Raw genomic sequence first — 105088 nt, 5'->3', positions numbered from 1 at the left:
CGGTCGGAGCGCCGTACCTCCGCTGCCGGTCAGCGTATACGCTTACCGTCGCGGCAAATATCTGAACGCGACTTTTAAATTCAGCGCTGATAACAACCCCTAGCACAATAATTTTTCAACACACTAACATGTACTTTCTCGCACGTGGAACTTCTTTTTCGCGATCAGATTGATTAGCAGAGTGGCGACAAGCTGTTGCTGTGCACGGTCTGCGCCGGTTCGAGCCGCAGTGATTTTAAAAAACGGACGACGGCGAAGACATCGCCGGCCTAATCGCCTGGCCAAATAAAGTTGTTCTGTCTGTCGGGTGGCAGCGACTCATCCGAGTCTGACGATTCAGACGACATGTCACTTTGGCAATTGGCACTCAAAGCGGGTCTGAAGCACTTCGCGCACCCTAGCTCGCGGGCACAAATTGAATGCGCACCTTTCATTCGCTGCTTTTTCTTTCACAACGGAACCACGAAACTGGAGTGTCATGTCATGTCACTTTGACGACATGTCACTTTGGCAATGGGCACTCAAAGCGGGTCTGAAGCACTTCGCGCACCCTCGCGGGCACAAATTGAATGCGCACCTTTCATTCGCTGCTTTTTCTTTCACAACGGAACTGACGGAACCGCGAAACTGGAGGAACTCGTTGCAGCTGTAGTAAAGTACTTTAGCTGTAGAGGGCGTGGGGAGGTCTGCGCGACTAGGGTGCCTGGATGTTCCTCCTCGAGGAGGAACATCCAGGCACCCTATGTGCGACCTGCACGCGTGTATAACGACCTGAAGCAGTGCTTTTTTTTTTTCTTTGGGGGAGGGGGGTGGGGGAGAAGTCAGCGTACTGCAAGCAAGGACTGATCATACAGGGGCGTTAGGTTGTACTTAGCTGGTACGTACAATGGTACTTTAAGTTACAGTAGTTGGGCAGCTGGTGGAGAGGTCTGTCGGACCACGTCGTGGTGTGACCTGCACATGTTTGAACCAAGCGCTGTTCAAGAAGCGCGCCCCGCACTAATGTTCTGAAAGCAGGCCTCATACCAGAACAATTTCGCCATGTAAACTTGCGAACAGAAAATATGTTGGGTTTTGTGGTTTGGATTCTCTTTTTTGTCGCTTGGATTTCACTGCTCCGCGGTATTGTAAGGGCCACGAAGAATGGTCTACGGTAAAATCATGTGACCCCTAAAAAATGCATCAGGGTATAAAAGCGCGTCATGTGGTATAAGTTTGAATCCAACTATAATTTTAACATTATTAATGAGGTGTAACGGTATATTAACCCAACTTCTTCCGCAAAAACTCAAGCCCAGGGCCGTAGCCAAAACTATTTTTTTTAAAGGGGGGGGGGGGGGGCGGTGTTATTGGAAGGGAGAAGATTTGCCGAAATAAGCATGCACTAAGTCTGCCTCCCGTGCTGCCTGGGAAAAAATTGGGATGAGTTTATCGAAAATGTTTTTCTCAGCCTTTTTTAGTTTCCTCTATCTCCACAGCGGGTCCTTATGATTTACCAAAATTCGTAGTATTTACAGTGGACGCCTTTTATTTCTGCATGATATGTTTTTGGGATGCGCGAAGCCAAACACCCCCTCTGGCTACGTCCCTGCACTCGCCTATATCTTTCTTTGAAAGGCGACGCATAGCAGCTAGGTGGTTGTAGTGTGTCGCGTCTCGACTAGATGGCGCCACGGCGACCATCATCATCAGTGGACTCGAGGCGCTCTAATAAAGCAAGCTCCCCGCCGGTACTATAAAGTACACTGTATAGTACACTGTACCGCCGGGGCGGGTTATGTTCCTGCTGGTAGCATCGTGTCTGTACGTGTCTCTCAGGGCTGCGTGCTCTGCCGGGGCGGTCCCTCGGCGTACCCGCTCGGCCACCCTCAACATGGTGTCAGAAGTGGCTTTAGTTCCTCGGTTCAACGCTCGTCCGTAGTTCAACGGTTCAACCAGTTCAACCCCGTACGCCCGGAGCAGCCACGTAGTCCAAGAGCCGGGGTTGTCGAAGTCGAAGGGCGGTGGTGATTACAGGATCTGCGTAGATCTTTCTCAGCTTAACAAAGCCGTCCTTCGCGAACGCCACATGCTACCGACGGTGGAACAATGCCTAGGCTTGCTTGGAGAGGCCAAGTTTTTTTCTAAGCTGGATGCTAAGTCAAGTTTTCATCAAGTCATGCTGTCTCCACAGTCACAGCTGTACACAACGTTCATTACCCCGTTTGGTCGCTATTGCTTTCTGCGGCTGCCATTCGGCATCACATCGGCTCCCGAGTATTTCCAGAAGCAAATGTCTCGGATACTAGAAGGCCAGACCGGCGTAGTGAACATGATTGATGACATCCTTGTCTTTGGCAAGACTCGTAAAGAGCATGACCAGCGCCTCCAGCAGGTCCTCGCACGGCTCTCCAAGGCAGGCATCACGCTCAACCGAGACAAATGTTCCTTCGGCACCAACAGTGTCAAGTTTCTAGGAGTCGTAGTGAGTGCCCACGGTATTTCACCCGACCCTGACAAGGTGGCAGCCATCAAGCGTCTGCCTGCTCCCGAAGACCTCTCTGGCGTTCGTCGTCTACTGGGACTCGTGAATCATGTGGGACGTTTCTTGCCGAATGTTTCGGACGTCACCGCACCTATTCGTGCCCTGCTTCAGAAGAACTCTGAATGGACATGGGGCCCATCGCAGCAGTCTGCTTTCGGGAAGCTAAAAGAACTGCTGTGCTCTGAACGGTGCGTTGCAACTTACAACACCCAGTACAAGACAACTGTTTCAGCAGATGCAAGCTCCTTTGGCCTGGGGGCCGTGCTTCTGCAAGAGCAACCATCCGGAGAGCGTCGAGCAGTTGCCTTCGCCTCAAGGTCTCTCACGTCGGCAGAAACAAGATACAGCCAAACCGAAAAAGAAGCATTGGCAGCCAGCTGGGCTGTGCAGAGGTTCGACCAGTATGTCCGTGGTCTGGACTTCATCCTGGAGACCGACCATCAGCCTCTCGTTGCACTTTTAGGCAAATCGACCTCTTGCCACCTAGAATCCAGCGCTTCCGTCTGAAGCTCATGAGCTACCAGTACAAGGTACTCTATGTACCCGGCAAACTCTTGGCTACAGCTGATACGCTCTCTCGAGCTCCTGTGGATGCTCCTTCGTCGCAGCAGGCCGACCAGGTCGAACTCTACGTGCAAGAACTCGTCCGCTCCCTTCCAGGTCTTGTCTCCACACGGTGGGAGGACCTGCGCCAAGCCCAAGCATCTGACGGCGAGTGTGACCTTCTCGTGGAGTACTGTACTAAGGGTTGGCCCAGACAGTCTCGGTTGCCACTTCATCTGAAAAAGTATTGGCAACACAGGGGAGACCTCACTGTGTGTGATGGGTTGCTCCTGAAGAACACTCGCATTGTCATCCCCACCTCTCTTCAGCGGTACATGCTGGAACTGCTCCATGAAGGCCATCAAGGGATCAACCGCTGCAAGGCAGTGGCACGAGAGTCGGTATGGTGGCCTGACATCAACAGCCAAATTGAACACACCGTCTCCAGCTGCCCCAAGTGTGCTGAGACTCGGGTCCAACGTCCAGAACCCATGATGGCTACTGTCACACCAAGTCTTCCGTGGGAGGAGGTGGGCGCCGACCTCTTCCACCTGAACGGCAGGGACTACATTCTTCTGGTTGACTACAGGTCCAGATTCCCCGAGGTCATCAGCCTTGGGTCAACATCAGCAGCAGCAGTAATCACAGCAATCAAGAGCGTTTTCGCCCGCCATGGTATCCCCAAGTTACTGCGCACAGACAATGGTCCTCAGTTTGCGGCCAGGGAATTCGGGGACTTTGCACTGGCCTACGGCTTCCATCACGTCACGAGCAGTCCTCGGTTCCCGCAGTCAAATGGGGAGGTGGAGCGAATGGTCCGCACTGTCAAAGACCTCCTAGGCAAGTCGGAAGACCCGTACCTGGCCCTGCTGGCCTACCGAGACACACCGGGCGTCAATGGACATAGCCCTGCACAGCTGTTAATGGGCAGACGCCTGCAAACTCGCATACCCAAATCGACAAACCAGCTGAAGCCAGGTTGGCCATCTTCGGTACAAGTGGACCAGCGGGATCGCGCTAACAGGCAAAGACAGGCGAAGGACTTCAACAGAAGACACGCTGCTCGTGAACTTCGTCTGCTTCAGCCAGGTGAACATGTTTGGGTCCGAGATATCAATAGTCCAGCTGTCGTCTTGAGCCCAGCGCAGCGTCCGCGCTCGTATGTGGTAGAGACACCCAAAGGAGTGCTGCAGCGCAACCGCAGTCACCTTGTTCCTACTTCTCCCTCACCAGCAGTGGCCACCAGGAGTGAGCAAGCGTCCCCGTCTGCGTCACAGGGTGCGACACCACCAACTGTGCGGGAGCTGTTGTGCCAGAGCGCCTGGCCCAAAGGCGTTGCACGAGGCGACGCGCCGGCAGCGAGGCTGAGTCACGCCTCTCCCTTTGTCGCTGCGGCGCGGCCGAATCCTGCATCTCGAAACGCTGCAGCGCGGCCGGCTCCTGCATCTCGAAACGCTGCGGCGCGGCTGAATCCCTCAGCGGAGAACGACCCAAACAAGGGCATGTCGCTACGCCCGGAGGCGAGGTCACGGAGACGGCGGCGGCATCGCTCTCCCTTTCCCCATTGGCGGCGCAGCTGACTCACCGCTTCGCTACCATTCGTCGGAATTCAAACTTCAGGCAGCGAGAGCCCTGATTGGAGCATTTCGAACTTCTTGGGGCCACAACGAACTCCCAGGCTATAAAAGAAGCCCGGAGGCTCTCATCGTCGGCTTTCCTCGGCGGCTTCTCTCCGGCACCAGTCTTTTCGGAAGCACCGAGTGAAAGGGGTGCTGTCGCCTTTGTGCGAGTTATGTAACGTTTGCTTACCTTGTACATACTGTATATAAATGTTACTTTAAGTTTTCGTCGGCTCGAGAACTTTTTCGCTCGGCTCTGCGCCGCGTCGATAGCGGACGGAGCAAGGCAACGTCGCTACACCGGTGACTGCGCTCGGATGGCCAGTCGCAACAGCGGAGACAACGGTGGGATCGTCATTTCCCAACAGTGGTGGCAGCGGTGGGATGGCTGATTCCCACCATCGGTGACGAGCTGGATGCGAGTCACAACCTTGGCGACCGCCCTGGGATACTCATTCCCAACGGTGGTACCAGCGGTGGGATCGTCATTCCCAACAGTGGATGGCAGCTGCGGGATCGACCGGCAACGGCTACTACCTGGTGTGGTAAGCGCTCGACGTTTTCTCTCAGTTCACCCAGCCCTTCTCTATGCGCAGGTGTCACGGTTCGGTCGAACCATTCGCCAGCCAAGGAGGCTGGACTTGTGAGGGCTTCTGAAGCGGGACTTCTGAAGGGGGGATGTAGTGTGTCGCGTCTCGACTAGATGGCGCCACGGCGAGCATCATCATCATCAGTGGACTCGAGGCGCTCTAATAAAGCAAGCTCCCCGCCGGGGCGGGTTATGTTCCTGCTGGTAGCATCGTGTCTGTACGTGTCTCTCAGGGCTGCGTGCTCTGCCGGGGCGGTCCCTCGGCGTACCCGCTCGGCCACCCTCAACAGTGGTAACATCACTTTGACGTTCCAAAACAAGCACTTAATGCGAGTTTTCCGTGTGACGAATATTCCGGCAACACGAAAATTCCTCGTACGAAATACCCTATGACGACATTCTTGACCAGTCTACCTGTGACGAGTTGGCCTATGACGAGTGGACTTGTGACGAGTGGACCCGTCAAGCACACCCACTTAGATTGGAGATTGACCAAGATTGTCAAAAAAAAAAAAAGAACTCCAGCGTTCGCTTTATATTGTGGCAACACTTGCTCGAAACGAGAAAGGCACGTCATTGAGTACGCCCCTCCAAGCTGGTGTCCAATGATTATCATTTCTGCAAATCGGTTGCAATCGTAAGTGGTGGTCGTGAACGTTGCGTGCAGCTTTGCTACCTTGCGCGAATTAGCGTGAGCTTTTTTATATTTTTTTCTCGCTTTAGTTTTGCCCTAACGGTATCTATAGCCTGTATTCAATAGCGAGACACACATGCAGGCAACCATGTGAGTGCACCGTCACTGCCATGGTTACGTACGGCTCCGCGGGATGGCGGTACTTGTCCGTGCTAAGCGCATGATATGGGTTGGACATTCCAAGCTCTAGCCCGCCGAACGTAAAATAATGCCTTGACTCCAGTGTGAGCGCGATTAATAACAACTCTGTTGACACAACCGTTGAGAATAGGGTGGAAACGGAGCACACGACGCACGCCGGCGTTATATTTTTCTTCAGCGTGCGGCCGCAGTGTCACAAGCCGCGACATGTCCGTGGCCATTTCAGTGTTGCCAAACGAAGAAATTGACAGCTAAACTTTCCAATGAATACCACTAATACTAAATAACCCTTGATCGACGACAACTGCATCCTCAACGGTGTAATCCAGTGCCTCAGATAGGAGCTTGTTTCCCCTCACTCGGCTGGATATTTTGGCATATCCAGCCGGGAGGCTGCAGCCGTGGGAGGCCATGTGGGAGGTCCCTCAAACCCCCTCGGGCGGGGTTGAAGCGCTCTACCACTGCGGCGGACATGGGAGTCTCGGATGTCGAACACTCCAGCATGCACTGTGGCCCGTGTGGGCTTTCTCTGGCGTTACCTGGACAGATCCTTCGGAGACGCACTGCTGTCCCCTGTAACAAGCGAACGGGTCAACCTCGAAGCCATGCGAGGACTGTCCGCCACCGGGGGCTCTCATTCCAGCGGCAGTGCGGGACTTGGTCTCTGCCCCTCTGGGGTGTGATCACCCGTCCCCATGGACCGTGAGGCACCTCAGGCGCTATGCAGAGCCATAGCAAGACGCCTATAAGCTAACCCCTCATCCTTTGATCTACACCCCCCCCCCCCCCCCCCCCCACTTGCCTGGGTGAATGGATAGCAGGCGGTGAGCGCAACCACGGGCGGCGCTGCGAAGCGCGCCTCCGTGACGTCGGCTTAGGGATTCTCACATTTGTAGCGTTAACGTTTGTAGTCTGCTTCACTGCGGCTCGCTCTCCCTGCTGTTTCTTCGCGCTCGGCTGGCGTCTGATGCTTGTCCGCACTAGATTTTGCGTGTGCGTAACTTTTTATCATAATAACACTAGCTCGCGGCGTGAGTTAAAGTATAGTGTTTAGTATTAGAGTATACGGAAGAAACATTGCCGGCGTCGCCCCATTCCTTGCGAAGCCGGTCCTGTGTAGAGCGCGAAGAGTCGAAGATAGGCGTCAGCTTCAGTATTAAGCAATCTTTCGAACAAAGGAAACAGCCAGCTGCTAGTAACCGGCAAAATCGTATACAAGACCAAAACAAATTCCAGGCCTTCGGGGCTGTCGGCTTTGGCAGAAGGCATTACGATTCCCGGTAATCATATGTAAGGTAAAACAGTTTTTCTAACCTTGCCGAACGCTCGAAAGTATTGTATCACATCGCTTATACGTTGTCATATGGCATAGAAGTATATGCCGACATGCAATATGGGCTCCAATAACCGTAGGCTGAGTTCCAAATAACCCGCTGTACCGGATATTTCGGTACATTTCCCACAGCCATATCTTCACAATATTCAGATTTGCGTTATAAGAAAACTGCACTCAAGAGGAGGAGAAAACTATTTAACAGTAAAATCGAGCTGATTAGTTGGCCGGGTCATCAGTCCAGGACAAGAGTAAAAGTAATTAATTTTCTTCAATTCATCGAACGCCATCTCGAGTATACCAGGATTTGTTCTTTACACCTGGAAGGGTTGGAAAACAAAAAGCAGCTGCTTGGAAATATTCATCGGTTTCGATTCTTGTAATATATGCACCTATACTATTTGTTGCGTTCGTTAGCGAGTATATCAAGCCTTCAACACCATAATCATGTCATAATTGTTCGGGTTGTAGGTCAGTTCATTACGTAACGATGGTTACGATAGAAATTCGGAGCACAAAAGCCGCCTTCGAATACTCTGGATGACGTTGTCTGGGGCGCGATCGCGGTGGCGCAGCAAAAACCTCATTATAATTGCATGTGAATAAACAACGCACGCTGCGGATATGCACCCTCTTGCACACAGCCATAACGAAAGGCAATTTATGAAGGGAATGTATGCCATACAGCCTGAAGAAAATATCCGCACGATCTTTGTGAGCTTCCCAGACATCCCCAAACCTACTAATAAGACGTTTGTGACGGTGCAGAAAAATTAATGCGTTGGGAACAGAAAAAAAAAAAAAATCATCTGATACAGGTCGACAACGACAAATAGAGGACAGCCGCTTTATTTCCTGCTGTGCGATGCGCGTGTTCAGGCCTGCTGCTTGGTACGTAGCATTCTGTTGAGTCTTCGTAAGAGAATCCCAAAAATACTGTAGGGAAGCCTACGCATTTTGAATACTCATCGATGAGCTCTGAGCGCTGACCCTCGCGAATAAACGCGATCTTCCCACCGATGCGCAAAAGAAAGTTCTCTCTCTCCTCGTGCGTTGCCACCTTAATTGTTGTGAATGCAGCTTGAAATTATTCAGATGTGTCAGAAGCTGGCAAAAATATCTGAATTACTAGAAATACACTTTTTAATGCATTAAAGCATCAAAGCGGGCGATTTTTAGCGCAGGCACCGCCGTCCCTTACAAGCGGAATGTAGCAGACGACTGCGGCGCGAATCCCTAAGCCGACGTCAGAGCCAGGGGGCGCCACCACCACCCAGGGTATCGCCTCCTGAAAAAATACAGGCGATGCCCAGGGCGGTCCCTCTTTCTCTGTACTCTCACCCCTTTCCCTTCGTTTCTAGTGCAATAAATAGGTGACCGGTAAAAAGAGCAAAGGCTCATGGGTTCATTGTTTTATCCCGCGGAGTGCCGCCGCTTCCGGTTCGGGAGCTCTCCTGGCCTCCCATACGCCGTCGGCTTTCACGCGCGTGTGTGCTTGTTGTTTATCGGTTTTTACCGGGGAAAAAAACGCTCATGCATCGGGAATTTCATAACTGACAACGATTGACCCTACTATGGGTTTATCTGACAGGTAAGCGCCCCGTGACAAAAAAACAACACACGCGCGCGCGCCTGAAAGCCGCCGGCGTACGGGAGGGCAGAAGTCTCGAACCGGAAGTTGCGGGAGCAGACGACGTACCCGTGAGCCTTTACGCTTTTTACCGGTCACCTACGCAGTTTTAGGCCGCTGGTCACCCATTTTTCTACACATGCGTGCACGGATGACGGCTGAGAGTAGCGCTGAGAAAGCAGGGGCCGAATTATTCAAAACGACGGGGCGTCGCTTTGAAACGACGCGGTAGCGCCATGCAAATGCATGTGTTCTGGGGTTGGGGCCGTCGCTTTGGGGCGGCGGGCTGGGGCAATCAGCGCAGAAAAGCGCTGTGGCAAGGGCGCGAAGTGACACCCACTGCCCCCCCGTCGCTTCACTTGTCGCTTCGCGCCCTTGCCACGGCGCTTTTCTGCGCTGATTGCCCCAGCCCGCCGCCCCAAAGCGACGGCCCCAACCCCAGAACACATGCATTTGCATGGCGCTACCGCGTCGTTTCAAAGCGACGCCTGTTTTTTAGAGAATTCGGCCCCAGGAAGCACTCCACCAGAAATGGCGGTGATGACGTCATGTGCAAGCCGTTCATTCGTCATAGAGCTTCTTACCACACACCAAGAAACTATGATGTTCGTGGCCGCCTCTATGATGGCCTCAAGCGGCCGGCACGAGCTTCGAAGGTCAACGCGCCGCCTTTAGTGATTTCGTAAAACAGGTCTGGACAGATTTACATGCGAAACTTCCAAGGTCAATCCGAAGCCAGTTAATGGATTTCAAGTATAGGTATGCCGGTTTATCCCCCCCCCCCCCCCCCTTCTTCACTGACGTCAAAGCAGCTACAAGTTTACAAGTGAGCACTGCTGCAGACTGGGGCACTACTTGGATGACAATAAAAGTCTGGTGGTATTCTCCAACCCCGCACACCCCAAGGAGTCGCTGCCCACTTTGAAAAGGTGGGCCAGCAGCTTGCAATGAACTTGCAGGGAGACAGCAGTACACCAGATAAGAAGAAACCAGCTTTATTTCATGACCATATCACCCTTGCAGTGTTTCTTCCACTGTAGAGCAGCAGGTTGGGAAGGGGCTATGGAGACAGTCCTGCACTGATGTGGCCATTAAAAAAAATTCGGACAGCGCATCCCTCCGAGTATCCCAAACCGTCAAGACTCCTAACAGTACAAAATAAATAGACCCGGTTGTGCGTAGCTTGCCGAGACAGAGAGAATCCATTTAATATTACAAAATAATGAATGGGCTTTGCGAGACTTCATGCATGACAAGCGCGGCAATTTTGCACTTGAAAAAAAGGTGCCCTTTTCAGTTAAGTTTGTTTTGAAATTTTGGAACCAACAATTAAAAAAAGGGAGGAGGAGGCAGTGCACAAGGTAATGTGCGGGGCACTCTTACTACCGAAAAAAATTCAGGCACCCTGCAATGAACCCATAATGCACTGACCAACGCAAGTACTAGTCACAATGATCAGATGCCTTTGCTAGAATGCCGATTTGCGCCCATCATGTCTTTGAAAGATGCTCGGCTCCCAGCCCACATAATGTGACTATGTACAGTGGCAATGTGGACTAAACTGTGCCAGCTAGGTCCAGGCAGCTTCCGCGCCGCTGCTGGCCTCTGCACGCTGTCCCGAGGCCCAGCCATCACGCTGCACCTGCACAGGGGGCAAGACAAGAGTTCATGAAGGAAGTCACCAAGCATGCACTTCCATTCGAGAGGCAACGACCCTTTGAGGGCACATGAATGGATCACTCCAGATGTGGAGTGCCACAAAATGCAATAGTGCAGCTGCAAATTTTTGTCGCAGGGTATACTGACGAGTACCATTTGTGTCCCAGAAATAAGCAATGGCGGAAGCAGCACAGTTTCACTGAAATACAGAATAAGAAACAGGGCACAAGGCACGTCCCCATGCACATGACAAAATTGCAGCATTTCCCAGTCACTTCAGGGCTGTCGTTCTCGTGTGGTCGTCTTGGCAAACTGGAGACAGCAGGTCCCTCGTCCCCTACTTGCGGTTGCTGTAGATAGTGCACCCTGCTGGTTGGGACGCAAGAGCACATACCGAGCTGCTGATTCACTTTTAAGTTTGAATATTGCCACAGAAGCCTCCAAAACGTACTTTAGCCAGTGTTCTATGGTGCTTTAACGAAATCGTGGACACACAGTATATAAACTCTAAAAGCCAAAAATGGGACTTGAAACATGCCCCATCAAAGCTGTACAGCTTATTACACCTCCGGGGAAATGCAATGTACGCAATTGAGAGGGTGTGGAACAAGCATTGTGTTCAGCATCTCTCACCGAACCATTGCGTGCCCTGGCTCCACGCTGGCCACCTTGGCCACCACCGCGCTGACCACCACCACGCTGGCCACCTCGGCCACCACGCCAATAACCACCACGGCCCCGCCAGGCATTGCGCCGCATCCAATTGTTAGCAGAAACGCCAAAGGTCTCGTGATTCAGCTTGCGCTCCTGCCGCCAGTCAATCCGCTGCCCACTGCAATTGTAGCAACTCTTAAGAAATGCGGCAGGAGGCACTGCCCCAAGCATCCAAACGTGACCACGTTAGCATCCAAAAGCTGGATGCCCTGCCGCAACAGAATGGAATTTACATCCATTTCTAATTTAGTCATTACAGAGTAGGAAGCCAACTGTGCCGTCCAAATTGCTACGCTACACTACTGGTCAGCTGCAAAATCTATGTGGCTGATGCCGCCCTATTCAAGAAGCGCTGGGAATACCGTCGAGGATAACAATGTTGCCGGCGACACTTCGCCAAAAGAACGCGATTGCTCGGATTGTGCCAGACCTTGATGCTCGGAACTGGGAACAATTTTGCTTTACTGCCTCTCAGTCAGCATTTCTGTGGTACTGACCAGTTCAACTTGCGCGCATTGCCAACTATGCTTTACGAGTTATTACGATGTCCAGTGGTGTAGGATGTGATTTGGTTGGCAGGTAGCTCCAGCGCAGTGTGGCTAGACTGGGGGAAGGATTTAGCCAAACACGGGTGTGTATTTGGGAGATTTGTTTCAACCGTACAATCGCACAACTATCAAAAACCGGAAATCTCCCGGATAATTTGGAAAACCTGGCAGGTATGCCTGCCATATTAAGGTTTTCTCAGCAACCAAGAAATTATGGAACCGAATGCCATGCTCTAGTATGCTCCAAGCCACACTTACCCCTTGGTTCGTTCAATGGCCTCGCAACTGATGTTGTCGAAGAAAGATTTGTTCTTGTCATAGTACACCACCTCGTCATCCTCGTGATTGTCACCAACTTGAGTTTCAGTGCCGGAGTCATCTTTCTTCTCGTCACCTGAAATTGAAAAACACAAGTTGCAGGTTGCAGAGGCAAGCAGTTCACAACCAGTCTGGACAACAGCACACTGGTACATGTGGTTCTAGAGACTGGCCAGCATACACGACAAGTTACACCTGTCATAGTGCTTCATCTTGTTCTACCACCATCAGCATGCATTTGGACAACAATGCAAAGGCTGATGCAGTTGTCCGTAAAGCAAGGCACAAAGCAGATTAAATTGCACCGGACCCGAGCAAGCAGTCCAAACCTCTGTGGAGCCCAAACAAAGGAAAAAATTTGAGCAAAATGATTTGGTACTGTCCCTGTATCGATACTAGTGAACCTTTTCAAGCTGCCCCGTAGGAATGGTGGCTGCACAATACATGCAATCGAAGCTAGTGTAAGAAGCCGACAGTAACTATGGCACAAGAAAACAATGGCAAATAAAAACGCTTACAACACAGCGTCTGCACTGGGTTGTATGTTTCCATAGATAAGTGCTAGAAGCACGATGACTCGGGCATGTCACCTTCAGTTTGAGAGCTCTCCCGACCTCCTGTATGCCAATGGCTTTAACGTGCATGTGTGCACGTCTGTTGCAAAGTGCTTATTTTCAGAATAGAACCTGGTAGCCTCCAGTTATTCATAGAAAGTGTGATGCAAGTGTGTGCTTGGCGACAGCAGATGGACCAGCCCACCTTTGTGCTTCCACCGCTTACCCATTGAAGCAAAGCTTTAGTGGCCACAGATGCCCTTGTATGCCAATACGCCTTGCAGGAAAGCCAAGTTTCTTAGACGATGAATTGGACGAATAGGAGGTTTGTGAAAAAAGGAGGGGGGGGGGGGGAAGAGGAGAGGGAGAGAGAGCACTTTCTGTGGCCGGAATTGAACCTGGGTATCGTTATGAAGCCAGCATCTATCCAAGTGCTCCATTTATGGTTGAAGCGGTGTAGAAAACTCACGACAACCAAAGAATCCGACACTAGAAGAATGGAGTTGCTCAGAGTGCCATAAGGCTGTTAGCCACATCTATGGGTTTAACATCACCACGAACCACGGCACCCACTCAAAATTGCTCACTGAAGGTCAAGCAGCAGGTACCAATTTAAGCTGTACACCCCAAACCCAAACATTAGGTCTATGGAGTGCACACCCGTGAGTTGCTGTAGGTATTCTGGAGGTAGTACATACCTCCAGAGCAGTGGGATTGGCCATTACAAGAAAGCTTTGCGTGTAAACCATCGTTACTACCTTAAAGGGGCCATTTCACTCAGATAAGTTATATAATTAGGAAAGAAGGGAATGGCCATGTGTCCCATCTGCTTATTTCCCGCAACAGAACCTACAATGTCATACCAGCCAGCTCTGCAATTGGCAGAAGCCGGGAAAAGCAAACGCAAATTAGGCAGAACTTGTAGCTTGCTGAACGAGCTATTTGCCCGTAAATACAGGGCACATTCTTTTTTATATCAGTAAGAATGGTGGTACGAACACTGGAAGTTACGAAAGCACACGTAAACAGCAGTACCGATGTGTACTGATGTTCGTACGGCACGCACTATGCTTCATTTAGATGCACAGCACTGCAGGGTTTTGGGGGTTGCGACGGCAGCTTGCGCGATCGAATTTGTCGAGCGAACACCATGTTTAACGGAATTATTTTCTCCTTGAAGGTTTAAATACGCCAGGTATAAATATGGTCACAAACAAACCAAAGGCAGAAAACGGCTTGCCGCAGTGTCGTGGCCCCATCTAGGTTGGCTAACTGTAAGCAAGTATCCGCTCCACACCAAGTGTAGCTGAAAGACCTGTTCGTATGTCATTGCGAACATCATTTGAACACAGGTTTTTGAGAGAGAATCAAAATTTTAGCTTAAATTGATTAACTCCGCAGTGAATAAAGCATAGTTTGCTTACGAACAAGCGCTGGAGGCACTATAGAACACGAAATCTTTCGAATAAAACAAACTTGTATTTTGTCTTCATAGTCTTGTATTTTGTATTGCCTTCAATCTTTTCGATGTTAAAATGCATTGAGAGCATCAATATCTCTTTGCAATTTGTGGTGCAACAGCGCAGGTGCAGTGGCACTGCGTCTAGACTGCAAACAAAACACCCACTAATTGATGCTTGCCAAACACTGAAGGCAATAAATCACTCATTGCCACGCAAAGTAAAGGCATTTAACCAGCCACCAACGAGACTGCAACTTTATACTGGAGGTCTGCAGCTTAATTCCACAGCAAGTACAGCATAACTGAAAAATTCAGTCGCGCCATAAGCTGGATTTCATTATGTAGCCACACCTGAAAACTGAATACCTACGATCACCACCAGTTACAAAAGATAAATGCCAAAATCCCTGGTTTGCACACTGAAACATAGGAAGTAGAGAATGCTGGGAACCGCAAGGCACGGAATTCAGAGGTTGCAACCATGATGCATGTTTCGAATTCTTACTGGTGAACAAGATCCCAAACCTTCAGTGTCCCTGGGAGCCCTGAAAACTATTCCAGTAAAGGGGAACAAGGGATTGAGCCTTGAAAGCCAAGTGCAGCAAAACCTTGCAAATTTCAGAAAGGCAGAGCACACAGCCAAGATGCACACGATTGATGGCCCTGTGTTTTGGCTGGCAAATAAATGGCATTCAAACAGTGCTGCTGCAGCAGAAAACTACACCTGCTGGCAGACCGCACAGTCAAAAACCTGACGAGACGTTGCTGGTGCCATCAGAACTCCACTGGGCGTGCTGTTTCCCTGCTTAGCTTCACTCACTGGGAATGTCAAAATTGATTCTGCTGATCGCTTTTAACATGCATGCACACACTTCAAGTGTCACAATTAGTACTGTTCAAGACTAGGTCCTTATCACTGAGAATAGTCCAATTCAAATTCAGAAGAATCTATGGTGAAAGTAGCATGTACAACATACACACAAAACCACAAAGACTGGGTGGCAAAAGAAGAAACATTGACTGAAAGGGCTCTGAAGAAAGTTAACATGCAGAACGAGTGCTACCAAACAAGTGCCTTGTATAGGTACAGGGACAATAGAAATTTAGTGCACCCAATGCACTACCCGACCGCAAAATTTAGAACCACTGTATAAGCAGGATTCTCAGGTGCAACATTATCGTCTAATGCCTAATCAGTGTAATGCTCAGGGGAGAGACTGCATATTTAGTCTACCTTTTGCACCAAGGTACCATGAAGCAAATTGTAGTGCACAGAACAGATCAGGTAATGCCCTGCAATGAAACGACAAGCTGTACTCCAAAATGTGCCAAAGACTAATGCATGCACAGAGCTTTCAAACCTGGCATTCAGACAATCCTGACGATTCATCATGGAAACAGGAAACCATGCTCAGGTCTAGGACGTGAGAGCGAAGCCACAAGAAAATTGAGAGTTTAAGACTACAGCAGCACTCACTAGCCATGTGTTTTAAGCGAAATAATGAAAAGTATACAATCTTGCATTTGAACGGTACAAATGTTTGTTTCCGCATTTTCAGATGCGGAAAGAAACATTGTAATACAAAGCCCAGTGGGGACATCGTGAAAAGCCACAAAACCATCAGTACTTCAGCCACTGTAAGGGTTACACAAAGATGCTTGCAGTACCACCAAGTTGAAGGCGCTCCAGCAATTGAACCGCACCACGGAAATGCGGTGGTAGTAGATACACTCACTGATCTTTGTCTGGGCCAGCTTGTTCTCCAGCTCCTTGAACTCTGCGTTGGCCTGTTCAAAGTCGTACTCCCGGTCGAACTTCAGGGGCTCCTTGTTCTTAGCAGGGCGGAACGCTCCCTGGCGCGGCCGCCCACCAGGAGCCCCAGACGGAGCACCACCACCACCGACACCGCGGCGGTTGCCCCGCTGCTGACTGCCACCCCCCTGGTGATGAGCATGCTGCTGCTGCTGTTGGCCGTGCTGTGGGCCATGCTGTTGGCCATGCTGCTGCTGCTGCTGGCCGTGCTGCTGCTGTCCATGCTGCTGCTGCAGCCCATGCTGTGGGCCATGCTGCTGCTGTTGCTTGCGGGGACCCACAGGTCCGTGGTTGCGCTGAGGGCCTCCCCGAGGAGACTGGCGCTTCTCAGACGAGGGAGCAGACACTTGCACCCCAGCATCCATGGTCGGGCTCTTGCGCTGCCCAGGGGTAGTGTTGCCCGACTGTGATCCTGAAGGAGAGAGGTGCGTGCAAACCGTGAATGCAAGTCCGAAGCACCACTCGTGCATTTGGCAGGCAGAAATGGATGCACTTATTTTGGGAGTGATTGCAGGAAAATCTAGCACAGCAACAAGGGTGGCCCAATTGCATCGTGAGACTGAGGCACCCAAAGACAAAACAGCAGTTACTCAGCCCTGTGAACCACTAGCTGCCAGATAAGTGAAGCGAGCAATCAAGTTTGGCAATGTAGACAATTTCGAATCGTACCATCACGTTGCCATTTCAGCGCCATGAAACACTACTGAAGGGGTAAAACTCATGCAGCGAGCAGCTTGTGCCAGACCAGTCCATGGAAGGAAAGCCCTTACGGAGACCCGTCATTGTCCACAAATGTTCGGCCCTTAAAGGGGCACTGACACAAAAATTTAGCATCTTGTTTTTTTCGTTGCGATAAGTAGCTAGTGACCTACTTATAACCTGTAGAAACCTCATTTGCTTCAGCGTGCGACGGTTGTTTAATTAGAGGGATTTTAAATGTGGCCAGTCGCAGTTTCGATTTCAGCGAGTGCCGCGAAACGATGGATTTTGTGTGAACAAAGCTGACCACGTGACCGTCGGAGGGATATCACAGAGCAGAGCCGCCGTAGCACTGTCGAATCCGCATCGACGGCAGTTTCTGCGAATGCCCCCACGTACTGATCTCGTGAGGCGCGTAATTAAAAAGCGACCGTGGATGTGACGCAGGCGCTGCGAGTGCAAATGCTACCACGGCTAAAGAACGACGCGCGACGCTTGCGGCAGTGGGTGGCAAGACGCGCGCTGGGAGCAGCCGGCCGGTCTGCCTACAGGTTCGCCTACAGATGTGTTCGGCTCAGCACTGCGGCGGATATTCGAGTGCCGCTCTCGAAGCGGTGCAGATGACAATTTTTAATGCAACCCGCCATCGCATCATTAACTCCTTTCTCATTTAAGCCACTATGGTCGGGACTTGGGGACAATTTCGTGCAGCGGTAACAAGCTATCACTCGAGCTACCTGCGCCAGCCTGGGCCACTTCGCGGCTGTGGCCGCCGCCTGCACAGCGACCGTGCGGCTAGCTCAGTGGGCTTTTCGTGCCTCCGGCGCGTTTTCGCATCCAATGGTAATATACAGTAATAGAAACAGAGTGCCTGGAATCGCTGTAGAACTTTGGTCGCGGCCAGCTGCCCGATTAGCTGACGGAATCGCGGCGCCTCCGCCCTCCGCCGCCTACGATCAGGTCGTTCGTTCTCGAGAGCAGAAGCTCCGCCCTCCGATTGGAGCGGCGAGCCGGGCGAGCCCGCGTAAAACGCCGGTAGTGCGGAAGCAGCAAACACAAACTCGTGACGCGTTTGGATGTTGTTTATTTACAATTGCGCATGGTCCTCTGCTGGCTGCTCGGTTGCGTTTCGCACACTTCAAAATTGATTTTAAATATGTTCTAGGCTGTATTCGCCGCTGATATTTTGCAGCTGTATATGTGTTCCCACCAATCTATCTCCGACGTTATCTCGCCTTCAAAATTTTGTGTCAGTGCCCTTTTAAAATGGGTAACAATTCTAGTCGTATAAATTGCCGAAAGAGATAAATAAGTCAAAATAGCTAACGTGCACTTTGCCTCCAAACATGAACACACTGCAGAATGCATTTTGCAACAGCACAACATGGCAAACGAATTGCATTGCTGGAAACAATTCCACGTTCCATTGCAAGGGCGTTCACTGCGCAGCGACACTGAAATGGCTGCGCTAGTATTTCTGGGGCAATGCGAAGCACTAAAGACGCCCAGAGATCTTAAAACCAGGTGCAGTGCTTTTTCCCCCCCACCGCAAATGAACAACCAAAATGCCGCTTTGCAAGGCACAACAGCCCAGATCTATGGCTGTAACATAGCAAAGGCATTGTGAAAGCCATCTAAGTGAATTAGTGGAGAACATCGGCACACTCACCTGACTGCTGAGACCCCCCTAGGCTGGGTGTCGGTTGCTGCGAAGGCAGTGAAGAGTATGGCTGGGACATCGAATATGACGGCATAGTCCCCACCGGGCCATACGACGATGCTGGAGCTTGGTTGTAGGATGGAGCAGAAAAGCCAGGTCCAGGCCCAACAGGTGCAGCAGAATGCTGCACGAAAGGCCAAAAAATGAATGATCCAATTATGTACTGATTGCACCATGGCGTTTTGCGACTGGAACTGCTCCCAAGACTGGCAGCATTGCAAGAGGGAGTTCTTCCAAATGCTTGAATACATCTAATGATGCTGCATCAATGCAGTGGCTTGAGTGTGGCGCATAGCTGTTTCCTTACCATCAAAAACTGCAGACCAGCAACTATTTGCTCTCACTGCTGAAGTGAACCAAAATTGCAGGGTGAACCAGTAGCTGCCACTGTTTCAGGGAGCTTTAAATACTTGTGGATTTTAAAAGGCCCCTGTACAGCTAAATTAGGACTTATACACAATAAATGTGTTGCTGATTGCAGTACTTGCTACACAACCTCATCAGCTTTGGTGGGGCCGGAAAGCGCTGAGCAATTGCACCAGTGCAAGGCAAGGTTTCTCAGCAAAAGTTGCAACAAGCTAAGAATAAGCAGGGTATGGACAGTGAATACATAGAGCAGGTGTGTAATGCAGACAAGCACACCTGAACAATGGCTGGATCATTTGTGAGACCTCCAGGCAACGTTGACTGGGGCTTGGGAGGCTCAGAAACCCGAAGGTCTTTGATGTCATGAGCCCGGAATATAATGTACTCGTAGACTTCATCTCTCGGTGCCACTGGACGATCAGTGGGCCGGTCTTCTGTTCCAAAGGACCGCACTGCACAAAAAATATTCAGCAGTGGTGAGGGTGCGGAACAATTAGCAAAGGGAAACGGGCAGCGTAGGAAATGCTCCCACTACAAGAAAAATCCGACACTTCCGATTTATTGAAATAATTGGAGGAAATAAAATTGCAAAAATAGGCTAAACATGCACATGGAAAGTAATTGGCTAAAAAAATCCAAGCACCGGGTTTCAAATGTTGAACATTGCAGTATTCCATGCTAACGAAGTTTACTGCTTTAAGAATGCAGTCACAAATTTGCGGCAAGCAACTATATGTGCCGTAACTGATGCAAATCCTGCACGGAGCACATCTGCATCATTTTAACTGACTGGCGAACAGGGCACAGAACGCTGACACCAAGACTTGCCGTCTATACTTCACTACGGCAGAGTTGCCTTGCTAGAAAATATGTCTCCATAGCCAAAGCTGCACCTGGTTACCAGGACCGCGTAACGGAGTCGCAGATATCACGACGGCTTTCGGCAGTTGCTGGCGTTTAATAAATTCGAGCTATATTACAAAAACCTATCACGTGAGTTAAAAAACACCCTCAACAACAAGCGGTAAAAAGGAACTCTGCAGCAAAAACGCTGGTTTGCGGGTGACCGTGAACCCGCAAAGTGAGCCACTAAACACGTGCGCGCATGAATGGCTTAATTAGGGTTAATTATTAGGGTTAATTAGTGTTATGTCGTACAACCCCAGCAACGCTCGCACAGCGTCTACGAACTACCGCCCGAGCACCTGTCAGTGCTTGTTTTGTCCCAATTAGAGGGAGAGAAAAAACTTCCTTTTGAAAACAGCAAATAAAAATTGCTCACACCGTTTTCGGAGTGCGGAAAAAAAACCGCTCCCGAACTAAATAATTGCCAACTATTATTGATAACAGCCACGTGCTGGAGGAAGGAACGCAACCCGGCACGATATTCGAGTAGACGCAGCGGCAAGCTAAACCCATTTTTTTCCCGCCTTTACGCATAGCGGACAAGACAATATTGCTTAAAAGGACATTTAATTTGCTCTAGCACACGAAGCGGTGGTGGAAAAGCAAGGCAATAAGTACAGGCATTTTAAAGTGTTCAGTGAACAAAGACAAGACGCTGAAGGCGCCTGAAAAGTAGCACAGCAAACGGAGTCGGATAAGTGAAATTTCAAGCAAGTAACGCCCAGGGGCGTGACACGAGCTCATTTTTATAGTATTTGCACTGACACTTGCACGAAAATATGGCATGTCAGTACAAACAAGCAGTTTCTGTTGCAAAAATGAAGCAAGCCCGTAAGCCTAAAAATGACAACGCACAAAAACAGTACAGCTTCTACTACGTTCCGGTCTCTTTCAGAATACGAAGCATTAAATCTCAAAGGAGACTTGGTACCTAATGCGGAAATTTCCTGCACTTTACCATCAAAAACATAACGCTTTTGAAACATTCTACCCGACGAACCGCAGATACTGCTCCGTTTTTGCCGATTTTTGCAAACATTTCAGCTCCAAAAAAGCATGTGACGCATAAAAGCGGTCAGAAGCAAAGAATGTTGAAATTCACAACCATTTTGCACACAAATATACACCAAACACACAAATGGCCAAAACATTACCATTGGACGCTGGTACTGACCTTTCGCTAAAGCAACGGTTGACTCCTTCGTGTCGATTGTGTACAGGATGCCTTCATAGCGAATCTCGGACTTTGATATTAGGCTTATTTTACTGCCTAGGTATGGTATTCCGGTGGTCATCCTGAATTACGACCGAAATATCGTGCCTACAGCACGATGAAAACAGATTACTCCAGCTTCCGAGACACAACCGGGACTATTCATGGGATGAGGAAATGGCGGATTTGAACCCGTTTTTACGCAACGGGCCGTGGAGGCGCCACTGTCGAGAGTAGTATGCAAAGTAGCCCTGTCCTAAAGGTTCTACTTAAATAACTCAAGAACATATAATAAACCAAATAGTTTTAGCTATAAAAATAAAACTAAGCTTTTTATTAAATAAAAATAGTTGATCTTAAGTTTTATTTGTAACAGTGCTTGTTTTAGCTTGATATTAATAACTTCTTGCAGTGTACTGCGTGGTGTTGATATAGGTATAAGTACCACACTACCCATAATTCCTTGTCGGCGGGGACACGCATGCGTACTTTATTTTTCAGTTGTAACTCAAAAATGGCGTCAGCCAAATCTCTAGAGGAAATGCTAACCACAGATGTGGACGAGTCAGTAGTAAGCGAATTAGTAGGGTCTTTAGAGTCACAGCTTTCATCATCCGGGATTCATGCTCCGAACCAAGAGCTCAGCGTCAGTTCGGCAACGACGAATCACGTCAATAGTGTGCCAGTTTCGGACGGTCTCCAGCGCCTGCCGCACGACGGACAAAAACACGGTGTGGCTGCAGCGCTTGCAAATTCATGTCCAAGTATCGTGGTGTCGAACTTTGGAAAGACAATCGCGACCACATCCCACATTGTTGGTGTTAGTAGTTGCGCTTCTTCTCCTGCCAGTTCGACGAACACTGTGATGGTGACTTTGCCTGGCGCTCTCCCGGCCAGTGGCTATATAAACCAAGTTACTGGCACGGCGCAGCAGGCCCTGCTGAATACATCGCTTGTGAGGCCGATCAGTAACTCGGACATAAAGATTGTGTATTCGCCGCAGGGCCACTTTAACGCGGCTAACCTGGCTGCTGTCAATAATGCCGTCATCCAGCAACGGGGCAACGTGAAAATCCAGGGTGTCCCGAACGGAAGCACCGCTATCCGCCCGCACACACCCGCCTCTACTCCTGGGCTGAGTGCCATTCACAACTTAGCGAATGTGGCTTCGCAACAGGCGCCCCTGATCATCAGTCAGGCGGCCAAACCGCGCATCGTCGTCGACCCGAAGGACCCGAAGGCCGCGTTCAAGTCACAAATCCTCATCAAGCAGGAGCCGCCGCCGTCCTCGGTCGGGCAGGAGTTCCTGCGCTGCTCCTCACCGGCCGCGGGCGTCATACAAGCCTCCAAACCGGGCCCGCAGCCAGTGAGCGTGGTCACACAGGTCGTGTCCAGCCCCAGCATCCTGCCGCCCGGCGTGCAGATCGTCAACGTGAACCCTGGCCGACCCGGAGCGCCGGGCGTCGTCGGCCAGAAGACTCTGGCGCCCCGGGTCGTCATCGGCAGCCCCGTTCGGCTGGCCCCGCAGATGCTGGCGGCCCGACCAGGAGCGCCGTCCGTTCAGGTACGTGGTGACACGCGCTGCTAGCACGAGCGCGGTCGCGTCTGCCCCATGTCACCTGCCTGTGACGGCGGGCAGATGTGTGACAGGCCCGCACCAGCTTTGGCCTCCTCCTCGGGAAGTAGTACGCTACCGTAGTATGAACAACCCCCTACACAGGTTCAGCTTGCGGCCTGGTGCTGCGTTTCCCGCCTCGCCGCTGAAAAGAGAAACGCAGCGTCCGTGCGCCGTAAACTGAAAACGCTTCAGTGTGTACTAATGGAAAAACAAAGTGGTTTTACATATGATTGTTCTTGTGAATGTTGTGTGCGAAATGTTTTGAAGGGATGGCCCACATTTCTCCTCCTCCTCCTAGCACAATGCTTGTTTACGCTTCAAAAGCGGCCGTCATTATTTAGAATCGGTTCGTTGTTCACATACAGTGAAGTGTTAATAGCAGTCAAAAACATGTAAAGCATGTTTTTGGTTGTCACAGCACCACCTTTAATGGACAAATTGTGTGGTCATTATGTAAGCGTTACACACACTCCTGCGTTATCACGGAAACCGGTGCATCCGGCTGCAGATGCTTCTTAGCACCAAGCTTCATCCTGAAATAGCTTAACAATTTTGAAACACGGGATTGCATGGAATTCAGCCACTTCGAATGAGGGATATATTGAACTGACGATCAGAATGTAATTTGCACATTTTTTGTTTTGGGAGGTCGTGTTTTATGGACTTTTTCGTGCCCACAGTCGATGCTATACTGTCTTGTCAGCTGTGATGCGTGCTTCCAACTTATGCTTAAAAATATGCTTTGTAAGGCCATTTGCCTTATGCAAAGCTATGTTGAAGGGAGCAGAATTTTGATTTGTTGTGCACTTACTTTTGCTCATTGTAACGTCAACGTGCTACTCATTCATTTATTATGAGTTGGGGCGAGGGGGGTTTGTACGAAACTTTGTGTCTTTGCACAGGGAAGACATCTACTTTAGCACAGTGCATGTAGTGGCAAGAATACTGTACTTTACATTTCCTTATGCAATTTGGCTCAAGGCTGGGCTTGCCGTTGCTGTTGACTCCATGTGAGAAGCTTTATTTATGTGTGCCAAGCGTACTAACAAGTCAAGGTGTATGTGCATTGAAAATTCAACTTATATACTTCGTATCCCATAGGATATGTGGGATATCTCATGGGATACATGAAAATACATTAAAGTGTGGTCTGTGTCACATCTGTCACTTTGCATTGAGGTTAAGGCACATGCTGAGATAAATCCTTGTGAATTTGTTATCTGAACAGAAACTTGTGCTTGACGGAATGTTACTGTACTTTTCTAAAATTCACGGACAAAATGTGGTCGAAATTAGCGCTAAAGGCTTTCAGTTGAACAGATCTTAGTGTGATGCATTTAAATTCTACAAACATCTTCATGACTTCAGTTCCATGACATGTTGCATGATGAAGCCCCTACTGTATATTTTCAATTTCTGTATATGCAATTGGGTCCGCATTGGCCATTTTACTTACTAGTCGGATCTTCGGTGTACAGCTATGGATTAGTTGCATGTAATGCAGCTTTGGCCGTTTGGATGGGCCAGAAACAATTTAACTTTGCTCAAGACTGAAACTTCTGCATATCTCTTCACTAGTTGCCTTGGCTTGCTTTGGCCCAAAAAAGTTTTGTGCCCTTGTCGCACAGGGAATTTCAATTACCATTCACTCATTCGTCACTCAACATTTCACTGGTTGTGTGCTGTGGGCAAAAAAAAAGTTCATCAGTTACTGCACAGATATTATGTGTATGACAGGATTTTATGAGGGTAGGACGACAATTGAAAAAATATGATCATTGGTATTTTAATTTTATCATGTGATGTGAGTATACGTAAAATACCAGGAAGGTAGTGGCTAACTTTGCTTAGTCAGAGTAGAGGACTGCCATGGGGGAATAACTAGTATGTCGAATTTAGTGAAACTGTGTTTAATTAAGCCAGGTAGTGAGGAAAGAAAAGGATAGGGCAACACCTTGAGCCACTTTCTGCGCTCACGTAATGATGCTTTTGGGCAGCCTGTACAGCTTGGGTAGTGTCGGTAAAAAGAAATGCAAAATCTAGAGGATTGTAGACCTTCAATTCAAAATAGTTGGGATTTAAATTTGAAATATCAAAATTTCATAGCAATGAGGCTGTTAACAAATGGATATGGTGCAAATACTTACGGAATGCTAAGGACGAAGTTATATTTCTGGGTAACCCTTGTAATGGCACTCCTCTGCAGCTAACCGAAATAGTCAGAACATGAGCCGTTAATTTTCTCATTGGAAGATTCGATGGTTCAGATGGGCTCATGTCTCATTCTGGGCAAGCAAAAACCAGACTTCAGCATCCGTTGTCTGAAGCAAGCACGGAACCCATGGCAAGGCTTTAAAGGGACACTGAAGTGAATTTGTCAAGCTCCCGGTTTTGCTTGCACTGCTTAGACTGGCTCAAATTAACACACTTTTTATCGTTTATCCAGTTGATAAGTCGGTAATTACTTTATAAAGCGCGAAAGAAGAAAAACTACCATGCGCGGCTTGCGGTGGCCACACCAACTAAAAGCTGTGATGACAGGAGGAGATGCACCTTGATTGGACGATGTCCAAGGTTAGCATTCAAGCAAGTTTCGGTTTCGGTTCTGTAAAACAACATGCTTGACATCCGACGGCATTGTTGGATGGGCATTCTCGATATCTCAGTAATCGTCGTACCGCGCTTCTGCCATGTTGTCGGCTGTAAAATGCCTAAGATAATTCTCCCAGGGCGGATTGGAATCGTAGCAATCACTAGCAGTGGATGAACGCCCTCCGCGTCACCGTAGACGCTCAAATGCCATGCACTTTTCCCCCATATTTGGAGCTTTCCTCACTCATGCCTGTATCGTAAAAAGCGTGTTCGCACCAGGCCAAGGGTCTGTTGATTCTGGCCAGTGCCCACTGCCCGCAAGTAGTCGGTGCTTATGGCAACAGCACGCCAACGAGAACTCGCTAGCGCGTCAGTGTCAGCCTGCGCGTGTTCTGTGAACTAGTTCGTGGAGCAGTGAATGTTATGGCCCAAAAATGGTGAACTCAGTATAGAAAACATGGCCGAAAAAGAAAAAGCCAACTAAAAAAAAAAACAATGTACCCTCGGGGATTCAAACTTGTGACTTGCGAAATAATATTCCTAGCGCTCTAGACCACTCGGCCACAAGCCAGCGGTGCCAGCGTTGGAAATATAAGGTATATAAAGTACAACCAGTTTACACTTTTATTTAGTTTTAGCATTTCAAGCAGCTTAGGTGACTTTGTTGTGAAGCGCTCGTGCAGTAAGCGTCTCCCAAATTTCTACAATATCTCACGTCTAGCAATTGCATTTCTTAGACGGAAAAGCGCAAAAAAGTGCTTCGTGCTCCCTAGTTTTACGCTGTACGGTAAAAGTATCAGTTGATTTTATTTCCTTAGTACCTATATTGACTCTGCTCACTCTTCTCCCACCTTCAAGTGGCCTTAGGTTTTCCTTCTAGTGTACCAGTCAGTGAAGCGTCGCATTTGCGCTTATGCAACGCTTGTGTAGAGCGACCTTGACTTGGAGCTAGATAGAGTGTATAAACTAATAAAGTAAAGAAAGGCACATTCTTCCATTTACAAACGTGTCGTGGCTTCGTTTCAACTGAGCGAACGAATTGCGACGACCCGTCGGCGGCCGGCTGACTTTTCCGGAAGGTCGGCGAGCCGTGCAGTAGCTCAGTCAATGGTCAAGCCAAGTCATCTCCTCCTGACGTCACACGAAAACGCCACAGAAAATGGGCAAGGATGCAGAGAGGAGGACAGCATTTTCGAATTGATTTTTCTACTAAATAAATCGCGTAAACGTGCTCAGAATGGTCGAAACATGGCCTATGGACTCCAGACTACAATTTGCGCTAGTAATCCCGCAATGTTTAAAATCACTTCAGTGTCCCTTTAACGGGGCTGAAATTTGGCAGAAGCCAAATTTCCAGCTTCCACCTGTGTCCATAGTCGGCATACTGACTGCCAGTGTTTAGTTTGTTCCAACAAATTTGTCATAATAACTTTTGCCTCTTAGTAAGGCTTCTTTAGGATTGGTTAATTTGAAATCTGTCCTTTTATGGGTGAAATCCTCTGTAATCCTGTTGTAAATCCTCTGTAATAGAAGCATTGTTTCTCACCCAACACCAACAACTGTAGGGAGATATGGAGTGTCCCGGCAAGTGAACATTTCCTGGGGTTCTCAGAAAGTTGTTGAAGCAAAGCTTTTTGTACTTGATTGTGTTCAAATCTATAGCATCATTTTAGCAATGTTTTTATCAGAGTTGAAATGCACAATGCTTACTCACTTCTGGCTTCCATACACGCATGCAGTGAAGTATTTGCTGCCTTGTTGTCATGTCATGCTCAACTTGTATGTCACACTTAAATTAGGATGACTAAAAGCTGCCGAACAGCATTTATTTATTTATTTAAAGGATTACTGACATGAAATTTTGGTGTTATGCTTTTTTTTTTGTAGCTATAGGAGCCTACTAATCATAGAATGGCACATTAGATTGTTGAACGCATCATAAATAATTACTTGCAGCTCTGTTTATTCGGGTCAGTTTCGGTTTCAGTGAAGTGAACACTGAGGCAGCTGCCATGACGGGAAGGTGCATTTGATGTCACTGTTCTCGTTAAACCACAGCCAATGCCGGTCTGGGCGCGCGCACACGCCAGAATGGCCTGACCAGTTGCAGCCGCATGTGACGTCAGTCCCAAAAACTGTGACGTGATGCACAAGACGGAAAAGCACGCGCCAACAGCATTGCGGCCGTCTCGATACGTCACGGGAGGCATGAAGTCAGCCGTTTGGGTCGCAGCGCAGATGATGTTATGAGCTTGCTTGATGGTGCGGATGAGCTTTCTCATGCATGCAAGAATTAAAATTGATTTAAAATATGTTCTACTGAACGGTTATGGTTACGGGGTATCTCCATTACAAAGGAAGCTTTTTAAATAGTTATGTGAGCTCTGAAATTTCGTGTCAGTACTCTTTTAAAGGAAAGTGAAGAGATTTTTGAACTAAAAAAGTTGGCCCACACAAATACACATTGGATAGCTCCTACAAAATAAGTATATTTGCAGTACTCACAATAGAAGTGACACAATATGCACACAAAGTGGCCAGATGCTCTGCCTTCGGTGGATGTGGGATGCCTAGAGAGCGACGCCTAGAGAGCAAAACTAGCTGGAAATATGTTGCTAGAGGACTTTCGTCAGGAGCATCCACCTGTGTTTGGGCTCGTCGTGGATCTGGTGCTACTTGGTTCCTGTTCAGCACCTTTATATATGTGAGATTTCTGTGACCACACCGTAATCCTCAGTGGGACCTTCCCATGCTGGGCTACCATGCTCGGATGTATTATAGCGTATGATATAAAAGCTCATGTGGTTGTGTGTAATGACAGCAAAGGTATGCTGTGTTGATGGCATTAGTAGGATTTTTTTCTGAGCATATTTGCATTTTTTTGACAGTGACAGCCATAAGTGCCTATATCTGATGCGAGGAATACTGCTATACGTAAGCCTATGGTTAGCCCCCTTGCCCCCCCCCCCCCCTTCCCCCCTCCAAAAAACATTATTGTCACATCTACAAACAAAATATCACACTTCTCCAAAGCAAAGGCAACCTTTTTCAGTTTTCTGAAAAACTGAAAGTAAGTTCCAATCCTGCTTGAATTTTTGAATTCCTCTTCCGTCTAGTAGGTAAACATTCATACAAAAATGTAACAATCAAGAACAGGGCTGTAGCCAGAAATTTTTTTGGAGGGGGTTATGGGTTATCGAAAGGAGGAGATTTCCCGAAAAGGGCACTAAGTCTGGCTCACGGCCTGCCTGGAAAAAATTTCGGAGGGGTCATCCCTGATGTGTTCTTACACATCAGGGATGACCCCTCTTACATGTGTTCTTACACGTGTCCTGATGTGTTCTTACATTGTGTTCTTACACAATGGTAGTTATTGTGGAAGTATGCATGCTACGAGTAGACAATATTTATCTGAAATGGAACTCTATACTAGTCCCAACCACCAAACTAGTGAAATACCTATTAAGCGAGATAATGCAAGGCTGTGAAATTTAAAGAAAGGCTTTATTCCTTTGCCCCAGGTGCCTGTGTTATCTTGGTTATTTTCCGTTATGCACTAGCATAGCATGGAGTCACCACTGCTAGCCCGTGTGCTCATTTGTGTTCCAGCAAGATTCTTTAATAGAAAAGCAAAATTATTAATAAATTATGACAACTGTATGAGAAAAAAGTGTGTATACTCATGTTTGTCTGGCTTAGGTTAAGTGCTTAATTCTAGCTGTAGTGAATTAGGCGAACAATTTATTATCTCAGACCCTTGACAATGGTTGCCAAAGGAAACGTGATAACTACTGTGTGGTGTGGCGTGTCTGTTATAACGAGGGGGCTGTAATGTGAAAGCATAAAAGCATGCTGATTAGAGTCACTAACGCTGCAGAAGTTGAGCACTAATGTATTGTGAAAATCCACAAAAGTAAAGTAATGGTTCCCCTGCCAAAAGAAATGGGCAAGAGGGGTGTCAGTGTAGAAGCCAATGAGTAAAGCAAATTGGACAGCGGGGTTTCTGCATTTGTCTATGCATCTGTTCAGAACATAGGCCGTGTTCCAACTACATGTCTGCAGCATATGGCAATATTTTCGTGTGTTTAACTGCTTTTTGCACATATATCGATTACCATACTTGCATGTTTCTAATGTGCACCTTTTTTCGCTGAAAGTAGCTTTAAAATTTGCGTGCGCGTTACAATGAGGCCCAAACCGAAATCAGCTTTCAGTGTTCCCCGCTTTTGTTTTGATGCCAGAAAGAGCTGGATAAGTGAGTTTATGAAGGACAGGGAATTTTCCTGCCGAAGTTACTTGCATCATATAAAATGTCTTGTGCCAGGTATGTGATGTCATGTCTGTTACATCTGCGTGGTAAAACTATTTTTTCGTATTTTTAAAAGTAAACTAACTTGTGCGTTAAAATCAGGGGGCGCGTTAGAATTGTTCAAATATGTTAGAAAACGTTTATGAGTCTCAACTCTCAAGCATAAATTGTTATTTAGGTATTAATAAACAGTTGAGGCAGTGTTTAACGTTACCTTCAACAATATATACAGTTTATGCTGGTTGCCCTGTTAAACATGCTTTGACATTCGGTGTTTAAGAACAGGCTATCAGCCTATGCCACTGACTGTCACTGCTTTGCTGTCCTCGCTCATCTGAACTAAATTCAAGCTCCCATATACTTGAACTACTGCTTCAATAAGTTATCAGATTAAATTGCAGTCGCCTAAAAGCACTAAATTGCAAGCTAAGGGACTGTTAAAAAGTATGCTTTTTATGTGTGATCAAGATGCTTTGTGGAAAAGTTGCTTAGACTGGACAATGTTATCTTATAGTCCATGTCAATCTCATGGAGTTGGAGGGGAGTGCCAACAGAACTCACAGGGAAATACTTTGCTCTGCGAGACCCCTGATTTATCAATTTTGATGATGAAAACTAGTGGGCCAGCAATTTACTTTGTTTTGTTTCACAGTAAAATTGAGCTGGCGATTGTCAATAGCAAAGCTGGCCCATAGTGTTTGAGGTAGCGTTACTTTTGTTTTTTAATACTATGTATGTGAACCTGTATAGCCATGTGGAAAAAACAAAGAAGGCAGATGAAATAAAAAAAATGGGTAAAATTTTGCACATTCATTCTTCATCCTTTTCTGTAAGCGGATATACAAGTCTATTTACAACCATGGCGGGAAGCACAAAAAATGACTACCACAGTGGCAAGGACAGGTGCTGTTCTCAACTGTTCTATAAACAAAATAGAGTTGCACACACACATGCATACACGCACATGCACACGCACACATTCTTTTAACTTAATGCTGCGCAAACATTACAGGGTGAGGAACAGGTGTCTGTTGAAGGTGTACCTTTGTGTGAGGTGCATTTGTGGGCCTGTTATCATCAATGTCGAGACTCTTCCAATTACCATGCTTAGATTCCTGCGCTTGTTCAATTATGACAATACATGTATCATGATTGGATGAGATTTTGAAGTTACTTGAAGTGATTAAATATGTTTTGAACATTGAAAAACAACTCTCCATTGTGCGGTAACATCTTCAAGGCAATCGGAGCCGATATCACCGTCTTGCAGACAGCAGAAAGCTTGAAAACAGAGGCGGTTTGAGGTCAGTGGGAGAGGCCTTCGTTCTGCAGTGGTCCGAAGTAGGCTGTTGATTATGATAGCCAATGACAGAATTAGGGCAGTGCAATAATCTTCACAACCAAGCTTGTCATAAGCTTTGCTGATTGTTGCTGGTGTGTTGTAAGAAATCTCTACACCCCCTGGGTAGCAGCGCCACACAGGCTTGTGTAGACGAGTCCAGCTTGGTTTGTGACCTGTTACATGGTCTGTCTCTGAGTGGTCCATGAAACTATCCATGCTTACCTATATTTGAACCAGCTTTCATTTTTTTTTTTTTTTTTTTCAATTAGAACCTGCAGCCAAAATTTATTATCGTGAAATTCAGTCCATGTGCCTCATCTGCTTAAACCAGAGGTTCTCAAATGGGGGTTCGCAAAGCCTTCTCCTAAACTCTATCTCTCCCCCCCTTTAATTTCGCCTTTTTGCTAAACCTTTCTGCCAAAAAAAAAATGTAGCTTGGCTGCATGACTTGTACGTTTATTTTTTCTCCGCGTAGCAAGTCTTTAAAGGAGCCATGAAGAGAAAATACAACTTCGTTTAATTTGAAAGAACGAGGATTCAGTATCTCACTCAGCTCCATTAGAGCCACAAAAGATGTTTTTTTAACGAAAAAAAGCAAGAAGTATTTAAAAATTTCAAATTTTGCGCCACAATGACGTGCTATGAGCAAGAATGACGTCATACGGGCCAACAATAAAACATAATTATCAGTGCGTTAAGTGCACGTTAGCATTCAAGTGATGCGGTCAAATGGAACTAGAGGCCCCATTACAGACGTCCAGTCATGTGTCGTCGCGACAGGTCTCTTAGGTGGGCCGCCAATCGCACAAACAAGGTTCCGTGACGTCATAGAAAAGTTGCTGGAAATTGGCTGGGGGGTCGCGACTGCTTCAAACGTTTTCTTTAATATCTCCGTTGTTTTTTCGAAGATTGCGATGATATTGGTATCATTGTTATCGGGACTAAGCAGTCTTTCTAATAAACCCAACTTGTATATTGTCTCCATGGCTCCTTTAATGTCGGCTTTTTGCACAACTCGTCAGCTTTGCAAAAAAGCCAGACATACAAAATGCATGCTTGGGTGATTTTTAGCTGCGAGGTCAAATCGTTTGACAATACCCTCAGAAGGCGGACATTGGATATGTGTGGGCGACTTTCGCTGCATTTGCAAATTGTTTGACATTGTGGCACGGATCAACATAGTTCATGGTGGGGTCCCCCATCCCAGGTACAAGCCCGAAAGGGGTCCCCAGCACACTCATGCTTGGGAACCACTAGTTTAAAGAAATGGCAGTTGCTGTAACTTTTCATCTAGTGCCACTGAGCTCAGTAACCGTGATGGGAACATGCTATGCATGGTATGTCAGTCTGTTTTCCTGTTTAATGGGCTTTATGTAAGAAAAGAAACTCAGAATTGTAAATTTTTATCAATAGTTAAGCACATTTCCCATTATGGTTGTCACGTAGGTAGTGTTGTATAACGAGTTGTGTTTATGTACACGTGCTTGTAATAGTTGCAGGTTTGGTATTTGTACTTCTGCATATTTCGGCTAATCTGGGCATAACAGTTGTGTATACTAAACAGTTTTTCAATTTGTGAAAAGCATGCTCAGCAAAATTTAACTCTTGCAGAAGCTTTGGCTTCGCATTTTGATAGATTTTGCGTGTACTCAATTGGGGCTTTGTAACAACAACCAGGGTGTTAGAGGGGTGCTCTGAAACAACCTTTTGGGGTGACTTCCCACCAAAAAGCAAAACTGTGTACCCATGCTTTAGACTTAGTCAAGCTCTTGCTCTGAAATTCTAATTTTAGTGGCTTCAATGCATGTGCACAGGAAATCAAAAGTATTAACAACCACAAAGAAGGGGGTGTTCAGCAATGTACAGCGCAGAAGCCTATGATAGCCACCGGCTTGGCTTGTCTTGGGCAGTTGGTCATATAGCCTCGCTGATTGACGTGGTGACTGACCCGCCGCGGTGGCTCAGTGGGTGGCGCTGCTGAGCAAGAGGTCGCGGGTTCGATTCCCGGCCTCGGCGGCCGCTTTTCTGATGGAGGCAAAAAGCCAAAATGCCCGTGCCTACGAGATTTCGGTGCACCGTAAAGATCCCCAGGTGGTCAAAATCAATCCGGAGCCCTCCACTATGGCGTGCCTCATCGCCTGCGTTGCGTCGGCTCGTTAAACTCTACAATCAATCAATCAATGACATGGTGACTATCAAAAGCTGTCACGCTGTGCATTGTGGACACCCGCTATCCGCCCCTTTGCTGCTGTTACCACTCTTGAGGTCTGTACGACTCCACGGTAGAGCACCAAATCGGAATGTGCACTGTTCCAGGGCTTGCTTGAAAATTCCCGTCCCAGCTTCCGGCAGGGGAAGTATACATTTCAAGCTGACCTACTTCTAACATTTCTCTCACGTGCACCGTTTTGTTTGTTGTGAGAATGTTGAGGAATGTTTTGATTTGTGCATTTTTGTTTGACCATCATTATTCTGTGTTTGCGGATAAATAAATAAAAAAGATGCTTGCTCGAGGATTCATATATCGGGGATTCATAAAAAAATCTAATGGAATCGGGTATATCGGAAAATACTTTGGAAGGTCTCTGGCATCATGCAACTTGAGTGGACCCCCCCCCCTTTTTTTTTTACCTCAGATTTGTTTTCATTTGTTTTCAAGCATTCAAGCATCCTTATACAGCAGTCTCCTGTGTTGGGCCATGTGCCAAAGGGGCAAAGCTGCTAAGTTATCACCGTCCGTGGGAGTCGGAGGGTTGGGGAATTCTTGTCCTAGATTTCTGCTGCAAAGCACAGCCATTCAATTTGGATTTTTTTTTTTAAATCCTGTTGCCATTAGAAATGTAGTATAAGCTGAAATATGCCAAGAGCTGGCCTGCTATGAGTATAGTGCCCGCTGATTTGAGCCTTTGTCAAAGGCAATTATGGCCAGTTTTGAGTGTCGTAAGTGCTTGTTAGCAGTTGTTCTTGCTGTACATTTTTTTTTTGTAATAGAGAGGTGGAGGATTATAGCACTACAGGCACTTACGTTTAGCGGGAAACTGCCCACATTTTGGCTTACTCGATGATTGTTGTGAAGATGCGATTTTGTGTATGCATGTTTTGGACCAGCCCATCTTTCATGCTGCGTACTAGGTTTGCTGCAACCCTGAAATGGTGTCATAAACCAGGGAGTGCTGCAGTTGCTGATGTGAACAGTGGGAAATATACCTCCATGTGCTACACCAAGTTTGTATAGAAGAGCCGGTTGCTTTTCCCTGAGTGCATGTTGTTTTACAAAGCATTCCTTATCATATTTCTGTAAGTATGGGTGGTCGCTTGAGAATTTAAACTGCATAAATAAAACCCACAAAAACTCGCAATTCTTGCATATATTGAAATGAAGGCTAAGAAGAAAAAAACTCATTTACCAAAAAAATAAAATGTGTAGAAACCTTGTAAATTCACCAGAAAATGCATTTTCATATGCAGAGCCCTAAGTATGACCGTTTTTGTGTAAGCTGGAATTTAAGCATTAAGATTCTTGGTTTTCGCATTATGTTATGTAGCCTTTGTTTTTGCTTTGTTCATGATGAATTGAAAAAGTGCACAAACAAGTGAGGCTTTTCTGGCAATGTTGAATTCTGTGGAGGTTTTTTTGTTGTTGTTTTTAATTTGGTGGCTTCTCTTTGCTTTGGTATGTACATGTTTCATGGAGCTAGGGTTGTACATAGTTTTACTCTGAAGTTGGGGCTGCTCCCCCTCGAAAAATAAGGAGTGTTATTCTGAAGGAAAGTGCTTGAGGGGGCTGAAACCCACAATTACGTTGTGAGTGGGGCCCCTGAAGTTGTTGAGGCGTTCTGGGATGAATGTGGCAATTGAACATGCTTGACCACATCGTGGGATGGGATACTTGGAGCAGTGACCTTGACACCAACTAGGCCGGGCTACCAGCATGGAGAATGAATGGTGGGGCTGGTAAACAAGAGCAATTTTATCTTCAGGAGCTTCCCATTGAAATAATCTGTTTGGCAAGATCGAGGAGGCCAAAGTTATGGTGTAGTTATCACGAATAGCCTGTTCGGATATAATTAGTTGAACCAATTATCCTCTGTTGAAGTTTTGGCCTTGAAAGAAGGAGGAACAAGGTGTCCCACCCGTCTTAACGCTTGCGTTTGTGACCTGGCTGGGGCATTTTTTTTAATTACCCACTAAACTATAAAGTTACTCTTTTTTTCTCATGTGATTTACTCTAGATATTTTGGGTGGGCTATATCGGCGCAAACTGTGGCAATAGTCAATTTGCAGCTTTGGGCATTTCTGAAGTGAGAGCAGAAAGGGGGCATGTCCTATTGTTTCACATGCGTCAGAGAGAAAGAGGAGTGTTGCCACAACTTAAAAAGACAGCAAACCGTTGGACTATGATCGTTGCGAAATTGGGCAGCGTTATTGCGCTTGTTCTAAGTGGTAGAACTGCGGGAAGTCATTTTATTGTAGTAGTTCGGTATTACATCATGAGACAAAAAAGTATGACGTGTTCTTATTTATCTGCTTGATACCAAAAACCTGCTCCTTTAGATTCCCTTCACTTCTATATTGTAATGTAGAGTGTGCCACTTGTTTCTGCAGAGATACCGCTACCATAGGCCTCCCGAACATGACGTGAGTATAAATTAGCACTGGTCTCGGGCTCTCGGTATCACTGTTCACCCTTTTTCACTGCACCCTGCATGTCCAGGGCCACTGGGCAGGACAGCGTTTTCCCTCTGCAGTAAGCGGAATACCTGCACACAACTGTTTTTGGGGATTGCTTTAGCATGTGGTGAAAGAAAGAACAAAAACGGTTTTGTGGTGCATAGTCATGCCACGTACAGTTCCAAAGACACGTGTTTGTTCTTGCCGTGGGCATTTAAACACCTGCACTGCTGCACTCTGCTCGGTGGTGTGTGAGGTGTAGTCTGTCCAGTTATGTGGGCAAGACTGGCAGTGCTGGTCAGGTTGTGCTGCATTCATGTTTTATCTGTTGCGGCTTGGAGTCTATATTGCGGAAAGACTATTCGCTGCCGCCGGCATTTGTGGATTTTACCTGAAGCACAACATGACACAAACCACAGTCTTGATACCGTACAGGCACCAGCACTGCACTGGGGTGGTGTTTTTTTTTTTTCTGAGAAAAAAATGGTAGTTGTATCTGGGCACTGCACTTATTCTTGGTTATCACAGGACCAACTGTATGTCTTCTGCACGTGTTGCTTCACACTGTGGACACTTAAAGATGATTTATGCTTGCTCTTGGCTCCTCTTTTGCCTGGGCTAAGGGCAGCTGCAGTTTCTTAGCATCAGCCTGGTTTAAAGGCTTCATAGACATGTATGTGTTAACTTCAATCTCTTCTTTTTTTTTTCCCCCACTCTAGTTGAACCTTTCGCTAAAACCTGTGCTTGTTTAAAAACAAATGCGTGCGTTTAGAGCACAGGCTTGCAATGAAAAGGGATTCTTGTAAGTTCTGGGGATGCTCCGATAGTGTATTTGTTTGCAAAATAGTTTATATGCAAACAGGGTGTGCATAAAACTCCTGGCTGTAATAATGTGCTCTGCATAGTGAGCTCTGTAGATCGGAACACATTGCAGCACCACAACGGCTAACGTGTTGTCCTGCTGAGAGTTCGGGCCCAGCCCAGTATGCCCAGAAGAAGAAAGTGTATGACAGCTGCACCTTACCAGGACTCACCTACAGGGCAGAACCTTGGAGGCTCGCTAAAAAAGTTCGGCTTAAATTGAGGACGACTCAGCGAGCGATGGAATGAAAGATGATAGGTATAACATAAAGGGACAAAAAGAGAGCGGAGTGGGTAAGGGAACTAATGCGTGTTAAGGACATATTAGTAGATATTAAGGGCACAGGGTAAGCCCTATACTGCCCATGCATTTTTGGCCATTTTGAGGTACATTTTTCTCGGCATATAATAAAGGTTTCTATGTAATGTATATATCATTTTCTTTCAAAATTAGGGCTCCTTTAACTGTAGTAGAATTAGGAACATCCATCAAAAATTCAATTTTTTATGATGTTTTGTTCGTTAGTACATTATTTTTGGCATTATTTTAGTAAGCTGTGTACCAAAAAAATGGTTTCGTGCATATTTTCAATTCTAGTACAGTAGGTGTGACAAGTTATGTAGATGACAAAGAAAAAAAAAATCAGCTCGTTGTCCTGGAAGACAAAGGAAATATAGTACCAATGGAATAAAAAACATTGTTTTGAGATAATTGAGTTTAAAGTAAAAAAGAGGCGGAAAACAATACTTTTTTGCCAGAAACGCCACTGGAGCCATTTAGTTAAAAAGCACCAGCTTCGTAATCACCGTCGAAGTCTTTTTTTTCTCTCTCTTTTCGTTGTCTTTTTCGCTTTTTATCGCTTTTTCCTGTTGTCTTTCCTTTGCGTATCTTGTGCACCATCGTACAGCTCTATTCGCAAAGCATTTTGGCTTGTGGTCAACCTCTTTCAGCCACTTCGTGGTGGTTTTGCGCCCAGGTTTTGATCCAAATGATTTCAAAATGCTGGCTCGTGCATTGCTATCATCATTGAATGAAAGAACAGCATCCAATGTTGCAGTCTTGAGAGTGTGAAGCCCGAATATGACGTTTTTTCGTGCGCGGCTCCGAAGGACAAATGTGGGAAAAATGTGCAACAGCGTCTTTGGATTGCCTTCGCTGAAAAATCAGCTATGCAATGATGGCTAAGCAGTTTCTTAATACAGCTGGTTCCATAAAAGCGTTTTGATCTGGAACTGGAAGTTTCTTGATAAAAAAAAATGGCAATAAACACGGAGAACATTCTTAAAAAGGGTTTGGTCACTTACTACTTGCTTATGGAAAAACTGTTTTTGTGTGAAAAATGCGACTTTAAAAGAAAAGTGTGAATATGGAAAATGTGCACCAGAAATATTAACTTCCCTAATTGCGAAAAAAAAAAAGTCCTTTTTTTTTTTTTTTTTTTGAAATTTCGTTTTACCCTGTGCCCTTAAGAAGAAAAAAAATTAAAGCCGTTCCACTCAGTGTAAAAAGCTGTCGGAAGTGCAGAGCAGTGATTCGCCAGAATGGGCTGTACCGCCACTATCCGCTTACTGCTACCACCCCATGCAATTCAAATTTCCCGCCTTCGCAGTGCTCGCGCGCCCCCTGCCTGATACTGCGCCAGCGGGAGTTCTGTTCTCTTTGTGCTTTTCTCCCCGCACGTGCCAGTGCTGCACTGCCACATTTTGCGTTTACTATCGTAAAAACCAACCCAACGGGCGTCCTTAACTAAAGGAACACGGGTGCTGCCGGTTAATTACGTATATTTTTCCTCAAATGTACCTATAGTTTTCTTTGCGCTAAACAAAGGGAAGATGTATAACATGCGCCAGTGTTTCACGAGTTTCAAACGCTTATGACTATAGGAACCGCTTGGCTTTCGAAGCCTCTGGGGTACGCCGCGAACAACAGCGTTACCCCGGGACGCTGCCTTGGTGCTCTATATACTTGGGTTGAGCGAGCGAGGACGACAAGACAAGCGCCTAAAGAGCTCTGCACTTAAAAATGGGCGTGGGCAGGGCATGTAATGCGAAGGCAAGATAACCATTGGTCATTAAAAGTAACAGAGTGGATCCCTAGAGAAGGCAAGCATGGCAGGGAGCGACAGAAAGTTTGATGGGCAGATGAGATCAAGAAGTTTGCGGGGATAAATTGGTCGCAGTTAGCACAGGACCGGGGTAATTGGAGATCCGTGGGAGAGGCCTTTGCCCTGCAGTGGGCGTAGATGGTGATGATGATGATGATGCAATGTAAGCTTTCACTGCGGTTTCATTTTCCTAGGGTTGAAATGAGAAAAAGAAAAAAGGGGCCAGACTAAAGTTTTGGTGCATCCTGGAAGGCCTGACACTTCTTTCCTAGAATGTTTGCCTCTATTGACAGAAAACCAGGGCAGCAGCTGTACTTTTGGCTAGAGAATGTGTGTGTGTGTGTGTGTGTGTGTGTGTGTGTGTGTGTGTGTGTGTGTGTGTGTGTGTGTGTGTGTGTGTGTGTGTGCGCGCGTGCGCAAAAGAGAGAGAGAGAGAGAGAGAGTTTTTGAGTTTTTTATGCCCTTTTTGCGGTGAGCCTGGCACAGGGCAGGGGGCCGGGTCCAAACACGTAAAAAAGAAAAAGACGAAAAGCACGTTTTAATATTTTATTAGTTCTGTGCAGTCCTCCTTTTCTATTGCAATGTGGCGGCCTCCAGTGGTACCTGCGAGGAGCAGTATGGCAAGGGTGCAAGCGGGCCACCACTGCAGCGGGAAGGGAATCGGTGCTGGGTTGCTGCTGTTTATTTGTTATTATTATTTTGCGTGAATTGAATGGCCTGCAGCTGCAAAAGGAATAGCTGTGCTTGAGCGCGTACGTTTTCAAGATGGGAAGCATTGAAGAAATGTGCGACATTTGTTTCTTTTTGCAGTGGATCCCCAAGTGTCAGTACCAGAGGGTGGATATCTGAGCTTGTGGAAGCAATGTTCTTACACCAATTCTGATTTTCTGATTTTTTTTTTTTTCTAGCTTGTGGAGAGGGGGGGGGCAATGAAGGGTCTCTGTGAGGCTGCAGCATAAACGTAGGTGCTTAATGGGGCCTTCATAAAAATCGTATTTTGAGGGTGTTAGGTTGATTTCAGTGAAGCAGAAACTTTACCTCCACATATTTGTCCAATCCCGCCATTCTTTTTTTCTCTTTCTTATCATAACGAGCATTAATGCATGTGCAGATTGCTTTTATGAGCGTTTCGACTGAGGCAAACAAGATCTTCAGCAACTGAAGCCTAAACATATCTCAGAAAATTGTTTTTTATGGTACATTTTCTCATAACTGCACTTGTCCACCCTAGTCGCACAATTGCCTTTTCTTCTCTAGAAGAACTGTCAATTTGGAAAGTTAATCGCTGCGGTGGCTCAGTGGCTAAGGTGTTGTGCTGCTGAGCCCAAGAATGCGGGTTCGATTCCCGGCCATGGCGGCCGCTTTCGTGATGGAGGCGAAAAGCGAAAACGCCTGTGTGTTCGAGATTTGGGTGCTTGTTGAAGACCCTTGGTGCTCAAAATTAATCGGGAGCCCTCCACTACTGCGCGCCTCATAGCCCAGATGAAGCTTTGGCTCTTTAAACCCCACAAGCAGTCAATCAATAAATTTGGAAAGTTGGTATCAGTTCACTCCATTTAAACAGCGGCAAGATGACGGGCAAAAAAAAGGTGGTACACATGACCTACTTTGCTACTCAAATCACCAGCTCTGCGTCAATTGGATCAAAATATTTCTCAGTAGTGAAGGTCTGTATGCAGATTGCAACGAAAAAAAAAAAAAGAAGTACAGGATTTGAACCCCCACGCCCGTGCAGTGCACTGTTACATGCCCCAGACCTCTCGGCCACAGTAATGGAGGTCACTCCGCCCGAATACCCCGTACATACACCGAGCTGAGGCTTAGCTCTTGCTGGCACCCCAACCTGATCGTTATTTGAGTAGCGTTTGTACACTAAGCTTCCCTTGAGCCCCCACGAATAGCTGATACCCAGAGACTGCGTTAGTTAAGCCAGAAAATACGATTGCAAATTAAGTGTTTTTTGCACCTTTGCTTCACGCTTTACGATAGAAACTTGGGTTGAATTTGATTCCTTGTAATTTGAGTAACTCTTACATGCTTTGCATTTTCTACAAGCGTGCCAGCCGTGCACTACAAACAAAATAGAGGCACATTCATCACGGCACAAATCTTGTTGGGGCCGACTGGTCGCCTTCGGTCGGCAAGCCTGTATTACTACGGCGATTTTCAGTTGGCTGGTGTGTTCGTATCATTGTCGCCATATTCGACAAGGCGATCTCGGGATTCGGCATACAAGCCAGTTGTTGTCGCTGGCGGCGTGAAAGCCTGGTGTGCCTGCGATGAGACGGAAGATGGGGCGTTTATGCATGGTGCCGTGATGGACAGCTCCTGATTTGTTCACTCCCGTTTCGCGTTTGGCGTGTGTTGAAAGAAACCAAAATTATACCCTTTATGTTATGGTTTGCTTGACAGCTGCATTCGTAAAACTTACTGCATTCCGTTTTCTCGTTGAGAGCCAAACCCGCTCACATGGTTTCACTACACGGGCTCAGTGACAGCAGCAGACAGCAGTGGGGTCACCGTGGAGCCGATTGGCCGACGCCTGCCAGACTGTTTCTGGCCTCATCCACTTGATTCCCCCCTCCCTCCTGACACACACACACACACACACACACGCACAAACTGAATTCATTTTGTAGATGTGTGGGGCACAATTAGGAGACGGTAATCTCATGTTGAGCACCCCCATTTCTTCATTCCATACCAAGGAAGAATAACCTGTGAAGTACTGCATTTCCATGCAAGGTTGCATTTGTTGAGTGCATTTAAGGCATAAGGTGGTATAAAATGTTAAAGCAAGATGCCTTCTGTTGCTAATTCACATGTTTTTTATTGTTGCATTTTTGTCTGCGCATGTGCAGAGGGCTACTGCAGAGCATAACAGCACCTCTTTATACCACTCACGCAGACACATGGACTGCACAGCTTCTACTTTTCGCGGTGAAAAGTGCAGAAATGCAACATTAGTTGCATTACTTTTTGTTCAGACATTGAGGTTGAGTAAATTTGAATTAGTGCTCTTGGTTATAACTGGGGATTTGGGGATTTTTTGCTAAATCCAGCAGATATTCATTGTATGGAAAGCATACCTTTAGAAATTTGGCGGATTTCTCTCTCTTTTTTTTTCCGTCACAGTTTTGGGACGAAATTCAGCTTTCAGTGATCGCGTATATTTGTGGTTACGCTTCTGTCCTCTTGTGGTTATTTCTGTTCTTTTGCACGCTTCAAAATTAATTGTGCAGTAGCGTAAATACCGGCCAGCCAAAGGTCTGTCAATTTAGGAGGAGGTCACAGGTTCTGTTTCCGGCAGCAATGGCCATTCTAAAAACAGATAACCATGAGGTGACACTTTGGCACGCTTTAAGGACACCCAGGTGGCCTAAATTAATTGTAGCTGTCCACTACAGTGCACCTTGTAGCCCGGGGGTTGCTTCAGTATTAGATTTCAATTTGACGCTTGCTCCGCTGAAATTCAAAATCTGGTTGAAATCGGGCGGCCTTTGCGTAGGTCGGGGGGCTTGATAAAGATTTTTCAGGATGTCGAGGCAGCTGCATAGTAAAAAGGCTCGTTGTTTTGTTCGTTGTGACTTAGCGTTTGGGATCTGGGACGAGCGTAGTTTCAAAAGGCAGCCTGCTTAAAGAGTGGCACTATAACTGTTTGTGGGTTTGTAGCTATAAAATCTATGTGATGGTGCATATGGTTGTGATTCTTGTTCAAGTGTAGTTACACTAAATAATGTTGCATCTCAGCTCGTGACCAGAAATATTTTGTAAGCATGCAAAATTTTATCAAGCTTACAATGTTAGAAATGCTTTTAGTCACATGTTGTTTGGAAACGGAGTTTTCTTTTGTGATGAATGTCGACATTCTTTGGACCATCTCACACAGAGCAGTGGTGTGCAGGAGGCTAGTAACATACCATTCAGACCCTCTACTGGGAACAAGGCAAATTAATGATTTCTCATGGCAAGTATTTTGACACGATTTAGCCAGTATGTGCTTCTTATCCCTCGAGAAACAATCAGGTTTTTTACATCAAAATTTGCTGATTTCTTTTAGTCGTTCCGTGATGTCATAATTGGGTTCAGGGTTGTTTTATTGTTCTTTTTTTTTGTTTCCACCATATTTATAGGCAGAGAGGAAAAAAGTTGAGTGCACTCTAACTTACTGGTATGTTCAAGCACAAATGGTTTGAAACAGCCAAAAATTGTTCTAAACTAAGATTCATGAATTTTTTTTGTGTGTGTGTGCGTGCGCACGCGAAATGGTCCTGTTACAGGCATACATCACGATCATGTAGTGAGCTGCTGAGACATTTAATTGGTAGAATTTTAAAAGTCACATGTTAGTGCAGGGGATTAAATACGAACAACCTTAGCAACAAAACTGATTTGTTTGTTACGGTTACAACATTGAAAACATGTATCGGAGTAGTGGTGTGGTAGCAGTAGTAGTCGTGTAACCTTTGTTTGCATCGGGGCTGGGTAGAAATACCTCAAAAAGTATTCCAAAATACAGATGTCATGCTAGATGTGTTGGGAACCTAAAGTACAGATACTAAGCTACATTTAATTTTGGTGTAACGGTATGTTTCAGGTATACTTGTGCAGACACAGAAAAAGTATTCCTTGATACAGATAAAAGATACAGATACTGAAATACTTCTATTATTTCCGCGACTTCATGTTCTGAAAATACATTTTTGCAGCATTGCGTATTTCAAACCAAATACCTGGCACGAAACTGAATCACTGATACACGTGAATCATCAGAAGAGATGCACAATTTTATTTGGAGGTAACCTTGTTGCCATTCAACAAAAGCAGCTTGTCAAAGATCTTAACCGACCTTGGACGTCTTTTTATTTGGCTGCTTTGTTGACATTTGCTCTTCCATGTGTCTGTTTCAAAGCACCAGTTCGCTCCAATAAACTTCTTTAAGTTTGAGAACCTTGCGTTTTCCCTGATTTTGTGACAATATTTTATGATGTAAAATTACCCTGAAATATCCTTCTAAATATTTGGCCCCTCACCATGGGCTGGACACCCGCTTTTCATGCCTGTATTGCAACAACAGTCTACTTCAGCAGCCGGCACAATGATATGGCACACAATGATTGTGCTCAGTAGCTCGCATAAAATGTTGTCACACAGGCTGGCAAGAGATGCAAGTAAATAATTTCCAGAAACTAAGGTGCTAGGTTGCAGCGTCCGCTGCAGGCTTGATCAAAGTGATACACTGAGAGTGAGATTCCTGGCTGTGAAGTTGCTCACATTTTGCAGTTCACCTGGTGGACCGACAAACACACTGCGCAGCGTGTTAGTTGCCCTCTACTTGCTCGTTCTGACTTAAAAGAGCCTTATTCTACCAAAGGGCTCTGTAAACGACACTAGAATAAGTGGTAACGAAGCACTTCATACATCTAACTCTTCGGCCCCTGTCAACTGCACAGTTCGGGGAACCCAGTTGAGCTCAAATATATCATCGTGTAACGTGCATGAAGGCTTGCGCTCAAAGCCGCTGATTGCCATCGCACTTTGCCTTGTCTTGGTCCGCGAAGATGTGTGTCCCAGTATCCCACGTGCACGTCCGTGGTCGATTCCCTCAGTTCGTGTGGCCAGTCGAAGCCAGCCCACATGTGGGCCTTATGGTGACATTTACCTACACGGCCAACTCATCGGTGCCTGGTTTACTGCCAGCCACTGAAGGGAAGCTCGGTTCTTAAAATGAAAGGTGCATTGCAAAGCACAAGCTGTAGGTACTTTAAAGGGACACTAAAGTGCAAAAGAAAGTTGACGCAAACCACAGCAAGCACTTATTATAAAATATGATGTCACAGCCCAGGCATTAGCTGTGCATCAGTTTCGATTTCATTGAGATGTTTCGCTTTGTGTGCGAGCGCAGTCAAAAGGTGCATGCATGCAGGTGAACACGAGAGCCTACTGCACTTACTGACCACTAACACATGTGTACATCAAACAGCTTGTGGCAAAGGCAGAAATTGCTATCGCAAACAACCAGAAACGGGATGGTTCTGAAGTTGGTTGATCAAATGCGGATGTCATTTCACGTCCTGGACATTCCTTGGAAAGCTTGGCTGACATCATTCTTCCCTGCCAATAAAGAGTGGGGTCTGGGTTGCCGATTTTGCTATACGCCGCCACTCCTAGATGCCATCAAATACTCCCTTCCTGATTGGCTGTGACGAAATTGAAAGCCAGTGAGGACAGGCTTTCAGGAAGATGGCGATGATCGACTAACACTGAGCTCGGCTCGCTCTGGCCGCTTTTTGACATGCTTACAAACGCCACGGAAAAATGGAAGAGAAAAATGGCAGCTCTAATTATTTATTTCTCAGGAAAGAAGGCCAAGAAGGCATCGCTGGCTTTCGAACAGAAGCAGAAAGGGCTATAGAACACTTTATCTTTCAGTTGCAACAAAAAGTTACTCAGCCTTTAGTGTCCCTAAAAAGAAGAAAACTTATTTACAGATGCGAAAATACTTACGAATAGCTTTACTTTCTGCGTAGTATATTTCAGGAAATTCATTTGTTTCCATTTTTTTACTCTTTCAGTGTTAAACCTTGTAGTGATGTGTAGCCATTTCTGTAGCATTAAAGGCTTTGCTGAGAAGTTCCAAAATGCAAGTGCAGTTTTCCACTAGTAGTACTTGGTTGCAAAAAACACCATTTGTAGTGTTAAATTTGGTAAGCAAATGCTGCCACATTGCTATTATCACTGGCTCCAAGTGATGAAGGTCGCAAAAGGAAATTGCTGTCTTTTTGTAAGATAAAGCTACATTTCCTGAAGCTTGTGCACAGCATGCACTTTACATACCGTAGCCTGCAGCTTCTGAGCACTTCGGGTTCACGTTGACAATCTGTGGAAATTACCATAGGCTTCCACTCCGTTGATGTATTTCTTTCTGAACGGTGGTTTCTTTAATGGCGGTTCTTAGTGGATGCGTATACAAACGCATTGGTAAAGCTGTCACTCGACTTCTACTGGCAGGCCCAAGAAAAGGACTTCCCTGGCTAACGGTTGTAAACGTAATGATGTTGCAATCCATTGCATCAGTCTGCTCCCCTCTCGTTTTCTGGAACGTCAGCTTGTACTGTGAAAGCAACCTCTGTGAAGATGGAAAAAAAATTTTGTGTTTGTGTGTGATTGGAAGCTACTGTTGCCTGCCACACTGAAGTGCTTCTGCATTGCATATTTGTGACGTGACTGTTGCTTTGTGTGGGCTTGTTGCCTATGCCGCCGAAGCAGTGCTAAGGCAGTGCCTGTGAAACAGCAAGAATCAACACATTTTGGTGCTTGCTGTTCGATTGCTGGAGGTGGGGGGGGGGGTTCACTTTCTGTTGCCAAAGCTAGAGCTGCATCCCTGGTTTTATGCTTTGCATGAGATAAGCAATACTGTCTCATGCCTAAACTTAATGATTTTGTTTGCTTTGAATCAAAGCACATACCAGTTGTATCTGTTGATATCCTGACAATTTTTATTATGATTAGCAGACACCTGAAAAGCAAACAAATTTTTCCCTGAGCAGATCTGTTCATGTTTTTGGGTACACGGTGTGTACAGTGATTCTTTCATACGCCCTTTACCGAAACTTAGCTTTTGCCTTCTAAATGTGCTAGCCTTTCGAAGTGTCCAAGCACAACGTTTGGTTCACCGTGTTACGTGCATCCAAATGTATGACTCCAATTTTGCTAACAAGGCTGAATTGGCATTTTCCAGACTACATACATAAAGGGGTGCAAGTGACGCTTAACTTCACAAGCCTGCCCCACTATGCCATTCTATCTTATCTATCTTACCGTGCAAATCTTCTTCTTCTTTTTTTTTTCCACTTCTGTTTGGAGTACAAACTTGCGCAAAGTGCATTTTTTTAAAGAAATGTTTCACAGAGCTTGTTTTTTTTTTTTTTGAAGCATTGAAGTAGCTGGGGAATGAAATGCAGTTCTTTCAAAAATGTCAGCGAGAGCAATTTAAACAGTAAACCTACTGTGAGTTGAGGTGAGAATCTTCAAAAGCTGGGACACAACCATGATATGTGTTTTCTACATTTTATTTAATATCACTTGAAATGCGAGTCTTTTGGCACTTTGTTTTTTTTAAGTGGCTCTTTTGTGATGTAAAACGTCTGTAAAGAGCATTGTCGACTTGATGCGATTTCATTCATCATTCTGTTAGATATATGCTGGCATCAGCTTAGCTAATGTGTAGCTAAAGTCTGTGAAATATGTTAATTTTTTTAGGTAATATTTCTGAATGCTTCAGCAGGGAGATATCTGCTGGAAGAAGAAAAACTTCAGATTGCATTTTTTTTTTGTTGCTGTTACTAACTGTGTAATTGCTGCCTGAGACTTGTGCTGCAGGTGTTTGCCCTTGTTTTACTCCTTGGTGCTCCTTGCAGAACACGATCACCCTTCAGCCAGGCATGATGCGTGGCACGCTGCTTGTGAAGACGGAGAATGGTCAGCTCCAGGTTGTAAACGTGGCCCCCAGCCTGCCACCCAACTCGTCAGCCGGGAACATGTCGGGGGCACCCACGTACAGACTGCAGTCAGTGCAGGTAGGTGCTTTTGGTCTCGGGCGTGGCGAGGGCGGTAACTGCATGCCCCCTCTGCAGCTGCCATCATGACTGTATTGCTGTTGGTGGTTCGTACAACAATGTCCTACAACGCTGCACTTTGGCACAGATCGACAGCTGCCTACTTAGTATGATGCACGCTGCTGCCACTTTGTGAGATGTCTGCGCATCTTCCCCTGAGACGTGTCAATGTGCCTGCACTGCGATTGTGCATTTAGCATGGCTTCATCAGTGGCATTTTGCTGCAGCAGTTCATGGAGCATGCAGCTTAAACGTCGTGCATGCCAATTAATGTTGCGAGTGCACTTTTTCTAGCACGCATACCTTGCTTTGATGATGTGCAGTTCTTAGTGTAGTTTTCCAGAACTGTGTTTGGTTGTACAAACGGAGGAACTCGCGAACTGTGTTCTAGCCAAGACGGGAGTGGCTATGTTGGGATGTACCAGTGAGCAATGCAAGGCATATTTGTTTGCGGGTCTCTGCTTAGCCACAGATTTAAGTTCCACCATGGTGGTATGGCATCTTCCAAAATATAGTTGTTTTATGACACCCATTGCCCGTATGCACTGAAGGACCTGGAGGGGACATCCTGGAGGCTTGGACCATCTTTCAGATTTTGTACTGTTTGCTACCCAAAGCTCTTATCATGGCATGGAAGGGTTTTCTATTGAGCGCAGTTAATTTCTGTGTGACAGGTAGTTTGGTATATTTAGTTTATCGAAAGCATGATGACTACACTCCACATTCAGCGTAATATGCGCACCTAGATAATAAAGTAAAACTTAAATGAGTCAAACATGCCTGGGGTTATGACAGCAGTTAAACCTAAACTATTGTCATCTGTTGATGCTTATGGCCTTCTAAACTACTTTGTAAAAGTTTTATTTAAATTACTTACAAAATCTTCAGTTTATTACATTTTTTAGGGCCCTTCATTTTCAGCTGAATCCAGATATTGTCTAACATTCCCCAATGACTTTTATAAAAATCATAGGTAAATGGCAAAGGAAAAACTGACATATAAATCAAATGCAGCCCTATGGGTGCATAAGAATGATATAGATATTTCTCAGAAGACTTTGTGGTTAAAGAAAATTTGACAGAATTATTCATTTGCAGAAGGTTACTCCACCTTGGGGGCTTACCATAAATTGCCAGCTAACAATTTCCCCTCCTTCCATTTGTTGATTAATTCATTCTCCACTACAAATGGTTGGCCTGCTGGTTAGTCAAGTTGTTAGAGTACTTTTTAAACCCCGAATTAGGACGAATTTGTTAACTGCAAAGTTTTTTGAGAAAGCTGTGTAGCAAGATATGTGTACTGTTGCTTGGATGCTGTATTCATTCTGAACCTGCTGATAGGGCAGTAGTCATTAAGTGAAGGAATAGCAGCTACATCTAGTTCTATTCACAAAACTAATGTGTGATAGGTACGAACGGACATGTTGCCGTGGGTCATTGGATGGTCGTCACTGAAACTAAAATTGTTTTAATGGGCGGCGAGGTAGAGGGAAACGACGTATACTGCAGTTCCGTCACTGTCGTGTTCCACGTAGTAGCGCATATATGCCAAGTTGCCTCCCCCAGAGAGCTTCTATGTACTAGTTTTCATGCCGATGAAAGGCAGTCAGTGCAGTTCTGGAATACACTAAGTGTTAAATAAATAAGCACTGGTCAGTAGGAATCCTGTCACTGAATTTTAGGTATAGCTTTATTTTTACATTAGACCTGCTGACATCATTCAGGAACGAGAGTCAGTTGTCATGCCACGTGCAAAAGAGATCTGTGAAGAGCTGCAGCCAGTTTTAGTGTTTAGATTTAATTTGAACATCATATCACATGGTGCCTGTGTAATTGTTATACAAGGTGTGCCGCACTTTCACAATTAGTGGCACATATTTCAAGGAAACACGAGTCTACAATTGTCGAGGACAAGAGGGCCGCCCAGTCAACCTTGTGCATATCTGCCTCTCTTGTCGTCGTCTGCTGTGCACTGCTGTTTCTCGAACTTTCTGTAGCAAAAAAATTGTACAGAATTAGGACAAGCCGTGCATTGCGAGAAGATGAATGTTTTCTTTCCTATGTTTTTCAATTCATGTTCAGTTGCATTTTTCACAGATTCTGGCTGGCAGTTGTAGCAAGTCTCCTAAAATTCACCAGTGCAAATAGATGGGAAGAATATGAATCTTCTTATAGCTCCAGCTATCCAGCACAAATAGACGGGAAGAATATGAATCTTCTTATAGCTCCAGCTATCCAGCACAAATAGATGGGAAGAATATGAATCTTCTTATAGCTCCAGCTATCCAGCACCCTATTCGGTAGCTTCACAATAAAAATAGCATTTGAGCAACCAGCAAAAATTTGGCTGATTAAGAACTGGGAATTCCTGATGCTTAACATTGCATAAACTTGTGGATATGTTTCCATTCTGCTGCAGGATGTTACATAAACGTGACCATACTGTTAGTGTCCATAGCTTTGAGGAAGATTTAACAAGCTTTAGTAAGAATTGCTGCTTGCAAGCTTAAAGTTTCAGTCTGAAAAGCAGCTAAGCTTGAAAGTCTGGTTATACTATAGATGAAAACCAAAGGGATGAAAAGTTTGCACTGCTTTAAGACTTGATTGCACACTGTGATATAATAAAGGCACAGGCTGCTTCCTTGGTAAGAAAGCATTTTATCTAAAACTTTCCATAATCAAAGTAACAGGTAGATGTAAGTTTTACAGGTTGGAGAGCACTGGATCGTGCAAATTTTGTAGTGTGCCTTTTTGTGCTTGCAGTTGCATGGTATAACATAGGCGCTTGCACTAAAATGTAGTTGTAAACTTAGCTGTACTTGCCGCTACTAAGCTTATAACCACTTCTAAGTTTACAGTGATATATTTGTGTTGAGCCATTGGTTGTTTTTGTTTTGTTTTGTACTTACCCATTGGGAGCTGATTGTAAATGCCGTATAGGTAAATTTGATTGCATTCTTACATGCACTATCGGCATGCGACAACCTTCGATATCATTTGCAGTCCTGTAGGCTACTCCACTATTGACCTTGCATATAAGTGCATCACACGAGTGTCTTTGTACACAGGCTCTTTTTTGAAGACGCAAAATATCTGATAGAAGTAGAAAAAAGAGTATGTATACAATATTTTGGTGCACTCTAAAGATCCTGAGGAGATTGAAATTAATATGTTGGTCTCCTTTACGGATGGGCTCATAGCCCACTCCTAGCTTCATCAGCTAAAGCCCCTATTTGAACTTGTCTAAATTTGGTCGTCAGCACTCTTAATTGAAATGCAAGTATTCCTGTAAAACTAGTATAACTGTAATCTGCCACTGACTGTAAGACATGCGTTCCCATGCATATCTTTATGGAAGATGTCACCTAATTAATCAGGCTAACCTGGGTTCTGCAGGCCAGATGTGCAACAGGGTTGTTGTATTGTTAGTCATGGCAGAGACAAAAAGGGAAGGTAGAAATGACCAGCTGTTTTGTGGATCGTCTTGCAACGTTATATACTTTTGCTGCATGCAAGATTGATAATCTTCTACTGATGAAATGTAGTTGGGTTATCTTTTTATATTAGGGTAAACATAATGTCACAAATAAATGGAAATTTATGTTGTGACAATGTCTTCGATTGTAATATGTGGACACTATATATTTGAGACATAAGCACTTTGAAAACCACAGCATTATCTTGCAGGGTCTAGGGAACTAAGGAACTTAGCTTGATGTCAAGTTCATGCAGCCACCCCATGAGTCCAGTGCCTTGCATATACATCACTAATAGTTTGAAGAGGGTGCCCCAGTCAGTAGCTGTTGGCCAGCTGGGTTCACAGTACGAGCCAAGTGTCGTTCAGTTCCTAGCCCTGCCTATTCCTGCACTTCACATCCTCTGAAAATGTTTGTGTTGGGCTTTTGTTTTCTGCACCTTTGTGGTTTGGCAGCCCACGGCTACAATGGTGGTAGCAAAGAGTGGCAAGGTTGGGGGTGATTTTGATAGCAAGCAAGCATCATAGTGCGGCTGGCACTTCTAAGGACACGCACCTCTTTGTGTGTGTAACTGGGCACAGCAAAAGAGAAATCGGCTTGTCCGTGTACTTGTTATCGTGAGTGCCAAGACAGCCGTGCGTTGCTCACCAGCAAACAGTGTTTGATACATTGTAGCATAGTTGGAGTGGCATGCCAACAAGTGTGACTGTGCTTCAGTTCCTTGAGAACTGTAGACTTATGAATTTTGGTAGGGAAGTGTGTACATGCTGCTGGTTTTGGCTGAGTACCTAACATTAAGAAGTATTGTTTTTAAAAACATGCACTTTTCCTAGACAGATGCTACACCAGAGGCATAGCTACGTAAATAGTGAAATCCACTATTGTTGTACATAGGGAAATTTTTGTGTGCGTATGAGTGCAAAAAAAGTTCTCTGGTGATAGTAAAGGGTATAGGTGTTTGATAATGCAGAGGAGTTTTTTGTTTTTGTTTTCTTAGAATTGAAGTACCTAACAGTTGTGTCAGTAGTTAAGGAAGCCTATCATTACAGAATTGCAGACATCAAACTCCTCTAGTTCGTCGTGCTCCTATTCACGAGCACATGAAACAGGTGAGAATAATATTATACCCTTTCGTTGTTTTCAGTGTTTTTTTTAAAGGAACAATGTTGCGAAAATTGGTTCCGCCCTATACATAAGTGTGCATGTTTGCCATTTTAACCGCATTATACCAGCAGTGTACAGCTTCTGTCTTTGTCTGCCAGAAAGGTGGTGGTTACAGGGTCCTTGCTTCCGTTGTGCGGGGCTACTACCATAAGCTTTCTGCAAAAAATAACATTGCATTTTTGCTGGTGTATAATATGTTGCACCATTGTGTAGGTCAGTCTACCCCGTAGCAGCCCCTTTCTTTAAAAAAATCCACAGCATAGTTACACCTTTGTGTATGTCATACCTTGCCAGAATATCCTTTACTTGAATGGTTCTGTAGATAATTTTCGACAGCTGTAATTTCAGAAGAGGGGAAGGGGGGTGGGGGAAAGCTGCAACTTATACACTGTGAAATGCAGTAGTACTTTTAAGCTGTTGTATTTTGCGAATACCTACACACAGATATATGGGCTTGCCTGCTAACTACAAAATAGGGGGATCTTTTGGAACACATGTTAAACAATGGAGGAGAACAGAATTTAGTGTATATATTGCTAAAAAGACTTTATTTTACCCATTGAATGGTATTGTTTTGGATCGGGAAGTTTGTAAGCAATAAAGCAGTTGCGATAGTTAAATCAGTGTGCAAAGTCAGATGTTTATTTCTACTGTGAGCTGTTTTGTGTTACCATTTATTTGCAACAGTTTTGAAATGCATGCATCCAGATGTAGCTCACATAGTACTGCTCTGTGTCTTGTTGAAGAACTAATGTGGGGAAAAAATACAAGGTGAACCGATTAAGCTGGCTTACTTTTAATGCGTGAGCATCACTCACGCGTTACGTAGCTCATTTGGCAAAAAACGTGGCGTGCCCAGATTGGCGTGACCAAACAGCGTGGCCAGAACATGCTGGAAAAATTCTGCCTGAGCTTTTGCAAAGGTCTCAGGGCCTCCACATTTTAACACAAGACAGCTTATCTTGCCCCTTTAATAACGTTTTTCCAGCAATGCATTTGCGTGAAGTAGTGAAACCGATTTTATAGGGGCTTGGTGTAAAGCTGGCTTTTCGACGTTGGGTGCTGCAGTGAGGACTGCTTCTAAAGAAAATTAAGTTCTTGCGTGTTCACAACATGATACACTCAGCAACACTAAACTCAGCAACGTAACTCAGCAAGACGTGGTGCTCACGCATTCCCACATCATGGGAGAAGGGGGTCCCCGTGGGTTCTTTAGACAATAGTATTATCTCATGTTTTATGGGGAATTGGTTGTTGAGGACAAAAATTCAGGTCTGCCTTACTTATCAACTAATCCTAATTGTAAACTAGAAGCATTTTCTTTTTTGGGAGGGTGGGGGGAATCAGATCTATGAGCATTAACAGAAATGAAGAGGTGTTCTCTCTTTTTGGTAATTTTATATTTTGTGCCTGTTCCGTGTTTTTTTATTTGGTGTGCTGACCATTCCGTTTAGGGCATGAGAAATGTATAGGAGCATTGTGTGTGATGGCAGTGAGTGCAGATGAAATGCAGTGTGCTTTGCCTATTGTGTGCTCTGCTTTTTGCTTACACCTATTTTTTGTGTGTGCTTCTCTCTGTGGTTCATGCTTTGACTTGCATGTGCTCTCAATTCCTTTTCCATCTATGAGGCATGGCACCACCTTCCGGTAAGACTCTCCAATACTTCTTTGCACAGTGCATCTTGAAGTGTGTAGTTAGGCACTGCTTTTGTGTACACGCGTTTAGTGTGTACATGGTTGAATTTTCATGAATGGCGAAAGTGCGTGCACCTGCTTTTAGACTTGCATTCTGACAAGGTGTTTTGATCACAACCTAAGGATGTAGTTGTACCGCGTACTACAAATTTGAGAGATTCGAGTATTCTAGAACGGGGGAATGTTTTTGTTAGTTGTAGTGCATTTCCACGCAAAACCTGCCTACTAGTGGAGTTAGTAGGGCTTAGTGTTGTAGTGTTTTAATGTCTGCAGCAATTTTCTTTTTTCGGTATTTCTTGGTATTTATTTCTCCTGCAGCTTTATGCTGCTGTTTCCGGTAATAAATTGGTTACTAAGTTCAACAAAAAGCTTACAATGTGCAGATACTCTACTTTTCTCCATTAAAGAAGCAGTCCTTAAAACTGAGAAGCGTAAGGATAACTCGCAACACTTTGCGATCTTAAGAAATTTCACATTTTTTTTAGCAAGTGCTGGCATAAGTCCCCAAGACCTAAGAAGTGGCATTAAAATCAATTCTTTCTTTTCTTTTCATTATCATACACATCAGTGAGGATGAACTTAGCAAAGTGGATGAAGGAAAGGTATAAGTAAGGAAGCAAACATTTTGATTATAGGCCCATGGTGCAGGTTAAAACAGAATTCAGACCAGTTGTTGTTTATACCTTAGAAAAATTCTAATACATCCTCACAATTCGAAATCTCCACAAGACTGAGGTCAATAACATCAGCATTAGCTCTTAATTTCAACATTTACACCAGGTGGGTATCTAGAACACAAATATAGTTGGGAGTAATTCTAGTAATTACCTCGTAGTTCTCATCAAAGACAGGCTAGCCTTAAACGATGGCTAGCTGCAGAATTGCAATTGCAACATGACCTTCAAAACGCTCAATTGAAATTTTCAAGAATAAATTTCAGGGAATAATTTTTCTTACTCCTACCACCTCCTACTTTTTTACGTGGGCCTCTGTAGGTACAGTATAATGCGATATGAGCGTTACTGCATGAATGTCAAGTGGGGACAAGGGCCATGCCCATGTACAGCGTTTTCAACTCACTTGAGACATAGTTTACATATTCCTCTCCTTCTTGGCTGCTGCTCTTTTAATGCAGGGATTGAAAGAAAGAATGATCCATTACCTAGCAATTAGCTTTACTGAAACAAGCCGTGCCGAGCTGTTGTCGTCTCGACTGGTCTGTGTTTTGTGCTGACCTTCACACTGTGTGGGACTGCACTAGAGACAAAACCAATGTTTATTGCAGCTCAACTTCCTCACTCTGGGGAATTTTGTCAGTCTTTGCTAATGCAGCCTGTTCAGAACAGTAGTGCAGCTAGAAACATGGGGCAGTCACTTGTGTAAAGGAGTAGGTGCACTATACTTGAGGCTTTCACTTTAATGTGAAGTGATGGACTTGTGTGGTTATTAATGGAGATAAAGACAGATAATGGAAGTTACTATTAATTTGGGGGCACATAATTATGCTTGTATGTGCAGTCAACCGAAAGGTGCTAGTTTTTTGCCGTGAAGCGAGTGTGCGGGCCACTGCTGCTGTGCAAATCAGCTGCTTTTGTGTACTGCACAATTGGTCTGCATTCGTGTGCAATTTAGTTCCCATATAGTCATCTAGCTTATCTTCGGCCACGTTTTGCTGTGCCGACTCAAATCAGAAAGCCTGTCTTTGCATTGCCTTCTTTTTTGGCACGCTGTGCGATAATCAAGGTCTATGTGAAGGTCATTATAAACCACATGATCAACCATTGAAAAGAGTGATGTTTATGAGGTCAACCAGTGAGAAAAACGCAGCCTGAAAAGCAGTGAGGGGTTTTCTCGATGCGATGCTGCCTGGGCGCTGCCTGATTCATGCAGAAGCGGTAGCCAGCACCCTCGTTTGCATGTTAATCTCTTTTTACGACTGACCATTCTCACAAATTAGCCGCACCACTGGTATCTTTTGGCCATCGCTTAGTCATTTCAGGTTAAACTATGCATTGCTGTGCTTTATTGGTGCCCTTTACGCCGCGTGCATCTCTCTTAAAGGTAGAACTGTTGTATGTTTTACTGGGCCTTATTTAGGCCAGTTTTTTTGTGTGTGTGGAATGTGGCTTACCTGAGCTGTTCCAGACGAATGTGCCCTGTCATGAAAGCCGCAATACTAACATTAGCTTGCAAGCTAGCTTGTGTACTCGCTTAATACTTGCTGGTAATGTTATAAGACCACTCAGCACAGTGGTTAACTGCTGCCCTTTGTTTTACATTTTTTATGGCAACAGCAGTAGCCATAAGCTATTTTGACAAAATTCTTGCATGCGTATGGGTTTAGTTTGGTTTCTTTCTGATCGAGTAAGAGTGGCAATTTCTACTATCAGCTTTAAATTAACAGCTAATGAAGCCACATTCCACAGTAGAAACATTAGCACAGCCGTGTTATTAACCAGGTGAAAACTCTCGTCTATGTTACTTCATCACTACTGGTATAAAGCTCCGTGAAACTTAACAGTTCTATTGTTATTACCAATGTTCAACATCCATCATTGAAATGTTATCCACTCCACTGTATGTGTAATTATGCTTCAAAAAAGAAAAAGCAGCAGACACGTTTCTAAAAACTTCCACCGCCACTGTTCACGAGGCCAGCTAACATCCAACTGTGGACCTCCAAGTCGGTGAATGCTGACGGTGAAATAGAACAGTGCAGATAATGCTTCCTTCAATTTGCAAATTATTTACAAGTCCACAGTGAGAAAGTGGGCATTGGCGTGGTATGTTGCTATTCCTGTGATAGTAAGGTACACCATGTCTTGGTTTTATTACACGGTAGCCAGATATAAGAGACCTGAAATAACAAGAGCTAACACCTTAAATGGAAGTTGAAGTATTTTTCTTGTGGATTTTGGTACAAGCTGTCTTTTTGTTTCTCATTGCTTTACAGTATATGGTACTTTCTGTTTGCTCAATGATTGCAGTTCAAATAAATTGAAAAGAGGCCTGTGACTATACAAGCATGACTGAAATTGTTTGTCATAGGCATCCAAACAGATGTCCTGAGGACTATCAGTTTATGGAATGCCATGTACATAGCATGTGGATTTCATTGCACGGGGGACTTATGGCTCTATAAATTTTTTTCAATCATGTATCTTATTGGTTATTCAATGGTTTACAGAGCCTCGGGACTCAACCTGTGCAACAGCTCCAAGGCAGAAAAGTATGTTCATTTTGCACGAAATTCAGGCTGGTGTTTTGTTTTCAGCCATAAAAAACTGCCAAATAAATCAGAGAGCACCCAAGTTAGACAACAATGCTTGGTGCCTTGCTAGACTTGGCCGGTCTCCTGGCACACTGTGCTCTACTTCATTGCGCAATTCCAGTGTGGCAGATGTGACAAATTTGATCTTTAACAAGACAGAACAGGTCCTGGGCAGGGTGGAAAAAGAAGCTATAAGTGTTTAGGTGTTTGATGAAAAGTGACTTTTCTGTTTTAGTACGATAATAAATACTGCACATTTAGAATTTTGCGGTAGACGTTGGACACTGCTTTATTCTTGAAATTCAGCCCTACACATTGTAATTTTTTGTGGAGTTAAAATATTCTGCCTGTTTGCTGCGCACAGCCAGCTATTTTATGGGTGGGCCACGTTCGTGCTACATGTTGGTAGCCATGTGTTTGTTTAATTTTATCCGGGTGGATGTTTCTCCACTGTTGTGCCACCACTTCCCGTCGTTGTTTCTTCACTAGCCGTGTGTGGGTCTTGGAAAAAGAGACCGTTTCCTCTCCTGCAGGCCAATGCAACGCCAATGGTAGGCACCGTCTTGCAGCAGGGTCAACCAAGCATCAACATAGTGCCTACAGTGGCCAGCAGCAGCCCAATTCAAACGCTGGGCCAGCCACTGGCACCGCAGACGGTCACGGTCAAGGTACAGCCTTTCTTCTCCTCCTGACCAGTAGACATGCCCACACCGTCATCTTTGTTTTTTAGTTCTTGTGATTATTATTTTTTGCCCATGCTTGCTCCTTGTGTACTGGTTAGTGAAGGCAGTGGAGCATGAAAAATAAGACCCGGGTTTTAGAGAAGCGGCACCATGACGCTAAAAGACGAGTAGGGATGATGTCAGTTGGCATGGCCTTATCTGGAGCTGTGGCACCATGTCATTGTGGAGCTCTGCAGTGTGTACATCTGAGATTGTTAAGTGTTCGACTAATGACCAGGTTTCGAAATGTTAAAAAAAAAAATAGAGGGGGCATGGATAACTTCAACATGTGCGCCTGACAGCTGTCTGGTGTTGTTGCCTGATTCCGTCTACTGGTTGCGCTGCTGAGCACGAGGTCGCGGGTTCGATTCCCGGCCGCGGCGGCCGCTTTTCTGATGGAGGCGAAAAGCAAAAACGCCCGTGTGTGCGAGATTTCGGCGCACGTTAAAGATCCCCAGGTGGTCAAAATTAATCCGGAGCCCTCCACTACGGCATGCCTCATCGCCTGCGTTGCGTCGGCGCGTTAAACCTCACAATCAATTGATTCCGTCTACTGACCCGGTCTGCGTTGAAACGAGAATGTGCATGTCATAGAAAGGGAAACCTCAGAGCAGTTCTGGCGGGCACAAAGTACTCAGAAATAATCTGCACGCTGTTTACCTTTTTTTAGGTGGCAGCCACCACTACCAGTGCATCTGTTACGCAGCCCCTCTCCATCCAGACGACTGTTGCAAACAGCCAGTCGGCAGCCACAACACCCTCACAGGTGAGCTACAGCTTTCCTAGGAGCATTGTGCCATGTTCCCACAAGTTGTGAACATAAAAATTTGGGCCAAACGTGCTCTTCGTTTTTGCCTTCAAGTTCTGCTCCCACAGCGTTGGAGCTCTTAACGTTAGTTATAAGACAGCGTTAAGGCCCAAGAAGCTCATTAAGGCCCAACCACATGCACGCGTAAAATCGACGTACTCGCACAACGACTTACGCCTGCGGCGACATCCACCGCTGCCTTTATGCTGACCGATGACGCCGGAGAGGGCGAGTAACCACATAGGTGCCACAACGTGCACGCAAACCCAGCGTTATGGTGGCTAGCCATCATAACCAGCGTATATACAGTCGAACCCTGCTACAAGGAACTCCGCTTCGACGAAATTTCCACTTCAACGAAATATTTCCAATTCCCCGTCAGCTAGCCATAGAAGTCAATGCAACGAAGTCCTCGCCACAACGAACCATTTGTCAGGCTTGCTTTCCCTTCAACGAAATTTTCGATGATTTGGGCTGGGTTTGAACAATTATTTTACAATTAAATAAGCATAGCGACAGCTATCTGTAACCTTTTGTGCATCCAGGACGCTTAGTTTCACCGAAAACATGCGTCGTGCGCCCACACCGTACCCAAAACAAAACAAACTGATAGCGGACGCCATTGTTTGATGGTGGTAACTGTGTGGCTGGCCGTCTTTACATGAGGTGGAGGTCAAGTTCACCAAGCCGGAGCTACAGCCAATCCGTATCCCGTTGAAATCGCATGAATGTGCCCCGCTGCTGACACGCCACCGTCATGTATGCGTTGTGAGCAGCTTTCCTTGCCATTTTCCTTCTACCATTCTTCATAGCCAAGAGCAAAAATCATGTGTGCGTGTTTGGTCTTGAAGCCAAGTCATCTTATATTAGTCGCGAGCGCGCGGTCATGTTAAATGCTAGCACGCGCGTCTTGCCTGCCAACGTCAGTAGCTGCTGTGCTTGGTCAGAGGATAAGATAACGGCACTGCTACTGCCACAAGCGAGAGGGGGGCTTCCGACGGCCTGGCAGCTATCTGCAAATAATCAGCTCAGTAGATACACCTTGTTGTACAGCAATACGTTTTGCGCCTGCATTTCTTCACCCCCCTCCGAAACGCGTTCTTTGCGTGCAGTGAAAAAACAGATAGCCATTGGTATGTTTGTTGTCCGAATAAACATGACGTTATTGCGCGTCACTACTTTTTCTAAACATTGTATTATGCTGCCAATGATACGGAAACATACGGGGCTATTTTTCTGGCATTTCCGTGGTGTGTTGGGGCAAATATTTCCCCTCAACGAATTCTCGCTTCAACGAAATTTTTCGCATGTCCCGTCAATTTCGCTGTAGCGGGATTCAACTGTACCAACGCGCCACACAGTGTGGCTAGACTACCCCGGACTCAGCTTTGTGGCAACCAGTTCAACTACAGTTTAACTAAAATAAAACAGATAATGCTTATTCTCACAAAAGTACATATATTTAATACAAAACAACTAAAACAGTTCTTGGGACATTGAAAAACGTTAAGAACTAATTAGTATGCTTACTTTGCAGGCACAAAACCCTCCGCTACATTTGGCGTAACGCCCTTGCTCCCATAGTTGCTCGTTGCTTCGCGTGTTTTCTCCCATTGGCTGCGCTCCGTATTTTAAAAATTACTTCATTTTATCACATAATTAATAGTAATGTTAGCTTATTTATCAATTACCTTTCTTGTTATGCGACCTGACCGCCAGATAACGTCACTGGCAGAGGTCGACGTCAACACCGTGCGCCCGAAAGTTTGCGTCGATGTCTGGTGGGCTCTGACTTGAGCGTAACAAGCGCGTAGCAATTTATTCTGTGTACGCCGGAGTATGCCGGTTTCTTACGCTCTTACGCCCGTTTATGTCGTTGCATGAGTACGTAGGTTTTATGCGTGCATGTGGTTGGGCCTTTAAGCAATGAAAATTTCAGCTTACCAGCAAACACTTGGTGTGAGAATAATGCAGATCATATGTAAAAGCCAGAAGGGGGCTGTGAGCATGACAGCGTAGTAAAATTTTTCACTGCTGCAAGTTGCTGTTCTTGTGAGGCCTGCCAAGGAGTGTTGCTCAGGCTAGAAGCTATAAAAAATATCACCTGAGTTTAAGCTCAAACCCAGTTCTCTTGTGCTGGGACATGGGGCGCATTTTGTTGTGCGACCAACGGGCATCTCCATAATGAAGAAAAATCATTTCGGAAGGTCACAGCATCCCGGAGAAAGATGTAATTTCTCCTACCATCAGCCCATTGCCAGGCAGCTGCTCCAGATGGTTGGGCTGTAACGACTTGGCAGAGCTGCCTTGTACATGGCTCCTCCACAGCCAGCAGGGAATGAACATTTGCTTGTAGCTAGAGCTGTGTACATGTGTGGCAGTAGTTCTGGCTGCAAGTCAAATGGAAATGAAAAGCTGACTGTGAATTGAGCGGAATATTTCTAATGCTAACTATAAGTACTGACAGTATATTTTCGAATACGAATAATATCAATTGTTTGCAGGTCAAATCAAATGTTTTCAGATACGAATATCCTTATGTTAACGTGTTTTCATGCGAGTGGCAGTGCATTTCAGCTAACATACCCGATAGTTAGTTTGTTTTTGTGCAAGGTTTGCACATGTAAGGTTTTTTCTTTTCTCTCTCTCTCTCTCTCTCTCTCTCTCTCTCTCTCTCTCTCTCTCTCTCTCTCTCTCTCTCTCTCTCTCTCTCTCTCTCTCTCTCTCTCTCTCTCTCTCTCTCTCTCTCTCTCTCTCTCTCTCTCTCTCTCTCTCTCTTTTTTTTTTGTTGTACAACTGCGTCATTGTCTGCAAAAGCCAACCCATAAAAATGTTGGCCCTGTAGTGCCGCCCAAAGAAAATGCTCATGTCTTGAGGCAAAGCCAACTTTAAAAAGACACTGAAGTGAATCTGTCGAACTTCTGTTTTTGTTTGCATTGCATAGACTGGCTCAAATAAACACACCTTTCGTTTGTCCGGTCGATAAAGCAGTATTTAATTTATCAAAAGCCTGAAAAAATAAAACGATACCATGCGACATTTGCGGTGGCTGCAACAACTATCAGCAGTGACTCGTTATCGTCATGCAGTGTAATTAAACGATATCTAAGTTTGGAGTTCCAGCCAGTTTTGGTTTCAGTTCCATGCAACAACATGCTTGGCACTTGACGTTATCGTTAGTTGGCCATTCTCAATATCTCGGAAATCATAATGCCGCGCTTCTGCTATGTTGTTGGCTGTAGAATGGGTCAGATAAGCCTGTAAATGCCGCTTACAATTGTAATGTTCACTAGCCGAGGCGTATGCAGTGGCTGAACGCCCTCCGTGTCATTGGAGACGCTCAACTGAGAGGTGCTTCACAGTTGACCTTGGAGCTTGCGTGGCTGTGTCATAAGAGGTGTGTTCGCACCATGCCGACACTTGGCTGATTCGGCTCCATGACTGCAGGCTGTGGATGCTTGTGGCAACACCACGCGAACGAGAACTCACTAGTGCGTCAGTGTCAGTCTGCACACATTCTGTGAACTCGCTCGAGGTGCAATGATCAGTGTAGCGCAAAATGGTTAATGCACTATAGAAAGCATCGTCCCATAAAAGGAAATCAACTAAAAAAAAAAAACAGGTGATATTGAGGATTCAAACCTGCTCATTGTGAGATACATCTAATGCTTTAGACCACTCACCTTACACCCACTGTGATGGGGAGAAAATATGAGGTATATGTCGTAAAGGCTGGTGTTTTCTTTATACATATACATAATTTTTTTTACCCTGTCTCAGCATTCTGAGCAGCTTAAGATGAGTATTTCTTGAACAGCTCTTGTGCAGTAAGCATCCCTTAAGTCCCCACAAGTATCTTATCATTAGTGACTAGGCTACTGCAGGAAAAGTGATTGCAAATCCGTGGTCGTGCTGCTGACCAATGGGCTAGTTCACCCTGCGCAAAAAGTGCTTCCCGTACCTTGGTTTTACGCTTAGCAATAAAGGTTTTAGTTCATTTAATTCTTTATTACCTATATTAACTTCGATCACTCTTCTTCCACCTTCAATTTGCCTTAGATTTTCTACTAACGTACCAGTCGCACAGGCATATGCAGCTTACAGCTCCAGTGAAGCGAAGTCAGCGAAGCATCGCATGTGCACGTGTGTGGAGCTGCTTTGACTTTATAGATTTTTCTAAGATTGATACAGTCTGCAAACAAATGAACTAAAGCCACATTCTTCCGGGTACAAAGCTTGTCGTACTTAGTTTTAACTGATCAAACGCATTGTGATGACCCACCTGTGGCCGGCCAAATGACTCTGTCGGAGGGTTAGTGAGCCGCGCACTCAAGCCAAGCCTGCTAGAGTACCGTAAAGTTTCGAAAGAACGGTCCACCCAAAATACAGAAATATCAGGTGGAAGATACGGGGTGGTGAACTTTCAGGTCAGGTGTGAAAAATTACAAAAAAGTGGCGGCACCGCCAACCAAAACTGGGGAGATATCAAGAAAAAATACGAGATGGGCGAACTTTCAGTTCAAGTGCGGAAAGGACAAATAAGTGACTGCATCAACACATGAATGGATGATTCGTGTTTATTTTGTTCACTCATCGATGCTAAACGCATCAATTTTAGGGGGTGGGCAATCTTTGGGGTCTCTTAGTAAATTGAATATTTCATCCCTAAACGGGGGTGGGCGATGTTTCGGGGGAGGGTGTTCTCTCGGAACTTTACAGTAAGCGTTTTTCACGAAACATCATAGAAATTCACCAGGGAGGATGCAGAAAAGAGGACAGCACTTTCAAATTGATTTATACTAGATAAATTCGCATAAACACACCCAGAGTGGTCAAAACATGTCCTAGGGACTCCAGACTTCTGTTTGCGCACTAATGTTTACAAATCACTTCAGTGTCCCTTTAACTGTCACAGTTTCTGATTCTTTGAAAAATGTATATATATAATGCTTCGTTGTGCTGCTGAGCACACGAGGACGCGGGTTCGATTCCGGGCCACGGCGGCCGCTTTTCTGATGGAGGCGAAAAGCAAAATCACCTGTGTGTACGAGATTTCGGCTCGCATTAAAGATCCCCAGCTGTTCAAAATTAATCCGGAGCCCTCCACTACTCTGCGCCTCATCGCCTGCGTTGCGTTGGCGCGTTAAACCCTACCATCAATTAATTATATAACGCCTCGAAAAGTGGGCTGAATTGAATAGCAAACGGTATTCATAGAGTACTCAAAGTTGCAAGTGTTCGCACCCCTCGTGTAGCAGTGATGGCACTTGCAGACTTCACAATAATTTGCAAGGACCTGCCGTGGTGGTGCAGTGGCTAAGGCGTTGTGCTGCTGAGCCCAAGGACGCGGATTCAGTCCCAGCTTCAGTGGCTGCTTTTCAGGTGGAGGTGAAGAGGGAAAACGCCCATGTGTCGAGATTTTGCCGCACGTTAAAGACCCTCGGTGCTCAAAATTAATCCGGAGCCGTCCACTATGGCGCGCCTCATAGCCCAGGTGTAGCTTCGGCGTGTTAAACCTTAAAATCAATAAAAAAATTTGAAGGTTTCAGATGGCACAGTTGCCCTTTTTGAAAGGGGGGGCTTTTTGCTGTTTGTTTGGCCATGTCGCATGTGCAGGCTAAATGCAGCTGTCACTGTGCTTTGCTACATTTCAGATGTCGCCAAACACTGCCAAGAAAAAATGCAAAAACTTCCTGTCCACCTTGATACGGCTTGCCAGCGATCAACCCGAACAAGTTGCCTCCAACGTAAAAGGCCTTATCCAGGGGCTCATTGTAAGTTGTGCATTTTGAAACCATCTTTTTTGTTGTTTCTTAGCTGGCCCACCATACTTGTGCCGCTGGATTCACCTTCTCTCTCTCTTCCTTTCAAGGATGGAACGATTCAGCCTGAAGACTTCACGAACCAGCTTCAAAAGGAGCTTAACTCTTCGCCGCAACCATGCCTTGTACCTTTTCTAAAAGTAAGGACTTAAGACGTTTCTTGAATGCTAATGGGCAGGCCACATCTTGGTGCTTTGCATGTGTTATTGCATCACGTTACATTGAAACCTTGGTTTGGTCTTGTGGCTATCGGAAAATAGCCGTGCTTTTGCTGAAAACAGGGAAACGATTGTGCAAGCCTAGTGGGCACAGGTCGAGTGTCCTTGGTGTTGGCTGAAATTCTGTGAAGCAGCCTTCACAGCAGAAATTTGAACCTGTGTAGTATTGCGTGCTCTCCGCGGCAACCGCTATTCTGATGGAGATGGGAGATGAAAAGCGGCTTTAACGTGCACGAGATTTCGGTGCATGTTAAAGATCCCCAGGTGGTCAAAATTAATCTGGAGCCCTCTACGGTGCGCCTCATCGCCTCTGTAGCATTGGGGCGTTAAACCTCATAATTAATCAATCAGTATTGCATGCTCTGATTTGCTTTATGGTAGTCACGTTAGCAGGGCTAAGATTTTAGTTTGAGCACAATATTGTATGGAATATTATTATTCTTTGGCTTCAGTGGAGGCTTGCAGCTTCCCCTCACAAACCCCTCATGAGTGTTTGGGGTCATCGTTTTACCTCCAAGTCAAAGTGTGCGTGTGCATGCGTCAATCCTTCTTGAGAATGCCACTTGCCATTGCTTGAGTGTGGGTTCTTACGCTTGCGGTGTTCCTGTTTGCAGAAAAGCCTTCCATACCTGCGGCACTCCCTCATGACAAAAGAGCTGACCATCGAAGGGGTGCGGCCGCCGCCACAGGGTGCAGTCACACTGCCACCAACACCCACCGTCATCCCCAGCATCCAGGTTGGTGCTGCGTGTTTTCTTATTTCCCGGAACCCGTGGGGGGGGGGGGGGGTGTCTGAGCGAGACCTGCAGGGCCTGTGACTCTCTGTGCAGCAGGTGGCCGGGGTGGCACGGCCGACGGTGCCTCATGCAACCACCCAGGTGCGAGTGATGACACCGACGGCGGCGGGCGGACTGGCGGCGCAACTGGCTGGCCCCGCGAGCATCCAGGGTGTTCTGGCTCAACACCAGCGGCTCGTCACGGTAAGCAGGCTCTCACATGCTCCATCAGTGAGCTGGGGAGCTAAATGCGATAGCGCTGGTAGCCAGGGCCGTAGCCAGAAATTTTTTTCGGAGGGGGTTATGGGCTTCGGGAAGGGGGTAGTTTTGCCGAAAGCAACAGGAAGTATTGCTAACGCGCTGCCTGGAAAAGATTTCGGGAGGGGTTCGAACTCCCAAACCCCCTCTGGGTACGGCCCTGCTGGTAGCACCCGACCTCATGGTCTTTGCTTTGTGTCCACCCGTTGAGGGCGAATAGGAAAGAACGAAGATGGAGCAGTCCGCTCCTCAGGAGAGTGGAATCCTTCTATGCTCTTGTTATTGTAGCAGGCAGAGGACTGCAAAGGAAAGGAATGAACAGCCCTTTCCTCTGGGCTCCTCCTTCAGTTGTGTTACTGCGTTAAGTCCTCCGCAGTGCCACATTTCTTTCACCATTGGTCTTCTTCAACTACAGCTAGTTCAGGATTGTCTGGAGGTGTATGCAGCTGGTTTTTTGTTTAGACAGTATACAGAATTTTGTTTGTGCTGAGTGCTACTGTACGTATATATAGGCCGTGCTCAAGAGAAAGTAGGAGTATGCTACAGGCTTTGCAGGTAATTATGGTAGTGCATCTTTTTTAGGTTTGCTGCTAGTCACGACCAGCATGGTGCCATGTGGTGCATTGTATGAGCCTCATGTTGACATTAACCTCTATTCACAAAGTAGGTCCACAGCTTTGGGTTCTGCAGGGAAGGGAAGCGAAGAGTCACCAATTTTTTAATCTGAACTTCAGTGATTGTTCACTTTCCTGTGCCGCATACCAATGGCTTTTGACTTTGGCAGTACCATTGCTCCGCTGCCACTTTGCCCAGAGCATTGGTACAAGAATTTGCATCATGGCGGGGTTAACTGGTACAGTGACAGCAAGGTTCATATTAGTTCATACAGTCTGGCACCAGCAGTATGCATTTGTGAGTGACGATCACACAGTTGGCAGCAGAGGCCACTGCACAATTATTAAGTGTCATGCTCAGCTTTCTTTAAGGTTGTCTGTACTTTTGGCTCTTTTCATGTCTGTCCCCATCACCTTGTTTGTGCAAGTACACTCGAACCTCAGTTTTACAAAACCCAATTTTGCAAATTTTTTCTGCATTAACATACCGATTTGGATTCCCTCCAGTTGCCCATAGGCTTAATGCTTTCTCGATTAGATGGAATAATTCATGGGTCCAGGTGACTTGCGTAAAATCGGGGTTAAACTATAGGTGGTATTCATTGGAAAGTTTAGCTGTCAATTTCTTCGTTTGGCAACACTGAAATGGCCACGGACATGGTCAATTAAATAAAAGAACGGCATCACTGCCATCCCAATTTACTTGTGTGCATCATCATTTTTTAACAGGTTTGCGTAGTAAGACAAAAGAAAATCTTTCATTACAAGTGCAGTGAGGCAGAAATTCCTACCTACTGAAAAGAATGAGCTTTTGGTTGAATGTATATATAATTGCTAGTGTTCCTTTGTTTTAACTTATTGCATGGTGTGATGTTTTTAGCCATTCTCAATAAAAAAATGTGTTTGAGGTAAGTTTAGGTGCACAATAATTTTTGTAGTCAGGTTTTGGCACATTCGCAACCGTGTACCACTTCCACACTGTGTGTGGGATCGCCAGCTCTGTCAGCGGGTTGCATGGTTTATCTTTCGTGATGGGTCTTGACATGGTAGCATCAGAATGCGATTTTTTTCTTGCTGGGTGAGTCAAGTGGAGCTTCAAGCTCGACACCGAGGACCCTGGGCAAGAAAAACGGGAGTGGCAGTGTGCTTAACAGTGCTTTGCAGAAAATGATCCTTCACTGCTATCAGTTTTGGTGGGCGGGGCAGCCAGAGCGCACTGTGAAAGAAACTTCCTCATTTGTATCTGATATGCTCCGAATGGGCTCGCGGAACGTTTTTACGGTCAGAAAGAAGGCGCAACCTCTGGTGGAATGCTGTCAGTGCCTTTTTGGAAATGGCTGCCGAATTTGGAGAAAAAGTGACTCAGTGCCCTGTATGATAGCTTCACATTGAGCACACTAAGGTCTTGCTTGCATGACTCTTTTTGCCACAACAAGGTACCGACAGTGCCAAAGATAACCAAGGAATTCTCCTTGAGTATATGGATAATCTATCACTGAAGGTATGGGCTGTGCGACGTCTACTTCGCGAGATTGGATTCAAGCACAAGAGAAGAAGTGGGAACTCTATGCTGCTTGATTGAGAAGACTCCTTGAAGAATGCTCCTTGAATAGTCACATGAGTATCTACGAGACACCCAATTGTACTGAGTGGATCGTTCAACAGATTTTCTACTTGGGCGAGACCTGGGTGACGGCAGTACACACGACGTCAACTGTGTGGACTGACACCACTGTGAAATTGAGTTCAAATGCCTTCAGGCACGGCTTCACAATGGGACTAAAGCAGTCTTCAAAGAAAGATCAACAGGTCATTGTCGCACGCATAGGCAGCAATGATTTGAAAGCTGCCTTTATGTTTCTGTGGTAGGAAGACTGGTAACTACCATGAAGAAATGGATGGCCCCCACTTCGAGAACTGTCTCAACGGTGTGCAGCAGCAGCTCCTGAGTGGTAGTGTCATTGTCATAGATAATACCTTTTACATCTTGCCGCAAAATGAGGCAGTACCAGCGACGAATACCCTCAAGGGAACGATTAAGGGGGGGCTTATTGGATAGCAAAGGTATCCGGTACGGCACTGGGCTGGACCAGAAGCAACTATTGGGTATAGTTTCCAGAGTGAAGGGGGGCAGCAAGCAGCCAAACTTTTCCTATTTTCCTATTTATTAGGGCTGAATATTTCGAACTGTTCAAATACTGGAATTACGATCAAAGCAGACACCAAATAATTATTATTTGAAGGGGAAAAAAAATATTTGCATTTTGCTGATATCTCCCATTGAAAGAAATTGTGTGATGTGAACCACCCACCAATTTTCAAACAAAGCAAAGTTGTAGGCCGTCTTTGAAGTGGCAGTTTCCACTTTACAGCATTCACTAAACTCCTTTTTATTTTTCACCGAGTGCCTTCTTGCCTATTTGTGCCCCAGTTTCGTCAGCCTGTATGAAAAGTAATGGGGCGGACTGGAGTGGGAGTGCCCAGGCCAAATTGTCATTTTCTTTTCTTGCTTCACGCCATGCACTGCAGCCACGGCCTGCCACCACAGTGGTAGCCCCCGGTACAAAGTCTCTCCTCGTGGCGAAGACAAGCAACCTGACAGCGTCCCTGTCGCCAGCCACAGTGGGAGCATTGCAGACCAAGGTGGCCACGCCGGTGGCGACCAGGACTCCCGTCACAGCCCTCAAGGAGAAACGGACCTACTCTTCACTCAGGTGGGCACACGCTTTTGGCACTTGCAATTATCCTCGTATGTGCACATCCAATGGCTGCCTCTAGCATTAAAATAGACAGCAAACTACTACTTGCACGGGCTTCTTGTCATAGCTGTGTTGTGTTCTACATCGCTGGAAACAACATTGAAGCATGCGTTGTTGAAAGGACTGGAGCAGGTTTCATTGGTGGAGGTGGGCAAAGATGCTGGTTCCCTGGCAGTTAGAAGAGCATTCTCTTGAACCTTAGAGGTCATCACTGTCTGGTTTTGCAGCAGAAAAAAATCAGATCTCTTCTTCATCTTGTACTCTTGCATTCGAAGGTACAAGTTGATCGAGTTGGTTAACTGTGCAAGGGCTACTTGGCCGAAGAGCACCGAAAGATGCAAGTTAAGGGCGAGTGCACAAGAGGGTGGCTCCAAAACTTGCAGAGGTTCCTTACTGTCAAGCATTCTGCTGAAGTGGGGCTTTAAATATTTAGCATGTGCAAAGGATATTCGTCCTTGAAGCAAATACAAAGTGACTAATGTTTCAGAGTGAGTAATTCAAATAATTTCAGGGAACTAACAGCAACCATGAACAGCACAGTGAAAACGTTTTATTGATTTATTTTCATTGCAACACACAACGTTAATGAATTTCAATGAAGAGCCATTTAACAGCCCTCTTGAAATCTTGACAGTGTCTTTGCATTTGATGAACTGAGCAGTACAGGGTTACTGGGGTTTTGCGGCAGTGAAGTTGAATGCAGCGGTGTTTGTGTAACTGAGTGAGCAAACAGGCACCCCAGGCAGAAAGAAAACGGAGGAGCAGCGTCTGGCGAAAGTGTGAGGGGGAGGGCGGCACGCGCTGCTAAGGTGTGCATCGCCACGGCTCAGTATGTCATACTACCTCCCCCTCACACTTTCGCCAGACACTCCTCCTCTACTTGTGGCTCATCCGAACCTCGTGACATTTGTACAGGAGTTTCAAACACGATTTGCAATAACATGCTCGGCGGCAGCGAGGTGCTGCAAGGTAACGGCAGAGTAGCACGCCCCGCCGTCAGTTTGCTGATCATGCGATAACTTCCTGAGACACAGCAGGAGATATGCACCGTGACCGGGAAGACTGCAGTTCGCACTGTGCAGAAATTTCACATTAGGGAGTATAGTAATCATCATGGGATTTTTTTTCAGCAGCAGCTCCAAATTGTGCTCTCATGTGCAACACTATTGCTGTCGAAAGAGCACCTCAAGGCAACTTTTTTTTTTTGCTTGAGTGACTCCATGACTGAAACCGAAACTGAAGGCATTCGCACTTTGTATGTCAGCCGCGTTTATTTCCCCTTTTTTCTGTCTGTGAGGTTCACTCCGCAAATACTGAATTCTTAAAACTAACGTCAAAGTTAGCACTTATGATACCTGCTTGCATGTGAGTGTACTCAAGTGTGTTTGTGATATAAATATACCCCATATGCTAGTGATTAAAATTTCATATTGCCCCCCCCCCCCCCCCGTCCTTTCCACCTTTCCACACACACACAACAAATACATAAAAGTGTGTCTCTTATGGTTTATGGTATGGTGCTTAACGATTGCGGTGGCTATCAGGTTGTAGAAATCTCTCTAGCACCTGCCGATCACAATACCTTTTGTCGCCTTCTACACTCCCGTCTTTGGCGCTATGGAGTCAGACCTTCAAATGACGGGAGCGAGCTGGCAACATAGAGAAGACACCACAGCAGAAAAAATGAAGCGCAAGGCCAATACCATGAAAAAGAAGGAAACCAGCTTGGACTTGATTCATCCCAAATGTGCATAATTCTTTTTAGGGAAAAAAAGCATCCTAACCTTCAGCATTCATGGCAGCCAAATGTTTCAGAATTTTAGCACTGGAACTCTGATTTGAAGTGAATATTTTAATAACATTTTGTTTGATTTGATATTGAAAAAAAAAAAGAAATCAAATATTTGCTCCTACCTGTTAAGTAAGCCTTACCAGTGCAAGTTCTTTGAATGGCACTTTTCTGGAACAGCATTTCTTCATAAGATTCAGCTAACCACCGACTTTTGTCTTTGTGTGCAGGGATGACGATGACATCAACGACGTGGCAGCTATGGGCGGAGTGAACCTTGTTGAAGAGAGCCAGAGGATCCTTGCATCTAATGCGGAGATTGTTGGCACACAGATAAGGTCCTGCAAGGATGAAAACTTCCTCTTCACAAGCCCCCTGCAGCGGAGAATCACAAGCATAGGTACCGCAGAGGGCAATCCAGGGTTGCTTATTAATGCTGGCAGTTCGCAGTTTGGACGCCGGTTGACTCTCCTGCCGCTTTTTGCAGCTGTCAAGTACGGCATCGAGGAGATCCCTTCAGACGTCGTCGCCCTCATCTCCCACGCCACGCAGGAGCGGTTAAAAACGCTTGTGCAGAAGCTGGGCGTAGTGGCTGAGCACCGGCTTGAGAATATCAAGGTCAGAAAAGACTTTCTCTCCTCCATGTTCCCAGTGGTCGCAAAAGGCTTTCTTCTGTCACGCCTTTCGTTCTGTAGTGCCTCCCCTGACAGCCATTTTGCGGATCTGTTAATGGGGGGATGGTCACAAAATATCAGTACAGAGAATAGTTACGTCAAAAAGTAGAGAAAGGCAGCCGTCTATTGTATAGGCCTACTAAGTGTTTGTTAACAACGTGGGGAAACGGTAGGCTCTCGCTGCCAGAGTGGCTACAGTTTTCCAGCTGCCGCTATACATTCGCCGCCCAGCACGCTCCATCTACGCAATGAAAGTTGCTCAGCTTTCAGTAAAACTAACGTCTTTAAAAATTCCTTGTTTCCCCATACATGCCATGATTGGAATTTGTTATCTGCTAATGTTGCACAATGCCCTGATGTCTCACCTTTTCTGGTGGCCCATTTGAATTCAGTGTGATTTATTGCCCTCGTGTAGTTGCTATCTTAGAACTGGATGCACAGTTTTTTTGTTTTTTTTTGTCCCTTCAAAGTGATTGTTCTCGTACAAGTGCATTTTCGTGCTTGTGTGTTAGCCAGCCTTCTTTTTTTTTTTTTTTTTTTTTTTGTACTGCCCAAACCTGCTCAAAGCCTGGCATACCAGGCTAGCTGTAACTTGTAAATAAATAATAAATAAATGAATGCTGACAACCACCATGTACAGCGCCATTGCCACAATGCCTACACTTTTACAACCAACGCTAGTTTTAAATGCAGTTAGAAATGGTATGCATTTGGAAGAGTCGGTGAAATTTGCCGCTGGTATTTTATTCAACCCTATGGCGATGAAGTGATCATATTTTTGTTTTTGTATGAAAAAAAAAAAAACACAAGTATTTCAACAATACAACTTTTAAGCCGGAAAGCAGTGTAATTTCTGTTTTCGTGTGATGATTAAAATGTTTTGTTAACCCAACTTTCTTGAAATGAAGGCAAACAAGGCTGACCCTGTTAATGTCATATCCTGAAATGCAAGCACAGTAAATAAATTCCGCTGTTCTCTGAAATAAATTTCAGCGGTGCTTTAAGTGTCAACACCGAAGCAGGGTTGAATCATTTTTTGATAAGGGACCAACCTTGGGTTCTCCTTCTCCAGTATTAGAATGGTCTTCGTCCAAATAAGGAGATCACATTTACTGCCCTTGAGCTCCATACCGATTTGTGTAACTTACTCAAGTACTAAGCCATTGAGTTTATCGATGGATTTTGGAGTGACTACCTTGCGAAATACAGACAGTGTGGTCATCTCCCCAAAGAGGCTTTTGATGGCATTGTGGCTGATTTGTATGTTGGTTTTTCAGACCGATTCTCGGTACGAAGTGACGCAAGATGTCAAAGCACAACTCAAATTTCTGGAGGAGTTGGACAGGTTAGAGAAGAAAAGGCACGAAGAACAGGAACGAGAGATCCTACTGCGGGCTGCCAAGGTAATTTCTGCATCTTGGCGCCACCTGACACTTTTTTTTGCCCTTAAAATGCTAAGATCTATGTAAACAGAAGTCCCCGTGTTTTTACTGGAGATGCCATTAATGATGCGCAGTGTGTACAGCAAGGTGTTCTGTGGAAACATATGCATATTGTGGAAATTTAATAAATAAATGAAGGAAAACCAAAATTACCGTATTTACCCGATTCTAACGCGCACCTTTTTTCCGCAAAAATAGGCCGAAAAATCGCATGCGCGTTAGAATCGGATACGAAACCGAAACTGCCGAAACAGCTGAAATTTTGTTCCACCCATCGCCATCGCCATCTCAAGATGGCACCAAAGCTTTTAGCAACAATTTTTCGGATCTAGGCGCCTAGGCTTTTCTTTCGGCGTTCACACAAATCGTCAAATTATTCCACTTGCGTGCTTGATAACAGCAATGGCAGCAGCGGCGGCTCCCACGCGTTCACAACGAGCGGTTGGCTGAAGCGTATGCAGGGTGTCTACCAACCTGGAAAACAGGGAAAACCTGGAATTCTCAGGGATTTTGAGCAGTCTGGAAAAACTCAGGGAAAACTCATGGAATTTGTCCTTCTATCGGGGAAAATTAGCTGTACTTTATGAAGGAAAATTCACGGTAATGCTGGCTCAAGTAACAGCACGTCAAAAGTGGACAGCCCTCCGGAGCCGTCGCTGATGGCGCCGTCTGAAGTCTTTGGTTCCAGTGAGAACTAGCTTCATACAGCTTGCGAGTCACTCCCCCCCCCCTTCCCCCCTCCTGACCCCCTGGACTCCTGAAAGTGGAAGAAAATGTTGCACGCCGCAATAGCTTGTTGGGGCAGCGTAAGGGAGTCTGCAGGGGCCGGGGCAATAGTAGCTTTCAATCCTATGCTGGAACACCTGGCACCATCTACTGTGGCTTCTAGTTAGTTGACGCACATTGTGAATCTTTGAGATGTGGATCTGGCGTAATAATAAAAACACATTTCTCTTAATTTCCATGTTTAAAAGATCGCAGCTGTGTTCAAAATACTTCTTAAGTATCAAATATAGACATTGTATCCTGTTTTAAGAGTTACCTTTAACTGCAAGCCAGCACTATATTTCACTGCGTGCCAAAAGAACTTTACGCTGAGTCACAATAGTGGGTTGTAGTTGAGGTGTTTCTGATTTCCAATGTGAATCCCAAATACTCTTCACGCTTATCCTGCGCAGTGCTTTGATGCTAGAAGTATGGTGGCATTTAAGGGCACCTAATGTGACGGTGTTTAAGATGCAGGTGTCCCTCATCCAAACCAAAAAAAACTCTTTGAAGCAGTGAAATACAGCACTGAGTCATTGAGTGCGAGCTGAGAACATGGCAGTACGGTTTTACCTTTTTTTTTTCTTAATTATTTCATTCGCTGGGAATTTTCCTACCGCTCTGTTATGTTTTCTTTTCGAATGAGATAAAAGTTACTGGTTAGCATTCACACATTATTATGTCATATTTTATTTTATAAGGCGCTTTTTAGAGGGTAACCGCAACCGGTGAAGGGGTGTCAGCCCGTGTTGACGTTAGAGTTCTGTGTCACTCAGGGAATTTATCAAAAAGACTCAGGGAAAACCTGGAAAACTCAGGGAATTTCCAAATGTCAACTTGGTAGACACCCTGGTATGCCTCTGGAGAAGCTCGCGGGATGGGCGTGCGAGGCATGGGCCACGATCCCATGGAACATGGTTGAACGTTCGTTCAGAAGTGTGGCATCGCGAACGCGCTTGACGGCTCCGAGGACGAGATGTTGTGGTCAGCGGAGAGCGACGAGGAGTGAGATGAGTGAGATTACTGCGGGAAATAAATCGCCGGTTTCTCTCGCATTCGTTTTTCTTGCTCACAAAGTTCCTTGCGCGTTACAAACTGAGGTGCAAGTTTTTTCGTTTTTTTGCCTGGAAAATCAGGTGCGCGTTAGAATCGGGGGCGCGTTAGAATCGGGTAATTACGGTATGTGACCACCATCTTTTTATTTAAGCATTTTCTTCTAAAGTAACCAATTTTAGTTGCATCAATCCAGTTTTAACCATTTTGCATTGCTTGCCAGGCAGTTCCTTTGGCCTTCTTGACAACTTTTCTCTTGGCTAAAAAAAAAATCAACTTTCAAAAGTGCTTGCCATGAAATGCCAAAGTTTGGCTTGAGCTGTAGCTTCTTTTGTGCTGTATGGCTGGCCAATATTTGACTGACTTGGCTTTTATCTGGTCGAACTGCCCTTTTACGAGTGAGCTTGCTGAAACATTTTCTGGAGGAACAGTGAGATCAGTACCTGCAAATGTAGATTAAATGAGTGTAGCAGGTTTTTATGAACCCTCTTTCTCAAAGACACTTGCTACAGCGCTGCCTCGCATGAACCTCATAAGCAGTCACCATTGTTTTGGTTTCAACAGGTGAACAACTGGTGTCATAAAGTTCAGGATAGTGAATGCATTAGGTAGTGATATTCTTCATTTCTGCTAACCGTATCTGCTAGAGCCAGCAGTAAAATTGTGAGATTAACCCTTAGGCAACAGGGCAGCCAAGACAGCCGTTTGCTCTTCTGTCTACTACGATCAACAAGTGAGGGGTAGTTTTACACCCCCTTTCTGGATGGCGTCACTGCACGGCTTCCTCGATCAGATTTTGCGCATGTTCCTTTGTATCGCAGTAAAAAAGAACTAATGGGAAAGAAATAACCAAGAGCAGTGTCAACTTCAACTATTAACTTCTAAGAAAGAAAAGACGGGATTGTTTGACTTTGAGGAAAGGACGAAAGGTATGATCTTATCCAACCAAGACATTATTTAGCCTTTAGTGTCCCCTTGTAAAGAAGCAGGCTCTGTAAGCTTGTTGAAGCAGTGAAAGTGAGGTTCTGCGTGTGCACGCACTCAGTCTTATCAGCTGTCTCTGGGTAGGCAGGCAGTGCCATCACTTTGTGTCTCCTAAATAAGTGATTGATTGCTAATTTGCTTTTTCTGCTTTCATTCTTGCATACAGAGTCGTTCCAAAATGGAAGACCCGGAGCAGCTAAAGCTGAAGCAGAAGGCAAAGGAGGTACAGTCATGCCTTTCGGCTGCATTTATCGCTAGCCAGCTCTTTTCACATTGCTGTGCTACTTGTGGTTATTTTATTTGCATCTTTACGCCCCAACGTTAAGTAGCGAGGTCACGGTGATTTTTTTTTTATGATAAAGGCAAACATTAAAAATACGCGTGTGGGATGACATTGCAGCTCACGTTGAAGAACTCGGTAATGGCCTAATTGAATCGCTGCATCGTGCTGTGGAGGTTGTGTTATTTCATTTGTTAATCTCTTTTTCTTTCTTTTTAACTGGTTGGCCGCTAATGTTTTCAAGTGGGCTGCGCTGAACTTTATTGAGAAGAGCAAGTTTGTCAGTTATAAAATGAGCAATAAGAAGCTGTGACCAACTTTTGTTTTCAGAGATGTACATAAATAGTTCGTATTTTGTGCCTGGTATTGAGTCAACTTCAGCTTGACTGGGTTGGAGCAATGAGATCTGGTTCAGTCAACAAACAAGAGTGGCTTGGGAAGAAGGGGAGCTTGGGAATAAAAATAATCTTGTGCACCACTGGAATTGATAGGTGCTGGACTGCATGCATGCAGTTGTGATCAGTCACAGTGTTCTTAGGTAGGCAAGCGTGAGTGGCTTATGGGTGATTTTACTGTTTTTTTCTTCTGTGGCTTTCTAGCAAAGTACCGTAAGTTCTAGTGGTATTATACCTTCCTTTGTGCAACTACATGTTTGTAGCTTTTTGCGTTTCTAGTTGTCTTGCTTTGTAGCTGCTGCACAAGTGAGGTTGGTATTGTACCTTGTAGTTGCACTCCTTCCAAGCTTCATAGCAGGGGTGAAAATTGCACTGACTGTTTGTTTTTGCACCTACTAATTTCTGGCTTGTGAGCTGTGGTAAAAGTGGTTCTTTGCCTTCGCTTTCAGATGCAAAAGGCTGAAATGGAAGAGATGAGGCAGAGAGAAGCAAACATGACTGCCCTTCTGGCCATTGGTCCACGGAAGAAGTTGAAGACAGAGAACAGTGGGAATGCAGGAGTAAGTTGGATCCTCCCAGAGGGCCCAAGGTCCACACGCTTTTTTTTTTCTTTTCTTTCTCCACACTGTACAAAATCACTCCACAATAACCAAAGCTTACTTTCAAGCATGCTACATGTTTCAATTGAAAGGCCCGAAAAAAAAATTAAGTCAGGCGTAGTCAAGTTTTTTTTTTCCCCAGTCATGCCTCTGGTAGGGCAGCAGTATTCACTGCAGGAAAACTAATAAAGAAGTGCACCAAAAAGTACGACATTGTCACGGAGCAAGTTCTGTCAATGGTTGTCGGTTTGTTGCCAGCGCTTAGCCGCACCTGGTTATTCTACTTTTTAGGGAAATAGTGCAGTGCTCTTAGCACTCGCCTAGATAGTTCTCGCATAATCAACAAGGTTCTCGATCTGCTTGGATGCTCCTAGAGAGCTGCACTTCAACGTAGATGCATATTGACTAAATGCAGCGGCTTTAATTCGCTGATTCTCGACTGTGCATACGTCTGTTTGACTGAGCAGTCAAACAGATGTGTGTGGGTGTCTGGCTGCTGCTTCGAAGGCTCTTCCTTCGAAAGCTTCATTCGGAGCACAACTTCCCTCCAGTAAACTTTATGGAGTAGGTAAACCTTCCATCACCTCTTGCTCTGTAACATTATACATCCGGCATGCTTCCTGCATGTCGCACCTTTTGAGTCCGAAGAACTTGCCGCCACTTCATCCAGTGATGTGCTGCAATATCCCAGTGCCAAATCCTAGCTGAATGGGAAGAGTACCACGCGTCAGTTGAAGTGTTACAGGAATTATTGCTCCGGCCACCTCACCACAAAGCTACCAATGTGCACCAACACCTTAGACTTGTCATGCATGTGGAGCATTGCCATGACCTCCAGTGCTTCACATGCACAGAGCAAATAGTTTTTAATGTTTAACGGGGAAAATTCAAGGAAAATTCCAACAAAACGTCACAATGTAGAGTTTCCTTCACAGATGTGCAAGTAGCGGCACCATGTGTGCAGTGTAGTGGCGACTGCGCGACATGTGACCTTGCTGCCATACTTGTACAGCCGTGACCACAAAGGAGAGACACTACAACCTTTTCCCATGATCTGAGAACCTTGTCCAGGTGTCTAGATGTCTTTCATTATAAACATATGACATTCCTAGGATGAGTTTCTAGGGATGGACCCGCCGCGGTGGCTCAGTGGCTAAGGTGTTGTGCTGCCGAGCACGAGGTCGGGCGTTTGATTCCCGGCCGCGGCGGCCGCTTTTCTGATGGAGGCGAAAAGCAAAAATGCCCGTGTGTACGAGATTTCGGCGCACGTTAAAAATCCCCAGCTGGTCAAAATTAATCCGGAGCCCTCCACTACAGCGCGCCTCATCGCCTGCGTTGCGTCGGCGCGTTAAACCCAACAATCAATGGAGTTTCTAGGGATCATCCCTTGCTAACACCAACTGTTGTGGGGGTAGGAACAACAGAGCCCACATGCACTTGCAGGAAATACTAATAGTTACTTACCAAAAATTTTTTTCTTCCATCATAAATCAACTACAGTGTAGACCGCTTATAACGTATGTCACGGTGCGGAAGAGGGAGGAGGGGGGGCTTGCTATCTTCCGAGGTGTGCCGAGCGCAAGGGCAGTTGTGGTTATCACGCCAGTGCCCATGGAACGCGAACTAAAGGACGCGCGTTTTCTTTTTTACTTTCAGTTTATAAGTTAGAGGAGATAGGGAGTGCACTGCGTGGGTTGGCTGAATCCATTTCTTTCTCTCTCTCTTTTTTTCCTTTCCTTTTTTCTTTTTTGCGACCCTAAAACGACGCCTCAGCTGCGCCGGTTGATCAGTGGACCCGCCAAAAAACCGCACTATAAACGGTATTGTGCTTCGGCCAGCTGCGTTTTAAGTGGTATGCTTATGCATTGAGTTCTATGGGAGGCAAACTGGTGGTCACAAAAACCCGCATTATATCCGGTCCCACGCCATAAGCGGTTACGTTATAAATGGTCTACACTGTACAGTAAAATTTTCTTTGCACATTTGTAAGCACTGCCATATCTGCCACGCTGACTAAGAATAAAGCTGCAGCGAAAGCAGGCACCTGCTTGGTGAATTAAACTCTGAGCATTACGTGCAATAACGAAATACACTGCATCAGGGGTCACAAGCATTGTTATTAACGGAATTATTCAAAAAAGCCTCCTAGTCTCAGCCGAATCGGGATTTTCAGCAACCCCGAGCTAGAATCGTGTGGAGCGATTAAGTTCATCTGAGATTGCTGGTAAACGAAAAAAACTGCAGAAGTCGGCCGACTCTAGCAGAATGGAAGAAAGTTTTGGAAGACATAAGTGGCAGCCAGCTGTGCTGTATTCTAGTGTTCAGCAGAGAAACAAAAACGAGACACAAAGTGCCCACATTTTGCCAAAGGAAATCCATCGCTGAAAGGAATACCGAAGGGTAAACACAGGTTTGCCAATATTCATTGATCACAGTGCCACGAATACAAAGATGCCAGTCATAGGAGTAGCAGTTTTTTATTAACTTAGAAAATTCAAAAACCTTAAAAATTGGTACCATGGTACATCCACACTATGGTTGGTGAATGGTGAATTGCAAATGGTGAAACCAGGTTGGCAGAGGTTATCTAAACAATTTTTTCTTAAAGGAGTGGGGAGGTAACGTAGGGACATGTAAACTCAAAATAAATCTATCAGGCAAATTTTGCTGAGCACATGTTTTTGAAAGACACAAACTTCAGCAGCCAGTAAACATAGTAAAACAGGCTGTCTCAGTGCAGCTGACAGTAAGCTTTGGTTTAGTTTCAAATTTTGGTCAAAAGTTTCTCCTCTTAGTTCACATGCAATCAGAAGAAGCAAGGGGGTGTAGCGGGAGCTCTGGTTCTAACTAGGACAGAAGGACAAAATGAGAAATGTCGCATTTTCCAGCAACAAAGTAATTAACTATCATTTGGAGGGGTGTTGGTTAGCCAACACTATTTTTGCATTTTAACTTATTCATGAAATATTTATATCAAATTATTAGCCTTTGAAAAACCAGTAAATCAAGCCAAAAATTTTTATGGCAGATTCAGTAATTTGCTAGAAAATTTTTAACATGTAGAAAAAACAAACAAAAGAAAACCTACCAAAGTCAGGCTACCGGTAGTGCGGCGCACATCATTCAAGCCTTGAACAGCTCGACACACCCTAGCGCTGGGCATCGCCATGTGGACGTAAATTGTCGCTGTGCCCTTATTTTTTGATGCTACGTTCAAGCGCCATACATTCTGTACCATTCAAAGAATTGTCACATGAACTTCAGAATTTGGCACATCTTTTGGATGCTCAGCAGCTTTGTAGTTAAAATTTTTCGGATATAAAGTAGTTATTGTATTTTAATTAAAGTTAAAGTTAAAGAATTGGGCACGCAATAGTTCTAACCACCCTGAGTTGATGCTGTATGGTTCTACATGTGTTATTTCAATTATTGGTCCCAGTCATGGGAAACGCCATATAGACTCACGCACGCATGCACGCACGTGCACATAAGCACACGTGCATGCTTGCACGTGCGCGTGCACACACGCACGCACGCGAAATATCAACAAAACGTAATAAAATCGAAGAATGAGTTGTCAATAAATACGCCAGATGGCGTTAGTTGTCCACCAGGCACCGTTTTTAGCTTTCCTGGGACGTTTGAAATCATCGGATACCGGCATACAATGGCCTATGGCGCCGTACTGAAAGAGTTAAAAGGTTATCAATTTCGCCCATCAAGCCGTGCTGGCGCTTGCCGATGCGCACGGGCACCAGTGAAGGCCATGGCGAGAAACTCGTTCTAAAAGGCCAGCCATGCCGGATGACGTCACACCGGCCAATATGGCCGCGCCCAGGTGCCGCGCTGTAAACGGTCTATAGGGTCTAATCATATTAGTAAGGCGTAATATAAGTGATTTTTTAAAGTCATATCTGTAGCAAAATAAATATTTTTGCCACCCAAATTGCTCTGAATAAAGTTTCTGTGACAAAATAGTGTGGATTAGTGTCATAAACAATGAATTTTCTTCATTTAAAAATTGTTCAAAGACCTTGATGTGACTGTTCTACTGCTGCGAAATGATGATGCTCATTTTAATTTTCTATATTTGGAGCGAGATTCTTATTTGTTTTTTGTCTTTCAAATTTTTCAGGCTGGTCTTGGCCCTGGTTCAGGCCTCAGCAACTCATTTTCAAAACTTCCGGTAAGTTACGTCTTTTCATTTTGCCTAAATAGCTTTTTGCAGCATTTGTCATTTGCAAAAGCTAGTAGCATACATGCCCATCTAGAGGTCACAGTTGCATTTAGTGGCTTGATCGTTGGTAGGGTATGACTGAATGGTCTGAACCTTTTGAAACCTTGGGTTTCCACAAATTGTGAAATTGTGTTGATGGATCTAAGAAATCACATAATTCTTTCAAAGGTGTAACACATAACGAATTTTTAAAGCATTTCTCCTGAGCTGCTCAGAGCACCTGAACAAAATGGGCACTATAGTGGTTGTGTTTGTTTATACGAAATGGCTCATCCCTGCTGTTGTTGGCAACATTTCCTCTTTTTCCAGATGCGACCAAGAGTGAAACGAGTCAACCTGAAGGATATTCTATTCCTCATGGAGCAGGAGCGGGACAGCATACACAGCACACTCCTGTACAAGTCGTACCTCAAGTAGAAAAGTCAAGTGGCACACATGCAATCGCACCTTGGACACATAAGTGGCTTCTTCCCCCCTCTCCCCTTGAGAAACCACTGGCCCTCAGTGAACCGAGTGCACCCTCCTAAATCCCCCCACTGCCCCCCTGTCCCCCTGTGTGGATCCGTGTCAGCCATGGCCCGCCGCCCGGCGGTGCACGAACTTGTTGGCTCCGGCAATGTTTCTCTTCTTTCCTTGTTGACAAAGGCTTGGTGACTCTGTGCAAAGAGGACGGAGAACGCATGATGAGAAGCCGCTGTCAGGTGTGTCACTACCTGTTGCCTGGCCTGCACATCCCCGGCTATACACGCTGCTTTGCCGGGTGGTCCTAGAGGCAGCAGAAGCTTGGCGGGAGGATTTGTGGATGCGAGTTTGCAGGTCATAGTGCAGAGCCTCGTCGCTAGTGTTCAACAACTTGCCTCCCCTCTCCCTCCCTTTTATGTAGTGCGTGGACAGTTGTGCATGCCAGTCAGATGCCGTCTTGTGTTGGCTTTTAGGTTGAGCATAGCAGCAAGGCGCTGTAATGTATACTTTTCCCCCGCTGGTTTTTAAGACAAGCAGGATTTGAGGCAAGCTCAAGCTTGCGCGTTGAATTGTTATATTTGTGGCATAGTGTTCCGCATCTACTTATGAACTGTTGTAGTTAATTTCATTTTGCCCTATGTTCTTTACATGTTGTATATATTGTCCATACTGTGAACAGTGAGGTCTTTATCTGCACATGAGAAGCCTCTCTTCTAGGTTATTCTTCGTTTCCCACAGAAGTCCCACATCACTTCTGTGATACGATGTGTAAATTTTGTTCAAAAGGTGGAAAGAAGAGAAAAAAGGCTTTGCAAAATTGTTCTCCATTGAGGTTGTTTTTATCACTGATGCAACCAGTGTTGAAGCCAGTGCAGCGGGCAAGTGGGTTTTGTGCCGCGTCGTTTTCCCGCCCTTTGCCTTTTAGTTCTGCTTCGTCTCCCGTCACACCCACCCCCGTCTCCCTCGGGTGCTGCTGAGGAGCTGCTGCTGCTGCTGCATGGGTGCGGTGTCTGCTGTGTAGCTAGGACTGGCCACTGTCGAGGCTCTTTGCTGTTGTGCAGCTGAACTGCAATGGACACTGCTTGTAAATACCATCCTTGTGCGCTGTCAGACACACATACTGTGCACTGTAAATGTAATTATTGCCACATGCGTAAGACTGAGATGCTTTTGTTTTAGTTTGCAAAAACATGTCACGTTAACCTTTGATACCAGATAGTTAGCTTATATATTTCATAGTTGCTTGTAAATTTCGGAGAAATAACCATATGTATGCACATGTTTCAAGAGATATTTAATAAGATTTTATTGTTGAGAGGGCACGATCCTCAGAGGAATTTGTAAGTACTGTGTGTTTTCGAAGTGTAATGTAACTGCAATGGGACTTTTTTTATGCTAAAGTCGTTCCTGCATAAAGAATGAGCATGGTACCATGAGTGTCGTGATTGGTTTTCTGAGTCTTCTGCCATGGAAGAGGGCGAGAGCCAGGAGCGTCATACTTTTTCAGTCATAGCAACCCTAAGTGGGTTGATTGAGCACTGCCTGTGGAGCCAAAGCCTTCATTTTAGGGGAGGGGGCTCTCACCTATGCTACAGCAACTATCATTGCCCTTTTGCCTTTGCTTCTGCTGCTGGTTGGGACCGACCAAGCAAATAGGTACCAGAAGAACCACTATGCATGTACCATAATATGAAAATACATTAAAGCTGCGTTAACCCAAAATGCCGAGAACTGGGGGGGAAAAGAACCCAGTTTAATGAAATTTCAAGGCGAGCAAAATGCCAAAAATTTCTCTGTATAATAAGTCACGCGTTCCAAGAACGTTGCACATCTAGCAACTGTGCGTTTTGTACTGAAGTGCAAGCTCAGCAGCTTGACATCTTTTGGAAGTAAAATAGTGAAAACCAGCCATTTTTTTGGCTCGTGCACTGTTTTTGCACATGCAGGCATATTTAAATTCCAGTTTGTACGTACCTTAATTCCTTAGCGCTAGAAACAAAATTTTGAAATGGTTGCCTTCTTTACATTCACGTTTGCTTAAGAAGGAATCTTGAAGCCACACAACCAGTGGCAGTTGAACGAACTGCATTGCTTCAACTGGACAGGGGCACCAGAAAGGGGGAAGAAAGCAATCTGGATAGGATAAGCAGACCAGTAGGTGGAGGTGTCATAAAAACCTGTCTCTTAAACTAGAAGCACACATGTCGTCATGTTTGCTTATTGTCATGTCGGTATAATACGTTATTTGTTTAAGGAATTTAATTTCTGTTGCTTTCATAACAATCTTTGGGTATAATCACCACTCGTAAAAGCTAACAGTTTTATAGGGAGCTCGCAAATAGCTCACTATAAGACTATGGGCCTGGAATTTTCCCAGAATTTTGCAGTGTTTGTGTTATCTGGTGTCTGCCCCCCACAAAAAAGCTTTCAAGATAAGTAGTTAGTAAAACTACATAGAGCTCATGGTGATTTTTTCTGGATGTCAAAAACCTTGGAGTGAGCTGAGATTTCAGGTTAGCCAAGTTAAAATAATAAGTCTTTACTGTATCTAAATCTATTTGTAGCCTACTGAGAATAAGGTGGAGTTAACTTTTAATTTTAAGCTACATGTTTTTAGGGCAGTGAATAAATGAAGTTGACGATTAGCTAATGTCCAAGGTAGGGAACATATAAAAGCAATAACACAGACATCCTCATCATGTACATGCAGAGGCTGTGGGTTTATATCTAATTTGCAGCAACCCGTCTGCTTTCTCCTCAGCTTCCGTTTCAAATTTCAGCATAACCAAGCTCTTCATTTTTAAGCATAATCTATGAAAGGTTTGGTTGGAACTACAGGCACTGTATTTGTATTAGGCTTAACATAGTTTCGCTATGAGGGCAGTCTGAATGTAAGCTAGGGATACTGTTGAAATTATTTGAAGAATTGACATTCAGTCAGACAACTAGCATTTAGTTTTTTTTTTTTTAGCCATGTGCAATCAAACTTCTCAAGTATAACATCTCACTTCAAAACTGGATATCTGCATACCAAGTGGGCATGCAAAGGATTTATGCCAGTTTGTTAAGGACACAGGAACTTTTGCCTAGCTGTTTTCATTGATTAATCAGCATCACTGAAACATGCTGTAAGCTTCTGTACTTGCAAATGAATTTTCGTTCGATATCAGTAGGGTGTTAAATATTCAAGCAAGATATGTGGGAGTGCACTAAAACGATTTAAATTTAATTTTCTTTTTTGCAAGGTACAGAGCAGTACTTGCATAGGAGGTGGTACCTCCCTTCATATCTTATACTTCTCTTTTTTACCCCAAGCCGTCCTTTTGAACAAATGAGCTTGGTGCAAATCTTTGCTGCTCCTCATCACTTGGTTAAAAAGAACTAAGGCTGCCTACAAAAATTTTGTGCCAAATGCCAGAGTTTTGTAATTGCACATCATCGTGACGCTTGCAAAATGTGAGTTGTCTCGCTTCGCTCAGCAACGTGGCTGTGTTTGTTAAATAGTGTACTTAGGTTAGCTTTAGCATTGCATTGTGTAATGTTGCTAACGTCGTAAATGCTTTCTATACCTCTGTGTGCCTTGAATCGTGTCCAAACAAGGTTGTGGCTGTGGTGGACTCTAAAAACTCAGCTTGCTGGTTGGGTAGTGCGGTGCTGTAACTCGTGATGCTGTGAATATTTCATAATGCTGTTCCTTTCTGTCCTTCGTGAGTCAGTGAAGGCCTCGCAGGACAGAAGAGAACGAAACCGTTGCACACGTTGGTTCTGCAGGCTTGGTGACCATTTTTGTTTGAGGGTGGCTAAGTCTCTGGATGCTCATCTAAAAGCAATTGTAGCCATGAGTTGGGGCCTGCTGCCGTAGCATTTTCAAGCTCATAGCGGCTATTCCTAGTTTTTTTTTTTTTTTACTACTTTCTTATGTCCCCTCCAAGAGCCAGGAATCACGAGATGAAGGAGTCAGTGATTTTGTTAACATGCTGTGGCAGTTTCCAGTGCTCCATGTCGCATTGTGGGTGAAGCTATAAGCATGGTAAGCTTGTGAGGTGCCCTGAACTGCTTGAGTGCTTATTTGGGGGAGTATATTCTTTCACCCTGTAATACAAAATTTCAGGTGCACGAAGTGCCACCTTATTATGTCTCACCTGTGTGGTGATAAATTGTGTAAGGCTGAGTGTGAGTAAGGAATGAGCCGTGGCATCGACCTTGCATGTTCGGTCCATTTTTTTTTCTTACCCTATGCTTTGCAGCGAGTGCAGTCGAGTGGTCTGGCGGGCATGCGTGCCTTCAAAATATAAAGATCTCTGCTCAGTTTCTGGGTAAAGAAATTTCATTCAGTTTGTCGATGGTTTGTATACAACCCCTCCACTCTGCCTCGGACCCCACCCAGGGACGAGCCAATTGGTTCAACTATCATGGTTGTCACTTCAAAGTTCTCTCCTAAACCAGACTTTCTAAACGGTTTTATTTGAATTAGATTTTAAATATCAATCTTGTGGTACTGTCACATCCAGAAGGCCCTGGTGAATATGTTTACTTGAAACAGCCTAAACATAATTTCAAATGTTACGGTAAAAGTTAATCAAGACTGAAGATAGTAAAGCTGTAAAATATTCCACTAGTTTGTTCATCATTTTGCTGAGAGCATCGAAATCATTTTGTATGCAATCATGGCAGTCAGAGTTTTAAGAGTGTGGCTGACTTGGGAACCCATCATTATTGCGTTTGTTCCTGCATTGTTTGTCAGCGAAAACCCCATTTGAGTGCATGCTGCATGCACGCAGGAGTGCTAACCCACATGCCATGTTCTATGGGTCCACGAGTCACTGCCTCGACAGTGACGGCACATACCCTCCCAGGGTGTTCGTCAAGAAGAGGGATGTAGACGTGAAAGCAAACCATCTTTAAGCAAAAACTAACTTAAGTTAATATCATGAACGATGATTCAATCTACATTCCCTGTCCATCATAGGTCAGCATACTAACCCGTAAGTGAACGTATTTGTGCCCAAACAGGTTGAGTACAATGCTGAGTGAGTACATGCCCAAATAAAAAAAGTGAGCCTAATGACGAGTGAATACAGGCATGAGTACATTCGTTCCCTACTCGCAAGTATCTATACTCATGAATATATGTACTCACGAGTTTGTACTCACGAGTGGAGGTCCTTGTGCCGATTAAATACTATGAGTTTGAGTGCGCACTTGCAAAGACAGGTCACGTACAGTTTGCAGAACCATGAAAGTTGAAAGGGGATGATGCAGTGCCAGACTGCCGCTGACTCTATTCCCACTATTGGTGTCACTGTTCTTGGCGGGATTTCACCACGGGGGCACCGTGCTGCGAAAAGAGGTGTGAGGTGCAGCACAAGCCCATTGCAGCTGTTGTTTACCAATGTGCACGGCACAGGCAGGCCGGGCAGGCATGGGTGGTGGCTTCACTGCACTGGCACCATTCAATTTATTCGAGAGGAGAGCCGTGCGAAGCTGCAAGCATGCACTACACTCACTGAAGTCATTCTTTTTCAGTCTTGACTTTTTCAGTCTTGAGAAGATTTCGTAGTCGCTCATCGCACTGTGAAGTTGCTCTGGGCACTTTAAGAGAAACTGCTTGTCCTATAAACCGTCGCAGTTAAGGTGGTTTTCAGCGAGCCAACTGCATGGTGTATCCCCTGGAAATTGTCCGCACTGTTCTGCTGGGCACATTCATGTGATAATTTTCGTAACGTGCGTTTTCACGGCTTTAGGCTCCCATTTTTAAACGTGACTCAGGCTATGCAAATACTATAGAGAAACTAAACTACATTTATCTGTGTGTGGGTGTGCGTGTGCGTGTGTGCATGTGTGTGCGTGTAGGGGGGGGAGGAGCCAGCACTCTAGCACGCTAAGGAAATCATCATCATAATCATCAGCCTGTTTGTGCCCACTACAGGACGAAGGCCTCTACTGGGCTCTCGTATGTTCTTCCAACTGCTCCTGTCATTCACTGTCCAAGTCCATTCTTTGCTTTTTAATTTTCTGATGTCATCCCTATATCGAGCATGGGTGGAACAGCTGTGCCTTTTGCTCCATTGAGCGCCAAACTTGTTTACCCGCACTGTCCTGCCAAACTTGCTTATCAGCGTCGTCGTGCATCACACAGCCCGAATTGAGCCGCGAGATATGACTGCCATGATGCCCCGTGCCCGAAAACTTGGAAGAAACATTGTGTTTTCGGTTTCATCAAAGCTATGAGCGGCTGTGGAAGTTGGCTTTTGCTTAGCTATAAGTCCGCAGGCACTACGCACCTTCTCTGCCTTCACTTTGAATTTATATTTGCGTCACATTTGCATGGTTTTGTTTGCCGGTGCCGGCCGCTGAATTTGGAGCTGGACCATTTAGTCAATTATTTTTGACGAGCGTAGCTGCATGTATTCAACAAACAGGGTCTTGGATGCTTTGCGCTCGCTTGTTAATTTGATTCATCTTTGTTGTGAGGTAATTACTCATTTTCGCCTGTGGACTTCAGGTTAGCTTTGGTTATATGGAGGATGGTCCAGCATTAAATACGTCTTCTAACTTGCTCTCATTGGGTCGACTCTCGCAACCATGTGACGGGCGAAGACAAAGCTATGTTCTCCTTCACATGCACTGAAACCGCTGTTCAGTAGAAAAAATGCAAGCAAATGCCTTGTTTCACGGATTGCCACCGTAAGCTTAACACTGCTGTCTACCGGACGCAAAGCGAGGCCTGTTATCTGATCTCCCTTCGACACTGAGGTTTACCTTTTGAACAGCGATAATGTGGCGTACTCACTGGGGCAGAAGGTACATAACTCCGCATATTGTAAATTTCCAGATGTAGTACAACTGCATTCCTTGTTTGGAGTAGGTTCTAGCGCGTGGTAGAACGCCTAATGAGTAGATAGGTAGATTAAACCTAATTGGCAGGGGGCTGGCACACCAGCCTGTGCCAGCCCCCTGCCAAACAGCCTCTCTGGCTGCTCCAAACCTGCTCCAAAAGGCCTTTCTGTCTGCTCCAAGCCTGCTACAAAAGACAATTTTGCCTGCTCCCAGGACTGCTCCCAAGCCCATGTACCCTGTTCCACTTGTGGTTGATTTAATGGTCTCCCTTTACTTCTAATCCCGTCTCTCGGTAGGCACTATGTTAAATGAGCCTCATGGTCCACTGGGGCTCAATTCTCTAGAACATGGGCATCGCTTTGAAGCGACGTGGTGTTGGCATGCAAGTACATGTGGCTTGGAGTGGCGGGAAACAGTGGAAATCATGCGGGGCATGCCAAGGGACACGGCCTGAAGCATGGCGCCCAGCTATGCGCAAAGCGACGTGCAAAGCCACGTGCTAAGCGGTGAGGGTGAGTGCGTGCCGCTTGGCGGCATGCTTCAGGCAGTTCCCTTGGCATTCCCTGCGTAATTTCCACCATTTCCCGCCCCTCCAAGCGACGTCAACCCCGGAACACAGGCATTTGCATGCCAACACCACGTTGCTTTGAAGCGACGCCCGTTTTAGAGAATTCAGCAGAGGGTCACCACCTTCCCCTGAAAAAAATTAATCGGCCCTTCTTGGGGGTTGGGGAGTGTGCTATATAGAATGCTGAATTAGTGTTGAAAAAAAAAAAAAAAAACGCCATGTTTTTTTTACATGCATAGGCATTTATTGTAGCGTTTTCCTAGAGAGAAATCAACATAATGTTTGGACTGAAAGTGACTGAGGTTTTGGTTTGAATGTGTTTCACTGAAAAGTAGCTGCAAATACTTCGTCCATTAAAAGCTCTTCTTCGTATCTGTACCGCGGTGGCAGCAGCATTTCGTTGTGTTGTACCTCCCCTTGGTCCCCCTCCATCTCGGGAAGCGCGCTCGCCTGCGTATTTTCTCCACTCGCGTGTCTTTGTGCAGCTTAACTGACACTTTATAATGTGCACAAAAAAAAAATCACGGCACGATGGCCAGAGAACCAGCCAGTGACGGCCAGTATTAGATGCAAACTGGCAACCGGCCTGCTGTCCAAAAAAACCGGGCAGGTGGCAACCATAATTGAGCCCCTGGTTGTCGGTTTCTTGCATTACGTGCCCAGCCCAAGTCTATTCTTCCACTTGAGTTCATTCTCTGACATGGGAGGCTTGTTTCCTGTCCGTAAGTGCTAATCATCCTTCTTTCCATTGCTCGTTGGGCTGACCCAAGTTTTCCTTCAAGGCGCTTACGCAAGGCACCAACTTTTTGCCCCATAAGTCATCATCGGCAGTACACGTTGGTTGTATACCTTAGTTTTTGGTGATAGAGGGAGCTTACTGTTCTTTTGAGCGGGATTGTCCTGCACTTGCTGAAGGAAAGCATAGAGCAAATAAACACAGAGATGGTGGCATTTATGCGTTTTCTGTTATGGACTAATGGACGTGTCCGCAGCCCAGCACTCTGTTGGTGACGATCGCCATCATCTCTACCCATGCTGCAGCCGAGATAAAGGCGCCAATAGCCTATAGATAATAGTAAAGAGATATACACTGTAGACTGATATAAAGGCACCATTATGGACTGTATTTAGGAGAATCTTCCTCACCCAACCAAATTTGTGCCAAAATGCCAAAATTCAGGCAAATACATTACGGCGACTTTTAACTGACCTGTTCTCCAATGCCGTGCTTCTAATCACCTCTTCCCTACACAGTACTCCCCAAAGGTAACTACGTTTTGAGGCAATCTAGACACACACCATCACATAATCTGGGAGTGTGACCGAAACCCCGACCTTACGCCCATCCCCTACTCTTCCCGGTAAGTGGGAGAGCGTGTCATCCAGCGTCATCCAGCCCGTGTGTCATCGACCAGACCATCTTGTTCAACTGGAAGAAGCCAGCGCTATGAACATTCACGGACTTATGGACTAGGAAGCCACCTCACTCTTTTTTTGCTCAATAAAGTTTTTTCAGTCTCTTTCTCCCTACTCATTTCGGAGCACTTAATCTTTATTGGAACGAAAGCAGAAACACACAGATTCTATCAGCGCATGTTTGCCGTCCCTCTTTCTATTTGAAGTTCGTTTTTTGCGCTGTGAGCATTCTTTTTTTTGCATCGCTCACACGTGAGGGCACAGATAAGCACATTTGGTGGTTTTCGGCCTCGTCGATGCAAACGTGGACATACCGTTGAGCACAGCTGACGCTATGAAATCGTTTCAGTGAGTCAAAATTCTGTTACCCTTTAATCTAAAGACGACTCTCCTGTTATGCATATTTAAAAGCTTATGAGATGTTGAAAAAAAAGTTCAAAAAAGTATATCAGAAGTATTTAATGCAAAGCATTTCTACGTGTACACTGACGTGTTTTTCTCCCCTTTGGGTTGGGCCTTCATTGTTTGAAGGAGGAAGAGCAATACGTATTTTTTAGCAGGCGAGGGTGTTATCTCGCTCCCTGGCGGCTGGCTTCCTCGGTCCAGGGGCAGGCAACTGGGTCCGTTTCACCAGCCGTAGCGGAAGGTAAAGTTCGAGCTGGAAAGCTAGTCCTCTCGGAGCAGGTGTGGGGTGAGCATAGGTCGGCAAAACAGAAAGAACTCACTCAAACTCAATCAGATTTTTTTTTATTTACGCTGTACTCAATCAAACTCAGACTCAAAAAGTTCGTCTGTTCACAAAATCACTCGTACTCACTCATCAAATACTCATTTGTAATCGTACTCTCTTGTACTCAAACTCATTTGTCCTCACGAGTATTCGTACTCAATCTGTACTCATGAGTACTGAATCTGTACTCATGAGTACTCACTCTGTACTCATGAGTACTCAATGAGTACTACTGCTCATGAGTACTACTCATGAATACTACTCATTCTGCACTCGCGAGTACTACTCATTCTGCACTCACGAGTACTACTCATTCTGCACTCAAGAGTACTACTCATTCTGCACTCATGAGTACTCAATCAGTACTCATGAGTACTCAATTTGTATTACTCACGAATAATCAACTTATCTGCACTGTTAGCTAGGTCGTAGCTCGAATGAAAGACTAAGTAGAAAAAATAAATTGTTTAATTGATTAGAAAAACACAGGTTACGTATAAATCAGGACAGAGGAAGAAAACGTCTGACGCGGTGCACTGTCGTTGGGCGACTTACTGTCCGAAGGCAAATACACTGTACATGTGAGAAAGCGAAACGGAACGTAAGCACTCGCGTTGCGCCTGGCGTCTCTTCTTGTTCTCAGGCCGGGTCGGGCTCAGGGGAGCTCGGGGCTTGTCGGTGCGGCCGTGGCCGTAAACTGCGTTTTATGCGTGTCTTCGGGTGGCAGCTTTTGTCGTCCGTTTTCGTTTCCGGGCGCGCTGATACGTGTCCTAATCGTGCTCTGAATCCGAAATGCGCCTGCCCCAGGCACAATGAAGCGTTCGCCTAGATTGACGTCCGTTCGTATCCAGATCAGTGTCCGCTTGTTCACAGATGCTCGATGCTGGCGTTTGTTTTTTGTTGTTCCAGATACTAGAAACTTCGTTAAGAGGGTGTTCTTCTCGTTGAGTTTCGGTGAATTTCAAATCTGCTTGATTTTATTGTGTGTGTGCCGTGGGATTCACTTCGTCAGACCTGAACTTGACAGTGTTTACGGCGTTGCGTTGGTTGCGCCGCTCCCGTCGGCGCTTTTGTTCGTGTAGCTCGTCGCGTGCTTGATGCATGTGGGGGCGTAGTCGTCTGGTTTGTCTGGTGGCGAGCTGCGCTGTGTAGGGATGGCATAGTTCGGCGCGTTGAGGACGTTGCTTGAATTGACGCGTGCGTTGCGTATGGTGCGGGAGCCGTTTGGCTTTTCGTTTAGTGTGCGGTAGCGGGGTGTCTTCGTAGGGTGGCATGGCTGATCGGTCAAAGTCGTTGCAGCTCCGTGCTCGCAGTCGCCGTGGTTGTTTCGGAAGTGAAACCGTTGTGGTGGGGAAGCGGGCGTAGTTCGTGCCGTCCGTTCGGTCCCACATTCCTCGGCGTCGCAAGCGTGACTTCATCGTCAGGGAATTCGATGCTTCGTCTGGATCGGGTTCATTCGTTGCCGTTCTTGCCGTGTCCGTGTCGTCGCTCAAGACCTCGTCTTTTGCCCGTTGTTTCGAGGATGCTATAATCGCTATCTTTTCCATACAAGTAGGATCCGTTTATCGCGAGTCCGCTTGCTCGCGGTTGCGTCCTCTTGTACGAAATGGTGTTTGTCGTGTGAGTCTCGATCGCAGCGCGGGTGCCGGTGATCTTGTTAATTCTGGCTCGGACATGCCGCGTGCGCTGGCCGTGTCTTTGCTCGTTGACGGACCTACTTGCACGAGTGTCATGTCGTTCGTCCGCTGGACTCGGGCGGGAGCAGCAGGTGTTGGAGAGCTCGTACTTTCCGGTAGGGTAGAACCGCGTGCGCTGGGTCTTTTGTTGCTTGTGGCCAGGTGATTTCTGCGGTTGTAACATTCGCTGGCCAAGTCCGGATAGCACCTGCAGTGGGAGCGGAGGATGTCGCGAACAGCAGTTTCCTCCGTGTGTGCTGCGGCTTCGTGGCGTTCCGTGCGTTGTGCATTTCGTTCTCTGTGGTCAGCTCCACTGGTTCAAGTGGGATGTCGTTCGTCACTTCTGGGGCGTTTCGTGCGCTGTGCGTCTCGTTTTATCTATGAAACTCCCCTATAATTGGGGTGCGGTCATTCGCCACGTATGGTGCATCTCGGGCACCGTGCGTCTTGCTCGCTTGTCGTGGCCATATCCACCAATCCGGATGCGATGTCGTTGGTTGCGTGAACCCGCGCCGGGACAGCACGTGCGGAAAATGTACGTACCGGCTCCGTTGCGTTCCGTGCTCTCAGCGTTCCGTTCGTGTACGTCTGTAGCGGAAGAGCAGGTGCCAGGAACGTGGTGCCTTCTGGCTCGTGCGCGCTGCGTACGTTGCGCATCTCGTTGCTCGTTGCTGGAATGACCTGCGCGTGGGCGATGTAGCTCGTGGGCGATGTAGCAGAGCAACGTGTGTTCGTGATCTCGCCAGAAATGCACTGACCTTCGATGCGTCTCCGTAATCGTGGCGATTACCTGGGAAAGGTCCGGTGAGCACGCAATCACAATTTTGCATGCGTCGTCTCGTTCATGTGCGTTCCGTCGTGCATTCTGCCTGTGCTCGGATCTCGTTCAGTCCAGGTACCGGGGAAAACGTGCGGCCGACTCTCGCCAGTTGTCTCAGAAAACTTTCTCGTTCACCACGCAGCCTTCTGCTCTCAAACACCGCCGCTTGCAGGGTCATCTGCCGTTTGTTGTCGGAGGCAGCCTGAAGTAGCGTTGGCACATTCGTTCGTTTGGAGAGATGGCGACGTTCTTCGTTGTCCTCTAGAAGACGCAATATGATGTCGTCCTTACGGCCAGAACAGGGTAGCCCTCGCAATCGTAGTGCGCTCACGAACTGCTGTTTCTTCGTAGAGCATAGGACGTAGCGTTCCGTTGAAGTCAGCACTGTGTCGACCACCGCTGGCGTGGAGTGCATCGGTGCCCTATGTCTGCGTGCTGCACTCTCGTAGTCGTGGTGCTGTCCGTCCAGGTTGTTCGTCCGTTCGTCCTCCCGTGGCCTTAAATCATGATCCTGTCGACTGCAACATCTTAGCTAGGTCGTGGCTCGAATGAAAGGCTAAACAGAAAAAATAAAATGTTTAACTAATTAGAAATACTGACATTACATACACATCAGGACAGAGGAGCCCGAGAAGAAAACGTCTTACACGGTGCATTGTCGTAGGGCTTCCCACTGCGCGAAGGCACGTACACGGGAGAGAGCGAAACGGACGTACGCACTCGCGTTTTGAATCGCGGGCTGAATCGTGGCTGAATCGCGGGGCAGTTGGCCAGTTGTAGAGAGGGCGCATTATGTACGTGAAGCTACTTAACGGCTACCCCAGTAGCTCCCATGTGTACAGCGGGGCGTGATATTAAGTTGCAATAATGAATTATCTTTATGACGGACACAGACAGACAGACTGACAGGCCAACATTGTCGCGCTCAAGTGGCCAAAGAAAGACTATCGTCTTTAAAACCATCTGGAAAGAGACGCTGCCGCCGCTGTTCCGAATTCTGCGAACATTGCGCAACCGTACCCCTCGCAACCGCCGCCAGCCCGCAAAGTAAGAGATAAACAGAAAGACGAAAACCGGCTAGCGCGCGAAAAGCCAAAGAGGGAGGTCCCGCCGCGAAAAAGGGACAGGACGGGCACTACGCGTCGTTGTGTCTATTTCCGTTAACAGCTAGGCCAAAACCCACACGGGTCTGATCTTACTAATTTTTCTATGCGTGTGTGTGCGGTTAACCAGAGCGCCCGACACAAATTTGCTGCACCTGGCGACGCGCCGACGGTGGGCCCGATTCGTGCCTCGGTCAGCCAGCCCGCGGCAGACGTGCCGCAACTGGCGGCAAACGGCGCCGCCGAGTCTACTCTCCTTTTCCCATCGAGACGACCGCACCAAATCATGCTTGGGACGACCGGTCCACAAAAGACACGCAGCGACGAGTAGACTCTGGAGACGGCGCCGCTGAGTCGCCTCCCCTTTCCCATTCGTGGCTCGGCTGACGCAATCCCTTCGCCTGCATTCGCCGGATCCAAACTGCGGCCAGTGATAGTCCTGATTGGAAAGATTCGAACTGCACGCGGCTGCGGCGGAACCCCGGGGGTATAAAACCAGCCCTGAAGCAGCGGCTGTGCGGCGGCATTTCATCGGAGGCACTCAGTTGAGAAGTGCCTTTGTACGAGCCATGTAACGCTCAAGATTGCTACCTTTGTATATATTGTATATGAATGCAGCTTAAAGGAGCCATGAAGAGAAAACACAAGTTTGGTTCATTCGAAAGATTGCCTCGTTAGAACCATAACGACACCACTTATAACGCAAACTTCGCTCAAATAAGCTACATAATTAGGAAAAACGGGAATGGTCATGCGACCCACCAGCTCATTTCCCGCAACAGAACCTATGCCGTCACATGGGCTAAGCTCTGCGATTGGCGGAGGCTGGCAGAAGCAAACGCATGTTAGGCAGGGCTTACAGTTTGCATAGTGAGCTATATCCCCATGAAACATACTGCACATTCCTTTTATGACACTAAGAACGGTGGAGTAAACGGTTGAAGTTCCGAACGAATACGCAAGCGTGTGCACCAATGCGTACGAAACTATACCGCCGGCCGAGCTCGACATCTCGCCGTCGCGCAGACGAATTTTCGGGTTCGAGGCTCTTAGGGGCCAACGAACCGTCCCAGCACGCACAGCCGCGACCTTGCTTGGTATCTTAATCCCTTTACAGGAAGTTGGCGTCATATCTGTCATATCGCCAACCAGCAAAGGTAAAAATAGAAACAAGGGGAGTAAGGAACACAGAGCAGCAACGAGATAGTGCCACTCGTCGCACAGGATTCGGTATGGAGGTCGTGTTGGCTTGCTGCTGTCGTTACGAGCTCGTTTGCAGTTTACAACCACTGAAAACTTCAGTTTGTTCGAGTACTTTAGAATGAAATTTCGTTGCTGCGTCCTGAAATGCCCCTGTAGTACGGGCAAACCGTCGAGGGAGTGCGGCATCCCCGCCGGTGAAGAGATCTCCTATCATGCGCTGCCCAACGACGAACCTCGGCGAAGCAAGTGGCTACGCTTTGTGAACTTTGCAAACGGAGGAGAAAGGGAGCTAAAGGAAGTACGAGTGTGCTCGCTTCATTTCCGACGAAGTGATTACGCCAGGGACCCTTATGTTAGCTCACTACTGGGACATGCTGGCGCTCGTCGCCGACTTCGTCAAATCGCTCTGACCTTGGGGGAAAAAAATACCGTACACACCGCGCATTGACGCTCGTATCTTTCTGATCGGAGCAGAGAGCTCGCGCGAACGGCTTTCCATACACGACACCAGCCAACTGGCATAAGCGATACCGCTACTGAATAAAAATACGGCACATACGTACCAGTCTGTATTCGTCCGTCGCGACGGGGATGGCGAGGCAGCGGTGCCGACGGCTGGCCGTTCACCCGTTGAGGGTGTCGCGGAATGGTCACTTTCCGGCCCATCCATATATCCGACGACTCCTGCCGCTCGTGCACTTAAAAGCATTGAGCGTTCAAGCGGTGTCAGGTCGTTGAATGGAAGCCCGAGCTCCTCGGCGAGAGCTTCGTTGTCCGGTGGAGGCGATTCCATGACTAGAGCTGTGTGTGCACTAGGTGTTACTAGTATTTTTAAAATGGCCGCCGTCTCGGTTTCCGGTTCCTGTTTGATCCCCGCGTGTGGGTGCTATATGGAGTCGACATACTGAGTATCTGTTTCATGGACCGGCCCGTGTGACGCCAAATGCTCACGTGACCAAATGTGCAATTTTAGCGGGAGATTTAAAATTTTGGCTTAAATTGCCTTATTTCTCAGTGAATAAAGCATCATTCGATTCCGGGAAAGCGCTTGGGGTACTATGAAACACCTAATCTTTCGAATAAAACTAACTTTTGTTTTCTCTTCATGGCTCCTTTAAAATCACCGTCTGCTCGACAACTTCATCGCTCTCCTCTGCGCAGCGTCGATGGCGGACTGAGCAGGGCAACGTCGCAACATCTATGCATCTGTATTGTTAACCTGTGGCTTTTGTATCTATGTTGTACAACGCGCCCCTTATGTAACACCCCCTGTGGTGTCTTTAAGGAAATAAAGTGAAGTGAATCGAACAGTGGTGACTGAGCTAGAATGGCCCAGTCCCAACAGTGTGTGTGTGTGTGTTCGGGGGGGGGGGGCGGAGGGTATCGGTCGCAGTCGAGGGCCGCAGTGCACCCAGTTGCTGCCGGTACTTGGCAGCCGTTACAGCAGCGTAGAACTGGTCTGCCGTGCTTTGTGTACTCGAGAACAAAGTTTGTGGACGCGTTTTTCGGAGGCGTGATAGCTTGCACTGACGTCACTGTATTGCCGTGTTGGTGGGTTGGTTGCACAGTGGAAATCTGCAGCTCTTATCTCGAGCAACGCGGATGAAGCTGACAGCGATCGATCAAAAAGTGCGGTGACGTCGTTATGTACAATCCACATGTTTTACGAGACGTTCCAAGATAGGAGCTTAAGCGAGAATCCTGGCGTCTGGCGTTGGCGTTCATCAATTCAAAACAATTCCTTCACGAGGCCACTCACAGTGCGAGCTTAAACTCCGCGGTATAGTTGCTAGCGAGGGGTGGTCGCCCCGCCAGTAAACAGTAGTGAAGGTAGGGGAATAACAACCACCGAAATTCACCATCATCGTCAGCGCCCTCATTACACGGTGGCATAAACGAGAAGCGGCGAATCGGGTTTCCACTCGAAAGTAAAGCCAATCGAAAGCAAAACGCTCCTCCAGCGGCAAGATGACAGAGCTCTTCGACAAAATATGCAAGGCTAAACAAGGCGCCGCAAGCGTTGAACTGGATATTATGATGGCCGATTCACAACTCACAAACGTGCTTAGGTGTACTCGGATATTTTATTTCCATTGCTGGGGCAAATTCCACCGCCGCGCCTGCACGCCGTAGTGCACGGTGGGGCTATATGCTCACTTGTAAATGGCACTACACGAGACCATATTACTAGCGAACCTGAGCAAAATGTTTCAAAATGGGAACCTAATAAAACCATATGGGCGCACGTACATCAGCCAAACTGTCGCTTGAATACGCACAGCTAACGTTACAAACCACGCAGTCCGTGTGATGCGAGTTACGTAAATTAACTGCGAGTGTTGAAATGAGCGGTTCGGCTCACGAAACGACTACACAGCGTGACATGCGTCTATGGAAACTTCTGAAGACCGAAAAAGAGAGACTTCAGTATGCCTAGTTCGTGCGTTGTTAGCAGCCTCCACCGCCTCTCCCCTAAAACAATTGGAAGGGAGCAAGCGCAATGAAGCCGCCACGCGTTCAGAGGCCGTGTCAACAAAAATAACTGCGGCAGTCAACAAGTGCCATAGGAGAAGAGCAACTGCGGCCGCGTTTCCCGCCGGGCCCTCACCCCCTCCTTTTTCCCTCTTCACCATGACCCCTTTGCGAGCGACCGCCGAAAAACGCTTACAGCGCCAAACAGGGACCGGGAAAGGAGGGAGGTGCAGTTTTCGTTGTGTAATTTTACCATGCTTGACAGTTAAGGTGCACAGCGGCACCGCTAAATGTTTGCGACTCGTACACGCGCGTCCAGACTCGAGCTCGTGATAAAACTTGTTTGCGCTACTGTGCTCAGGAGTGCATATACTCATGAATACACAGTACTCATGAGTACACAGTATTCATGAGTATTGTACTCAAGAGTGCTGTGTACTCGTGAGTACTGTATACTCATGAGTACTGTGTACTCATGAGTACTGTGTATTCATGAGTACTGTGTACTCATGAGTACTGTGTACTCATGAGTACTCATACTCATTAGTACTCAAACTCTTGAGTACTCAATACTGTACTCATGAGTACTGTACTCACGAGTAGTGAACTTACCCCTGTACTCACTCGTCATCGTACTCACTATTTTTGTCTGGGTGTGTGATCACTCATCATCGTACTCACTCATGAGTTTGAGTACAAATGAGTACAAATGAGTGTACTCACGAGTGAGTACGCCGACCTATGGGGGTGAGGGGGGTAAGTTGGGCGTTATCTGGCACTCGTACCATATGGCAGAGAGCGCAGTGTGGGGGCAGGGTTTACAGATTGCCTGATAGGTGATGGGATCTATTGCCTGCCTCATTTATCGCCCTTCCATGTATTAAATGCAGCGCATTTCTTTAACTCACAATGTCACCCGTCCGTTGGCGATCGGCGTCCGCAGCCAGCCAGCACGTGCGCCCCTCCCCCGCTCCTCGCTCTCAACAACAGGTGCGGGCGCGCATGCGCGTGCTCCGGCGCTGAAAGAGGCGTTGCAGCAGCAGGTGCTACTTCCTCTCCCTCTACTGCGCGCGCTACGAATATACTCGTTGCCCGAGCAAAGGATCCGCGGCCCGACGTTGCCGTTTGGCCGCGGCTTCTCGTGCACGAAGTTCGGCGTCGGCAGCGCGCCGTCTCGCCGCCTTGTCTTCTGCCGCCGTCGATGAAGAGGATGGCACGATGTCTTGAACTGGTACTGCAACGCTGACGTTGGCTCGCGTCGCGGTACTGGTTGAAGGTGTAGCTTCCATCGCTTATGAACTTCGACGATGGCGCACTGCCCTCCCGAGAGGGATCATAAGAAAGAAAAGAAAAGAAGAATAATAAAGATCCAACCGATTGCCCCGCAGAGAGGGTGGGGTGCAAACGATGGCAATACCCAGGCGAAAATGTGAAACTGGTTCTTAGCTGGAATCAAACTGGTTCCACTTTAACTGGTTTATGGAACTGTACCCAGCTGAGCTGGTCCCAGCTGGGAATGGTTCCAGTTGAACTAGTCCCAGTTGGGATGAAGTTGGTATGGTGCCAGCTGGAAATAAGATGGGAATTGTCCCAGTTGAACTAGTCCCAGCTTTTTAATGGTATAAAAAGCTGTGCTTACCCTAACAAAGTGTGCACATGCCAGGAGTAAGTGAGAAATACAAAATTTTATTGGCTGAGTGGCACTGAATGTTAACCCTCAGGCTCCCCCAATTCTGCCCCGTCCGCAACCACGCTCTCCGTCTCCTCCGCCTCTGCTGGTCGTGTCTCACTTCGAGAGCTTTTTTCGCGAGCTCCGCCTTCTTGCGTAGGGCCCTTGTCACATCCTGAATTTTCCAAGTCAAAATGCGAGGCAGCAACACAAGCGTTCTGCTGACATCCAGTTTCCTGGTACGTCCCCAGTGCTCCACAGTGGCTGAAAACATAATTATAATTTAAATACAAAGCAATCTAAGCAATAGTTGCCATATTGTAAATGAACGATGCCAACTGCTACCAAAAAAAACATTTAGGTTATACTTTCTAACATCTTATTCCTTACGTATATTTTTGCTAGGAATATTGCATTGCCAGTTTGATTGCTGATATAAAACTAAATTTTAAGCAACATTTTGGCAAGAATTTATTAACAGTCACATCCTGCATTACAACCAGGGAAGGGACATTTTCAAGCAAGGCCACCTTTGCTTACCTGCCACTATATCCACTTTCAGGGGTGTGAGGGGATCCTTCGCCGCCACCCCCGACGATCTTTTCGCTGGTGGGAGGTGCCCACTGACGTTTTTCGTTGCCAGCACCTCACTCGTCCAAATGGCCTGGGCGGCGTCCTTGCATACTAAGGTTGCCTTTTTGTTCCCAAGAATTTTGGCAGCCTGGACCGCACTGACAGTCACACCCTTTGCTAAATGGAACTGCAGGGAAACAGATGCAAACGTCAAGAAATTCCAGTAGAAAAGAGTTATTCACAGCAAGCAACCAGGTTTTCAGCTTTTCCACCCGAAAAGCCAGCTGTATTGTAGTGCGGCTTGCACTATGAAGTGCGCCCTCAAGCACAGCATTCACATAGTAGTGCACTCTTCACAGTATATGCAATCATGCGGATATGCTGGGTAGGTTTCACTTTGGACTTAATGATGAGTAAAACTGCACACACTATGCCCCTCTCCAGCCTGGCAGGCTGCACTATATACAATAGATCTAATGATGAATGCTTTCTCCAGCTTCAAGTATTGCCACCATGCCAGCAAAAAGAACCCAATTACTCGCTAAATTACCAAGAATTCTAGTTACAGATCCATCAGCACGGTAGCTGAAGTCTTGTTCTGCAAAAAATATGAACATTCAATATGATATATTTCACCACGCTTGTGTAAAGATATCCCATCACTACCGATTGGTCAAATGAACAGCTTGACCTACTCATATGTATTAGTCGTTGCAACACCCCAAAACAGTAAACTGGATCAGCAAGACATGCACTAGTAACTGCAATACAAACTGCAGACTATGCTCAAGAATGTGCAATAATGTATGTCCATACCAGGGGCTCCACTTGGCTACTCTTGGTTACCAGGACTTTCATGTGCCCTGTTATCTGCAATGGGAGCAGTGGTGGCCACTGCATTGAAAGAAAAGTTTCTTGATTATTAGAAATGCCGCGGGTTCCAGTTCGACAGAAAGCCCGCTTTCAGAGCTGCGCACAGTCAGTTCTACTCAACTTGGCATCGGCGGTTGTGGAAGCGGCGGCAGCGGCGGCCCATCTGATAAGAGGTCGAATATCGTGCGCCAGTTTTTGCCCGGCCGCTCCTCGCCACTCCTCCTCGCCGCTGCCACTGGCCCGGCGGCAGCTTTTTCACGCGAGAAGGGTGACTTTCGCCATAGCCTCCTTTATACTTTCTGTGCCTGCGACGGCGGTCCGCTCACCGACTGCCACCGGCCGCCGAGTGGCGGCGCTAGTCACGTAGGGCTAGGGCATTTCATAGGTCTCTTCGATTTTACTGCACTCGCTGCACTCATTCAGGTAGTGCAGCACTCGTCTCTTCGATTTTCGAGTGCAGCGCGCGGCGCCTGCACTTTTCTCTTCGATTTACCGACGATGCAGAGAGTGCAGGATGAGTTCACGCTTTCCCTGCACCTCCCAGGGAGGAGGTGCAGAAGCAGACGACAAAAGTGCAGGACCGGTTCTGCAGTGGCGGCGCCTGCGCTGAACTGGCTGAACTCATCCTGAACTCATGCAGAAAGTGCAGGCCAAATCGAAGATACCTGTCCGCACGTTCCAAAGGGAGAAGCCCCATAATCATCATCATCATCATCATCATCATGGCGCCGCGCCGCCGCTGCCCCGCTGCCGCCGCCGATCTCTGTTCCCGCACTAGCCGCTCCGAGCGGGCTGGCGTGCTGCTCCCGCAACGAGTTCTTTTATTGGAGAATCGCACGTTGCTTCTCCTCCACGTGCAATGTTGAGTACCTGCACCCTTTAGTGCATGGTTCTTTCGTTTCGGACGCCGGAGGGATGTGGAAGTCCTGTCATCACCAGGAAGTCCAGTAGTGATCCCATAGAATCTCTGTTCGGCACTTTGCGGAGATCACTGCGTTCCAATGACCAGTTAGATGATCGTTAGGCAGCTGTCAGCGAACAGCTGCTGTCGCACATGTGATGTGCGACAGCTGCTGTTTGCTGACTACGGAGCCACTGTCCGATCAGCCACTCCAGCAATTAACACGGAACCAAGACAGAGGCGGACTGCTGTACCCTTCTGATAAACTCGTCTATGTCTTGGACATGTCCTGCGCCTGTTCATAGAAACTGCCCTGAAAGAGGAGCCGAAGCTGAAGAAGCCATTGAGGACACTTCAGGAAGCGACTGTACTTGCCGTAGTTGATTCTGGCCTCCTCAGCTGCCCCCACAGTGAACAGCTGCACCACAAGGAGCTGGCACAGCTGATCGCCTGAAATTTATCAGGCCACTACTTGTGAACTATACCTGTGCAGCCACCGACAAAAATGACGTGTATAAATCATTTTCAAAAAAGCCTTTTTGCAGAAAGTCTGTAAAGCTTTAAAAAGCAGCCTTTATTTGTTATCGCTTGTTCTTGAGAATAAAATGTTTGAGTGCTTTTTGGTTTCCACTGAATGAGTTAATTGCCTGGTCTTTCGCGCTGCTTAGCACGATGTCGCGGGTTCGATTCCCGGCCGCTTTTCTGATGGAGGCGAAAAGCAAAAAACGCCCGTGTGTACGAGATTCGGCGCACGTTAAAGATCCCCAGGTGGTCAAAATTAATCCGGAGCCCTCCACTACAGCGCGCCTCATCGTGTCTCATTGCCTGCGTTGCGTCGGCGCGTTCAACCCTACAATCAATCAGTCAGTTGCCTGGTCTTGTTTTCTGCACACTGGGTTGCACCCCATTTCAACTTAACATGCTTTCCTGCCTGTTTCATTTGTTTCACTTAGCATGCCGCACGCTCGAGAGAAAAAAAAAAGACGTGCGTTACGACATCCATCACGGGCTTCTCCAACAAAAAAATGCGATGCTGTTTGTAACAGCACGTTTATATGCACTTAAGCATTTTATTTTCCTTCTTTTATAGTACTTTTTTGGGTCGTGGTAATCGTAAGCCGACTCCGCACAATGCCCACCGCAGTCTGTGGAGGCGTCGTGCTGCTACGCATAATGTTGGTGTTCATTAAGTGTTCATGTGTGCGCAAGTGTTCATTAAATATTACTCTTACGTTTGGCACCACTTGAACCCTTTGAATAAGGGCTGTACCTCCTCCTGTATTTCCACCAGTAGAGATTTTGTTAGAAAGCACGCAACCTGCAAGCAAGAGAGCTCTATAACGGTGCGTTAGCGAGTGCACGCCGGCACTTTAGCGCGCTCGCCATCGGCGCGCCGACGGCCCCGGCACTCTACGTAAGTGGCGCCCCCACCAAAGTAAGCGGCCACTCTCCGCAACTCGAGCGACGGAGCGTGGCCTCCGCGATCGGCTGCCGGCGGCGCGCCGCCGGCAGCCGATCGCGGAGGCCACGGACGGAGCCCTCCTATTGTTCTCCCGACGACGTCGCAGGCACAGAAATTTCGCGCACGACTTTGTACTCAAGATGGCGGATGGGCGCGCAACTCTGCTCCCCTAGGGGAGTTATATACAGGAACTCTAGTCGCCGCTAGAGTTCCTGTATATCACGTAGCGCAAGAGTTGCGCGTCTGATTGCCACATGCCGCGGGTTCCAGTTCGACAGAAAGCCCGCTTTCAGTGCTGCGCACAAGACCCCGTACTCAGTCAGTTCTGCTCAACTGAGCGTCGGCGGTTGTGGAAGCGGCGGCAGCGGTGGCCGCTCATCTAAGCGGCCGAATATCGTGCGCCAGTTTTCGACCGGCCGCTCCTCGCCACTGCCGCTCGCGCAGTGGCCCGGCGGCAGCTCCTAAGTGTGGGACGGGTGGCTTTCCCGCACGACCTGGAACTCAAGATGGCGGATGGACGCGCAACTCTGCTCCCCAAGGGGAGCTATATACAGGAACTCTAGGCCGAACTAGGATGCCGCGTATGGGCGCCGACGGGAACCATGGAGCGCCGGTCAGAGTGTTTTCGCACTGCCCCCGCCGCCCTATCTGATATGTTTAATCGCCGCTCAGCTGTCGTGTCATGCTTGGCGAGGACGAAGCTGGACGAAGTTGCGCGCGCCCGGAAACGTGCCTTGTTGCGCGCTGTAAAGGGCGGCATAAAATTGTAGGCATCTGTGGTTTGGCATAGCATGTCATTGCATATAATTTATTGTAAGCCGGCAACAAAATTGCCCTGCTCCCGCGCCACCGCTCCCGTGCTCCGTTTACTTCTGCGTGGACCTGTATGCTACCCAGAAACGATTGTGAGAATGTCGCGTGGTTTCAGCCCTAACGTGTTTTTTTTTTAAAGCGAAGCTTGGTACCTCTACTGCCTCTACCACCAAGGGTTCTTTCGCGACCGTTGCTGTCAACAGAAAACTCCCGTGAACAAATAAAAGAAGTTACTGGCACCGTCAGGCAGGGCTGTAGCCGGCATTTTTTATCGGAGGGGGTTTTGAGTTATGGGATTGGCTGAGTTTTGCCGAAAGGAAACAAGTAAGTTTCGCGTAAGCGTTGCCTAGAAAAAATTTCGGAGAGGGTTTGAACCCCAAAACCCCCGTCTGGCTACGTCCCTGCCGTCAGGAATCGAACCTGGAACGAATATAGAAACGGAGCGAGAGCCCGTTGATCTACGAGCCCACACGGAGACGAGGGAGACAGACGGTGCACTCACCGAGCACATCTGCTTGTTTACCAAGTAAGTTTCGCGTAAGCGT

At 46.3% G+C, this 105088-nt stretch overlaps 2 protein-coding genes across 8 annotated transcripts; one reads left to right on the top strand and one right to left on the bottom strand.

Moving 5' to 3' along the window:
- Positions 1–10052: 10052 nt before the first annotated feature.
- Tral (LSM14 family protein trailer hitch) lies at positions 10053–21255 on the bottom strand. 2 transcript variants are annotated; one of them, XM_077687289.1, is made up of 7 exons: positions 21007–21249; positions 19203–19378; positions 18510–18684; positions 16065–16553; positions 12253–12388; positions 11366–11564; positions 10053–10715 (listed from the first exon to the last, which is right to left on the bottom strand). In XM_077687289.1, the coding sequence occupies exons 1-7, from the start codon at positions 21125–21127 to the stop codon at positions 10644–10646; spliced, it is 1368 nt and encodes a 455-aa protein (XP_077543415.1). In that variant the 5' UTR covers positions 21128–21249; the 3' UTR covers positions 10053–10643. The 2 variants fall into 2 exon arrangements, with proteins under 2 accessions (XP_077543415.1, XP_077543416.1); XM_077687290.1 differs by lacking the exon at positions 11366–11564 and having other exon boundaries at positions 21007–21255.
- Positions 21256–21511: 256 nt separating this feature from the next.
- LOC144155686 (transcription initiation factor TFIID subunit 4-like) lies at positions 21512–82854 on the top strand. 6 transcript variants are annotated; one of them, XM_077687284.1, is made up of 20 exons: positions 21512–22609; positions 35512–35544; positions 46964–47122; positions 51687–51746; positions 53431–53448; positions 56684–56725; positions 57301–57435; positions 58160–58255; positions 63952–64071; positions 64170–64259; positions 64952–65074; positions 65171–65317; positions 68515–68699; positions 70764–70933; positions 71021–71151; positions 72485–72610; positions 75618–75674; positions 76576–76686; positions 80861–80911; positions 81272–82854. In XM_077687284.1, the coding sequence occupies exons 1-20, from the start codon at positions 21527–21529 to the stop codon at positions 81377–81379; spliced, it is 3045 nt and encodes a 1014-aa protein (XP_077543410.1). In that variant the 5' UTR covers positions 21512–21526; the 3' UTR covers positions 81380–82854. The 6 variants fall into 6 exon arrangements, with proteins under 6 accessions (XP_077543410.1, XP_077543409.1, XP_077543411.1 ...); XM_077687283.1 differs by having other exon boundaries at positions 65168–65317; XM_077687285.1 differs by lacking the exon at positions 53431–53448 and having other exon boundaries at positions 65168–65317.
- Positions 82855–105088: the final 22234 nt, after the last annotated feature.

This window comes from Haemaphysalis longicornis, unplaced genomic scaffold, assembly GCF_048455015.1.
Source record: "Haemaphysalis longicornis isolate Haplotype H1 unplaced genomic scaffold, Haemaphysalis longicornis Haplotype H1 scaffold_1, whole genome shotgun sequence".
In the NCBI taxonomy this organism is placed as follows: domain Eukaryota; kingdom Metazoa; phylum Arthropoda; class Arachnida; order Ixodida; family Ixodidae; genus Haemaphysalis; species Haemaphysalis longicornis.
The sequence above is the reverse complement of the archived record's forward strand: the minus strand, read 5'-3'. Positions and strand labels throughout refer to the sequence as shown.

Coding starts and splice junctions, on each gene's coding strand:
- Tral (XM_077687289.1), bottom strand. CDS start 21,127: ATGACCACCGGAATACCATACCTAGGCAGTAAAATAAGCCTAATATCA. Junction 19,379..21,006: donor AACCGTTGCTTTAGCGAAAG/GTCAGTACCAGC, acceptor TTTTTTGTGCAG/TGCGGTCCTTTGGAACAGAA. Junction 12,389..16,064: donor GCTGGCCCAGACAAAGATCA/GTGAGTGTATCT, acceptor TTTCAATTTCAG/GTGACGAGAAGAAAGATGAC.
- LOC144155686 (XM_077687283.1), top strand. CDS start 21,527: ATGCGTACTTTATTTTTCAGTTGTAACTCAAAAATGGCGTCAGCCAAA. Junction 57,436..58,159: donor CGCAGACGGTCACGGTCAAG/GTACAGCCTTTC, acceptor ACCTTTTTTTAG/GTGGCAGCCACCACTACCAG. Junction 76,687..80,860: donor AGAACAGTGGGAATGCAGGA/GTAAGTTGGATC, acceptor CAAATTTTTCAG/GCTGGTCTTGGCCCTGGTTC.